Genomic DNA, 144179 nt, shown 5'->3' with positions numbered 1-144179 from the left:
ACAGATTCTGTGGGATATTATTATTTCGAAATCCACTGCAGGAAAATGATGTGTTCAAATGAAAGCCTGAGTCCAGGGTGCTATTTATAGTCAAAGTATTTCAAAGAGCAGAAAACAGCAGACTCCCCAAGGCCCTTCAAAGAGGGAAGAACAGCATTCTGAAGGAAATAGAGGAGAGAAGGAAGGCAGAGAGGGAGAGAGGGAGGAAAAGTGGAAAGGGAGAGAGAGGAGGGAAGGAGAGAAGAAAGAGAAAATGGGACGGGGGAGAGGGAGGAAAGCTAGAAGAGTGGATTTCACAGCAGACACATGGAAATCACAGTTACGCATGGTCTACCGAACACAGAATTTTATTAAACCCTCACTAAAATGACAATAAATGGAGGAAAGGAACATAAAGGTTCAAGCACAAAAAGAACGGGGAAGTATCAACAACCAAATATAAATTTTAAGACCTTAAGAATCACAAAAGCTGTGAGAAGTAGAGACTAAGCTACCCTACCAGAAAAACCTAGACTTGCAGGAGTTGGAAGCCAACAGAAAATCAGCTCTGTGGCCATCTCCAAGCCCCAGACAGGCCGAGGGCTTCGAGGATCAGGAACCTCTGAAAAGGGTGGCAGGGCAGGTGTTGGTTTGGGTGGGGCAGAAAACAGGAAGATTGGTTGAAAGTTTGTGTGAGGAGGAAGAAGACTGAGAAGTTCAACAAGACAGACTCACGGCTTAGGAGCTAGGATCCACTGAGGACAGAAATAAATTTACTAACGAGGGGCAGATTCATTGAAACTTGTATTTTGAAGGGTAATGCCACCACTTGTGCCCCAACTCCCTTATCCAACTTGGCTGGAGGAATGCTGGAAAAGGCTTACACCTCCCCAGTTCCCACCCTCCCACCACAAGGCAGGAGTGTGGGGGAGTAATCTCATCGGGAAACTGTCCATCTCAAGAGAAAAACTCTACAGAATCTGTTATTTTTCTCACAGTGCAATAGCTTTGGTACAGCCCACCTGTCCTCAAACCTCCCACATATGCTCAACACTTTCAGATAGATTTTTAGTGCCTCACTTATAACTGTAAACCAACCATCAAGGACCATCAAATGTTTGAGGGAATCCTCCAACATCAAAGATAGACCTAGGATAGACCAAAACAACAAATGAGGAAAAACGGGGGGAAACTTGGAAGAAACAGAGATAATGCAGGGAGAGAGGGAAAAAATACATACTTTCATATTGAAGTAAAAAGAGATACTATGTTCTCTGATGCTTTTTAAAGAAAGAGAGAGAGAGCCCATCCAGAGAACAGAAAGACTCATGGAGTTAACAAATATGAAAGGAAAAATATTCAATAGGAGAGTTGAAAAATAAATTGAGGAAATCTACCAGAAAGTAAAACAGAAAGACAAAAAAAAAAAAAAAAGAAAATTAGGAAGTATGAAAGATGAAAACAATTAGATACAAATACAAGAGGTTAATAGCTTCTTAATAAGAGTTGCAAAAGAGGGACACCTGGGTGGCTCAGTGGGCTAAAGCCTCAGGTCATGATCTCAGGGTCCTGGGATCAAGCCCCGCATTGGGCTCTCTGCTTGGCAAGGAGCCTGCTTCCTCCTCTCTCTCTCTCTCTGCCTGCCTCTTTCCCTACTTCTGATCTCTGTCTGTCAAATAAATAAATAAAATCATTTTTTAAAAAAGAGTTGCAAAAGAAAAAAAAAACAGAGAAATTAATTCATAATAGAATCCCAGAACTGAGGTACATTTGTTTCCAAATTATAAGGGCCAATGGGTACTCAACAAAGTGAATGAAAACATCACAGTGAAATTCCAGAACTTCAGGGATAAAGAGAAGATCCTAAAAGCTTTCAGAGACAAAGAAGCAGGTCATACTCAGAAAAGTCAAGGAATCAGAATGGCACCAGACTTCTGAACAGGAGTACTGGACAGTAATGGACGAAGACATCAAGGCCTTTAAAAGGCCTTGAAAAATGAAAAATGATTTATAACTGTGACCCTTATATTCAACCAAAGTAAAACTAAACATGAAGGTAGAATAAAGGTATTTTTCAGGCATACGTTGTCTAAACAATTCACTTCCCATTCACCCATTCTCTAGAAAATACAAACCAGATTCCTGAAAAATAGAGGCCTAACATATGAGGGAGGTAGAGGGAATTTTCAGGATGAAGATGAAGAAAAGTTTCAGGATCGTTGCTGTGCCTCAATCCCAAGGAAAAAGCAGTCTCTATCAGAGCTGGCAGACAGAGAAATACAGGATTGCTGGATATGGAGACATCCAAATTAAAAAAAGAAAGAAACTGGGAGATCACCTGTTGTGCTTGAATGTCTTAGAAAGAATTTTATAATTCTATGAGAAAGTGGGAAGAAGAATTAATGACAGATACATAGGAAACCAATTAAACAACAATAAAAAGGTCATTATTAATGCCAGGAAAAACTAAAAGTTACACAGGAAAGAAAAAGTAATCACAATGTACTACACGACTCTTCTCTGAACAAAGTTTACATAAATACTAATGTGAACATTAATATTGATTTGATTAAAAACTGTTACGTAGGGGCACCTGGGTGGCTCAGTGGGTTAAGCCGCTGCCTTCGGCTCAGGTCATGATCTCGGGGTCCTGGGATCGAGTCCCGTATCGGGCTCTCTGCTCAGCGGGGAGCCTGCCTCCTCCTCTCTCTGCCTGCTCTCTGCCTACTTGTGATCTCTCTCTGTCAAATAAATAAATAAAATCTTTAAAAAAAAAAAAAACTGTTACGTAACTAGAAAGGGGAGGAGTAAGAGAGCTAAAATCTGATATTCCATAGTAAGATGTCCACAGAAAGAAAAATCAAGAACTCGCCCATAAGAATGATCTATGAAACTAAGATGGTAAAGAGCATGAGAAACTTCTAGGCTAAAAGTCTAAGTGATTGCCTCTCAGGTAAGGGCAGCAAGTAAAGCAAGGCACTATTTTTTATTATAAGCCTTGTAGTACTATTTGATTTTTTAAATGGTGGCAACTTTTATTTCCTGAAAATTGAGGAAACAGGCATTCTGAGTTCTGGTCCTAATTCCCTCCCATACTATGGGATCTCTGTTTCCTGTATGTCAAACAAGGGGCTGATGACCTCTGTCTTTTCCTCTCCCATAATGGGGGCAGAAATCAGAGCCCCGTCAGTAGACTCTCCCCAAACACTCTCATCCTCTGAACTCCTGACATTTGATGTCCCTCTCTTTTCCACAATAATTATATTTACTTACCCGGTAAACCAGAGATTCTGGAGCATCTTTATGCAGCTTGGAGAAGTTTCTACTACATTTTCTTTCATATCAGATGATCGTCAGATGCAAAGATTAAGGGCAGTATTGGGAAATCTGGTCTCTCTTGTTTGATGACATCATGTCCAGCTCTCCGACACAGTCCTTGTATCCTAAATCTGATCAAGCATTTTTGGCCTTTCTCCCCAAACCAGTTGAAAACTTTCAGATGGTAAGGACCATAATTAATGGGTTTTCTGTTTGTTTGGTTGGTTGGTTGGGGTTTGTTTTCTCTTTTTTGTTTTCGCATTCCACATTGAGCATGATACTGGTTTGATAACTATCTGCTGAGCAAGCAGAGGGGGGTCTGCCCTGTCTTGGCGAGAGGTCCTGCAGTGCACGTGACTGGAAAGGGGACCCATTTATTTGAAAAGAGTATAAAAACAGCAGGATGACGGTGGGGGATTCTGGTCTAAGAGCCTGAGATGCTGCTTGAGTGGCTTTCTGTACCAACTCTGTTTCTATTTTCTGCGGGATGTTTTGTCCAGTTCTTGGATGCATCACTGGGTTAGGAACTAGAAAACACCAAGACTTTAGCTATACTTGGCCACTAATACACTGGGTGACCTTGAGAAAGTCGGATGCGGTCATTTGGCCTCATTTCTGCCCGCGTAGGATGAAAGGACTTGGACCAGATGCTGCAGGCCCTTCTGGGCCTGACGCTGTAGGAACCAAGACTGTTTCCAAGTGGGTAGACACGGGGATGGGACTGCTGGGGACCCCGTGCTGCCCTGCGGGAAGAGGACGGCCTGAATGGCAATGGCATTGTGGAATGGGGTGGGGGGGCGGGCAACAGGCAGCACCAGGTGGCAGAGGGCTGAGCCAGGCAGCAGATGTGAAAAGGGAAGTGAAATAATGTGCGAGCGAACTGCAGGTGGGATTATTCATGAGGAAAAGAGCACCTCCACCCGCTTCACTTCAGGTGACCCCGGGAAGAAGGCGCCTTTGGCCTGCACGGTCTGTGCCCACGGTGACGCTCAGTAATTCCAGAACATTGTGAGGATACTATTTCCATCAGAGTCGCTGATTTTGTAGAGGCTTGGTGGTAACCACGTGGGGAAGAAAGCCAGTGAGCGTTTGGGGTGAGGGTTGGGAGGGGCTGAGGTGGGGGGCAGGGAAATCTGGGAAGCAGTCGTGCAAACACACGTCATAGAGGACGGGCGACAGTGCTGTGTCTGCCCCCTGCACTCGCACACGACTTACGGTTGGGAAGGCCCCTCCCCACGCCACGGCTCTTCTCAGAAATGCCCAACTCCGGTTTCAGAGGGGGGCATCTCCATGTTCTTCGGCAGCTCTGCCCTCCCGGTGTAGTCATTTGGTTGCCGATGGATACTTCCTCTCACTTGAACCCACCACGGTGTCTCCCTCACCTGGCTCAGTTGATAAATCTGGGACGCACGTCGGGCCCATCAGTCAACTGAATGGGGATATTTCAGATCACAGCTGCGTGAGAAAAATCCAGATCCTTTTGTGTGTGTTAAAGCTTGGTGTGAGCCAGAGTATGGCTGGTGGAGAGAGTTGTTCTGAGAGAATGAAGCTCTTGGGAAGGAAAAAAACAAAATAGTAAGAGTTCTAGGAGCTACTGAGCAAGTGGTTCCCTACAGCCCTAGGGGTAGCTGACATCTGAAAAAGTAAAAGCTCCATTTGAGGTAAAACCCTCCTCTCACGGAGTTACCCCTTTCCCTTAAGGTACATTGAGTTGTTTCTGTTGCTTGGAACCAAGAGTCCCACCTAACACTCCAAATCTAGTTGAATATTTAAAAATCCATACTTTCTCCTGTACTGGACTACGGCAGTTTTTAATTTTAAATATGTTCCTAGAATTAGTAAGAACTCACGATCTGAAATACAATTTCTACCAAATTTTGGAGCCAATCAAATAATTTTGCTTAAAAATAAATCAATGTTGGGGCACCTGGGTGGCTCAGTCGATTAAGCGTCTGCCTTCAGCTCAGGTCATGGTCTCAGGGTCTGGGATGGAGCCTGGAGTCAGGCTCCCTGCTCAGTGGGGAGTCTGCTTCTCCCTCTCGCTCTTCCCCTTGGTGTTTATATTCTCTCGGCTTTCTCTCTCTCCCTCACTAAAATAAAAATAATTATGTTTGACTTTTCCGAACATTTGATCTGGAGTCTTCAACAGTGAAACTTCCAGCAGTAGACTAACGCAGTCTGGCAAAAGTATGACATGTGAAACAAGGCCATTGTCTTGCTGTCTATTTGACATAGTCAAGTTTTTCAAGTTCATTCTTCAAAATGAACATCTGACCTTAAATGCTTTTGATATGGCTGCTGTTTCTTTAGCCAAGCCTACCAGATACACCTGGGTTGTTGCCCATGGTGGGCACTGCGAAAAGACCACAGGGCTCTCATCACCTACACTGGAATCTCCAAGGTGTCTCAGCACAGAGTTCCAAGCGTCTCCGTGAGCTGACCGGAGGTGGCGAAAGAATGAAAACTCCCTGCCCTTCCTGAGCTAGAAAGTATAAATACCAGCTTGCATTAAGGTCCTCGATAGAATCCATTCATGCACTTACGATTTCACTCAGAAAAGTGCCTTTTCTAGGTGCTCAGGACACAGTGGTGAAGAAAACGGAGACTTTTTTGTAGAGCTTATACAAACAAGGAACGAGTGACCTAAGTGTGGCGAGCACTAGGAGTAAAGTGGAACGAAGGAGCAGAGAGTAAGGAAGATCGAGGAACACTCAAAATAGAGGAGGTGACCTTTGAGCAGAGATCTGAGTGAGGTTGAGGAGTGAGCCATGAGAGATGTGGGGGAGGAGGGTTCCCGGTAAAGGGAACACAAGTCAGAGGCCCTGTGCAGCTCCGAGTTCTGCTTGTTCAAGGACGAGCAAGAAAGCCATTGCTGCTGGAGCCGAGTGTACGGGGGAACGTGGAGGAGACAAGGTTGGGAAGATCATATGAGGACATGGTCGCGTATTATGACCAGGAGCATGGCACATCTGAAACAGTGAGCAGTTCACACTTGAGACAATGAGTTGACATGAAGAGTCTGTTTCTTCTGCTTATTTTGTCTTTTTTCAGTCATTTTCAGGAGTATAATTGGGTCCCATGGTAACTAGTCCCTTCTCCCACCTCTGCCCCTAGCCCCCTTACTTCCCCTCCCCCACAAGACTCTTATTTCTCCCTGTGCCTCCTTATCCCCTTTGCTTTGGCCATGCAATGTGACTTCTGGATCCCCTGAAAGCGTTTGCTATTTTACCACCGTGTCTTTACTCATGATCCGTCTCTCCTGAGCACAGTGCTTCTTATCACATCATCTACTCGTCTCTCAAGACAAACATCAAACGTCACCTCAACTGTGCAATCTTTCCTGATCACCGCCTCCAAACAGAATGGACCATTCCCTCCCGTGGGTCCTCAGAGTGCCCTGGGCAAACTTCTAGCATAAGCCGTTTATCACTTAATGGCACTTCTTCGTTTGTCTGCTTCTTTCCCTGTTTACATGTGAGCCTCTTTTACTCATATTTATTTCCTACCGCTTAGCATAGATCTTGGAATACTTTATTGTATAAAGAGAATGAGTTTCCCTCTGTTGTGCATATTTAAATTACACACGATAGTTCTGCCAAAGTAGTAGGAGCCCAGATGCTTACAGTCACACACATACAGTAAGAATGTTAATGAAAATGTCAGATGAGACTTAGAGCAGATCTACCTGACTTTGAGCTATTCGTGCTCCTGCCATCAGCTGCATCCCAAGGTTGATTCTCATAGGGAAGGATGGAGCTGGGAAAGAGTTTGAACAGGCACAAGTATCTAGGGAGTGCAGGCTGTTTTGAAACCTGTTTCTGTGTCAGGCATCTCTCGGCATACTGCCGTGGCCACATCATCTGACAGGTCTGCAGCTCTCACTAAGTAACAGTTGGCACAAGGGACCCATTAGCTGGTGGGCATGGGACTGTTGGAGATTGAGCTCCTCGTTCTATAGCTCCCTGCGACATGATCAGCACCGTAGAGTGAACGCTGGGGAAAATAAAAAGCAAATAACTCAGTCCCTATGTTTGGGGAAGGGAGAGCATGATTCTATCTATAGAAGGCATTAACTGATATTTGTCAATTGATGTGTTAATATGTGAGACATAGCTAGCACGTTACAGAGGACCGTATCATCAAGAGCTGGATGGCATGTTCCAGACGGTCCTTGTTATGGATCTTTTCCAGGGTCTCTTGACCTTGAGTTTGAAGGCCAATATGTGGCTTCTATCAGCTTGTCTGCCTCTCATGCCCTGGGCCATATGCAGTGGAACGTAAAGAGAATCCAGAAATGCCTTTGCCAGGTGCTCCAAGTAGTTTCTCTGCTGCTTATTCCAAGTGCCTGCCGTGTCCTAAGAACACATTTGGAACGTGTGCCTGCCCTCCCTCTGCATCTCAGAGGAAGGTGACTCGAAACTGACCTGGAAGAGTGAAGGGGTGGCAGGTTTGCCGAGCCCTGGGAAATACATATGGGACGATCGTGGTCTGAGCCTGCCGCCGTCCAGGGTTGGAAGAACTGTTGTCACCAGTTACTTTTTTATGAGTTCTCATTGAAAAAAGTCACAACTGGACACCAAAGGCAAGTGTGCTCCTGGTGAAGAAGACCAATGGCAGTAAATTCTGCTGCTCCCAGACACCTCCCGCTGCAGCAGCTGACCCAGCCGCTTTGCCAAGAAGACGTCGTTGCCTGAGACGGGCTCCCAAATAGCCTTCCTTAGGAGAGAGCAGCAGGTGGCAGCTCGGATGAGATGTAACCATTACCAGTTCCTGAAGCAAGATTTGAAACCCTGAACTACAAATGCTGACAGTTTATCCTTCCATAAATCCTAACTGTGCTGACTTCATTTGGTCTCAAGCAGCCAGCTACATGCAGCTCCTAGGGGGAGCAGTAGAGTTAGTATATGTCCTCACATAACGGTACAAAGTTTCAGTTGACTTTTAATTTTTTTTTTTTAAGCCTTTGCTGCCTTAACTTCCTGAGTCAGGGGTTGAATTTGATACATACAGTATGGTGTCTTTGGAGCAAGGGCCCAGGGCAGTTCATTGCACCTAAAAAACTGATACTAAATATTGCTTAACGGACATACTGCGTTTTAGCTTTTTAGATCCCAGCAAGACATTTTGTATTGATTAAATATCACCTAACATTGAGTTCATATTCACAGAGCTCCATTGCACACAAAAAGTCCTTCATAGCTATTGTTAGCTAGCTTTTAACCTCTGAACCTCTGAGGACAGAGTTTTTTTGTATTCCCATTTGCTGGGAAGCTTCTTTAATTGAAACTTAATTGCTGGGAATCTTCTTTAATATTTACCAATATTAATATTAACATTAAATTTATATGCTTAAATTATATATAATAATATAATAGGATTAATATGGTAATATTTAATATTAATCTTTCGTTAATATTATTAACATTTATTTTCTGCCGAGGTAGAACCTGTGCCCTTGGAGGGAGAACTGAGGTCTCTACCTCTCCTCTGTGGATAGGAACTGGCACAATGTGCCAGACCTCTTGTGCGCCCAATGCGACATTCCGTCTCCAAGCAGGTTCCAAGGGAAGTGTGGGCAAGGGCACGTGGTGTTCCAAATCTGTCCTCTGAGCATCAGCTGTAAACACTCACTCTAGAACAAAGAACCTAAAGCTCGGTTTTAAAAAAGTAAAGCAAAAACGTCAATAGCATTTGATGTCAATAAAATGTGTGACCACATCCTAATGAGCTCACTCGTTTTTTGACGAGCTGTTCATATTAACCACACTGCCCTGTGTAGCTTGGGTCTCTGCCTTCTGTCATAAGTTCAGCTGCAGTCTGTCTTTAGGTAAGTCACTCAAAAGGTTCCCTTAAAAGGAACCCAAAGATTCATTCACCGAAGACAGAATTAGACACACCTGGTGTAAAAATCACGTACCCCCCAATTCAGCTTTTGAGAGTTAGCAGCTCGCCACCCCCTCGTCCATATGTACCAGTTTTAGCGTGCCTGTTCGCCCGATGATTCATCCAAGCTGCTCTGGAAGTCGGCTCTGCTGGTGACAGTAAGGCTGATCCGCTCTCTGCCCTCCCCTCTAGCTGGTGAACACGCCCCATATCATCTGGGCCACTGCTACCAGCACACTGGGGCCTTCTTAATTTAGGTGCAGGCGGCTGAGGCAACAGGCTCCCACACGGAGCTTTCCATCTCTCCATCACTCCCCCCACCCGATGTTTCCATCTGCCACCAGAAGTGCGCGAGCCCTCCAAGAGGGTAAGGACCCAAGGATCCCTCACAGTCCTCCGGACCCTCAGCACCTCGACAAATGATCTTGCTCCTTGGCTGCTTCGCCCAGGAGCCTCGACGCTAACCCATTTCCCAGCTCTGTCGGCGGAGTCTTGCTCTCACTTTCTGCTTCTCAGAGATTCTCCACGGCGAAGGTGCCAAAAACTCATCTCCTTTGAACTTTCGGTAATTCTGATGCTGATTATATTAACAGAGACTCCAAAACTTCTGGTAGTTCCAGATCTTGGGGTTCTTTTTCTGATGTTTGGGGGACAGATCTGTGTTCAGAGGCTCAGGCTACGCACCCTGAAGCCAAGAATCCTTTGTGGGAATCGCCTTTCTCCTCTCCCTGCTCCACTCTATAGATTCTCACATTCTGGAGCAAAGCCAGGCTTTTTGCTTTTTTTTTTTTTTTTTAACTGTAGATTTTCAAGCTAGCCCTAGCAGGTTTCCAGCTCTCTCTCCCTCCTCCCTCTTCTTGCGTTCCCCTCCTGGCCCCCATTCAATGACTAAAGCTCTCCAGGAGTATTTCTGGACCAGGATATCTACTGTGACCTTGTGATTGCACTAAGCCTCTGGTTGAGGCTGCTCTGCTCTGAGAATCACAAGGATGATTGTGGGTGGGAGTGGGGAGGAGGACAGTGCACCCTCCAGGAGTGCTGTTTATTTCTAGAACAGGCCTTTCCCTTTCCCACCTTGAGTTCTCTGCTAATCCAGCAATCCCCATATCCTCAAAGACTCCCTTCGGAAGGTAGGGGATGGGGGACCGGTGCTGCCAAGGTCAAGACCAGAGTTCTTATAAGTCAGCACCAAAGGTCTGCCCCCACCCCCCACTGCCACCTCCATGGGACAAACCCGAGGAGGCCCCAGTTCCTAGGAATGGTTGACCACCGAGCATTGTAACTTCCGCACAGCCCAGAGGGGCAGCCGGCTTCTCCTGCCGGGGCCACCTGACTCAGCAGCCCTGGGGAGCATGAGTCAAAATTCCCGGGAAAGTCTGGCCTCATTCTGGGGCTGTTTGAGGGCTGGTAGGCCTGGCAATCCCTTTGGGGTCTTTGAGGAGCAGCCTGGGAAGTTGCTGTTGGAGTAAGAGCGACGAAGGACAAAAGGGGACTGACTTGGCTTGTCTTGTGGGATGGAATCGCTCCCATCTGGATTAAGGGGAAAGAAGAAAACCAGGACTCTGGGGAAAGAGTGAGAATGAAGGCCACCTGAGTAAACGGACAAGACCAACCTCGCCTCACCCCCATTTAACACATGACTTTATGCTCCTGTGGGTGACCGATGGTTCAAGTTCCAACTCAAGTGGACAGTAAGTCACCCTGGGGGCAGGAACCGGAAGGCACAGAGCTGAGTGCAAAACTCGTGCTCAGTAAACCTCAGGGGACCTTACACAGATTCCTATTATGTGACTGTTACCAGCACTAGGAAAAGTTTTTGGAAGATGAGGAGGAAGAGGGGGAGGATGGCAAAATTCTACAGCGGGCAGGAAAACTGCGCCTTTTCTATTCACTCTTCCCTCTGCCCGGAGAGTACAGGGCACATAGTAATTTGTAAAACCATTTGCTATTTTTTTATTAAATAAATCATGATTATCATAGTTCCATATTTGTCACCTAGAACATGTAACCTGTTTGGCAGTGATCTGACCTGGGCCTTGAGCTTTTCTCTCTCTCTTAAAAAACCAAGAAGAGGATTTGCCGAGCTTGGTGGTCTGGTCTCCCGTGCAGCCCCTTGAAGTGCGTGCTACCGTGGGGTAGTGGTTTTCCCGAGTTGGTCTTGCCTGAGGGCCATCTGGAGAGCTCATGATGACCTGGAAGCTGAGCCCTGGGGTCTTTGAGTCAGTGGCTAGGGGATGGGGCTCAAGAAGGCAGGTTCTGCTGCTCTCCTGTGATGGTGCTGCCATAGAGGGACCCCACTTTGAGAACCACTGCCATCAGGGTGTGTTCAAAGTGTCTCAGGTTTTCTCACCTGGCACTTGAGGATTCAAGAACAGCCCTGGGAGTCTGTGGCGAGAACGGTGGAGAGGCCCTCTATAGGATTCTCAGAGGGATCGCTGTGCCCTCTCTGCCCAGGATCTGCCTTCTCTAGAATGTGGAAATTGACAAAGTGGGACAAAGGTTGACGAGCAACCGTTTGGGGATTCCAATCTAATTTGCCTCCAGGCTCACCTCTGCACCAAACTGTTCTCGTCCAGCCCAGGTAACTTTTCTAAATCAGAAATCTGATCATCTCCGTCTCTCCTGACTTGAAAGACTTCCATGGTTCCTTAATTCCTCCAGCATGAGGTCCACACTTCAGGGTGCCTTAGCCTGGTTGGCAAACCTGTCATGGTTTGAGCCCTGCCTATCTCTTCCACTTGGTGTGCAGCCTCTCCCCAACTACCATGGTTCCTAGAGATGAGCTCTCTCACCCCGTACCTCTGCACAAGATTTTCCCGGTGCCCTCTCTGCTGCGTCCTCCCCGAAGGGCTCTCCCCTACTCCGCCTCCAAGCGAAGCATGCCCCTCCACCCCTCCTCCCTGCTCTTCCCTCCTGAGTAGGCACCCCTCCTTCAGAGCCCTCATCGCCAGAGCAGTTGTCCTAGAGCTTTGCTCTCTGACTTGTCCGGCCCGGTTATGGAGGGCCTAAGACTGGCCTTTCGAATCCCCAACATGGAGCATTCTATTCTGGGTGGCAGAAGGAGCTCGGAGAAGGTTTGTTGAATGAATGCAACTGGCCAAGGACTCAGCACTAACAGACCGTACACGGGAGCAGTAGTTACTTTAACCATGGGCACTTTTTGATACAATGTGGGGGCTGGGATGGAGGGGCACATGTTGCAGGTAAAGATAAGGGGAGGGAATGAAGATGGGGGCGGGGGGCGTAATTAGCAGCGTTGCCCTTAAATTATCCACAGTAAAATACACTCCACCAGCCTTTTATTTTTTCCCAATGCGCGGTGACAAAGGTGTGTTCAGAGGCAAGCAAAACAAGCTTTAGAGGTAGCATTGCAGGCAGAGGGGGAGGAAGTTGGAGGTTTTGTGGAAGGGGAAGTAAGAGCCTCCTGAAAGTATAGCGTCTGTAAGAGGGGCCTAGCCGCCCTGGCCCTTACCTGCTCCCACCCCAGCTCCCCCTGCTCTCAGGACCGGGGGCAGCCTCTTTCTCCTTCCCTTTAGATTTGATGGCCGTAGATGGTAAGGAGTGCCCAGAGCCTGAGGACATCTGGCTTCTCTCCGTGCACTTAGTGTATCAATCAACTTCATTTCTGAAGCTATTTTTATACTTATGAGGTTGACTTCGATAGCACAGGATCGAGTTTAGGGAATCAGGAAACCTGGTTCCTCTTTCTCCTCCAGTGACCGGCTAGCTGCCTGCAGTTGGACTGTTGTATTTCCGCTTCCTCCCCTGCCAGGGGGTGCTTGCTGGGAGTGCCCACTCGGGTTTATTTATGACCCTCTCAAGCTGACCACAGAGCTGTTTTCCATTCCTGAGATTGTGCCTTCGAAAACTTGGACCCATTTTCTAAGTTCTTCCAGTGATATTACTCTTTGTGAACTCCAAGAGCCAAGAAAGTATGATAAACAAAAGCAACCCCAGAGGGAGTTTCTCAAGTTCCAAATGTTTGATCTCCAAATCTGGCTGAATTTATCAGCTGAAACCACCATTGACAGAATATTTCTGGCTGACCTTTCTGCCCTCTGCACCAGCCACCCCCATTCTGAATGATGAGCTTCTCAGCCCTTCTATTAGCCTCTGCACAGATACCTCCCCTGGGATAAGAGCCTGTGTTCTTCCTGGAACCAATTTAAACCCAACCGAGACTTTAAAAAATACATTTAATAGTTGGAGAGGCTCCCTCTCCTTTTAGCTTCTGAGCTCATTCCCTCTGGGAACCAAGTGACATTTAGATTCCGGTGTGTAAGTTGTTTTTTCTTTAGATTTGTTATTGTGTAAACATTCCTCTGCAAATTATTTTCACATTGTAAGGCGACTTCTTTCAAGTGTCCAGTCAGACCGAGTCCTACTCTGTTCCCCTCACTACCCTCAACTTGACTCTCTCTCACTCACCAACTTCCCCATTTCTCAGCCACTCAAATTCAAACTAATTCTGCTCCTTGTTAAAATATTTCCCCAACTTTCTGGAATTTCCATTTCTCAAGGTTATCTCCCCTGGGCTGCCGCCAAAGCGAGGCCCACTAAGATGAGAGTGAAGGCAGCGCGGGTCAGGAAGGGCGAGCCATCATTGCTCCATCCAGGCGCAGTCAGCGGGAGAGCCAGAGCTGTCCTGAGAAGGGGACTCAGGACCAACAAGACAGGCTTAGGGTGAAGGCAGAGCATTAGCGCCAAGACCAAGCAAACAGAGGGCTGGAGGGGGGGGGGGCAGCTGTCTAAATGTGACCCTTGCAGCAGGCTGGCGGTCACAGACAGAAAAGCAGGCAAATTACACCTCCTTCTACTGAGAACCCAACTCTCGTGACAGGCCCACAAGAGTAACTTCTCCACACGTCTTTCCTTCTAACGTTGCCGTCGAAAGCTTTGTCTAATTCCCTTGTACCCACTCTTCATCTCTCAGTTTTAAAATGTGTCCCCTTACCAGGGCTGTATGCACAGCCACATGGGCTGGTCACGACTCTGGAGACTGCCGTTCACAGAAACTACAATATCATCTTCAAAAGCACAAGCCACTTAACTTAGAGACATCTTTTATTTTTCCTCTGTTCGGTAAGAAAGGGAAAGTGGTTTCGTGGAAGGATACCTCAGTAGTGGTACCTCTGCCGCAGGTTACTGTGTGGCCTTGGGCAGGTCACCGTGCCCTCCATGTCTCTCGACTCTAAAATAAGGGAGGGGGACGAGATCATCTCTGGGGTCTTGCCCTCAGGCAATACTCTTTTCTGATCAGCAGAAAGTGATGACATCATTTTGATCAGTAAGTTACATGATGGGGAGCTTTTGCTTAATCATTTTCCTTTATTACTAACGGCTTTTCAACATGTTCATCTGACCATAGGCATCTCCTTGAGACGCTGAGGATGTTGAAGCCCCGCGAAGGTGGGCTCCCTGAGCCAATTCTCTTCCTCGACTTTTTGAGCTTGGATCTTTTCTGCACCATTAAAATCAGAGGCCCTCATTTGAGGAATTAACTGAGGTGATCGCTTGGGGTCATACAGCAGCTGTGGCCCTTCAGGGTCTCACTTTTGCAAAGAAATCAAAACAAAGTGAGGCAAAAAGGTTGACCAGATAACTTCTTAAGTTTGAGAAACAAAGCATTCCATTCTAAGTTTCTCCCCGTGGGGGCTGAATCGCGGCACCTCCTGGGTTTTGTTTCCTATCGAATCACAGCGTGGCCAACGTTTTCTGGCAAAGGTCATAAACCAGGACTGTGGAGAACACTGGAGAAACACTCGTTCGACCAGTCCTAGGGTAATTCCGTAATACCAAGTCCCAGAAAGGAGGTTCGGGAGAGAAGGTTTTCTTTAGTTGGCTGCATCCAACAAGGCTTTGTCCAGAGCTCTGACTGTGGGGAGACAAGAGCGGAGACACTACTCCTGAACCTTGAAATCAATTTGTAATCAAACACTTGTGAAAAATTAGAAAATTCGAGCAGCACTTCTCAGTCACTCAGTCTACGTTGCATGTAAATTCACTATTAATATTGAGGCCACTACCGTTTGGAAGTGATTGTTTTAAAAAATATAAATTAGAGTTGATTCAAGGTTGTCTTTGAACTTCAAAAAAACAAGTCCACTGCAGGACCGCTCGTTCTTTCTGAAGGAGAGAATTATTTTTGTTCAGGAAAATACCTTGTAGGGACCTTTAGATTGTAAAGGAGGGGACGAAGAACAGAGCCTGAAAAGACAGAGCCAGTAGAGGAATCCAATCCTCTTTATAAAGAGGGTGGAATCCAATCCCTCCTCCTGGCTGCACGTTGCTCTTGAAAATAGGGAAAATAGGCAAACCAAGAGGCTGAATGGTAGCATGGTCCTGGCCCCAGGACTGAAAATGGGGGCTCTAGAGTTCGACCTCTTGGGCTCACATCTACAAAACCCACCATGATGCACCTTGCAATAAAGCAAATTTAGACAGAAGAGAATTGGCTTCCATCCTCTGCCCACCTCCCATTCTCTACCGGGCTTGGGCTAAAGTTCTTATCTCAACCGTGGTAAAATACATACATGTAATACATACATGTAACATAGAATTTCTTATTCTTTTTTTTTAAATATTTTATTTATTTATTTGAGAGAGAGACAGTGAGAGAGAGCATGAGCGAGGAGAAGGTCAGAGGGAGAAGCAGACTCCCCATGGAGCTGGGAGCCCGATGCAGGACTCGATCCCGGGACTCCGGGATCATGACCTGAGCCGAAGGCAGTTGCTCAACCAACTGAGCCACCCAGATGCCCCAGAATTTCTTATTCTTTTAAGATTTTATTTATTTATCTGAGAGGGAGAGAGAGTGCAAGTGACATGAGCAGGTTGAAGGGGCAGAGAAAGAGAGGGGGGGGGAAGAGGAGAAGCAGGCTCCCTGCTGAGCAGAACTCCATCCCAGGACCCTGGGATCATGATTCATGACCTGAGCCCCAGGCAGATGCTTAACCGACTGAGCCACCCAGGCACCCTAGAATTGACTATTTTACTCATTTTTAAGGGCACAGTTCAGTAGCATTAAGGACATTTGCAGTGTTGTGCCGGCCTAAGGTTCTTATTTTCTCTGGGGGAGGGGAGAGTGTGAGGGAAGGGAGACACAGCCTCAAGAGACGGAAGGAATGTTTGGCATCCGTGGTGTTCTCCCAGCCCATCTCCTTGGCACCATCTAACCAAGAGATTCCTGAAATTGCTACCACCATCCTGGGAAGTCCAGCTAACCATGGGGCCAGAGACTGACCCCACTGACTATTTAATCCAGAGAGGTCAGTCCCCAGTAGGTGGTTAGTGCCAGACTATAGGATGGAATCAGATAACGCAGCTGGACCGCTGGAATGCCAGGCCGGCAACTAGCAAAGCTCACCGCAGTCCTATCATTAAGCTCACAATAATGCAATCCTGCCTTTCTGGAACCGAAAAATAGGGGCCCCAAATATTCCTTATGGAGGGGTTTACTGCAATAATAATAAGCATAATTAGCACTCAATCCATACAAGATATTACTGGGCATGTCTCAGATTCAGATTTAAGCTGTTGCACTCCTATTCCACAGTAGATCTACATCCACAAGATTTTTTTTAAAGATTTTATTTATTTATTTATTTGAGAGAGTGAGTGAGAGCACGAGGAAGGGAATGGGAGGATGCTAGAGGGAGAGGGAGAAGCAGGCTCCCCACTGAGTAGGGAGCTTGATATAGGGCTCAATCCTAGGACTCCAGGATCACGACCTGAGCCAAAGGGAGACGCAACACTGACTGAGCCACCCAGGTGCCCCATCCCCTAAGAGGGGACTCCACTTCTCTCCTAGGACAGGACCTTTGTGATTCTGGCATGGAGAACAGTAGAACCAAGCTCCAAGAAAGAACACAGTGGACAGTCGCTAGATTGGTTGAATAGAACATAGGTTGGCAATTCTTTTAATTTTACTTTTTTGGAAACGACCAGATGGTTAATACCATAGGCTTTGCAGGTCAAACAGTCTCTGTCACACCTACTCTGCTCTGCTGTTGTGATGTGAAAGTGTTACAGATGTTACATAAGAAAATGTGTGTGGGGGCACCTGGGTGGCTCAGTTTGTTGGGCAACTGCCTTCACCTCAGGTCATGATCCTGGAGTCCCCCAATCAAGTCCCACATCAGGCTCCCTGCTCGGTGGGGAGTCTGCTTCTCCTTCTGACCCCTCCCCTCTCATTCTCTCTCTCTCTCTCTCTCAAATAAATAAAATCTTTAAAGAAAGAAAGTGTTAAAAGAAAGAAAGAAAGAAAGAAAGAAAGAAAGAAAGAAAGAAAGGAAGAAAGAAAGAAAGAAAGAAAAATAAAATGTGTGTGGCCCCTGCTGCAATAAAACTTGATCTACAGACACTGGAATTTGAATTTAATTTTCACTTGACATGAAGTATTCTTCTTTTGATTTTTTCGAACGCGTAAAAATACAAAAACCATTCTTAGCTTGGAGAGTCATATGAAAACAGGCAGTAGACTCAATCTCAGGAAACAAACTGAGGGTTGCTGGAGGAGAGGGGGATGGGAGGGTTGGGGCGACCGGGTGATGAATATTGGGGAGGGTCTGGGCTATGGTGAGTGCTGTGAGTTGTGTAAGACGGATGAATCACAGACCTGTACCCCTGAAACAAATAATACATTATATGTTAATAAAAAAAAAGAAAGAAAACAGGCAGTAGGGCAGATCGGGCCCCGGCCGTCATTTGCTGACCCCTGAATTAGATAACAGATACATTAAAGGTCAGAATTATGCCTTCTTCATATGACCTTTAACCTAGTCCTTCTCATGCAGTGGATGTTTGAGGGATATTGAATGAAGCAGCAACCAGTGAAAGGCAAAAGGAAGGCATTTTAGAAGAGCAACTTGCTAAATCATTTCAGAAAGATTCAATCTGTGTGATGACAGGCTGATGGCTGGCATGGCCAAGCCTGTCAAGTGGGTGAGGCCGCAGGGACTGGTCCCAACTGCACCAACCAAGTCCTTCATCATAATCAGTCTTAACTGACTCTTCAGCGAAGCCCATGGTTTTACACCCTGCCTGCAAACTGCCTTAAATCCTTTTTTAGAACAAAATGGAAACATAAATAAGTCTAGATAATATCTACTGATCAAAAAAGGCGACCAGAATCACATTATAGGATGCCTTCTCCAAGAAGCCAGAAAAACGATCAGGTTATCTTCTATTGGCATTGGTCAAGGTCAGAGACCAGCATTCGGAATTTTCCAGAATTAGAAAAATGGCAGATCGGTGTCCAAAAGCACAGATAGACCCAGAATCTGATCCACCTACAGAAATGAAGTGGACCCAGTTGGAATCTCCAGCTGCTGCCTGCTTTGCCTCCTGGTGCACACGCCTCCCTCCCCCTCACTAATCTTGTCTCCCAGACAGAACAAAAGCATTTGCCTCCAGCCGAGTGAACCCTGTCCTCCCTGAAGTTCAGGGATCCGTGGACACTGAGGTACTAAATTTGGATGCACACAGGTACAGCTGTGTTTGTGTTCGTGACTTGATTTCATCTAGGGATCTGGCAAGTGTTCATGTGGATGGGGGACTCTCAAGCAAGAATGCCATAAAAAGCATTTTCAGTGCAGAACTATGACCAAAAGAATTAGGAGAACAGCTGTCAGGAGAACATATCTGGTATATGAAGGAAACCTGAACAGAGATTGGAAAAGAGCTCAAGTTCGAATGACGCATTGAAAATGTTCGTATACCTGCACACATATGTAGTTTTAAAAAGAACATAGAGGGGCGCCTGGGTGGCTCAGTGGGTTAAGCCGCTGCCTTCGGCTCAGGTCATGATCTCAGGGTCCTGGGATCGAGTCCCGCATCGGGCTCTCTGCTCAGCAGGGAGCCTGCTTCCTCCTCTCTCTGCCTGCCTCTCTGCTTACTTGTAATTTCTCTCTGTCAAATAAATAAATAAAATCTTTAAAAAAAAAATAAAAAAATAAAAAGAACATAGAGTCCCAGAGCAAGCTCCAAGTCCAGAAGGAGGTCTGCGGTGTTACAGCGGCTGCCCGGGGTCCCAGTGTGGAGGCCAGGCCCGGCACCCAGCTCTCTTCTCAACCCAACACACATGCTTTGAAAGATGATGCAGGGAAAAGGAAAGAGGCCTTCCTCTCATCTATGGTGAATTATCATACCCAGTTTTAAAAAAATTTATCAGGGTGACTGGGTGGCTCCGTCTGTTAAGCGTCAGACTCTTGGTTTTGGCTCAGGTGATGATTTCAGGGTCCTGAGATGGAGCCCTGCATCGGGGCTCTGTGCTCAGCAGGGAGTCTGCCGGAGATTCTCTTCTCTCCCCCTGCCCCTCCCCCTCAAATAAAGGTCTTTAAAAAATGTATTAAGGGAACATATCTTATTGGAAAAGAGATTGCCCAGGAAACCACCCTCAGCTATAACCACAGTAGCGCTAAGATGGGGTGAGCCAACAGCTCACAGTCCTTCCTTGTCCCTTTGTGGCACATACCACAAAAGTTCAATAAGGCTTGAAAAAGGAGGGGAAAACACTGGGGAAGAAAAGGGACAGGAAATGGATAAAGCTTTCCCCCATCAGCACTTCCCCAGGACTTGGCACATAGTAAATGCTCAGTAAATACTCAGATCTGGGAACACTGTTCACAGTGAGATAAGAAACAGGGAAGGGCAGACGCACAGAGCTAACCACAAAAGAGGGAAGCAAAGTCTAGAGAATCCTAGCAACTGGCCTGTAAATCTAAAATTATTCTAAAATCTGTTTAAAATATTTAGAGAAGCTGGTGGTTATTTCAACAGATACTCCAGTAGACCAATTATTTCACCAGACCCCTGGAGTTCTCTGATTTCTACCTGTGTGACATTGTGGTGAAACCTTCTTTTTTGCCTTTAGGTTTATTTCATTGGCTCAAACTCTTGGATACAGCTTCACATTTTATCACACTTCTAAAAATGCGTGGTAACTGCATGATTTCGTCATTTTCTTCATTTAACACAAGTATCCTAACTGCTCGAGGTTACCCCCTTGAAGAATGGCGTTCGTAGTAACAATCACCAGCATCTACGGAAGATTTTTGGTAATTTACTGCATATATACACATTTATCATTTAGAACTGAACGGCGCAAAGGGAGTTTAGGAAAAGAATCTGTCATCAAGGAGTAGTCTTGCTTCTTATAGATGAGGTTTTGTTTTTTCGAATGGGAGTCAGGTTAGCTTTTAGCAGTGGCAGCAAAGCTGAAATGGGGCTTTGAACCTAAGTAGCCCGCCCTCTGCTGCCACCGGGAGGAGGGAGCTTTCAGTGCGGTGGAGACCCGAGAAGGAAAGAATTTTGCTTTTTCTCTTGTAAAACAGAAGTTTATCTTTTAGAGCACTTTTGGGTTCCTAGGCTCTTATTCTTCATCTGCTCTCCCCTAACTTCCTCTTTTCTCTTTCCCTCTCAACTGACCATTAGGAAGGAATTTTTATTATGTCCTGTTTTCTGAATGCAGCTTCATGTTCCTGTTTTAAAGTGTTGATTTCTTCAAGTTACTGTGAACTGTGGCTGTTGGTTACTAAGTGTCCTAACTCCGCAGTTTAAGAGATGGGCATTGCAACCGAAAGTTCTTTTTCTTCCCCGTAAAACACTGTGACTGATTCCACAACCATAACCTGCAGTCAGTGGTTTTCAAGCTTTTTATTTTTTAAGATTTATTTATTTATTTGACAGAAGAGAGCGAGAAAGGGAATACAAGCAGGGGGAGTGGGAAAGGAAGAAGCAAGCTTCCCGCAGAGCAGGGAAAGTGTTGCTGATCTCGATCCTGTGAGCCAAGGGCAGACACTTACTGAGCCATCCAGGAGCCCCGCAAACCTCAGCTTTTTTTTTTTTTTTAACTTTTTAAAAACTAAGACATTTAAAGTTGTGACCCAGTGCACACATGTACATGTGAGATAACAGTACCACAACCTGGTGATTCCCTTCACTGGTCGTTCTGACCACCACCAGCCCGTCTGCTCTCTTCTGTACCAGAGACTTCCAGATGGGTGCTGACCTGGTTTGAGTGGCGCCCCCCAGTGTCCACTCACACACATTTCACAGTGAGAGTCATAACATTTGCTGCAGGAAACACTTGAATTAGACCTCTCATTTCAGCCGAAAACGGATGATGTTACAAAGACCAACTGAAAGGGAGAAAGAAAGAAAAAAATGCGTCTGGAAAAATCAGGACTTCATAAAAGGCGAATTACACTAAGTGCCACCCTTTCAGGGGAATCTGAGGTATGAGCTTTATTGCACAGCACCTTCAGGTCTGAACAGGTCTGGCCGGACTCTTCCAAGATTTTAGTAAAATATGGTGCTTATGCCTGAACACACCAGGTTAGCTTACTGTTCTGTCATTTTTGATGGCTAGAACAAAAAAGGCAGAAGTCTACAAATGTCTTATGGTTGAATATTTGTGATTATGTAAGTTTGCACATCTTAAGAACTCAACATGTTTTGTCAAAGTAATTTATTCTCAGAAAGGCAGACAAGACAGGCTGGCCATCTCCGCCGGGTGTGCAACCAAAGGCCTGAGTCTGTGAGCATAAGGCCTTGGGACTGTTGGGCACATGTCAGCTTGAGTCATGGGAGTGTTGGGGACAGTGGCTGTCATGACACAATCGAGAGAAGCTTAGAGGATAAAGCCTGACCTCGTCCTCCGGACAAAACTGAGGCCTAGACTGTTGCAGTGGAAATGAGCACAAACCTGGAGGCTGGCTGGGGCCGGGCCCAGGCCTTTTCCCTTCCTGTGTGACAGTGGGCCGCCATATGCCTCTCTGGATGCTGCAGCCACAGTGGACGCTGCAAAAGGCCATGGACCCACCGTCTTTTGACAAGTCCACTCCTGTCAAGACATCCCAAGATAGGCCTTTCCAGAATTATTTTAAAAGGGAAACCGGGGGACCTTTTGCCTTACAGTCAGCACTTTGGACAGACCTGTAAAACCACAAATCCAAGGAAGGGATCTGCTGGCATTCTCCGTCCAAATGAAGGGGCTGGGGCCTGACCAAATGGAGTTGACTAGAACCCGTGGCTCAGCCTTCCATGCCAAGCTCTCTGCAAAGCAAGAATGCCCGAGAGGTAGAATGGAGTTTTATTTTCCCTTTACAGTGCCTTTCCAACACAGTCACCAATTATGTAGCTCTGAGGTTTCATGCTCTCACGCTCTGGAACTGTGGAGATAGCATGCAATGGCCTGTCTGCTCTCCACTGAAATATTCCCATGTGAGCTAAGAAAAGAGCAAGACAATTCATTTATTGAATAAAAGTTGTCCTCCACACGCTCGAAGGACATGTTCCAAAGTGCCCCAAGATGGAGTGGCCTTAAGGGGAAGGGGTTTGAGATCAGACACCTGGGTTCACACGCCAGCTCCACCCTCCAGGCAACCAATTCGTGTTCGGTGTTTTTCAACCTCATTTTCCCCCATCAGTTAAAAAAAAAAAAAAAAAATTCCAGTCACATGGAATTGCTCATGACCAAAGGCACCTGGCACAGAGAGGACTCAAATGTCATTTACCGTTTCTTTAAAAAAAACTAATTTAGTCAATTGTGTTAGTTCTGTTAACTGAATTATATCTTGTCTGTTCCTGCATATATGTTCCCTTGGAGACCTATACATTTTAGCAAAGGAAAACTCGGAATCAAGACACCAAGGATCTCATGGCTGGTACAGGTCTGGGGGTCTTGGAATGGTCTGTGGCACAGAAACAGGGACCTTCATCCCATTTAACTGCTCCATCACCCTAACTTTGGGATCTGTCTTCAGCTAATCCTCCACACTTCTACTTCCTATTAATCTCAAATAAAAGAACAAAGTTAGGTTCACTCTTAAGTTACCAAAGCTTTGTAATTTTGAGATGTCTCATCTCAAAACTAACAGCAAAATCACTGGACTCTAAGAGGGAGTCTCCAAGTTCTGATGAACTCCAAGTTTTCAGTGATGATAATCACTGTCCCATTAAGGAGCTAAGGGCCAGGCGCCCTACACGCATTCCCGCGGAGCCCTCCCAACCCCCTCCTGAGGTGGGAACTATTATCCCTCGTTAGGAACACTGAAGCTCAGGCAGATGAAACAACAGAAAGGCTGGGTCTGAAGCCAGTCTGAGCCAAGTGCTGGGCCACACGGCCTGGCGCTCGGCTGGCTTTGTGTGTCCTCCCCCCCCATCGCACTGTCCCTCCTCCTGGACCCGCCAGCCCTCACTGCTTGCTACAGCACTGACAGCTCGATGCCATCTTGTCCTGCGTGGGGGTTCGATTTAACTCATGTTGAAACTGTAAGCACCACTGGGTCCCCATCCTCAAGCACACAACTTAATAACCTTTAAGTCACAACTGAGCAAAGACTTACAGATCAGGAATGGCTTTTTACTGGGAAAGAACTTTAATTAGCATACCATTGATATTTCAGCGACGTTTCCATCGAAGTTGAAAACAATTTCTTTCACTAAGCCTCAGAAACTCTGCACGTCTCACTTTGGATTCTGCAGATGCAGAAATATTTGTTAAGTGAGTAAATGCATGTGGGAGAAAGGTACTCAGTTTTGACTGGTCCTTAAATGCCTACAAACTTGGAAAATGCCTGCGGTATTATCCAAAGTTGAGACAACCTGGATATAAAGAGCTTGAAAAGGAAGGAGGATAAAGTAACAATTTGGCTGCCCCTTTTTGAGGGAGGGCAACAATGTTCACTAACACGCGAGCTGTGCCTGCCGTCTTGGCCGCGCTTCTCTCACAGCCTCACTTTCCATAGCCGGAAAAGGGCTTAAACAGATAGACTGCTTTTTTTCATACGTTGACCACTGGCCGTAGCGAGAAATTAATTTCTCGTCCTGACCTACTACATACACACTTCTATCTGCCACAGATTTCGTGAATCACTGCTCATCGTTAACTTGTGCAACACTTTACCCCGTCAAGGTTTCTCTTAGGAAAATACTGCCTGCCACTCACTGAAATTGTCACATAGTCCCCTATTTACTAACGTGTGAAAATCACCTTTGGTCTCATACTAAGAATAATACTTTAAGAGTAGGAAGGTACTTTCCATCATCTTCTTCCCAATAGTGCTTAGAAAGTGATGCGATTTCTCCCACCGTGTGTACATAGCAATGATCAGTGCCACCTCCTCTGTCGTTTTCCAGGACTCCTCCGGCTGGTTCAGGAGCACACTAGTGAGAAACACTGTTTTTAGGAACTTTGCAGGCTGCAGCGTCTTACGACGTGGCCAACGGTGCTCTGACTCTCCTTAGTGGGTCTCCCATCAAGCTGTGAAGTGGAGCCATAGCTACTCTTTTAATTGATCTTTTCCTGCAATAAAACTCATGAAGTCTCCTGCCCAGGCCCCTCTCCCCTTAGGCACAGAGGTGGCCGGGCCAGTACTGAAAAAGTTTTTCCTGGTGTTAACCTAGAAGGAACACAAAACGTGAACTCTTTTCTGTGGGCTGTTCTGCAATGTTTGCACAGTCTGGGCTTATCCTGTGTCTGTCACCAAGTCCGAGAGCTTGAACGGACTTAGGTTCCCAGCACTTGAAAAATGCCAGGGCAGACATGCAGTCTCTAAGCAAAACCAAGAAGTACGCAATTAAAAACTTTGTTTGCACAGATGCGAAGGCATGGAAATTTATACGGCAAGGTCTGAATTCCAAAGTTTGTTTGTTTTAATTACACACCCAACCAAATGCATAAAATTTCACAAAATGAGTGTCATGAAAATGTCATCTGTTCTATTTTTAGCCTGAAATATGGAGCTCTGAAAAGCAGGGCTGTCATAAATTTTCACACTTGGGGATAAGATGACTTCTAACCAGGGGGAAAAACACTCCCACACCCAGATCTAACAGTGGTAAACAGTTTTTATTCAGGCAATGAAACATGGAAAAAATATATTAGTAATCATTATAATAATTTCATTTGTGTGAGTATAACTTTTACAAATATTTACCTGACATATAAAAGGGAAAGTACTGTGCATATAAAATTTATGTAGATGATTATTCCACACAACACAATCCTGATAGCAGTAGTCAGTGCAGCGTTCGCTCCTTGGGACGACAGGCTCCTCGCACGCGGCTCGGCGCCTGCGGGGACACGGCAGAAGCACGTGTGCGGCTGACATTGACTTGTTGGCACGTGAGTACAAATGGGCATCTACTGGCAAACACGCTTGCTAACAGCAACACTGAAAGGTTTACTGCTGCCTCTGAGGTTTAAAGGAATGCCTGGATCCCGCCCCCTGGGTGACCAGGACAGCGTGGAAGCCGCGCGCGTGGCCAGTGACCTGCAGGTGGCCCTGCATCTGGACTGGCTGCGGTCCCGGAGTTCACATCCGTCCACGTCCACGTGGAAATTACTGACAGAGCATCTGCTAACAATGGGACCGGGACCTACTCTGTGTATGTTTCAGATACCACTGACAGGCAGAGGGGGACAAAGTGACACCTTCACGGCCCTACAGTGAAGAGTGGATACAGGGGAAGTTTGAGCCACACCTCAGCTCTGTGCCTGGCCTCCTCCACACGAGTTGGAACCAATACTTGGACTGCCACAGGCCAGCGTCACACGCGACACCTCCATGTTAGAACTATAACCAGAATATATATATATATATATATATATATATGTAATAGCTGTAACCATATTATAGTTAATAAAGTTATTCCTTAGGAATCTTGTTTGTCCAAATCTAACTGCATGCTAAGAGGCACAGACATGGGATCGCATTTGGATGAAGAACTACGGAAAGTGCAACCTTTAGTCTCCGGAATGCCGGCTCTGGGCATGAGGGCGTGGGTCTTCCCTGGAAATGCTGCCATTGACATATCTGCCAGGGAGACCCTTAGAGAGAAGTGTGTAGTGTATCAGTTCCTTTACCTGTACTAGGCGGGAGACTCAAGGTTTGAGAGATACATTGCTCTTTCAAAGCCACTGGAATGTGGAGGCCAGTCAAACATTTTTGGAAGAAGTCTCCTCAAAATGCTACTTCTTTTAAATCTTTGAAGAAGATGACTTCTTAGACCTTTGGCTTGGCATTCTGGGATTCCCAGACTATATTTTATTCTTTAATAAGCAAATAATAATCTGATATCTTTTAAATTCTTTAGACTATATACATCTTTACTTTAAAATCCTTTGCCTAAATCATTTACTCTTTCAACACTTAGTTTCTCTCTTCCCAACAAGAGGATAAAATAAGAAACCCACATCGTCCGAGAGCAAGCTCGCACGGTCACAGACTACAGAGGAACGATAGTCGTGTACGACTTGGGAAACAGCTACCAGTTGTAGTGGAGAACCAGAGGAAATAAACAGGGAGCATCAGAGCTTCTGCCCCAGCAAAAAAGGCGTGCTGAATCATCTCCATCCACAGCTCACCAGACTTACCAATGCCAGCTCTTTAAAACTCTATTCTGAGCTGCAAAGCCACCACTGGGTCCTCTGTTACCTGCCTTGACTGAAAATGTGTGCTTCACTCTGGCTGCTTAGTCAGCCCAGGAATGTTCTGGGCACTTGATGCTCCCTGTGTATAAACAGTGCTAATGCAGGGCTGTCTAAAAAACGTCTTAAGTATTTATGTGAGGGTTGCACAAAGTGTGGGACAGGAAGGAAGGGTAACTGGCTGGAAAGAAAATTCAGCCTGAGCTAGCCTCCAAAATGAAACGTAAATCTCCCCTTAGATTCCATATCATTCTGGAAGGCTGCCAGAGCCTCAGAGTTTTTCACCATCATGTGTTTCTGCACTTCCTAATTTGGGCTGGGTCTGAAGAAGCTAGATACCACGTGAGAAAAATGGGCTTCTCAGTATTTCCAGAACAGTTTTACAGAACAAAAGGTTTGGACAGGTCACTGGGTTCCAGGAGCTTCTCCAAATAAAGTAAATCTCCGGAGGGCTGACCAACCAAGTGGCAAACTGTTCGGTCTGTCTTGTACTAAATCTTCCCATTAAAATACTTTTAGATAAAGACTATCTATCTACATGTTGGCGAAGTCAAAAACTTGAGAAATAGCTCTGGGTTCAGAATTCCAACAAGACTGATCACCTAATACCCCCAAACCTATCTGGGACAGCAGCTTCCTTTCACCTTCCCTTCCCATTCTTGTTAATGGGGTTTATTACCGCCCACCTAACAACTCAAGAGCCCTCACATGCTTTGAAGCAAAATTCTAGGCTATGTTCTTACTCTTTAGAATATTGTAAGTTTTTTTTTTTTTCTCTTGCTTATTTTTAAAGAAAAAAAAAACATACTTCTTTCTGCCCAGGATATTCTCTTGATGTACCAGCTGAGCAAGCTACATTTTTCTTCTTGTTGGAGAATATCCACCTATTAAGTGAGAAGGAAGAACATTCCCTTGTAATGGCCGTTGGCTGAGAAGCCAGTGGCAAACTTGGCTTAAACAGGGCCCTTTCGTGGTCCTTGGACAGCAACCTCACTTACTGGGGTCTTTTTAGGGGGCATCTTCCACCAGCGTGCTAGGGAAGGACTGTCGTCACCTTGGTTTTAACACACAGCTACTTTTTTTTAATATACATAAGAAGCCTAAATGGAGGACGATGGATTTAGAATGGAGACCACTCTAAAAGCCTTTCATGCTTAAAACAGATCAATATAAAACAAATAAACATGGATATCTCAGCAAAACACAGCAGCAAAAAGGTTTGGCAACACTTCTTTCTGCAAAATGCAAAGTGAATTTCCCTAGTAGTGGAGGACTGAGAGACATCAGTTCCACCAACTGGAGACACTCGTACATCGCGGATACTGTGACTCCAGTATCACACTCACACTGAAGCACAGTGACTGCTTTCAACGCCCAAATGATTGTCAAGTCATTTCTCCAACTACAGATCATTTCAGTTGTTCTTTTTTTGTACAAAATATTAAGACAGTAGGCTTTAAAATACAGCCTAAGCACCAATTACGATAAATGCATATTGGCAAGACGTGACTTCTAGCTTTAAAAGACATTATGGACCTCCCTGGGGCTAACGATTGCACCCATGTGAATAGTACACTGCTAAAGAAAAATGCATTTTTCAAGATCTATAGAGGTTCTCCACTAGGCACAATTCATTGCTGAAGTTGGATCATGCAAGAGTTTTTACAAGAAAGGTACGAAAACTTACATGTACTGAATATAGTGCATATCACCATGAAGACTTTCAGGGTGTAAGATTAAGACAAAAGAGTGCTTTCAAACACTGCATGGATTTGGTTCTGCCTACCAAATGGAAGGGAGTTCACTGGTGTTACATGGAAAATGTCCGTCTTAGGGCTAACAGTCCCATCACCCTGACCCATGTCCAGGAAGAACTTGAGGAATTTGGTCTTGTGACTATGGTTTTGTTCCCTGCGCTCCTCTCCTCCAGGATCCAAACGCTCTTTGTTTAACAATATTCAAAATGTGCTGATTTTTGGAGTGGCTCACAGGATTTTTATAGCCCATTTTATTAAACACTCTATTAAGTTTGAAAGGATTTTTTGCCTTTAAAAAAAAAAAACTGAAGAACAATGCATCGCACTTATAAAAACTCAACTGTTTCCTCACCTAACAATCACTAGTAGGGTTACAATTACCTTCTAACTCAATGAGATCACCTAAGCCTTTTACAAGTAGATTTTCTTTGCATATTTCACATAGAAAGATGGTGAAGAGTCAATGCTGATTTTGTAGCAACAAACAGAAGCAGAGGAGACAGAATGGCTCTGGGACAGACTTGCCAAACCTTGGCTTAGAGGGAGTCCCACCAGCGCTGCCCTTCGTGCAGTCTGGGACTGACCCCAAAGGGGCCACACATGTCAGGGCTGAGGAGTGTCCAAATACCAGGGCAACGAAACACTGTGGCAAAAAGTCTTCCCCAGATGTAAAACCCGAGTCTGGGGTCTTCGCACCTTCAATTCCCCAAATTCTGAGGTTGGCATTCTGGGCCACGACTCTATTTCAAAACAGGGTTTTACATCTATGGAAATACACTCTTGTGTGGAGAAGCTCTTATTTGACTCTGCTTCAGAGGAAAAAACAGCAGCATATATATAAGCATATATGTGTGTGTGTATGTGTGTGTAGAAACAGGTACTAGTCCCTTCTTGTTTATAAACTAGAAGTAACAATAGGCCAAATTATTTCCTCCCTCAAATAAAACTACCAATGCTGAATGCTAAATTTAAAAGATGAAATAAATAGGTCACCAAAAAATTCAGACAGCTGGTGGACAGAAGATGATCCCAAACAGGAGCCACAAAATCCCAAATTTAACGTGCTTGGAAAAGAAAAGACGACTTTTAAAAATGGACTAAAGATAGAGAAATCACGACCCCAACCTTAGCAGCCTGACCAAACCTGTCAGCGGACAATGCTCAGACGCTATTCCTCCCGGGACTGTGCGATGCTCTAGGGCTCCTTCCAGGGCTGTTGTGTTGGCAGCAAAGCGGGACAGGCAGCAGTAGGCATGTGCTTTTTAAAGTTTTTTTTTTTTTCTCTGCAAAGGGACAATTATTCCTGGATAAGGCAAGATAACTGTGGTTAATAGAAAAGCAGCCAAATGCAGATCTGCTGAGCTAACGAGGGAACTCAGTCTGTCTTCCCCAGCTTTGCAATCAGCTCATCGCAGATTTTCGTTAGTTCCTCGATTTCTTGGTTCTGAAAGACAAACAACATGGTTATGTCGGCCACTCCACATCCTGAGATCAAGGCAATGACAACTAGTCCCAAGACTGGCTACGTTCTGCCTAGACATCCTAGCTCGGTGGTTCGTAACATTTCTACATCAGAGACCCTTTAAAGAAAGGGACCCTTCTCCCCTGAAAAATGTTCATGAGTTCACAACGTCATGCTTCAGTTGAGCAGGGGATGAGGGTAACCACTGGCCCTCTGCAGCTTGCCCAGGAACCTCTTAGTTCTCAAATTTTCTTGTTATCACAGGAATCATCTGTGATATTTGTTACAAACACAGGTACCTGGGACCTCACTCAGCCCATCAGCACCTCCAGGGACCTGGGATTCTGGAGTCTGACTATGCCAAGGAACAACGTCTAGGGGTTAGCAGACCCCATGATAGAAACCCTTGCTTCAGCTAAATAGATGCCATAGGCATGAGCACATAATTGAAGATACAGTAAGAAAAACACCAGAGGCACACAAAAAAATGAAGTCTAAGAATCAATGAATAGTGAGAAATAGGGACCTGATTTTTATCTGCCTGCAGCAGAATTTCTCAACCACGGACGGCACTGCTGACATTTTGGACTGGGTCAGTGTTTGTAGTAGGGACTGTCCTCTGCATTGTTACATGTTGAGGGGCGCCAGCTGTGACAACTTAACATGCCTCTAGATGCCACCAGTGTCCCCAGGAGGGTAAAACTGCAGTGAAGGGGCAAGATGCCTTCATGTATTATGCAAAAAAAAAAAAAAAAAAAAAAAAAAAGGAAAGAAAGAAAGAAGAAAAGATAGCCCCAGAGCCTAAGAAGTGTCTGGTCCCCTAAACTTTAGTTAATGCAATTTCCTCTCTGCATCCGTCCTGGGGATGTTTCCGACTCATATGCTTGGGAATTAACGGTCTCCTTGTTTGTGTCCACCTGAATCAGTTCCCAGGGGAGCTGGATCAAAGTGTCTGGGCAAAAAGACAAGGCTTCTCTTTCATCCAAATCCACTACAAGCTAACCTCTGCCAATAAGGAAAACCAAGTGTCTCTCTGGTTGTCCCACCACACTCCTCTGCGTACCTTCTGCTGAAGGGCTCTTTCCAGGGACTCCACCTTCATCTGCTCCTTCCGGAGTCCGGCATGGAGAGCTGCACTCTCAGCCTTTGCTTTTGTTCGAACCTGAGCAATCTCTTCATTGGCTCTGTTTGTGGCGTTTTGTTTGCAGAATAAAGGGACAAGAAGCACCTGGTTAGTCATCGGCCAGAGCTAAGGAGTCAAGATGCTAACCACTGACATTTGTGAGACACAGACTAAAAGAAATGACAACACAAGGGAAACATCGGTGACTTACACCATTCAATTTAAATTTATAAATATTCAATTGACACACAACTGCTAAGGACATTTCCAAGGTGCAAACCAGTGGTGGAATTAATCTGATAGGTCATAGTGAGTTCAAAATTTATGTCATTAGAAAATGGAATCATGTGACAGTTTCTACAGCAATCTTAGATTTTTTTTTTTTTAACTTAGGACAATAGCAGGCAGGGTCATCTGTGGGACTGTCACAGCTAGAGAGTCAGGACACTAACCACTGTCATCTATGACGCTAGAACTTAAAATAACTTCATTAATGAGATACAAAAGAAATTTAAAAAACTATATGTCAATTGATAAATAGCCAATTAATTGACGACAGGATGCTAAGAATGCTTTCATCAGAAGCATGAAAATTTAAATGATAAACTTTTAAATTTATCAGCTTGGCAAATATTAACCAGGATGATCTTATTCTGTGATGGCCAAGGTGCCAGAAAACAGACTCACCAGCTGCTGGGGGAAACGAAAGCTGGTGCTGTCTTTGTGGAGGGGGATATGGTTGCAACTATTGTAATTTAAAATGCATACATCTTCTGACCCAGCAATTCCCTTGAAGTAACATATCCACAGCAATACTCCCACTCTGCACAATTGTGTACACAAGGATATGGACATTCCATTGTTTGCAATGGAAAAAGGTGTGAAACTATCTAAACGCCCATCGGTAAAGGAATGGGATAATCCTACAACCTAATAAAAATAACTAGATGGAACTACATGTTTTGAGATAGAAAATGGTCATGATATACTATTAAGTGAAAAAGGAAATTTGTATTTTATGACTCCGATATTATGAAAAAAAAAGTCTAAAGCCATTTTGGGTAGTATTTGAAAAGGCACAAAGAAAAAACTGGAAGAACACATTATAAACCTTTGGTAGCAGCACCTCTGGGAGCAAGAAGGAAAGAAGGGAATTTGAAATGATTTACAAACATGAAGAGGGAGAGGAAAATGTACAAGTAGGTATTACTTTTTAGCTAAAAAATAAAGTTGGAAGCATTCTTGAGACTATTCCTCAGGACAAATTCCAAATGTGCTGGACTTAAGGGTTAAAAAAAATAAATGAAGTCATAAAAGTGTTAGAAGGAAAACATGGGAGTATATTTCATATTCAGCCCAGAGAAGATCTTTGTTACCACAACAGAAAATCCTGAGTAAAAGAAATAACTGACAAATTTCACTACAGAAAAATAAATTCCTGCACATCAAAAAACACTAGAAGGCAAGAAGACAAATTAGAAAAATCATTTACAACTCATATCACAAAGGGCTGGCCTCTTTAGTGCATAAATGTAACTATATATATATATATATATATAAAAACTGACAATAGAAAACTGGGCAAAGAATAGAATCATTCACGGTAAGGCTAGTATAGGTATAGAAAGTTGCTAAAATATGTTCAATTTTATTCCACAATCAAAACTACATTGAATAAAATAAATGCTCTATTTGCTTATCAAAAAAAGAAACCCCCAACTAAACTGAAATACCACCTTTATCAATTGGATTTGCAGAAAACAAAAAATTTGGTCTGCTGGCTAAGCCGTAGGGGGAAGAGAAGCTTTCGTACTTCACATAGGGATAAACTGATAAATGTCGAATGAGGGCAATTTGACAACACTTATCATAATTACAAATTTGTATTATTCTTTGGCCCAGTAATTCCTTTTCCAGCATACAGAAAGCTCACCAAATGCATGCCAAATGATAATAATCCAAGGTTCCTTATAGCAGCCCTGTTTGTAGTGGCTGGGAAATAACTTGAGTGTCCCATAGGAGAGGGGTTTGGTTAAAGAAATGACACATTTCAACACTGGCACACCATACGGCTGTTAAGAAAAATATGGAAGCTCTTCATGGATTGCTATGGAAGGATTTCCAAAATGCACTGCTAAATGAAAAAAAGCAAAGTATGCTGTCATTTGTATAGCAAAGGGAGAGTCTTACCACAGTAAAAAAAAAAAAAAAAAATGGTAATCACATGGTGTGTTGGAGGTGTTAGTTAAGGCCACTGTTGTGCGATATACAGAGCAAATCAACAGGTTGTACACCTTAAACTTGCACAACCATTTATGTTCATTATACCTCCATAAAGCTGGAGGAGGGGAGGCCAGAGGAAAAGGGATGGGGAGAGAGAGATAAAGTGTACCTTTTTATTCTTTTTAATGTTTGAAGCATGTGAAGATTCTACCTATTCAAAAAATTAAATAATAAAAGGCATGCACGCACACACACACACACACACCAATGCAACCTGGAGTTGCCAAACAAGGTTGAGGGCTTTTTGGGCCTTTTTCAGTCTTCCCACCACACCATGAACCGTGAAACAGATTTACTGCAAGCTCTCACTTGTCTAGTTTTTCTTCTGCGTGGATCTTCAGAGCCTGGTATCGCTGTTCCTCTTGTTTAACTCTGGCTAAGTAATCCTGAGCACATTTTTTCAAGGCTTCTTCATTCTGTTCCAAAGTGACAATTTAAAATAAAAGGAACTGGTCATTTTATTTTTCTCCCCCTAGTGACAAATCATGTACCCGAGTTTTTTTAAAAACAGGAAAAGCTAATTAATTCAGATGCCTTTAGGTTATATTCCACGATAATTCAAAACAGGCACAACTAATTCTTACTGAAGAAATTCTAGATAATTTCTTCATGTATAAATTTTCAAAACATAGTAAGTTTCAGTTATATCAATACACCCGGTTTAGGGAGGCCGTCATTCAAAAGTAAATGGCAGGGGTGCCTGGCTGGCTTAGTCAGTAGACCACGTGACTCTTGACCTTGGGGTTGTGAATTCAAGCCCCATGTTGGCTATAGAGATTACTTAAAAAATAAATCTTATAAAAAGAAAGAGCTCAAAAGTGAATGTCAATCTCAGTCCCCTTTTAGGTAAGTTGGCCATTTTCATTTTTATTTTACTATGAAAAAAAAAAAGAATGTTCACTGCTACAAATGTGTCTTATTGATGGCATGCAAATAAGGTGAATCAATACGCCCACTTACATGTAAATTTAAAGGAGCCTCGTTAGCGCAGTAGGTAGCGCATCAGTCTCATACATGTAAATTTAAAACATAATACTTATTTTCCTCTAGAATATGTAGCCCGAATTTTTCAGTGCAAATATTCCCTTTTCTTATTTAAATTAAATTGGTAAATTATCAAAACAATTTCTAGAATTCTCCTAAGGTCTGAGGGTTCCACTTCTACTACACTCCATGCCACACTCTGGCTGTGGCCTAACCCAGGAGGGGAATGACCAAGACAGGCCACTTGGTGGGCCAGATGCCTGAACCACCACAGAAAGAAAAGGGGACAGAAAAACCAGCCTTCCCTGGAACAGAAGATACAAGGCCAATGAAATACAGACCCCAATCCCCTATAGGCTAGCCACACGTTTGGCATGTATGTTTAAAGTTCCATTACTGAGAAAATACACTACTAAGGAGGCAAGAGGAAAAGGACATGCTACCTTCTTGAACCCTTCCAGAACACCTTTCAGGTTCTCGTATCTCCTGAAGAGATCAGAAAGGGACCTTTCCACAGAGTTAAGGTCAGCCAGGGCCTGCTCCTTCTCCATGGTCAGTTGCTGGAAGCTTTTCTGAGAGGTCATAGTTGTCCTCTGCTCATCTTCTGTGAACCACAATCAAAGGTAAAGGCAGATTCACACAACAGATGGTTATCAGCTGCTCTCTGTGAGCTAAGCCATATTCTTGGTCGGGGGACTCAACAGTGGACATAACAAAGTTCCTCTCAAGGACTTACGTTAGTGGCAGATTCAGATCATGACAAGTGATGGGGGAAAACCAAAGCAGAAAAAGAGAGGTGGGGTTTCTTTTTCAAATAGAGTGCCTCTCTCAGAGGAAGGATTTGAACAGGGACGCAAAGAAGTTGAGGGTGGGAGCCATGCAGCTACCCAGGAGGAGAATATCCCAGCAGGGGAACAGGGCTGGCAAAGGCCATATGCTGGGGAGGCAAGATGTGATATGGACTGTAGAAAGTATGATTTCAGTGCTAAAGTAGAGAAAGATTGAGGTAGTCAGTCAGTCCTGACAATACTGGCTGCAGAGTTTTCTCTAAATTCAATGCAGGAGCACCGACCATCATCATTTTGTAAAAGGTATCAGTGCGTTAGATAGAGGGAAAAAGTACAACTTGCAGCAGAGTAAGGACTGCACCCAAATGAAGACCCTGTCCAGGAGTACTGTGATGTGGGTTGGCGATCAACCTCCTGGGGGCCAGGTAGAGGGGTTTTTACAAAATTCAAGCATTCGCTAGTCTCTACAATGAACCTAACGACGGCTGACGCTCATTACTTGTGGACTGTGTTTTTGTGAATTCATCTACTTGCTACAACTTATATGTAAACCCAAAACCAGTCCTTCTGCTACATTTCTGGTCATGCGCAAAGGGGCAGAAAATGTCAAGTCACTTGACATGCACATTCTCGTCTAAGGCTAAACTGGCTGACATGCTGTATCCTTGTTTCATACTGTAACAAGTGTCCTTTTCAGGCTATTTAGTATCATGATTTTGTATTTTTGTGCTTCCTGTGGGTGATTTTGTTGCCTAAAATGGTCCCCGAGTCTACATGGTGCTGAGGTGCTGTCAAGGGCTTTGAAGAGCTAGAAGGCTATGATGGAGAAAATACCTTCATGGGATCATCTTCATTCAGGCATGATCTATAACACTGCGGGCCATGAGTTCAATGTTAATGAATCAGCATTAAATCAAATGTCTTTAAACAGAAATACACATGAGACAAGATTATGTACTGACAACGATGTTGTGACCTGAGGCCCACAGGAACCTCACCTGTACTTCCCCTAAAGCAACAGCTCAGTATTTGCTAATTCAGTGTTTGTGGCAACTTTGTATGACAGAACCACTGCAAACAGTGAGAATCAACTGAATCTAAAGGATGGACAAGTGGAAGCTTGTGTTCTGATTTGAAGATCATCTATGCAGGGATGCCTGGGTGGCTCTGTTGGTTAAGCCACCACCTTTGGCTTAAGTCATGATCCCAGCATCCTGGGATGGGGTCCCCTATTGGGCTTCTCCTGCTCTGCAGGGAGCCTGCTTCTCCCTCTCCCTCAGCCTCTCCCCCTGCTTGTGCTCTCCCTCTCTCTTTCTCTGTCAAAGAAAATCTTAAAAAAAAAAAAAGAAAAGAAAAAGAAAAAGAAAAAGAAAAAAGCAAGCAAGCAAGCAAGAAAGAAAATCATCTACAGAACCTATGGCTCACACCACAGGAAAAAAACGTCTGGGGTGCCTGGATGGCTCAGTCAGCTAAGTGTCCGCCTCCTGGCTTTGGCTTAGGTCATGATCTCAGGGTCATGAGATTGAGCCCCAAGTCTGGCTTCCCAGTCGGTGGGAGTCTGCTTGAAATTCTCTCTCTCCCTCTCCCTCTGTTCCCCCCATCATGCGTATGCACATACTTGCTCTCAAATAATTAAATAAAACCTTTAAAGTAAACAAATGTTCTTACCAATCATTTGAGCAATGGTCTTTTCATATTCAGCCACAATTTTCCTTAAAAAAAATTATCAGAAGAGAATTTTCAATGGAAATTTGAGAAATGCTGCTCTAAACAATTAAACACAGTAACAAACACGTGAACATCATATAGAATGTTCAATGAATGAATATCTGAGTGATGTTCACATGAACAAATTTTATATAACTCAGTTATCTGCTTTGGGGCTTTTAATGTTAATGTAAGATTTGCTCATTATTGTTAAAAAAAATCTTTCTAAAGATTTTATGTTAATAAGCCTTTTATTCTATTTATTTTATTCTATCTATAGAAAATGCCCTCAATTTCTTTTGCACCTCATGTAAATGATCTCAAGGAAATACATTAATTCTGCCTAGACAAATCAATCTTTCACTAAATAAGGGGGTTCCCATTCTTGGGGTTTTTCCTAAAAGTCTGATCTGAGTTCAGGCTTTCCAGGCCCCCATCCACTCTTTTGGTCAGTCAGTCACAAGTTCTATTTTACTGTCCTAGTTCCAAAAGCATTTCAACTATTCAAAGACTTTAAAGATCACCCTATCACATTAGCCTTTCTTTTTGGCCAAGTGCAATGAAGTTTCCCTGGACCTGTCCAGTGAGATAAGGGCTCTTCCTTTTGATCCCTCATTGAAAAATGATGGCTCCCCTGCCCGTCGCTGGTGGTATCCATCACGTTGGTCCAAGTTTCTTCTGACGGCTGCTGTAAGCTAAGGGCAGAGGCTGTCCCTTCCTCTCCACTACACACAGCACGGGAGCTCACACCCAGTAAATGCTCACAAAGCAAGTAATACAAGAGCTACAAATTCGATTGGGCATAATTAAAATGTTTCTTCATCATTCAAGTGCTGACTGTACAAGTATATAAATTATGCTTTTTCTTCTTTTTCCATACTATCTTTAGTTATTTCATAGCTTCTAACTCTCCTTTCTAAGGAATGAACAGCAAAAAATAAAAAAGATTTCAATTTAAGATCAACCAATTTTGTTTCCCCTTAACATGCTTTTTATAATCTATTTGGTAGTTATGAAATTTGAAGCCATCATGCATAACTGATTTTACAAAAGCGTAACAAATTATATTGCCTCCATAACTGAATATGTCAATAAATCTTATTATTCTGTAGTTTAAGTGGATTTTTCACACAAGCTAAGAATTATGTGGGTTCTGCTTACTTGCAATGTTCTCGACAACCCACAAGAGGCTACAGTATTTGAATAACTGGTCAGCAACACTCTTGAAAAGACATTGCCAATCACAAATTAAGGTGCAAATATCAATGCTGTCTAGTTCTCAACAATTGGTTCTGTGATAAGCAAATACTGTCATTACTACATTTATATTAAATCTAACAAAGCATAATAAAGAGATCCAACCCCTCCCCCAAACCTCTAGTCTAACCTCATCTCCAAGACTTCTTGTCGGGTTTCTTCGTATTTTTTCTTCCATTCATTTGCTTCAATTTCCTTAGTGATTATCTAAATTATAATAGAGATAAAGCTTGGTTAACCTACTGAATCTACTACAGTTTGAATTTAAGATTGGAAACTGAAAACACACAACCAGATCCATCCTGAGACATTCAAGCTACACTGGGAATATCGACCCTCAACATCTGTGTACAATACGCACAAGCATTTGGAAAAATGTCCTCTCTGCCCCATAGGATGGTGGAAATGTAGCCACCAAAGTAAAGGTGAACAGAACATCCCCCAGGAAAGTTCCAAGTGATAATCACCATCTCTAGGAATTTAACCCAGGTCCAGGGTCCAGGGTCTGCCTCCCAGCTCTGCAGGCCCAGAATCTTGATTCGGACAGGGCACCAAAAGAAGAGCCATCAGCCTGGCAGAGACTCACCTTAATCAAATACTAATTTTACTTAGGATAAGAAGGAGAACTATGACAGCATCAGAGCATGACCAGCACATTCTCCTTTACATAGATTTCTGAGCATTGGCAATAATGGAGTCATAACTAGGGGCTCAGAAGTTCAAAGCCTCTAGCCAGATACACCTGTACCTTACTGCAGGCGGGTTCTTGCTCCTCAGACCAGCACCCAAATCCCTGTTTGGGACACCCTTACTAAATCGTTACCTCAAACTCCATGAGCATGGACAGAGCCTTGAGAGGCATCACTGTTCTTTTATTATACTTCTCCATGCTTCTTTCTTCCTAATTGATACATTCTTTATTTTGGTGCCTTAAATCAGAATCTCAATCAACTAGTAGCCTACCCATCTGCTTCAGGTGTCAAGGCACATTCTTGTTCTGTTCCATTAAGCAGTCATCATCCCATTGTTTCACTCCTGGGAGGAAGATGAGGTCATTTTTCTCATTGACAAGATTTTGGTAGGACCTCCTCACCACTGCTTCCAAGTTTTGACTATAGGATCAGCTGATATCCCTCCTTATCAACCTAATGCTATTTTGTGAGGTTCTTAACTACTCGTATTGTATTATAAAAATAACATCGCTGCACTAAGGGACTTTCCCTTCTTAAAAAAAAGGGGGGGGGGTGAAATCATCAAGAGACACATAAGGCAAACTCATAAAATACAGCACAGAAATATAATGCGAGAGGGTAGTAACTGACTAAGAGCGCATGATTGTGTCTTTCATTTTTTTTTTTCATCACCCAGGAAAGGCCTAGCAGTAATCTATTTAGTAATCTCTTGAACAGAGGCTGTTCAAGAGACACAGGAAAGGAGGAATTTAAGAGTGAGCTGTTTAATTAAAGAATGGATCAAAGTGGGAAGCAATTTTATATTATTGCAAGTCTGCACTGATTTAGTTACATATGTGGGAAGAGTTGGCAGAATTCGACATTTAAAAAACTTCAAAAGGCTGAGAGATAAAGAAGCGTGGTTAGCTTTCTCCCTAGGACTACTGCAATGAGAGTTTTAAAGGGAGCCCTTTCTGTGAGCTACACAAGCTGAGGAAATAAGAACTTCCAGCTGGGGATAACTCAAGCCAAACAGAGATGGGATCTCCCTGTGGGCGCATGGGTTTCACAAAGACAGGGTGTGATAAGTGGACAGAACATGAGGACTTTTACCTCTTCTCTGATGAGAGTGAGCACAGCTGTCTTATCTGATTCACTGAGGCAGATGCCATCCAGGGGGCTCTCTCCTCCACAGGCCACAGACACGGGGGCCTTCTCCAAAGAGGATTCCAACAGTCCCTGAGGGGGCAAGAAGTTACACTTAATACCTCCAGTCTTCAGGTTCCCAACCCCAAGCATCCTTCAATAACTTCCTCATTACTCAATTGATTACAATGTTTAAAAACATGTTTGAAGACAAAAACACAGCAGGGGAAGCTTTCAAGAAAAAAATAAAATAAAATAAAACCTAGTTACAGTACTACCTAAAGGAAAAAGCACTCAAATGAATATGGGTATGAGGGGAGCAAGTTAACTTCCATTTAACAGAGGGCCCAGTGAAGTTTTCTTCTTATCCAAAAAGGAGAAAGTGCAATTATCACAGTGACCAGTCACCAAAGAACCGCATGCATGAAAAGGAAAAATGTCTCATTTTTCAGGGGGCTTCTGGGGATGATGCATTCCATGTAACTTTCCCCTAAAAAAGTATCAACTTTCAAATACCAAAATAGCAACTTTTAAACATACTGATACTTTCATGTACCTCTTTAGTCACTTTGGATGGAAATGTTTCTAAAATGGACTAGTAACTTTCAGGCCTCAGGAAGTAGAACTGGTACACACACATCTGAAGGCTGACTCCCCTGCCCCTAGCCCCAGAATGATTCAGGGTCACCAGGAACTTCAGTTGCTCTGCAGTGACGTCTGGTCCTGACCCAGCAATGCTGTCGGGCGGACAGCGTGAGTGGTCCCTGTACAAAGTGGCCACAGGTAAAGCCCAGATCTATGCCCGCACTTTCACTTTTTTGGATTCTTCCTGGCTGTTAAGTTTTCTATGTCCTTCTGATGTAGCAGCTTACTTTTATGGTAAATTCAGGTTCCAGAAAGCCACAGTGGTGACTATTTTTTCACATGAACGTGGACTTCATTCTCTGCTCTTTCATACAAGGCATTTTGGGGGCGACTTCCTCCCATCTGTGTAAGTAAACTTTTTTGCATAAATAGGAAAAAAGCTGTTCTAGTAACATCAAAAATGCCAACCCAAGTGACCTGTCAATAATCTTAACACTCTTAAGAGTCTGTACCACCAATAAGTTAGTGATTGATTATAATTAATCAGTTCTCTGGTGTCTTGTTTCAACCAAGACAGAACAGAAAGTCCAAAGCCAACTTAGACCAGCAGTTTTTTAAACTTTTCATGGTCACTACAACTCACTGTTTCCCTAGAAAAGGCTAAAAAAAATTCACACATAATTTTTGCATTTAGCTTCATGTAGAAGGGCCCAATACAGAAGACCTTGGCTCAGGCCACGGAAACAAGAATGCGAAAGCCACAAGATGGCAGCCCCCGTTTCAAGCAGCATCTGCAGGAAAGCAGTCCACCCTGCTGACAGGAGTTCATGGTGCCCCCCAGAAACACTATCTTAGGGCAGATTCATCATTCATCATTCAAAAGCCACTTGTGCGCTTTTGAATCAAACATGGCCCCTGATGATACCCACCATCCTGGTACTCATCCTCTTATGTCATCTGGTTGCCTTGAGTCTAGGCTGGACCTGGGGACTCACTTCTAAAGGGACTACAGTAAAAGCCATGGGATGTCACTTTTGAGATTAGTTTACGAAAAGACTCCAGCTTCCACATCATGAAGGACTCTCTGTGGAGAGGCCCATGTGGCAAGGAATTGATGTCTCTGAGACATGCTGACAGCCTACTGAGTGAGCTTGGAGTGGCTTCACCCCAAACTGAGCCTGGAGGTGACCACTGCTCTGGCCAATACTTTGACCGCAGCCTGAGTAAGGTCAGAGGCACCCAGCAGAACCGCCCCAGGATTCCAGAGCCAGAAAGGAGGACATCAGAAATGGTCTTGTGGATAATGAATAAACCTCTAGACATCTGAATCAGTCCATTAACGTCCTGTGCCATGCTTCTCCTCAAGAAACTTTCTCATACTCTTGCTTCCCATGAGCAAGAGCCTATAGGGAGGTAACGTTCTAGGTCAAGCTGACACATTTGGTTCACTTTGTTGTTAAATTTCTGATTCTAAGTTAATACATTTTAAAAATCACTCTTTTGTGTTTTTATTAGTTGAAACCAGAATCCACAAGTCAAATCAATTCTAGGAAACAGCCCTCCTGTGACCCTCAAGTTAGCAAGATTTTTATTTTGCGAAATAAGCCAAAAGAGTTTTCTTAGTAAGGAAAATATAGTCTGTTCTAGAGGTTGGTACCTCATTCATTTGTTGAGGGGATAAATGAGTTGTCTGCCCACTTGCTCAACAATTTAATGTGTCTGGAAGAGGCAGCATTCTGAGTGGAGGCAGGTGCTCAGGCCTCAGATGGGGGCAGATGCATCCAGATGAGGTCTATCTGCAGCTTGCGGCCCTCCCTTGGTCACTCCCTTCCACCTGGCCATGTGCTGCTCCCCTCGTGGCTCAAAATGCAACAGTTCTTACAAGAAATGTATGGCCCTCGCCTATTTTAGCCACCTTTTTCAAGAACCCTAGGATTTACCTTTTTACCTTCTTTAGTCCTTTATATTGCTTATCAAACAGCAGAGAAAGCCTACAGAATCTACCATCACAAAGAACTGACCAGACCATCTCATCCTGGGCCAGGCAATCTATTATGTTTAATAAAGATGCTAACCCAATCAATGAGTCCCAGCCTTCCAAGTGGTCTTGTTTCATGTCCCCTAATCCTGTTCCCTGTTCCCAAAGCATTCAAAATTGTGGGCCAAGAAAGACCTGTCTCCAGGGAGCCTGCTTCTGCTGCTGCCCCTGCTTGTGTGCTCTTGCTCTCTCTCTGTCAAATAAATAAATAAAAATCCTAAAAAAAGAAAGAAAGAAAGAAAGAAAGAACCTGTCTCTAGACAGTGGAACTTAATGCAGTCCTGGTTGCAGACAGGCAGTGAGCACAGATACCACCAAGGAAACCTCTCTGCTCGTGTCCTTGCAGTGGAAAAAAGAGCACCATTAGTCTCTCACAGCAAGCTGAGCTCATCCCATCTTCTGTCCTTGAACCCACCTGAGTAGCACCATGCCAGCCACAGCACTCTAACAGAGACATCCTTGGAAAAACCAAAAGAACTCAACTTTTAAGAAGTTTAAGCCTTCCTAAAAAAAAATAATAATAATAAATGGATGGACACCTAGGTGTCTTAGTTTAAGGCTCTGCCTTTGGCTCAAGTCATGATCTCAGGGTCCTGGGATCGAGCCCACATTGGGCTCTCTGCTCTAAGCTCCGCATCAGGAGCCTGCTTCTCCCTCTCTCTCTTCTTGCCTACTTGTGATCTCTTTTTCTCTCTCTGTTAAATAAATAAATGAAATCTTAAAAAAAAAAAATAAACATAAAAATAAATTGACCCCAACGGAAAAATGCTGCAGACCAATAGCTGATACGCAGGATGAGACCATCCACGCACCACTGATTACTCTGGCCTTGATCCCTTTGCTGTGGCCGCCACCACCTGCTGGCAACGAGACTGCATCAGGAATGCACTTCCAAGAAACAGGGAGGCTTAAACAAGTGAATGCTAGATTAACCAGATTTCTTTTTCAACGTTTTGAACACTGCCATTGCCTTATATGATGCTTATTCCACATTCTAGGAAGCAGAAATTCCTTGATTTGGGGAACTCCATTGGGATTACTTTTAAAAGATCACAACAAAAGATATGTTCTTCAGCAGCTGGCTCCAAAGACAAGTATTCCCCATTTTTCTTTCTTGTTCAGTCTCCCCTCCCCCCTTCCTGGCAGCATCACCCCACCTGACAGTGGCCTAGCACTTTGAGCTCCCATTTGTGACGTCAGCACTGCCTTTCACCCCATGACCACTGGGCCAATAGGTGCTCTCCTTTATGGATGAAGCAGCTGGGCAGCTGGAAGCTGAACCACGCTGTTCACAATACAGGGGAAGCCACCTAGACCTGCACCTGCACAGACCAAGGCTTGGTCCACTTGGCACAACCCGCTCCCATCATGCTTTTGCTATTTTTACAAACTGAAAATACAAGAAACCACTCCCTTAGTACTTGCAAAACTTCTAAAGACACTGGCTTCCCCAAGCACATAAGCAGGCTCTCTTAGCAGCGGTATGTGTAACGTCAGCCACTGGTGGGTGGGGACAGCAGGCATCCCTCCCACCCACAGATGAGGCAAGACAGGCAGAAGCCCATGAGCGGCTATGCTGGGATTAGACGACCTGGCTCCCAAAAGAGTGATTTTGTCCAGAAACAAACATCACTAATGTGTGAGGCCCTTGCGGGGGGACAATGCTCCCGAGACCCTATGTGCTTTATGTATATCTTCCTTCTGCCCATGTTTCCACAGCCGCCCCCTTCACCCATCTACCTTCATATTTGCTCTTCATGTCGTCTAGGGAATCACTATGGGTCTTGGCCTAACAGTGAGTCCTGAAAACAATTTACTAAGACATGCAATCTGCGTTAAAAAATGAAATAGAGGGGGCGTATCGGTGTCTTAGTCAGTAAAAGTGTCTGTTTTTGGCTCGGGTCATGATCCCACGGTCCTGGGATCGAGCCCTGAGTCAGGCTCCTGGCTCAGTAGGGAGTCTGCTTCTCCCTCTGCTCATGCTCTCTATCTCAAATAAATAAATAAAATCTTTTTTAAAAAATGAAATAGAAAAGAAAAATATCAGAATGAATCACATGAAGAAAGGTAGAGTGTTTTGTGCAATTTGTTTTATATATATATGCGCATATGTTGTGATGTGTCATTCATATATACATATTAGTCAAGATGCAAAATATATTTTTACTGTGAATTAAGGTAAAGGATGCTTCATTCAGAGCTTCAACTAATCGTACAGCTTCAACTACCCTGTGTCCTAAAGGCCCTCAAATTATTAAAGATTAAAATTATTAAAGATTCTATTTATTTGAGAGAGAGGGAAGGGCAGAGGCAAAGGGAGTGTCTAAAGCAGACTCCACTTTGAGCTTGGAGTCTAACGCAGAGCTTGATTTCACAACCCTGAGATCACAACCTGAACTGAAACCAATAATGAAAGGCTTAACCCACTGTAATACCCAGGTGCCCCCTGGGTTGGTTTTAATAGATTTGAAGGCCGGGGCACCTGGGTGGCTTAGTTAGTTAAGCCTTCGACTCTTGGTTTCAGCTCAGGTGGGGACTTTGGGCCCAGGGATTTAGGCCCGAGTTGGTCTCCACGTTCAGTGGGGAGTCTGATTAAAGATTCTCTCCCTCTCCCTAACTCGCAAACATGCTCTCTCTAAAATAAGGAAATAAATTTTGGGGCATCTGGGTGGCTCATTTGGTTAAGCGTCTGACTTTGGCTCAGGGCATGATCTCAAGGCCCTGGATTCAACCCCACCTGGGGCTCCCTGCTCAGCGGGGAGTCTGCTTGTCCCTCTGCCCCTCCCTCTGCTTATGCTCTCTCTCTCTCTCAAATAAATAAATAAAATCTTTTAAAAAAATGAATATCAATCAACCAATCTTTTAAAAAAATAATAAATAAAGCCAGCCCAGGCATTTATGGAACTCATGCTATGTAATTAGAATAGCCTCCCAGAAATATGGACTTAGAAACTGGTCCAACCAGAAACTGGTCTCAAATCCACAGATCTAAAAATTAAGTTCTACAGTTCTGCTCCTCTTTCTGTATTCTTACTTTACTGATTCCTGTACTAAGCAGAATTTATTGTGGTAGGTGCTAAGGTAGCAGCAAACTGACAGTCATGGTCCCTATCTTAAGCAAGTTTATAGTGTTGGGAGGAGGGAAGGGAGAACAAGAAGTGACTCCAAGGGGTAGGTTCACAGAACTGAAAGGAATGGCATATGGTAAGGGAAGAGTCAGACGTGTGAGGAAGAGAGGAGACAGTAGAGGCTGGGGAGAAAGGCAGAGTCCCAGTGCAGAAAGCCACATCAGCCACTAGAAGAATCTGAACTTATTCTAAAGACTAGGGAAGCCAACCAAGAGATTTAAGCAAAGAGTAACAAGATCAGTTTGGTATTTAAAACACCTTGGGTTATGTGAAAGGATGAGAGAACAGCCTGGAAACAGGGAGACTGGTTAGAAAACCACCATATTCAAAAAGACTGGGGGTGGCCACAGGCTGGAGAAACGTCAGTGGGTTTATAATATATGGTTTTTGGACATCAAAATCACAGATTTTGCTTGTGGGAATAAGGGGTAGAGAGGAGCTCCTGGGCACCCCAGGTTTATGGGGTGGCTTATCAGTAGCACTGACCACTCAGATATTCAAGAAAGGAACCTTGGGTGGCTTTCACCAACTTTCTCTCACCACCACTCCACCCCAGCTACCATGTCACCAGAGTGATGGTTCTACCTGATAAATCTCTCTCGGCCTCCACCCCATCCTTTGAACTCTTACCCATCGTGTTCCTTACTTAAAACCCCTCAATAGTTTCCTACTGCTTCTACCATGAATTCCAAACCTCCTGGCACCATATCAATGCCCCCTGATTATGTGGCCCTCAGCTACTCTATGTAGACTACCCTGCAATCACAGCACACTTGTACCTCCTTATAGAGCCCATGCTTCTCACTCCCTGCCTTTGTGCAGGCCAACTCTGCTGCCCAGAACACCCCTCACTGCTTTATCTTACAAACCCCACTCTCTCTTTACAACTAAGTTCAAATGGGGAACCTAAGACAACACTACCTTAACCAAGTGATCAGTTAATTCCACTAATTATGGAATAAGGGGGGATCCATAAAGTCACTTTTGATGGCTTTGTGCCCAAATTGCATAAACTGAATTTAATTATGAGAAACACTGGATGAACTCAAAATGAAGCATATTCTACAAAACACTAACCTGTATTCTTCAAAAGTGTCAAGTTCAGGAAAGACAAAGGAAGACTGAAGAACTATCACAGATTACAGGTGACTGAGAACCTGAGAACTAAACGCAACGTGGGGTCCTGGGCTGGATACTACACCAGAAGAGGACATTACTGGGACAACCAACATAATTCAAATATGGCTTATAGCCTAGATAATACTGTACCCCAGTATTCACTGATTCTGATAACTGTACTATGATTCTATAAAATGTTAACATTCAAGGAATATGGGTGAAAGATTTACAGGAATTCTTTATACTATTTTTGTAAGTCTAAAAAGGCATAACATAATTTTGCTTTTAATGAGCTCAAATCCAGCTTCCCAGACGCTGCGCAGGTGGTCAGCCCTGGCTCCCGCAGCCTCCGCAACACATTAGATTATAACAGTCATACAGTATCATTAGTTTCCATTTTGTATCCACTACCCGTGCTATTCAAAAGAAATAACAATGCAAGCCATTGGTAATTTTAAATGTTTCCGTAGCCATTTAAAAAGTAAAAAGAGGGGCGCCTGCGTGACTCATTGGGTTAAAGTCTCTGCCTTCCGCTTAGGTCATGATCCCAGGATCCTGGGATCGAGCCCCGTATCCGGCTCTCTGCTCAGCAGGGAGCCAGCTTCCTCCTCTCTCTCTGCCTACCTGTGATCTCTGTCAAATAAATAAATTAAAAAAAAAAAAAAAAAAAAGGTAAAAAGATACACGAGTGAAATTGATTTTAGGGGCGCCTGGGTGGCTCAGTGGGTTAAGCCGCTGCCTTTGGCTCAGGTCATGATCCCAGGGTCCTGGGATAGAGTCCCGCATCGGGCTCTCTGCTCAGCAGGGAGCCTGCTTCCTCCTCTCTCTCTCTGCCTGCCTCTCTGCCTACTTGTGATCTCTCTCTGTCAAATAAATAAATAAAATCTTTAAAATAATAATAATAATAATATAGTTCAGTTAACCTAATATATGTAAGATATGATCATCACAACATGTAATGAATATAAAACGTTCAGAACATTTTATTTTCCTTTTTATTTTTTTTTTTTGGTCCTAAGTCTTTAAAGACTAGTCATACTTGACATTTACAAGACATCTCAATTCAGACTAGCTACTGGTCAGGTACTCAGCGGCCTCATGAGGCTGGTGGCAACTGGATAGATCTCGGGATAGACTATGAGCTCCTCGAGTGAAGAAACTTTTATCCATATCTCAGTCCATCACCAAACAATGACTAGAAGTTATTTATTTAAAGACTTAATGTGAGTTTTTAAATAAATACTAAAAGGAACAAAAAACAAACCTGAGCCCCACATTTCCCCAGCCCCCAACAGGCGTAACTTACGGTCATGGCAGATCCATCTTTTTCCATCTTCTGGCAGGTCTCTTTCTCTATGCCTACAACACAGAGAGTCATTTTTACAGTTACCCCAAGAAGTCAGTTCCTGTGTTTCCTGGTGAAAAGATTCTGGAGATCCCAGTGCAGGCCCAGAGGGACATCTATGAAGCCATGAACAGCATTTCCAGATTTTCAAAGGAGCACTGGCACTTTGCTGACGGATGTGTTGTCTGTATTAAAAGTCCGAAAAACTCAGAAGGGGTGTGTGCCGTTTGCCAACACAGGATCACCATCTTTAGGTGGAAAGAATAGCAAGGCTGCCCCCTTGTGTCCGTGAAAAGTTTTGTAAGTAAGTTTAACCAGGGGACTAGGTCAGAAAGAAGAAACCACAAAGTGAATGTTATTTTTATAAGCAGGTCTGAGTGAATTTAAATTCCAGCACAGAAGGGTATCCTCAGACTAATTAATGTAGAAGATAAAACAATAAGCTCTAAATTCCAGTGCCTGAAAAACTAAATTCCTTCTCCTCCCCATACGCTTTCAAACTTGTCTCCAGTCTACCTTCCACTCTATAACCACCAAAGGCAACATTTAAGAAAAACAAAACAAAACAAAAAACCATGCTTTTTCTAATTAAAGGAATATGCACTTATTGAAGAAAAATTTAAAATATGAAAAAGCACACGATTTTAAAGCTACAATCCATGTAGCAACAATGAATTACTACTTTAGTGTACTATCAACAGTGAATTATTTACAACACAAATGTGACCATCATCACTCTGCTTACAAACCTTCAATGGCTCCCCTTTATCTACAGGATCAAGTCCAGATTCTCAGTATGACTTCGTTTTCCCACTTGTCCTAAATTCAGAGAACTGCTGAGCATTTACCAACACGGCAGTTTCCTTCCCACCCCTGGGAGAGATTCTCCGTCCCTGGGGCACATCTATGTATGTATCTCGCAAGACCCGGCACAAAGGAGATTCTCCCCAGGAAGCAGACTCTGTCTGATTCCCCTTACAGGGCCAGATCTCCCTTACCACCTCCGCAACGCCTACAACCCCTGCATGACCACAGTTTCTGTTTGCTCCCAAGACACAGCTCATCAGTCACTTAGGCTGAAGCACTAGCTCTTCACTAACTCTGAGGACAGCACTGTGGCTAATGGAACCCCAGCTCTGGAAATTTCCATTGGAGGAATTTCCTCCTAGTGATGAAGAATATAATCCATCAAATATCTACGTGCTCCTATACCAGAGGAAATTCAAAGATGAATCACTCATAGTCCTTAACCTCAAGAAGTCCATCAAAGACACCGGCTATACTAAATACATGAAGTACGAGTGATAAGAAGAAATGTGGTGGTAACATAAAGTATGTAGAAGCCAAGTCATGTTTTGACAGAAACCTGAAAGAATGGATGGAATTTTTATAGAAGATGGCAAAGAAAGGCATTTCAAATGTAGGAAATAATATAGGTACAAGCGTGCTCAGGATGATCCCTGGGAATGGTGGCAGAGCAGAAAGCAGCCTGGGAAGAAACATGGAACAGTGTCTGGCACGTTTACTCTACAGATGGGAGATGAGATGTGGGCAGTGAGGAGAGGCTGAGGGAAGAACTCTTGCAAAGTCTAGACTTCCACCTGCTTCCCTGGTGTGATGACATGTTGTGATTTTTAAAATTCTAAGTACAAAAGTCCCCAGATCAAATTACATTGCTGAAAATCTGAGTTTTTAATAATGTTTACAGTAGTCAGGAACATGGTTCTAAACATCTCACAAGTCAAGTTTAAGGCCACAGATATAACTTGGGACCTGGACAAGGGCCTCAGCTCTAGAATGTTCTTACAAGTTCAACAGTAAGAAGCTTCTGCATAGGTTAATCTAGTTAGTTCTTATTAGAACATTAAGGATTTTTCAGTATATTGGTCAATTTCATTCTACCGCATTGGTGAACAGGAAAATGTATAATACTCTAGTCATGAAAGGAATCTCTTTCCAAGTTAAGCACTGTGGTTGTAAAACCGTGAGCCAGATGGTTGAGGTTCAAATCCTTGTTCTACAATTTGCTAGTCAAGTGACTTTAGGTGGCTGACTTAACTTCTATGTCTCACCTTCCTTCTCTGGAAAATGGGGGAAAAAAATAGTGACCAAGGTGTAACCAGTTAATAAATGTAAAGCACTTAGAACTTAGTGCCTGTACATGGGAAGGCACTATACATGTTACTGTTATTTCTCTACGCTGAACCACCACCACCACAACATGGCTACAGGCCACTATATTTTGAGATGCGGTCCCATACAATAAATGACTCAAAATGTAAATAGTCTCGTACATCAGTGTCTCCCGTGCATTCTGCCACACTCATCCCTAGGTCTCTGGCACTTCGACAAGACACTCTCCTGCACCTCTTTTCTAAGTACAGGAGACAAGCATAGATCAGCAACCTCCATCTATCCTCCAAGAGACCCAATTCTCTATAGTCTCTTTAAAGCGCCTCCTGCATTAGGCTTTCAGGCATTTCTAGGCTTAGGTACATTAGAAAGATGAACATACACTTCCATACCTGCTTCTGAGGATGAAAACGCATGATTTATGGTAGACACGGGAACATTGGAACATTCAAAGTACTCCAGGTCTTCCTCTGGCTCACCTTTCACCTCGGCCCCAGCCGATTTCTGACCAGATGAAGTGGACGCCAGTTTCTCCTCATCAGTAGCGTGGCCATCCCTATTAGAAATGTCTGAAATCTGGGAAATCACTGCTCCTTCATCCTGGGAAATGCAACAGATCAGGTGCTACCGTTTAGGAGGATCAACAGTGGGAAAGGTGACATCTCACAGCCACCATTCCACACCTGTGTCTGATTAAGACTTAACCACAGATTTTGCTACCAATCAAGGAGGAAGCTGGGGTCTCTCAATCATAGAATACTATGCTTTCGGGGTGCCTGGGTAGAATCAGTAAAATCAGGTAAAATCAGTCGTTAAGCGTCTGCCTTCAGCTCAGCATAAGTTAGTCTAATTAGTTCTTATTAGATCCCAGAGTCCTGGGATTGAGCCCTGCATCGAACTCCCTGCTCAGCAGGAAGCCTGCTTCTTCCTCTCCCACTCCTCCTGCTTGTGTTCCCTCTCCTGCTGTTTCTCTCTCTGTCAAATAAATAAATAAAATCTTAAAAAAGAAAAAAAGAATACTATGCTTTTTCTAGAACCTAGCTTCTGTTATTCACACATGAGGTCTGAAAAATTAACCTTTTCCAGCCTAGATTTATAAGCAAGAGTTTTAAGTAGTCCATAGTGGTTTTCAAATATTTTGCTCATATACCCCCTGAATTGTCTTGGAATACCAATGTATCCCACTGTATTTTCAGGTGACAGTCAAAAACTTTTCAGCAAAAATATAAAAAATTGCAAAAGATGTAACACTTGCTATACTTTAAAAACTGGCCTTGCTTAATTCAATCTAGTTAATCTAGTGATTTGATGATGCTTTATCATCTATTTAAAATCAAACATGTACACACATTCTTTAATAGTTTTAGTAGTCAGGGCGCCCGGGTGGCTCAATGGGTTAAACTGCTGCCTTCAGCTCAGGTCATGATCTCAGGGTCCTGGGATTGAGTCCCGCATCAGGCTCTTTGCTCAGCAGGAAGCCTGCTTCCTCCTCTCTCTCTCTCTCTCTCTCTCTCTCTGCCTACTTGTGATCTCTCTGTCAAATAAGTAAATAAAATCTTAAAAAAAAAAAGTTTTAGTAGTCAGAAATTTGCATCATTGCTTTTCTTCTCTGAATTTTCATTTCCCTTCTACTTCTACCAAAAAATTATCCTTAAAAAAAGCATTCGTGTGTTTGAAAGTCTTTTAAAGTTCTCCCTATAATTTTTCTCAGTTAAAAGTTAAAAATTAAAATAACTTTTATGACCATAAGTCTCTAAGTATTAACATTTCTTCTTCTGCAGAGTTTATCACTGTAATCAACTAAGGCATAACTTATCCTAAAATTATTACAACTTTTCATAAGTGCTATCAAATACAAAAATTTTTGCTAAAAACAAGTAATGATTACATTTTGTTGTACCAATTATTTAAAAACTTTTGCAGTGTAGGGGTGCCTGGGTGGCTCAGTTGTTTAGGCTTCAGCTCAAGTCATGATCATCAGAGCCCCACATCAGGCTCCCAGCTCAGGGGGAAGCCTGCTTCTCCATCTCCCACTCCCTTTGCTTGTCTCTCTCTCTCTCTCTCTGTCAAATAAATAAATATATAAAATCAAAAATTTTTAAAAATTAAAAACTAAAAAAAAACTTTTGCTGTGTGATACATGTTATTTTTCTGAATTAAACCAAAGGTAAAATTTTCACGGTTCTTTTTTTTTTTTTTTTAAAGATTTTATTTATTTATTTGACAGAGAGAAATCACAAGTAGATGGAGAGGCAGGCAGAGAGAGAGAGGGAAGCAGGCTCCCTGCTGAGCAGAGAGCCCGATGTGGGACTCGATCCCAGGACACTGAGATCATGACCTGAGCCGAAGGCAGAGGCTTTAACCCACTGAACCACCCAGGTGTCCCAAATTTTCACGGTTCTTATTGCCTGCTTTAGCTGCATTTGAAAGTGGATACTTTACATATTTGTAATGGGTGAAAAAATAAATGAGAAAGCAAATCATTTTTTCTTAATCTTCAGCCATGTACCAAGTTGCTGGTACAAACTATGTAAAATAAGTCAAATTTAAAATGCATTTTATTAACCAATGAATGTATTCCTGTAATCACAGTTATGCTGAAATAACATTTTTTAAAGGGTCTCATCACAATCAAATGGGTCTGGATTTTTATTTATTTTTTGTTTCCCAATTCATAGAGCCATGGACAAATATTTGTTAGAAAAAACAAGGATCCCTGTGAATTTTAATTCTGTTTTTCATTTTTATAACTATAAATCAATAAGAAGTCTTAGTTAAGCCTATTTATACAAATAAATGAGACAGAAAAAAGTTTTGTAATAGAAATGTCTCTTAATTCTTGGAACCCCTTTCCAAGTTATGTACCAAAAAATTCTATCATCGAAAATTATTTTGAGGGGGGCTCCTGGGTGGCTCAGCTCCTTAAGCATCTGACTTTGCCTCAGGTCAAGGTCTCATGGTCCTGGGATAGAGCCCTGCTCCTGGGATCCTTGCTCAGTGGGGAGTCTGTCCCTCTGTCCCTACCCTCGTTTGTACTCTCTCAAATAAAATCTTTAAGAAAAAAAAAATAATTGTTTTACTGAGATATAACTGGCATATAAATTGTGTCAAAGATCATTTTTAATGATCTATCAGATCACAACTCAGATTTTCCTACTTCGCTAAAAGCAATGAATTGGGAAACTGTCTAACTTAAAAAAAATTATTAGCCAGGGCGTCTGGGTGGCTCAGTGGGTTAAGCCTCTGCCTTCAGCTCAGGTCATGATCTCAGGGTTCTGGGATCGAGTCCCACATTGGGCTCTCTCCTCAGCAGGGAGCCTGCTTCTTCCTCTCTCTCTCTGCCTGCCTCTCTGCCTGCTTGTGATCTCTCTCTGTCAAATAAATAAAATCTTTTAAAAAAAATTATTAGCTAGTTATTAGAGTCAATCATTTTCTTAAAACATGTACCAATATTTGAAATCTGCCCTTTGTTTTGTGTCCCAGATGTTTCATACCCAGTGAAAATGCACCTACTTTAGTAAGATTTAGAATGAGAGGAAACTATCCAGAAGAAGTAGGAAAAGGGTTAATGTGAGGCAGCTCCCCTGTTCTCAGGAGCCTTCTCAGGTCACTTGAGCAAGTTAAGGATCTGGAAATCGGTTTCCTCAAAGTCAGATACTCAGACACCCATTGGAAACTCTTCATTAATCCCTCCAGCTCCCCATGCCCCCCAGGACACAATTCCAGTTTGTGGGACCCATGGTCTAAGAGACATTGGTGATGGGCAAAGACTCACCTGAGAACACCCATCCAAAGCAAGAGACTGTGTTTCATATTTCTTCACCTTACAGCCACTCCTGGAAAGGAAAAAAACAAAAAACAAAAAACAAAAACAGGCCATTTTGGAATCCCATTGACAACTTCCAAGCTATGAGATGGAGCAGATAAAGCAATGTGTGCAGAGAAGCCAAAGCATACAGCACCACACACGTTCTACATCTACACATTAGAGAGGGGAACACCTTTCACGTCTCTGAATCTTCTCCTGGGAGGCAGGGCAAGCAAGGAACTATAGCTCAGCTCATTCTTGGAAAAGACCTCCTCATGTGCTTCTGTGGGACGTTTAATACCAGTACTCTGACCCCCTACAGTTTCTGCTTACACACCACCAAGCCTTTCAGAGGTACCCTTAGCACCTAGAGACATTCCGTTCATCTGATCCTTACTCACTTGGCTTTGACATTCATTGGAAAAATTACCACACTGAACCAGATTCTTTAAAAAAGTTCTTTATTGCACTAAAAACCACAGATGTCTGATAAGACAGTTCCAGACCTGTGTGCTAACAGAGAAGAACTATGGTCAATGAAAAGTACAAAAATAAAAATATCTGTGTAAATGGTTACCATTCCTATTAAGCAGTAAGATGGAAAATGAATGTCAGGTATTTGTGCAAAGATTGGACGTGGGGAAAACGCCAACCACCTGTTATTTTTTAACTGGCACACAATTTATGACCTGAAGACTGGTTCCCATTCTGTTCTGTTTCAATGAACTTAAAATTTCTAGCAAAAAAAGTCACTCTGAGAAAATAAATGAATAAATTTACAACTTTCTTTTTCTTCTTCTGGGGGGAGGGAAAGGGACTTTATATAATTCATCTTATTTGAGTCATAAAATACCAGGAGCAAATGAAATGCAAAGGGAGGAGCACATAAAGCTATCAGAATGTGCACGATCACCACCTAGTTTCTGGATTTTTTTTTTTTTTAACTAATGATCTCACTAAATGCCACCCCTGCCACCAAACCACCAAACTGGAATTGCCTCTAAAATGTATCCCCTGCTCCAAGCCAGCAACCTTATCCTATCAAAAAAGTCAGTTACTTCGAACAACAGCAGAGCAGTCCCTCAGACCACTGTCAGGATGATGGCCAAGCCAGCGTTCATTATCAAAGTGCCACATGAGGTGTGCCAAGCCAGGGAGCAAAGCTCTTGCACCTAAGGTGGAAGGCTGAGCGCCACTCCTTTAGGTACAAATTGCAAGGCTAAGCTGACTCATGAAGTGGCAAATGAAATGCAAAAAATCATCAGAAGGTCAAACTCAGAGACAAGGCAACATGCTATGGAGAGATGGTCTAGGAATGGTCTGGGGAGCGGAACTGCCACCGGTCCCAGGGACAAACAGAAACAGCAGGAGTACTTACAACAGAAAACAGAGAAATTTCACTTGTTCAGTAGTCCTGATGCACCAACAAAATTAGAGACAGAAAAGAGACAGACAGATGGAGAAAAAAATCATGTAAAGCCTGAAATATTTATCTGTAGTCAGGCAGATGTAAAGGCTGCAAAATTCTTTCTATGCGGTGGGATACAAATAAAAATGTCATACTCAATGAATGTTATCATTGGTGAGCAAATGATTATCAGGAACCTCTGACAGATAAGAGGAGTAGAAACACTCAGAAATGCCTCATATTCGACGTTATAGATGAAAAGTGAACTTCCAAATATTTATCAATATTTAAAACCAACATTTCACTACTGAGAACATTTACTCGTAAATGTCTCGCCATCCAGATTAAAGGCAAGGGTGCATACAATAGTTGACAATGGATCAGATTATAACTACTGTAGATGTGTATCCCTAAGAAGCTTATGGTGACTTTATATAATTCATCTTATTTGAGTCATAAAATACCAGTTGTAGACGGTACAATGTCTCCACTTTACAGAAGAATCTGAGATGCTAATTGCATGCATCTTTTAAAAAGCCCCACAAGTAACCTGCTAGCAGAACTTCTAACTTTCCACTTGATCCTACTTCCACTGGCACACTCCAGCCTTTCCTACCGATGAAGGGATTCTCTAAACAAAACCCCAGTTACACAAGAGGTAGAACATCCTCTCTTACAGAAAGAACAGGGAGACAAGAGTTGACTGTGTAAGAGTTTAAAAAAAAAAAATCTATAAGGTATGGTAAATCAACAAGCTCACTCACCAAGAACAAAACAGGAGGAAATGCTTCTGGGTGAAGGGGGTAGGACTTAAAAGGATACTTCTCGCTACTGCAAATCAGGTGTAGGATAAACTCCCCTCCCTTTTTTTCAGATTTAATGTGATCTGACACGAATGCACTGGCTACGCAGCTTTGACATGCATCTGGAAGGGAGGTCCCCCAATGACTCCTTATCAACCTTGCTAGCCAGAAACCCCCCATATTTCAGACATCCCACATTACGAAGCACCAAGGCAATGATGGGTCCAACAAATACCCAAAGCACTGAGTAGACAGCGGTAACTAACCTCAGTCCTGAGGTTGCCCAATCAATATTTCCCAGCAACCATTTAACTGCTCATATATCATCAAAGAACAGATCAAGAACTACTACTGACAGTTCATTCACTTTAGACATTCTGGGGATGCCGAGGAACTGATTCTCACGGCTCAAGCTTCTTGGTCCTGATGCTTTCTGCTCTTTAAACTTTTCTAATACAATTCATCATGCCATTTAGCATGTTCCACCAGGCCACACTAATGCTTACCATTACTTCCCTGACCCATCTATGGTGACAGCTGGAAATAATGGTTCTTCTCATCCTCTCTTTTCACATTTCATCCTCCATGTCACTGGTCCTTCTCTATATCTCATTTTTAGTAAAGTGTCACAGGGTCACAAAGGGATATATTGTCATCAACTCAAGTTCTGAGAACAGATAACCTTGTAGCAAATTTAAACTGAAACTTTACACGGAATACAGCTTGATCACTCCGAGAACTCCAAGGACCTTGCAAAAGTGGTTACGGAAAGGTCCCAGAAAGCGGGGGAAGGGGAGGGAGACAACACACAACAAAAGACTAATTCAGTCAGATTGACATGAATGTTTAAAATGTTCTTGATTCTCATTGGACATTTACTGCCTTACTGATGGAGCCAGAAGCTAAACTTGGAGACATGTGAATTCTTACCAACTTTTAGCAGTAGGTTTGTTTCCAACAAAAATCACAGCTTCCTGTTTAAAGTGAAAGACTTCTAGAAGACCTTTTGGGACCATTCTGCACATGTTACTGATAATAGACAAGTAATCTGGAGGCTTGGAATTTTTATTTTATCCATAGAGAATCTGAAGGTGGTGGCTAGCACAGACCGTTGAATTCTGTAAAGCAATTCCTGACAGCCCAGATAGGATTTCTGAAAACCATCAAATCTCTACCTATTGTACACTATTTTGTTTTTTTTTAATAGGAGATAAGTACCCAAGGTGTGGAGCTGAATAAGCTGAGGGTTCAGAAACAAGGCAGACACCTGAAAAGGAAACCTCTGATATTTCTGACCATACACTGGACTTAAGCAAAATAGTGTGGACTGCTGCACAAAGCTATGAGCTGTGTGTCTGCCCTGAGGCACCTCAAAGGTAACTTCTGTTGGCCAACCAGAGCAGCAGGCTGCCAAACTCAGAGAGTACACAGAACACAACACCCACACCCGTTGTCACTCACGTTATTAAACGCGACTTTGCCTTCTTGGGTGATTCTAAGATTTCATTAGTAAGATTACCGGCGGGAGAACAAAAGTCACTGCTTGCTAATGTTGTAGTTGGTTTAAAGGGATCCATGGATTCATCAAAGTGGTAGGAGCCCTTAGAGGAGAGAGGGGGAGAGCTCTGCAGAGTAGAGTGGCCCCCAAAGGGAATGACGTTGTGGTGGTCCCACTGGCTGGGATCCAGCTTAGCTGATGCCTGGGAAGGAGGAGCACTGTGTACAGTGGGCTCTGCAAGTGGGTCCGCACCTTTGGCGCCCACTGGCTTACTAACGCTATCTTTCTGTACCTTGGGAGGCAGTTTGCTACCCAGTTTCCTGCCAAGCTTCCTTGGAAGGCCTTTCCTGGTCTCTACATTTTCCACATCTTCTGTGAAATCAAACTCTAGTTTCAGAGGTGAGTTCCTTGACTCCTCCAACAACTCAACTCCTGAATCGTTGGTGTCACTGCAGGGAGCGCTTGCTGTTTCCTTCATATCAGGGGGAGATCTCTGGGTCCTGGCACCTCCTAGCAAAGGATTTGTGTTCCCATCCATCTCACTGGGACAGAACTGATAGGATGCCTGGGGGAGAGACGTGCCTTCCAGGGCAGTATCAGTCTCTAAGAATTCGCCAATTGTCTTCTTCCTCAGAGAGACGGGTTTGGGTTTTCTTAGCCTGCTTCTGCTGGTAACTGGCTCTGGACAGGAGCTGCCAGCCTTTAGGTCAACCTCTGTGGAAGCCTCCAGTGCAACCCCCATGGTGCCTTCTGTCATTGCCTTGTCCAGGATGGCTTCTGGTACGCTGGAGGGCAAAGCGTCACCCAAGACCACAGTTACACAGCCATAAGTGGCCTTTGTTCCTAGAGCTGCTGGGATATCCGTGACATTCTTGTTTTCTACTGAAAATGGCCTCACTACTGAAATTTTGCTACTCTCATGTTCAGGTTCTTCTTTGAAATCCTTGATTGCGTAAGAATCACCAGCCTGCTGTACTACCTCATTTTCTGAGGTTCTAGAGCAAGTCTCAGATGAACATTTTTCAACCACTTCTGCTACCAGCTGTTCATCAGCTTCTTGTGATTCTAAAACAAAACAAAAAAGCCATCTATTAAAGACTTATCTTTTTGACATGGATAAATAATCTCTACCAGCTGAATCCACAGAGACAAGCAGCAAGTTCCTCTCTCTTTGCATTTATTTATTTATTTAAAGATTTTATTTATTTGATAGGGAGAAATACAGAGAGAGAGGGTACACAAGCAAGGAGAGTGGGAGAGGGAGAACCAGCTTCCTGGGGGAGCAGGGAGCCCAATGCCGGGCTTAATCCCCGGACTCTGGGATCATGATGAGCCGAAGGCAGACGCTTAATGACTGATCCACCCAGGCGCCCCATCCCTCTTTGCTTTTATGAAGTAAGGTCGGCGGAGCAACCCTAAAGGGAACAGCCAGTGCTACACTCTAAAATCAATGTTCCTAGCCTAAATTGTGTATGTGTTTTATCCCAGTTATATAAACAGTAATTATAGCAAATAGATCTATTGAAGAAAGAGCTAAATAGACTGAGAGACTATTCCATAGTTTAAAATAACTGGACTGGAATGGAAAGAATGTTAGATACTACCAGCTAAGGTAGATGGGTCAGATCTGGCCCCAGACAGCTTCAGGGTCCAAATGCTACGCAGGAAGATTTTCATCTTTGGATGTCAAAAACAAGTACTCCCTCTTCCCCCAGAATACTGTTTAAAGTACTGAACTGTTTCAAAATTAATGAAAAACCCACCATGGCCTACTCATGGCCTGGTCAGAGGAACTTCTTTGTAGACTTCAAAAACTAAAAGAATATGGGGCTGCTGGGTGGGTCAGTCAGCTGGGCATCTGCCTTTGGCTCTGGTCGTGATTCCAGAGTCCTGGGATCAAGCCCCATGCCTGGCTCCTTGCTCAGCAGGGAGTCTACTTCTTCCTTTCCTTCTCTCCTGCTATCTCTCTCTCAAATAAATAAATAAAAATGTGTGTTTAAAAAAACAACACAAAAACCACACACACACACAAAAACCCTTGAAATTAAAAAAAAAAAAACTAATTTGAAAAATCAGATAGAGAAATGGCTTAAAAAACAAATAGTCCTGGGGTGCGTGGCTGGCTTAGTTGATAGGGCATGCATGGGACTCTCAATCCCAAGGTTGTGAGTGTAAAGAGCTTATTCAAAAAAAGAAAAATCAACTGAATTTAATAAAACTTAAAAACATTGATGTTATTTAAAAATAACAACAAATAGTCCTTTTTTTGCTAAAACACAAATCATATAATAATAAAGTTATTTTCTTTAAAAGCTCTGTCACTAAGCTGGGCCAGGTATTCTCGCAAAGCACTTGTGAATATAAATAAAGATCCTCTTTAACTTGGGTTTTATTAGAAGAAAAGCTGCAATTAGGAAAGTGTCCATGAGGGTATTTCTTTAAAGCACAAACTAAGAACGTGCTTTTCTGACTTAGATACCTGAAGTAACAACAGAATAGCAGGGGCAAAAACTGAATAAACTGGTACGATCATGGTATCTCATGATTTTAAGGAGAACTCTGAGGGGACCCTCTAATCCTACTTCCTAACCCCAATCCTAATCCAGGATCAAAAAAGGCTGAACACCACGGGAAGAGTTTTTTAAAGCGCTCAGATATATTTTCACACGACTCCTTTATGATTGGAATTAGGTTGGCAGTGGCTCACAAACTCTTCTTCACATATGCTTCAGATATTCTACTAAGGTCCACTATGAGTTTGGTTTTCTAATAGACATTTAACTATTATTAATGCTGTACTTCTTAAGAAGCTTTCAACATGTGGTATCTGGGAATTGCTTTAACATACTTCAAAAGAATTTTTTTAAAAAAATAGAAAGTAAAGGGGCACCTTGGTGGCTCAGTTGGTTAAGTACCACATCATGAGTTGTGATGTTAGGTTGTGAGATCGAGCCCCACATAGGGCTTTTTGCTGGGCATGGAGCCTCTTTAGGGTTTTCTCTCCCCCTTCTCCTTCAGCCCCTAGGTAGCTTCAGGATAAGGGGGGTCACAGGAAAGGCCAAGCCAGGATAATGGGGTTGGAACTTTCAGGCCCACGCCATCCTCTCCTCAGGGGAGGAGACAAGCCGGAAGTGAAGTCTAATCACCAACAGCTAATGATTTAATCAAACATGCCCACAAAATAAAACCTACATAAAAACCCCTGAACAACAGGGTCTGGGGGGCTTCCAGGTTAATGACCTCCTCAAAGTGCTGGAAAGGTGGTACCAGAGAGCGAGGACATGGACATGCTGCACCTTCACCTCACTTTGTCCTTTGCACCCTGAGTTCTGTGAGTCATTTCTAAGCAAATCACCAAGCCTAAAGAGGATGCTGTGGAAATCCCCAATTTAAAGCCAGTTCATTGGAAGTACTGAAACTTGATTTGCAACTGACATTGCAAGTTGGGGGAGGGGGAGGCACACAGTCTTGTGGGAATGAGCATGTAATCTGTGGGGCCTGTGCAAACTATGGATAGTTAGTGCCAGGATTCACTGAACTACTGATGCCAAGTTGGTGTTGGAGAATCTGAGAACACACAAAACAAGAAATCTGTCTTGAAACAGTGAATATTCAACTGAGATAGCCACAAAGGCACCTGAGAGTTTTTAAAATGATGCTTTTAAACACTGCAGTATTTTATTTTTCCATCAAAAGATTGAAACTCATGAGGCACCACCTTCACATACTTTTTCTAAATTTTACACCTGCAAAATTAAGAAATTTGACAAATTGTGAGATACTCTTAATAACTCAACTTTGAAACACAAATTTCCTTCTGCTCCTCTTTCAGGAGGAGCTTCCAGGACAGTTCAGCTAAAGCATATTTTCAGGTACTAAGTGTTTCAAAACTTCATTGGTCACTACTGACTTGTATAAATCTCAATAATATATAACCCAAATATAATCTCAATAATATATAACCCAAACACAAGTGGAATACACTGATTTAGACTCTAATTTAGTTATTTTGTTTTCGATTTCATAAATCCCATTATTTTAAAAACTGATGTTTTAAATCTTTACACCTATAATATATATCCCCCTAGTCTTTTAATAAATAATTCTATTTCTTTTACCCAAGTGATACAAATAATAATGAGATGTTTTCATCTAGGTGTAACCCACTGTGGCATAACTGAGCACAGAGCAAATGTAACATGGAGAAGAACTGCAAGGGGTCAAAATTCTGGGGCTTTGGTGAGGATAATGAATAGAAAGAGAAATACAGAATATTTGAGAAAGAAAATGGGGTAAAACTGGTAATGTTCAGTCCTTGGCTGGCCATAGGACTAAAGTTGATGAAGGTATCAAAGATGATTCGTTAAGTTTTTAACTTATGGAAAGACAAGATGTATTACCATTCACTGACATTCAAAAAGTACTAGTAGAAGAGTCTGGGAGCTGTCGGAATGGGGCCAGGAGTTTGGCTTGGACACGCTGAGAACTGTTTGGGCCTTTGAAGTAGAGATGCTGTGTAGGCAATAAGCTCAGAGAGATCTGGGATACAAACAATACAAACAATACTTGATACAATTGAAGCCATGGAGGTAGATGTGATTCCCTTAAAAGTCACATTTTAAGGGTGGCTCAGTGGCTCAGCTCTGCCTTCAGCTAAGGTCATGATCTCAGGGTCCTGGGATGGAGCCTCCCCCTCTCTCTCTGCCTGCTTCTCTGCCTACGTGTGATCTCTGTCAAATAAATAAATAAAATCTTTAAAAAAATAAAATAAAATAAAAGTCACACGGAATACCACATAATTACAAGTTATTTCCATTTTCCACTTTTTCATCGTTGACCTCAGCATATTTTAAATCTGAATTTCTAATTTATTTTTACTTGTTTTTATTTTTTTTTTAAGATATTTATTTATTTGGAAGAGAGAGAGGGAGAGACAGCATGGTGGGGAAGGGCAGAGGGAGAAGCAGGCTCCTGCTGAGCAGGGAGCCCGATGTGGGTCTCAGTCCTAGAACCCTGGGACCATGACCTGAGCCAAAAGCAGATGCTTAACTGATTCAGCCACCCAGGCACCCCAAAGCTAATTTTTTTTTATAGCCGGTATCTTTTATTTTTAAAAAAGCGTATCTAGAAGTGATTAATCCAATTTAAAATAAAACTTCAAGACAAAAATAAGCTCGTAGATACAGAGAGCAGATTGGTGGTTGCCAGAGGTGGAAGGTAAGTAAAATGAGTCAAAAGATACAAGCTTCCATTTATAAAATGCTTTAAGTCATGGGGTTGTAATGTACGGTATGGTGACTACAATTAATAGCACGGTACTGCATATTTGAAAGCTGCTAAGAGAGATCTTAAAAGTTCTCATCATAAAAAAATAAACTTGAAACTATATATGGTGACAGATGTTAACTGGACTTACTGTGGTGATCACTTTGCAAAATATAGAAATATTAAATCATTATGTTATACACCTGAAATTAAGGTCAATTGTGTCCCAATTTTAAAAAACTGAGTTTTAACCATCGTTGTGAACTAAGAGTAGTATTATTAATAATGGCATCATAGTTTTATATAAAATTGTCCAAAAATGTTTTACGGATACATACTGAAACATGTATGACATGATTCCTGGAATTTGCTTTAAAGATATTTAAGCAACAAAAGAAAAAGGGAAATAAAGGGAATGTTGGAAGCAAGTTCGAGAAAATCTTGGTAATTGTTTCATCTTGGCACTGGCAATATGGAAGTTCTACTTTTCTGTGTGATGTTGGGAGCTGATCACAATAAAAATCTGCTTCTTTTCTCTCCTAATGTCTTCACCTTGCCATTGACTTGTAAATATTCACCATTAGTCTCCCTCATGGGATCCCTGGATCTCCACACCCTCAATCCTCTGTCCTTTCTACAGACTTGAAAACCGTGAGGGGAGGGCAAGGCTACAGACAGGAGAGTAGTGTGACCAATACCTGCCCATTTCTTGTAACCTCACCATCAACCCCACGCCCCCCAAAAGACCAAGGGGAAACCTCTAAGAGCCACCTTTCACTTACCTCTCTCCTAGCTTTTGGTTTCTGCCCTAATCTTCTCTATTAGAAAAGGACAGGGCCTTTCCACTTTGCCCCACATCTGTGCACTCCTTCTAGACCACGCCCCTTGTCCCCATCTCCACCAGCTGCTTTTGCCAATAAGAGGGAGCATACCTACCTCACAGAGTGAGGGGACAGGGCAGGCAGCCTGAAAGCTAGAGGAGGAGGAATGACAAAGGAGCAGGATCTCAATGTTAAAACAGAAGTTCCAAGGCTGCCTGGCCCAGCCCCATCCCTACAACTCTAGGGATTAAGGAGCTTTGTGGGCTGCCTGATAAAGCTTGCCACCCACCGGTAGGACTGCTAGGAAAGCAAAGCTCCTCATCTGAATTCAGCCTGAGCAGACAGGTGGAGGAACTCTGCTAAGACGACACCATGCAGGTGCCAGGCAAATTAACATGCCCAGTCATGCATCCAGTCACTGAGGACCCCACCTTGGTCCAGTATCTTCAGTTCCCCCTAGAAAGTACTTCCAGGTGGGACACAGCAGGTGGAAAAGGATTGCTCACTGACTTACTAATAAGTCAGTTTGGGGAGTTGCGAGTATGTCAAACAAGAAAACAAACCAAAGGGACGCCTGGGTGGCTCAGTTGGTTGGACGACTGCCTTCGGCTCAGGTCTTGATCCCGGAGTCCCGGGATTGAGTCCCGCATCGGGCTCCCAGCTCCTTGGGGAGTCTGTTTCTCCCTCTGACCTTCTCCTCACTCATGCTCTCTCTCACTGTCTCTCTCAAATAAATAAAATCTTTAAAAAGAAAAGAAAAGAAAACAAACCAAAGAACTCAAAAAGATATGTCTGAGTAAGATCTGAACCTTACTGAATCCGAATCCACCAAGTATCCCAGTACCAGCTGAGCCTATACACCTAGTAATGCCCGAAAACAGAACCTAAACTTCAAGTACCACAGCACAGAAGTACAACGCCTCTCCCAGCAGGCTCCGGTTCTCAATCTTCCATCAGTTAAGAGTTTCAGTCACAGCTGTCCATGCTTGCTTTTCATTCGGAAACATGGTTAGGTAACTGCCTGACCTCTATTCATCCTTCTATTCTTACAAAAACCCTGTATTCCTTAAAAATATTCCTCCAGGGTGCTGAAATGCTCTCTCCCCGAAAAAAGTCTGATGAGTGTGGACGATTCCAACAAGCACAGCATTGCCTGGCAGTTTCCTGAACACAGGCGGTTAGAGATTAGATCAGTAGATGAATGCAAAGCAAACAGAGGAAATCCAAAAATAGACCAACATTTCCACTTCTGCCATATTTGTTGCTTTTAACACAACCCTTCCTTTCAATTATCAGCCTCACCTAAATCTAAAAGGCTGTGTGAATCGCCCAGAGGTGCTTTAAAGCAAGGACATTTTTATCCTTATTCAGGATATAGACTATTCTAATGTAAAAGATTTTCCCTCCATTTTCTAGTATTTTCAAAAGAAAAGGCACAGAATACCGAAATTTTGAAGACAAGGTTAACAGTCTTCAGACATTGTGGTTTGCACTCCACATGTTGAAGATACACTGAGTTAGAAGACAAGTTTATGAAAAAGCTTGAAAGCCTCAGAAGAGGGGAAACACTATTAAGACGAAGTGTTTTTGAAGCTGAGAAGCATATTCACTAAGATACATGGAGAACCTACTCAGCTAGGTGCTTTCATAAGTACGATCCCATTTAAGAGGAGACAGAACAGAACCATTTGGAAAACAGTGGATATTAAACACTTCTGGTTTGACATTATTCTCAAATATGCTTGCCTTTTCCCCCCTCAGATTTTAATTTTTTGGTGAAACACCGTTTGGAAGCTCTTTTTAGATCTGCCCATTAGTTCCTCTCCCTTAGCTACAGAAGGTCCCCTCTCTGCATTCCCAAATACCTGATGTGTAAAGTGAAGAAGCTGCCAAAATTTGAACAGGCCTCCTGTATCACACAGACATATACACTGGCCTCTTTCTAACCTCAAAATCCACTCTCTCACACCCAAGTTGAAGATAGAAGGTCTGACTCTAAGGCCTTAAAACAAAATCTGAGGACCAATACATGAAAATGAACGACGTTTATAGAAAGTCAGGAAGGGTTCGTAGATAAATTTTCAAAGGGTCCACAAAGCCCCTGAAATGCAAAGAAAAGTGACATCAGAGCATTCTCCAGGGGAGAAAATCCAAAGCCTTCTTCACAGCCTGGCATTTAGGAATCACTGCTCTTGAAGACTGTTATTTCTGAACCACTTTTAGGGTCCTCAAAAGTGCTCCTCTCATTACTTTATAGTCATAACTTTAATTCGCCTTCAATCACTACAGTGAGGTTTAAAAACTGTTCAGCTACTAAGGGAAAAAAATCTTAACATCTAAGAATAAAGCTTGTCACCTCTGAGAATGTTCAAAAGAGATGTGTTGCAAGTGCTGTTCTAAGCACTTTAAAGTGTGGACTAAATCTTTGAGGGAACATTCACTAAAACATAAATTCAAATAGGTTTTGCTTAAACCCAATTCAGTCCCCTTACTTCATTCATGTTGACATCAAGACTGGATGAGGAGACTTAAAGGGACATTAAGTCCCTTCCCTGGACTGAAGGACATTAAACATCAAGTGGGAGTGGGTGGGGGAAATGGTCTCGCCAGTACCCAGGTGTGGCAGGAAGGGAGACTCGGCAGATTATCCTGGGAAAGAGAATCAAACCCCAGGAACAGACTTGAGTAAATATTTTCTTTCTCTGGACAGTGGTCCTGGTTTTATTGTGCAGAGTGCAGCATCAAGTCAAGAGACCCCCCAAATTTGGGGTCTCTGGCCTAAACCTGCAGATTTGGCCTAAGTCTGCAGACTTACATGGAGCTCTTCTCTAATAACTGCTGAATATTAAGAGAACATTGATTTGAAGGGGGATGCACACCACTAGCCTGCCCAGTGACCCTGGTCTCAGCTGACGGCATTTGGAGGTCAGGTGTTATGAAGCCCCAGTAGACAGCAGAGAAGCGGCCACCCACAAGACCTGGTGTCCTGCAAGAAACAATGAAAGGGAAGAAAAAGGAGGAAGCAGCACTGACTACAGTGTCAGGCATGGTGACTGAGCATTTTACAAACAAAAACTTACACAATTAAAAGGAGGATTAAAGAGGACACACAGACAGAATCTCCTGTCTTAAGGAATCTCCGAATGGGAAGCAGCAAGCAGTTTTGGTGAGCAACCAGACCATAAATCCTCCTCCCCATTCTCCACTAAACAAAACAAAACAAAACAAAAACAACAAAAAAAAATCCACCATCCCTGGCGCTTTCCACTGAACCACTGAGATTAAGTTCTATATGATAATGGCTACAAGCAAGCAAGCATTTTTTTTAAAAATGGCCAAAACTTTTTTGAAAAATATGCTCACTTCCACACAATTAATAAGCAGGATACCATTTTTCAACCCATCTAATTTGTAAAAATTAAAATATTGATAATTCCCAGTAGCAGCTGCTAGATAAGGGGGGCAATAGGCACGCTCATACATTTCGTGGGTAGGTCTATTGTGGGATCTTTCAGAGTATTTAGCAATACCTATCAGAATCCAAAGTGAATAGATTCTTTAATTCGTCAATGCCACTGCTAGGAATTTATTTTAATTATGCTCACAAAGAGGGCCATGCATACGTATGTAAAAGGAAGAAAATATTCACTGAAGGGTTGGTTCCTACACACTGATTTGGGGCAATTATAAGGTATCACAAAGGACTGAAAGATCACTAAATATGCAACATTATACCAAAATACCATTGGGTGTTAAGTCAAAAAGTAGATCTGTATGTGCTAACAGGATAAGATCTCCAAGACACATTTATATGGAAAAAGAAAGGGGAAGGACAGTGTTTGAAGAAACAGTTAAATGGTTATTCAACTTAAACATATAAAGACATAAAAGTTATATTTTGAAGCTTAGAATCCTTTTTTAAGCACAAAAATTTCTTCTTACCCAAACTTAATCCCCTTTTACCCATTTCTCTTTTGTCTCCATTTCCCCAAAGGATTCCTATTTCCAACCCCAACTAGCTCCCCTATCCTTCTCCTCAAGACAAAAGTGCAGAATTCATTGTAAAAGGCTATTTTTGAAGTGTTCTGAAAAGTTTTTCTTAACTACAGTATTGTTGTAACTGCTTGACTCTCTAGATATATTACTTTATTTAATTCTCACAACAATCCTGTGACCTATTTTTTTAATCCCATCTCACAGATGAAGAAATCATGGCTCAGAATGGTTAACACACACACACACACACACACACTCATGCTCAAGGTTGCACAAAGGAAGGTGGAGGGAGAGAGGGGATGGCAGCTAAATTCTAGTTTGGAGCACAGGCAGGCCATGGCTCAATCATGAAGACAGTCCCCCAATTAATTCCAGAGCTATCCCCATTATCTAATTTCTCTTCATTCACGGGAAACTCAAGTGGGATCACAAGTCAAGGAAGAAAGGGTCCAGGATGGGGTTTCAAATGCTATGGTGTGACACAAATATATTAATTATGCTATCAAATCCACTGAGGGTGGGCATCTGAGAGTCAGGAAGCAGAGGAACAGTCTCTAGGAATAAAGTACGAGTGCTATGCATCTGAGTGCTCAGATGTGAGAAGAAGAATTCATGGCCATGTTGGGATACACATCTCAAATACAAGAAACTATTCCTACCTACTGCTCGAGTCTATCCTCACTGGATAGTTGTACAATCTCCCATGTTGTAATATATCTTATAATTGGGAAACCTCAATCTATACAACTATAGAGTAGAACCTTTGGTTACCAAGACCCTGGCCTGAATTTCTCTATTCGAGCCCAAAATGTGGATCTTAGGTATTCATGGCCACATAAAAGATATGCAGAGAATAACAAAAACTTGGAAGGCCCAGCAATGACAGTGAAGTTTTATAAATGTACAACAGCAACTGACTATAAGCCGCAGTACTAAGATATTCTAAAGATCCAAACCAGATGTTCAATGTCACCACTCCCTAATGAATTTAAACCATATGCTTCATCAGGACTTGAAGCCCTAAAATCAAATCACAAAATATTTTCTAAGATAATCATCTAACCAACCATGAACCGGCCCTCATGACCTGCAGCATACACTGTACTAGGCATAAAGAGACCACAAAATAGGTGCATGGAGCTGATAATCCTGTTAAGGAAACAAGAGCCACACTCAAAGCCCCTTCAGAGAACAATCACGTGCTGAACAGCGAGAGGAAAAACTACCACCTTCTCATATGGTCGCCACATCACATGTTTTATACAGAAAACACTAGTGCTCCTGGACTTCTGACTTAAGGGAGTCAGTTTCTCATATCACCAACTTCTCTTCCCTTTCTAAAGGAGTGATTCTTTCTTTGAATTTGCCTATGAAGCAAAAGAAGAGAACTTTCTACAGCATTATATGAAATAATCATTTATTTTTAAAAGCTGACTAAGTTGTGTTTTAAGAGAACCCTTTTTGGGGAGGGGAAGAAAGGGAGCAGAAAGAGAGGGAGAGGGAGAATCTTATGTGTTCCATGTCCAGCACACTAGCCTGACATGGGGCCCAATCCACAACACTGAGATCATGACCTGAGCCAAAATCAAGAGGTGAACACTTAACCAACAGGCGCCCCTAAGAGAACCTTCATTACTGACTTAGACACAAGCTGGGAGGAGGTGGGATGAACAAATACAGGCCATCTAAGATATGGATTACAGGAGTGCTTAGGAAATCAGCAACTGGACCAAGCTTAGCATTTCCTCAGAGAGGAAAGTAAACAGCTGTTCTCAGTGCTGGCTCAGAGCAGCACTGATTTCCTAATGTGGCACTCATGTATTTGTTCTACCACTCCCCAGGGCACAGGCAGAAATAGGTCCCCAAATCACTTCAATTCCCCCTCAAACCCAAACTTAGTTCATATTCCTTTTGTAACAAGGGCAACAATCAATCCCCTGAAATGTAATGACAGAAAAGGAGCACAGTATAAACACTAAATTGCAGACAGTAGTAGTGTTTTCCTAGAACTAAGAGTTTAGAACAACAACAAAAAAATACTTCACTTATCTGATCCTCAAAACATTACCCAAATGGATCCTCAAATCAACCCTGTGAAAAAGGCACAGCAGGGCTTATTAATTCCACTTAAAAATGAGACACTGTAGGTTAACAAGTTAGATAACTTAGATAATCTAAGTAGATCAATTCCTAGAAAGACACTAATTACTGAAACTGACTTAAGAGGAAATGGAAAATCTGAATAGTTCTAAAACACAGATAGAGACTGAATTGATAAATTAAAAACTCCCTCCACCCCCCCCCACACACAAAGACTTGGATCAGATTGGTGAATTCTACCAAATATTTAAAGAATTAATATCAGGTGCTTGGTTGGCTCAGTTGGTTAAGTGTCTGCCTTTGGCTCAGGTCATGATCTCAGGGTCCTGGATCAAGACCTGCATCAGGATCCCTGCTCAGCAGGGAATCTGCTTCTCCCTCTGCCCCTCTCCCAGCTCATGCTCTCTCTCTCTCTCAAATAAATAAAACCTTAAAAAAAATATGAGTTAATATCAATTCTTCACAAACTCTTGTGAAAAATATGAGGGGAAAAGACTTCCTAATTCATTCTATCAGGCCAGTATTACCCTGAAAACCAAACCCAAAGCTATCACGAGAGAAAGAAACTATAGACCAATATCTCCTATTGAAAACAGAAGCAAAAATCCTCAACAAAATACTATCAAACTGAATCCACCAACACATAAGAAAGATTAAGCATCATAAACAGTGGGATTTATCTGAAGAATGCAAGGTTGGTTTAACATCTGAAAATCATCTAGGGTAATATACCATAGCAACAGAATGGAAGACAAAACCCACATGATCATCTCAATATATACAGAAAAAGAATTTGACAAAACCCAACATCCTTTCATGACCAAAAACACCAAACAAACTATGCATAGAAGGGAACTTCCTCAACTTCATAAAGAGCAGTCATGAAAATCTGTATCTTACTTAATGGTAAAAAGATTGATGCTTTCCCCTTAAGATCAAGAACAACACAAGAATATCAGCTTTTGCTATTTCTATTCAAAATTGTACGAGAAGTCCTAGCCAGGTCAGTTAGGTAAGGAAAAGAAATTAAGGGCATCTAGGTTGGAAAGGAAAAAGTAAAAACTGCCTCTGCAGATGAAATGTGCAATGATTATAACTAATAAATGAATTGAAGCAGATTTGCAAAATACAAGATCAATGTGCAAAAATCAATTGTATTTTTATACACATGCAATAAAAAAATTCCAAAAGAAATTAAAATTCTATTTATCATAGTACCAAAAAGAATAAAACACTTAAAAATAACAGAAGAAGGGCAAGACTTGTATTCTAAAAACTATAAAACATCATTTGAAGAAACTAAAAATATTAATAATAGAAAGACATCCTATATTCATGGTTTGGAAAATTTGATACTCTTAACATGACAGTATTCCCCAAATTTATCTACAGATTGAATACAACCTATATGAAAACCCCAAATGGCTTCTCTGCAAAAATTAATAAGATGATCCTAAAATTCAACATGTGAAGAACCCAGAATAACTAAAATAATCAAAAAAACAAAGTTGGAGGACTCTTATTTCCTGATTTCAAAACTTACTACAAAGCTACCATAATCAAGACAGTGTAGGATAAACACAAGGAAAGGTATATAGATCAATAAAACCATTAAAAGTTCAGAGTCCATGCCTTACATCTATGATCAATTGACTTCTGACAAGGTTTGTACAAGGGCACAAAATTAATTCAAACAGTCTTTAACAAATGATGCTGGGACAACTGGCTGGACATCTACATGCAAAAGAAAGAAGCTGCACCATCTCCCCACAGCATATATAAAAATTAACTCAGAATCAATCACAGACCTAAATGTAAGAGCTCAAACTATAAACTCTTAGAAGAAAATATAGGAATAAATCTTTGTGACTGTGGGTTAAAAGGCAAAGCGTTCTTGGACATTTTGTCAAGGGACAAAAGAAAAAGTAGGAAACCCAACTTCATCAAAATTAAAAACTTTTACACATCAAATGATGCCATCAAAAAAGTGAAAAGAGGAGCACCTGGATGGCTTAGTGGGTTAAGCCTCTGTCTCGGCTCAGGTTATGATCTCAGGGTCCTGGGATGAGCCCCATGTTGGGCTCTCTGCTCAGAAGGGAGCCTGCTTCCCCCTCTCTCTCTGCCTGCTGCTCTGCCTACTTGTAATCTGTGTCAAATAAAAATATAAAATCTTAAAAAAAAAAAAAAGTGAAAAGAGGGGCTCCTGGGTGGCTCAGTCAGTTAAGTGCCCAACTTTTATTTCCACTCGGGTCCCGAGATCACTCAGTGTTGAGCATAGAGCCTGCTTAAGATTTTCTCTCTTCCTCTCCTTCTACCCTCCACCCCCCAGAAAAGTGAAAAGACAACCTCCAGAATGGGAGGAAATATTTACAATCACATATCTAACAGGGGACTCTAAAGTACTCTTACAAATCAATATAAAAAGATAAATTACCCAGTTAAAAAGTAGGCAAAGAATCTATATAAACATTTTGCTAAAGAAGATTCACAAACAGCCAACGAGTACAGAGAAGATGCTCAACACTGTTAGATATTAGGGAAATGCAAATCAAAACCAGGAGATGTCACTTATCATACCTACTAAGATGGCTAAAATCAGACAGACAGATAACAAGTGTTGCTGAGGATGTGGAGAAACTGAAACCCTCATACACTCTTGGTAGGAATGTAAAATGGTGCAACCACTTTGGGGTAAAGTTTGACAGTTCCTCAAAGTGTTAGAAATAGAGTTAACATATGACCCAGCAATTCCACTAGATACATACCCAAGAGAAATGAAAACACATGTCCACACATAAACCTGAACAGGAAGTGTTCGTAGCAGCATGAATCATAATAGCCCCAAAGTGGAAATAACCCTAACATCCATCAACTGAACAAAATGTGGCATATCCATGCAGGAGTACTAACTGACAATAAAAACGAATGAAGTACTGATACATGCTACAACATGGACATGAACAGAGGCAATCACAAAAGACTACAGACTGTATAGTTCTAGTTATATAAAATGTCAAGAATAAGCAACTCTACTGATACACAAATTAGATTACCAGATGCCTAGGACTAGAGGGTGGAATGGCAAAGGACTGTCAATGGGTTCAGAGTTTCTTTGGGGGTGATGAAATGTCCTAAAAATTGGAGGGAGGCAATAGTTGTACAACTCTGTTAATATACTAAATACTAAACATGATTGAATCCTAGACCCTTAAAATGGGTGAATTGTATGGCATGTGAATTAGAGCTCAATAAAACTGTTAAAAAATAAAAAAGGGATATGGCTCAAAGGCTCAGAGCAGGAGCACTGTCCTCCAATTCCTACTAAAATGTTCTACTACACCACAGACTTACATTACAGAAAATGCTTTAAATAGTCTCTTATATATATCACTTGTAGGGACACGTATTTCAGAGAGGTGTAGGTCTCACCATCACATCAATTTGGGATTTTAAATTTCTCTTGAGGAAGCCTATAATGTGCTAGATAGAGTCTATTTATGGAAAAAGGTGAAAAAAATGACATCACTCCTCTCTCCTACAACAGATACAGAGAATTTAAGAACCAGCCTAGAGACAAGACAATGAGCAAGCTCTAAGCTTTGTTCTTGTTTGGGGAGGAGAAGTTTTTTTTTCAATGCTAATTTTTAACATTTGACTTCTTTCAAGACCTCCCTCACACATTCCCATGTTAAAACTATCTCTTTGGGGGCGCCTGGGTGGCTCAGTGGATTAAGCCGCTGCCTTCGGCTCAGGTCATGATCTCAGTGTCCTGGGATCGAGCCCCGCATTGGGCTCTTTGCTCAGCCGGAGCCTGCTTCTCTCTCTCTCTCTCTGCCTGACTCTCCACCGACTTGTGATCTCTCTCTCTCTGTCAAATAAATAAATAAAATCTTTAAAAAAAAAAAAAAAAACTATCTCTTTGCTGCTAAAACTCCTGGAGAAGCCAAGGAGGCCAAGAAGCCTGGGAAACGGAAGCCGGCTAGCTTCCTCCAGACTACGCTCAGTGGAGGTCTTGGGCCCTAGTCCCCACAGCAAACCAGAGCACCCAAAGCAGAGCTGATATTCCATCGGTGCCCCCCCATGCGGGGCCAGTGTGTGACACATAAAAGACTTCCTTCTCAACTGATTATCTTTTACATACAGAAAAAGTACATGTAAGTAGTGGTAAAGCTGTGCAGCTCTAAACCAACAGCTGTAAAGGATTAACATTTGTTCTTCATTCGACCCTTTCCCTTTGAAAAGCTCTCCTCCCTCAAATGTATGGCTTGGTCCTGCCCTCCCACCCCCACCTCCCCTGTTTGAATCCAAGCTTTAGGAGGGAAATAAGTGTGATTCTGGCACTTGTGCCAACCCCTTCCTGCTAAAGTGGTCTGACCTGAGGAGACTGTTAATAAGGTACATATTAGCATTTAGGCATGTGTCCAAAATTCGAAGTTTTTTTTTTTTCCCCAGCTTTACATCTGAATTCCCAGTCAGTCCCTCTGATTACCTCAAAGCTGAAATGTATTTTATATACGTACATTCTTAGCCACTTAGTCAAGGGCACAAGCCTTAAAATGGAGTAGAAGTGGACATGATCTATATTGCCTGCGGGAGGGAAAACAATACAAGCAGGCCTTTTCCAGGAACGCTGGGTAGAACCTCAGGGTATAGGTGGTAGAACTCACATTCCCCTGACAACCACTGGGGCCCCAGGTCACCCAGAAGCATGAGAATAAGGAGGGGATTCCAAGTGAGTGAGTCAAGGCAGGAAAATGCAGAACATCCTCTTAGCTATGCCATAATTTTAAGATGTCACTGCTTAAAGCAAAAAAAAATCAACACCCAACACCCTCTCCACACCCACACCCACCCCTGACCAAACCCAGACAGCAACAAATAAACTGTCCAAACTTCCTCTTCCCCATCCTCCAGGGGAAAAAAAAAAAATTTTTTTTTTAAATTACCAAGTAAAACACTACTCAGGAACTGCAGAAGGGGGCAGGGGCAAGTTTAGTAGTTTTTTTGCAAGAGATAAGGCGCCAGATGCCATTTCTCCTGAGATAAGCTTCTAACTCCTGATGAGGCTTACTGCAAAATATGACTCCATAGTTAAAGAATAATCTGGAAAGCCACTTAATAAGCTGAAAAAGCTTATACTAAGGATAAAGAAAATATTTCAAATTTCCAAACCAGCTTGTTATGCTGTTTTACTTAAAGAGATCCAAACTCTACTCGGAAGGCCAAGATGACAATTTCATAAGAGGGAGGGGCCCACCAAACATGAGTGTCTGACCACCAGGCAGCCAAACCTTCTTCCCAGAAACCCATCCAACAATGAACATGTCTTCTCTTCTTGCTCCTGAGATGCCCTGGAATTTCAGAGGCATCTGGATTTGTTCAAGGTTACATTTCAAATACATTAGAAATCCCCCACCACAGACAGAAACTGTGGGAGGCCCTCCCTGTAGGACTTTTCCTCCATCCTCAACTCCTGCAGCAGGAGGAGCAGAGAGAAAGAGCACGTGCTAACAGACGGGACTCCTCTGAGAGATGTGAAATTGTGTAACTTCACCCCATTTGCTGCCAAACAACCAGAATGTACATCTCTTCAGAAATAATTACTGGAGAATTCAAAATACCAACTGCCTCTCTCACAAAGTAGCAACCGCCCACACAGGAGCTGGGGGCTGATGCAGGATAAAGGAAAAGAGAAATGAGCCTCCAGACAGAGCAACAGCAGCCGATTCACCAGGCACATCAGATGCCTCCACAACAGGTCAGGGACCCTGGTTGAAGGCCATGTTATTTCTCTGGTCTCTTCTGCTCCTGCAGTCTAAGAAAAGGGGCAAAAGGAAGGGGTGGGTAAAGTAACCAAGAGGCCCCCGGGGAAGAGAATAATAAAAAAGTCTGAAGTCTTTGAAATCATACCCTTTGGTATAAGTTTTTTTTTTTAAGAAATAGAAAACAGTCTTATGCTAGTCAGCCTCCAAGATGGCCCCCAGTGAGGGTGCCATTTACCAGGTGAGATGAATCTCCTGGCAATCATGCCATTGGACTGACCCGTGGAACCAAAAAGATATTGTGGAAATAACTGTGACTTCTGAGGCTAAGTCATAAAAGACATTACAATTCCCATCTTGCTCTTGGATCACTCACTCTGTGACTAGTCAGCTGCCATGCCAGAATACTCAAGCAACCCCATAGACAGAGAGGTCCGTGCACATGATAAAGAACCTGCCAACAGGAGTGAGCTACCTGAGGATAAGTTCTTCCAGCCCCAGTCAAGCTCTTAGATGACTACAGTCCCAGCCAATACTGTGCCTTCTCACAAGTAACCCTAAGCCAGACTGCCCAGCTAAGCTGCTCCCCAGATTTCAGGCATATGAAAACTACGTGAAATAATATTTATTGTTCTAAGCTGCTAATAAGTTTTGGAGTAATTTGTTATGCAGCAATGGGTAACTAATACAGGCCTCTTAGAAACTCCTCTTTCTATCCGAAAATAGGTACAGAGTCCCAGGAGGCTGCAAACATCTCTGCACGTACCTCTTCTCACCCACACACAACTGACAGGTGGGAGAGAGAAACCAAAAGCTACTGGAGAATATGTCCCCTTCCTCTTAATTTCTCACTGATGAGTTGAAACGAAGCATTAAGGGTGCAAAATGTTTTCAACAGAGCTGCTTACCCAGTAACATTTTTTTTCTTTCCTGTTGCTGGCTCTGTGTCTAAATTTTGCTACTAACTCCTGATATTCAAAATTCTTGAAGTACATTTTTTTATTTCACGTATTATATGTGCCAAATTAATAAATGTGAAATATATATCCCCAATTGAACTTTTTTTTTAAGTTACTTTCACTTAACAGGATTCACTTAACTTTCACTTTTGAAGGATGTTCTCTCCCCATCATACACTCTTGTCCTGGCAACATTTTAAGAACCTTTATTTCCTCTGATAAGTTTTCTCTTTAATCAGTTAAGAGAGAGAATCACAGATGCCCTGGGGAGATAAGCTGTATAATATGTCCAATAAAGCTCTCGAGGTGCAATCTTAAAAGTTGAATTTAAGACCCCACTCTACTATGAGCAGTAAAGACGCTAGCCTTGATTTCCCAATCTTTGGAATGGAGATCACATGCATCCTATCTCATAGTATCAATGTTCTAAATATCAAGTAAGATGCTGAAAAGAAAAAAAAAAAAAGCCTACTTGCTTCCAATCCACTAAATATCAATTGACGCAGAAAGCCAGGTGGTCTGCTAGGGGAGAGTCTTATGATGGGAAAGCTGGAGATCAACAATATACTGTTATATTTCTGGCAATAACATGGGAAAGAGTGTACCTGGACTGGCTAGGAAAATGTTTATCTGCCAAACAGAACTGCCAGGTTACATTTTTTCATTTGTGAAATAATGAAATACCCACTTGGCCATTAACAATCTAACCCCTGGAGATCTGATCATGTTTGTGGAAACTCATAAAATTAGGTTCACATACAAGCAAAGATGAGGGTGAGATCGAAACTTACAAAAAACAAACCCAATGCTAACAGTTTTCAGGCAGTTCGGCAACCCTCATTTATCACATCCCCACCAAAATGGCTGTTTTGTTCTGGGGTGATAAACCAGGATCTTCCCATCACTGACCTGAGGTTAGGAGATTGCAACGAAATGGTTTATGCTGCCAGGACTTCCTATGAAGGGTGTTACTCCCCACTTGAAAAAGACACTACAAGAAGTCTTTCACCTAAATATTTAAATGGCTTTAGACCATATCCATTTCTTTTTAAGTGGAGCATCTAATGGCAGCAACACCATTTTGGAAGGATTGTCCTCAGCTGGACACGTACACCCGATGCCTTCAACCACCACAAATTGTCAAAGTAAGCTAGCTTGCTTTGTTTGATGCTCTGGTAAGCCCCAAAACGGGAAGTACAAGTCTGAAATGAGTTTAATCCTTACAACATTTCTCAAGAAGATCTTGAATTCACTGTTCATTTTGAAAGAAAAATACTTTGTTGTTATTAAAATGTTTACTTTCAGCAGGCAGACTTTTCCCCACCCCTGAGTTTTTTATTTTCCCCAAGAAAACTTTCTCTTTGGGTAGAGCACCACACAGAAGCTCCACATGGCTCATTACACTCATATAAATAAAGCAACAAAGAAACATGGCCCTGGTCCCTAAAAACGTATCTGGGGGGAGAAACAAAGAATTGTACCATGCTGCTGAAGTTTTCAAGCTTTAAACATCTTACAGGACTATAATACAAAAATTTAAATTCAACTGTGAAAGGGCCAATTACATAAAAAAATAAAAAATAAAAAGATTGGGATGGTTTCAGGTATTGTTGAAGGAGCCATGGGGTTGAACTATTAGACTAGGTAACATTAAGGTTCCTTATTAGTTCCATTATTTCTAGGAAATTCTACTAAAGCCATCCCTTAGGGACAGGGAGAGGATGTTAAACTAAATTCTTAGGAGAGCCATACTCATGGATTCGACTGGAACACTTCAATAAATACTTAATGAAAAATGTCTACATACTATTTTCTTATACATGTAACCCAAAGCCTTAGAATCAAAAACCTAAGGCTCCCATTTTAACAAGATTTGCATTCTAGGTCTTAATATATGCATAGTCTGAAACAATCCAATAAATATACCATTTCAATCCTACAATATATACTAACAATACACCACACCACCCATCAAATAAATTCTGAAACACCCAATTAAAACCATTAAATGAAATTAAAACCATTAAATTAAAACAATTAAGAAACACTTAAAGGGTAAAAATTTAAGATCTATATATTTGTACTTATATTAAATGATTCCCAAACTCTCTTCATTCTTTCCTAATTTCCTTTATTCATAACTCCTTGGATCTTTTAGTTAATTGAAAATCAGGTACACTGACAGACCAATGACATCTGTGGTTTTGCAAGGGAGGCTAATAGCCAGCCAGCCTAAACCAGTCTTACCCTAAAGCCTTACCTGACCATACAGGCCCACGCTAATGGCACCTGGCACCATGCTTCATCATTAATTAATCATGGATAGCCTTGCCGCTTTCCTTTTATTTAAGATTGTATTTATTTATTTGACAGCGATAGCACCAGAGAGGGAACATAAGCAGGGGAGTGGGAAAGGAAGAAGCAGGATTTCCCATGAGCAGGGAACCTGATGGGGCTAGATCCCAGGACTCTGAGATCATGACCTAAGGTAGAAGCTTAACGACTGAGCCATCCAGGCAACTGCCTTGCCGCTTTCTTTATAAAGTTATCTCAAATTACTTAGGCTTTAGATTTTTATCAAAATTATCTTAAGTGTGGATCTAGGTCAGCAAACATTTTTGTCAAGAGCCAAACAGTTAATATTTTAGGATTTTGCAGGCCATTCTCTGTTCCAAGTACTCAGCCTTGCTATTTCAGGGGCTCCTGGCTGGCTCAATAGAGCATATGACTGAATCTCAGGATTGTGAGTTCGAGCCCCACAGTGGTTGTGGAGCCTACCTAAAGACAAACAGAAACACCTTGCTAATTTAGTGTAAAAAGAGCTATAAGAGACAACACCTAAATGAGCAAGTGTGGCTGCATTCCCATAACACTTTATTTATGGGCCCTAAAATTTGAATTTCATATAATTTTCACACAGCCAATTTTTTTCAACCATTTAAAAATGTAAAAATAATTCTCAGCTCCCAGGCATAACAATAATTGGCCACAGCAGGAAGCAGGCCACATTTGGTCTATAAGCCACAGCCCAATTCCTGATCTAGACTAACAAAGTGTGTCAACAAACAACTTCACATTACCCCCAGGCCTCCAGCAGTAAATACCAGCAGATTGATCCTGTTTATCTTTCCTTCTATTTCAGGAGAACTATCCTATGTCTTTGAAATACTGAGGCATCTAATTAACACATCAAACAGGGTAGATTTAACTAGTTGTTCCAAGGGCATATGAGAGCTTCAGCACGAATTAAGATTTTCTTTCTCAAAAAAAGGTAACAATCTATAAATGAAGGTCTATGTGTGGTAAGGAGACTTCTAGTAGCAGAGGACATTCACTTTTAAAATCTAAAATGAGGGGCGCCTGGGTGGCTCGGTGGGTTGGGCTGTTGCCTTCGGCTCAGGTCGTGATCTCAGGGTCCTGGGATCGAGTCCCGCGGCGGGCTCTCTGCCTGCCTCTCTGCCTACTTGTGATCTCTCTCTGTCAAATAAATAAATAAAATCTTTTAAAAAAATAAAATAAAATCTAAAATGATGGACAAAACCACAGTCCACCAAAAAAAGGCGGGGGGGGGGGGGGACACGGGGGAGGGTATGAACCTGAGATTGAACCTTCTTCAGAAATCCTCTCACAGGTGATGTTTCCTCACTGACAAAAGAGAAGGAACAGTAATAGCAGCAGCTTAAACAGTCTTTGTTGGGGAGGAAGACAGATAGAAAACACAGAATTACCAGCCCAAATATTACAGCCACTACTCTAGTATTTTCAAGGAACCTCTTTGGTTCAAGTTTTATTTTAGCAGTTAGTCTGAAACCAGCTTCTATCTGTGGCTTAAAAAAAATCTCTGCAACATCATCTACCTTTTAATATCTAGAATGGCCTATAACTCTGTCTCCAGAAGCATTATACAGAGTAAGTTCCCCCAAAAAAACTTCCAATAAAAAGAAAATTAGGGGCGCCTGAGTGGCTCAGTGGGTTAAAGCCTCTGCCTTCGGCTCAGGTCATGATCCCAGAGTCCTGGGATCAAGCCCCACATCGGGCTCTCTGCTCAGCAGGGAGCCTGCTTCCCCCACTCTCTCTGCCTGCCTCTCTGCCTAATTGTGATCTCTGTCAAATAAATAAACAAAATCTTAAAAAATAAAAAAAAAAAAAGAAAAAGAAAATTAACTTCAAATAGACGTAGAAAATCAACTTCAAATGTTTCCCTGTGTTCAAAGAATCTGATGGAGTTTGGTGGGCCACGGGTATGGGATATAGGATACAGCCCATTATATATAGAAAACCAGGATCTTTTACATATGTTAACTTCAATCCCTGACTAACAATTCATAAATCATCCCTCCAGAAGATACAGTCTTATATAAACTACCTGCTGCCCTACCACGTCCTGAAACCACAGAAATATGAAGGACCACATCCTGAAACCACAGAAATATGAAAGACTAACTTTATCAGGAGCCAAACAATTAACAATTTCAGGAGAAAGAGGACCATCCAAGCCTAGAAATTAAGACTTCAACATGAAATAAGTCTCGAGGAATTTTTGTCCACTAATACTGTTCCTGGTCAGACCTGTGCTTTGGTAGTATTTTTGTATTTACTGTGCATGTGTAACAAGGCCATCAGCAAGACTCTGGACTAAGTCTCCTTCTACAAGTTGGGCAGAAGTTCTCAAAGGCAGGATACTACCAGGCTAATATGCAATCATCCTATTACTTAAAGATCCTAAATTGAAAGTTTTCTTAATACGGAGTGGTAATGTCCCAGACTGTACACCCTCCCCCCACCTCCTGCCAAAGACATGGCCTTCAATCACCATCTACTACTCCACAGAGCTTCCCTGGTCCAAGACTCTCTAAAAGAAAACCTTTTAGAGAGAGTAAGAAATAGAGTATGAGCTAGAAGCTACCAAAACATATTAAAAAAAAAAAAAAAGAGTCAGTGGCACAGGAAGGACCAAACAATTGGGTCTCTATGGCTCTGGGGGCCTGAGCCATACAGGCCTCTATGCAATTAGCAAAGAATTTGTCAAGATGAATCAGACTACCAGCTGACAGAATGGTGAGGAAGGGGCCACCCAAGCTGAGGGCAATTCAAAGAGACTTTCAAATAGCTACTTAACAAGTCTGGTGAGCATTATTTAAATTTGATGGGAAAGCTTCAAAATAGTTCTTTCCAGCTTTCAAATATCCTTTCTGATCTGCCGATCTTAAGAGAGGAAAAGGGAAGCTATGAAGAAGCGCATCTTCTGTGCTGTAAAGCTCAGTGCCACACTCAAGTGCTCCAGTACATAAACTTGCCCATGTAGTCTCTTCCAAAAACAATGGTGAAAAGCAACGGGGATGAGTTGAGGATATGGCTAAACTTTCAGCAGGGGGAAAGCAGGAGAAAGTTCCCGATTCAAAGCAAAATCAACTCACAAAAAGCAGGGATCATTTCACCAATAATTCCAGCTCCACAACGAAGTCTATCACAAAGCACCTGAATTCCCTAAGCAACCTGTGAGGAAGTCACGAAGCCATAAAATACGGTAACTGCTAGAAAAAAAGTCATCATTAGGTCAAAAACTAGTTAAGAGAATAACTGAAAGCTGGCTCTATCCACCATCGTAGGGTGACAGTGACAGATAATGGAAAAGAGAAAGCACTCAACAAGGACATACGTGCTCGAGTCCCTTCTCCAGACAGCAACTACTTACTCTTTGAAAAGGGATGTCAATGCATGATGTCTCTGCTCAAAGCCCTCTGTTGTGGGTTAAACTGTGTCCCTCAAAAAGATATGTTGAGGGGCTCCTGGGTGGCTCAGTTGGTTAACCGTCCAACTCCTGATTTCGGCGCAGGTCATAATCTCAGAGTGGTGAGATCAAGCCCTGTGTGGAGCTCTGTGTTGACGTGGAGCCTGCTTAAGATTCTCTCTCTCCCTCTGTCCCTTCCCACCTCAAGCACTCGCTCTCTCTTTAAAAGAAAAAAAAAAAAAAAAAGATATGTTAAGTTCCTAACTCCCCATACCTGTGAATGTGACCTTATTTGGAAATAGTACCTTTGCAGATGTAATCAAACTAAGATGAGGTCATACAGGATTAGGAGGGTCCCTATATCCACTGACTGGTGTCCTTAAAAAATGTCATGTGAAGGCAAAGAAACACAGAGCAAAAGCCTGTCATGTAATGGAGACAGAGACTGAAGTTATGCTGCCACAAGCCAAGGAACACCAAGAATTACTAGCAACCACCAGAAGCTAAAGGAGACAAGAAAGGATTCTTCCCTAGAACCTTTGGAAGGAACATGGCTCTGTGGCTCTCCTGACACCTTGATTTTGGACTTCCAGCCTCCAAATCTGTGAGAGAATACATTTCTGTCATTTTAAGCCATTACAAAATGTTCCAGACTTCCCTTTATCTGGCTAACTTCAGCTCCTCCTGTTCCCTCCCTCGTCACTCCACTCAAGCCACACTAGCCTCCTTCCTGGTCCTCAAAACCCTCCCACCACCGGGCCTCGCCTCATCCCAGGATGGTCCTGCTTCAGGCCTTTGCAGATACCATTCACTCTGCGGAAAGGGTTCTCTCCCCAAGAATCTGCAAGACTGTTCCCTCAATCTCCCCTCAGGGCTCTGCTTAAGTTCCCTTATTGGCAAGGCTCCGCCTAATTACCCTTCAGCGTCTCTATCCCCACCCCATACACCCTATTCTCCTTCCACTGCTTTATTTTTCTCCATAATACTTAAGCTGACATAAATATCTTGCTTGACCTTTAAAAGGTCCATCTCCCTCCATAATGTTAGCTTAGTGACAGCAAGACTTTTTCACTGCTGAATCACAGCGCACTCTATTAAGTGGATAAACAGATTCTATCAGGACAGGTGAAATTTTACTCGAAACTGGCTGAGTGACAAGAAAGGTTTCTACTAATTAAATGGAACAACAGAAGCTTTTGTAGACGAAGGGCAGGCTCAAGGTTGAGCTCTGAGGGGGCTAGGAGACAATCTCTGTGCCAGGTTTTTTTAGGTAGACTGAGAAGCTCACCACCATTCCTGTGTAGATGAGGGGGAAGGTGAACAATTTTAAAGATTCCTTTCTATCTAAATAAATCAACTCTTACCTATAAATTTTGTCCCCAGCCAACACACCCCTGGAGAAAGTGATTTAGCTTCAGAAATAGCCAAAGCCAACTTAAACATACCTCCCTCCACCTCTGCATTACCACACATATTTTTGGTTTAGGGGAGGCTGGGGGGAAGGGCGCAGCAGGAATATCTGATAATGATAATTTTATCTTGCAAATATAAATATACAAACTACTTAAAAAGAAAGCCTCTGACCACCACATTCCTAAAAAGCAAACAAAAACATTTCAAAAAAGCCAGGAGCTTTAAAACAACTTTCCTAGTAAGTACTTAATCCAAAGCTTTTTAAATAGCCCGAAGTTAACACTCCTCCTTTCCTCATTTACATCTTCAAAACTTTAAACAAAAGAGGCAGAAAATGAAAGTCTTTCTTTACCTTGGGTTTTGGCCCCTGGTCCTGCCAATCCTAGGGATGAATCACAGGATTCCTTGAGAGGCGATCTGATTGGTGTTTCAGCTTCAGGGGTCTCAAAATTACCTTCAGAATCCGAGCTGCCAAGGGGGAAAAATGAGGAATTACCACTTTCAACGGTATTTCCGACACCCTTTACGGTCTACATATGGACAGAGTCCAGCATTTTTGCCTAACTTTACAACCCCACTAGTCCCAGCAGGGACTGGCCTGTGGGAGCTCACCATGGGGTTTTCTTGCTGGGCCCTTCTGGGCCTTTTGCCTGGCATCCTGTCTGCCTGATATTCCTCCATCCTCCGGAGCTTTTCTCCATCACGATTTATTTCCGAGGTCATCCTTTCTTCTGATATTCCCCCCAAAACGCTTTTCAACAGACTCCTTTTCTAACAAGAGCCCCTACACTCATAGGCTTAAAAAATTAAGATTGCCCCCTCCTCCTAAAAATTAAGTCAGCTCTCGCCACGATCCCTTTTTCTCAGGCAGGCCTCTACCTGTCTGGAACTCACTCGGCCCCAAGCTGAGAACACGGTCACCTGCCTTCCTCAGTCACTCGGTGACAGCTCAGCAAGGACCACCATTTCTCACCAGCTGCCAGGGGCCTGTCATCACGCGACCTTCTTTACCAAGGCTGCATTTTCGGGACACACAGGGACACCAGGACGGCCTGGGAGCGACTTCTTCCCCACAGAGAGGGACCCCAAGTTCTACGGGTGTGATCAGTGACACTGTGTGTGTGTAGGGGCGGGGGCGCGGGGCTCAAAGCTTGAGAGAAAGTGACTGAAGCAGACCGGGATGCGGAAAGACTGCAGATGCCGGGTTAGGTTCTGAATCGAGCTCATACTGAAACGGGGGAAAGGGAACACCGGACAGAACATCCTGAACTTTCGAATGCACAGCGGGGCCCCTGCTACGGGTAGGGACGCAGCGTTGCGATGATAATGGTTACGCGGCTGAGCGACCACACACACGCACACAGAATGAGCCGCAGATGGATGGAGGGCAGCACGTCGGCATCTCGGCAGGGATGCGTGTACTTGCCTGAAACTCAAGGATTTGGTCTCGGCTTGCGAGTCCTCCTCCTCGGGGTCGCCCTCTGGCCCTCCGGCCTCGTCCTCTCCGGCGCCCCCGCCGCGCACCGCGGACCAGGTCCATTTCGCCCACTGCACTGGGGACAGGATCTGCCAAGGGCTGAACGCCATGAGCGCGGCTCCTCTGGCTCCAGCTCCTAGGAGTAGGGGAAGGGGGAGAGCCTTTTTTCCCTTTCAAAATGGAGGGAACGGGTGACAGACGCCTGTAAGCGTTTCCAGCGGAGGCGCGGATGTGGTTAAACGAGCGCCGTCGGGGGCCCGGGTGGAGCGCTTCCTCTCGGCCGGCAGGCAACGCCGCTTCCTCCTCGTCCTCCTCCTCGAACGGTGCGGCCGCGGCCACCCCCGCGCCGGCGACTCCCGCGGGGAAGATGCCTCTCCTGGGGCCTCCTCAGGGCCCGGCCCGCGGCGCCGGGCGGCTCGGGTCTCGGGGTCTCTGGCTCCCGCCTCCCGGCCGGCGGGGCTCGCATCAGCTGCCGCGGGAGCCGCGCCCCAGGAGCCGCCCCCTTGGACCGTACTATTAGCGCGCGCGGGCGGGGGCGGCGGCAGCGCCGGGCCTTTGAAGTCCTCGGCGGGCCCGCCCGATCCCCCCGCCGCGGCGCCACTCTGGTCGCGCCCGGACTGCGGGAAGGGGGCTGCGGGGCTGCGACTCCGGCGGGCAGAGCACCCAGGCGCCCCCAACAGCCCTGTCAGCTGCAGGAGCCGGGAAGATCCTTTTACTGGGTCCGCGCACGCTGGACTTTTCCTCCTTCCCTTCTTATTTTTTCGTCTTGCTACTGTGACTTAATGGCGTTGTAACATTGAACCGCACAAAAGTGAAGCCCCGTATTTCAAAACACACACGCGCGCGCGCGCGCACAGACACACACACACAAACTTTGAGGCCGCTGTTGTCTGAGGTTTCTCTGTCTCCCTCACACTGACAGCGTGGAAGATTTCAGCCTCTTCACCTCCGACCCTGTCGCTCCCAGGATTTGGAAATTCCTCAGCAACGCTACAAGAGTAGCCAAGCGCTGGGACTGTAGATGTTTTGTCCCTCCCCACACCGCAGTCGTGGGCGCTCTGGGGCCAGGTCTCTGGTAAAGGTCTCAGGCTCAATTACCCTGTGAAATTATAGCCTGTCGGTTTCCCATTCTCCTTTTTTGAGGCTTTCTCTTCATAACTTCTAAGCCTCTGATTTCTGACTTCGTCTGCTGCTTCAGAAGTATGCCAGCAGGCCTTGTGAAGGCCGCCTTCAAAATAACAACCCTCTTTATGTTGGAAGGCTGAGGAACATGGCAGAGCTCTCCTCGCCTTTTCTTCATTTTCCATATAGGGATCGCTCGCCTCAGAATTTCCAGTGCACCAAGGAAGCCGGCTCCACAAACCACAAACACCAGGCTTCACCATCTCCTGGCCTGGGTAGGGCATTTCTTGTACTATTGGAATTTCCCAGAGTTGCGGTGAAACTGTGAGGTGACTTCAGCTTCTCACAGAGAGAGCAGCTCCAGAATTTAGGAACAAAGTCATGCTGAAACTGCAGGAGGCCGCCCCTCTCCCCTGAAAGGGGTTGGCACTGGCGAGGAGTCATGACTGTATCACACATTCCATAACAAACACAGAAGCAAAAAGAAGGCAAGATAAGCCATGGCAAGTCGTCTTACCATAACAGAAGGGCAGAGGTTTGCCTGAAGTCTAGATAAAAGGGTTGGGGGTGTCAGGATGCTTTAGAATTCACCCAGCTCCTTCCCAGAGAGAAACACAACTGTCATGGCTGTTCTAGAGGCAAAAATGGGAAGCAAGCAGGAGTCTTTTTTTTTTCTTTTTGCGTCGTGTCCACATGAAATACATCACAATATTATCCAATTTTTTGTATTTTTAGGTTTATGGCTCACCATTTAAACACTCAGGTGGTAAGGTTCCCTAGATTCCTGGATTTCACACAAGTGTTCTGTAACCTGGAAATCATATTACCCAATATAAATCAGTAACTGGCATAACCTGGATCCTGTTCTTTCTTCTTCCTGAGTAGTTCTCAAATCTTTTCAATCCTCTGCATCCCCATTGTAGCTAACATATAGATCCCACACTATCCATTTTTCATAAGTTTACTGTAAATGTCTTCCAACTGGTTCTACCTCTGAGGGTTTTCCCACCTGGGGTCACCCCACCTAACTGACAGGTGACTTATGCTCTGGTCTTGCTGTTCCTGCTCCTCTTTACTCCTAGCCCTTTGTATTCCTTGCCATAAACAGTATAGAATTGGTTCTGAACTTTTGATATAGCCCAGAATCATCTAGGGGTGCTTCTTTAAAAATACTAATCCAGATTACCAGCAGGACCTGGTAATCTGTATTTTTACCAAGTATCTTGGGGAAATTTTTCCACGGGATAAATTTGGAAAACAATAACTAGCTTGGACTGACTAATTGCTGCTTCCGGAACAATTTCCCTTTTGCCTGCAGAGTTTTGCACATTCCCCTCCCCCTTATTCCCCACCTGGAGCTCCCGGACTTTGACTGTCCAAACTTCCTTCATGACCCAGCTCAAGGGTCTGCTCTGGAAAAACAAGCTGATTTCTACCCCCATCTACCATCTCTATACCCCAAACGTTAATAGAAACCTTTATTGTGGCCCTTAGATGGTTTTGAAAGGGGGCATTATTAATAGTTATACCAGACAGCAGGCTTAAACCAGGATGTCCCCAAGATGTAAAGTCACCCTACACTTCACACACGATATATAACGTATTTGTTTACATAGCTGTTCTCACTTCCGTACCATAAGTTTTTAAATTGCAGGGACCATTGGTTCATCTTTTCTCTTTGCCAAATTTTCAATGATAAAAACATAGTCTTTTTAAATTGCAGGGACCACATTATATTTGTGATTTATTTTTATTTCTCCAGATATTAGGACAGGGCCACATACTTAGTAGGTGGTTCAGTAAATGAACAGAAGAGGAATATTCTAGTTTAGTAGTAGATCTTATGAATTTGGCTAGGATGACATAAATTCCTAAAGCCTGACTCCTCCAGGGGAAATCAAGTTTTGGAACTAGCACAGAGTAGAACTTGGAGCAAGTAATGGCCCCCGAAAGATAAAGCTGGACCTATACAGCAATTTCTTGAAACTGGAGAAGCAAATGCCCAGGTTGCTGAACACTGCTCCTCGACAAGCTCCTGGACTTAATGTGAACAACAATAAAGGAAGTAAGTACTCAATAGTTTGCATTTATTTCATTGTTTAGAAGTTCAAGTAATGAGGCTAACTGACATATCGATTTTCCTGTCATTCTGGGAAAGAACAGGAAATGTTTGAAAATAGATATCCTAACCAAGGTAAACCATTTTGCTGCTATGTCCTCAGCATCACAGAGCAGAATGGCTGCAAACACATGACCACATAACCAAACGAGACGTATTTGTTTTGGAAATGACCGAAAACCCAGAAAGGGCCCCATCTGTTCTCTTCCCTCCTCTGCTTCTTGTCTTTCACAGAAGCTTTGGATCAACACACCCTGAAAATCTGAAATGTAACTCCTTTGAAACAGTCCTTAATTGTGGTGTAGCCAAGCCAGGCACATCCTTTGCCTATAATGGATGTTCCAGAAGGATCTGCAAGATGGGTCTCTATAGTTAAAAAAAAAAAACAAGGAGCGCCTGGGTGGCTCAGTGGGTTAAAGCCTCTGCCTTCAGCTAAGGTCATGAACCCAGGGTGGGATCAAGCCCAGGCTCTCTGCTTGGCAGGGAGCCTGCTTCCCTTCCTCTCTCTCTGCCTACCTGTGATCTCTGTCTGTCAAATAAATAAATAAAATCTTTTAAAAAAAATAACAAAATAAAATGAAAGAGTAAGCAAACTCAAACAGGCAAACAACTAACCATTTCATAGCACAGCTATTCTAGTAAAGCCTGTAGGAATGGGTAGGCGTTGGGGGCAGATGTAGTTGGAGCCTAATTGGTATGGATCCCATTTACCTGGTAAAAAGTTTAACTCAAGTTGAACTTCATCCTGTAGTGGGGGGAGCAAACACCAGAACCTCCCTAGATAACGCAAGGCAGTGATGAGGCCGTGGCGATAGCTGTGCCATCTGGAGAAGCCTGCTGTGGCAAAGGGGCAGCCCTACCCAGTTCCTGATGCCCAGCATTGCCATTTAACCATCTTCCAAGAGAAACTCAGATTGTGGATTTCATAAGACATCTTCCAATGTTTAATGTTCTTACTAATTTAAATCGTTTGAAACCTTGAGGAGGCCAACATGGTGCTGGATCAAAACAAAGCCATCAGTGTGCCTGGTGGCCCAGGGAACCTAGATGGACAGAGGGGAGTCATCAGGCTTTGAGCAAGTAAGTAACATTTCCATTTAGAAAGAATATTCTGGTAACAACCTGGGGGATGGGAGGGGAAGAATCAAGACTGGGAGACCCAGAGAACTGCATTTCCCTGCCCCAAACCACCTAGAGAAAGCAGACGGCCCCTGCTCCAGAGGGTAAAGAAGCAAAATCGGAATTTGTGTCCTTAGCTTTCACTCCACTTGTTCAGGAAGCATCAGAGCTGTAAGCAATCCAAGCATGATGCAAACACTTTTACAGGGGAAGGACAGGAAAACCTACTGCTAAGGCAACCGAGTTTCCCACAGCCAGTAAAACGAGAAAGCATCTGCTCTTGAGATGATGGGAGTGGAGGAGGTAGGGGAGGAGGGGAGGGCCAGGATGGTAAGAGAGCATCGGGGCTGAAGTAGCCACAGAGAAAACCGGAAGGTCAGGCAGGCAGGTAGACAAACCCGTCAATGTATCCGTCTTCTCTCACAATCTAGGAATCTGGTGAGCAAGAGATACATCGAATTCAACTAAGATTACATGCCAGATGGATGATATCACCAAAGTGGCTGGGCAGCTTTGAAGCAAGTAGGCAAATTACTGGCCTGGAGAACAGCAACTCAGTCGATGTGCCTCAGTGGAACGCCTGCAGAACGCCCCCCACTCCCCAACCCTTCTTTTTGAGAGCCATCTGCTCATGGGATGAGGGTTCCAAGACATGGTGGGGAATTCCCCGCACCCGGTTACTCCATCAACCTGATCCTTGAATGCTCTCTCCTTACTCACTAGAGGTCCTTGCAAGGTCCCCAAGACATAATGACTTGACAGTACTTTATATCAATAAAGTTGCATCTGATCCTTATAATCATTCTCTCCGGTAGTGGGGCAGGTCTTCTCATTCTCAGTTTGCAGGTGAGGTAGCTGAAGCAGAAAGGGCAACCACCTGCCTAACGTCTTACAGCTAACTGCCGCCAGAGCTGAATCTAGAAGGCTAGTCTGTCAGTACCTTTGGTGCATTATCACACTGTAAGAAAGCAGAATGTCCTTGCAGCCACTGGGTAGCCTGCCATTCCGTCAGCTGGACACTCCTCTCAATATACCACTGCTGCAGTCCCTGCTTCCTGCTCACCTGGCATGAAAGCCGCAGCCAAGAATACCTATCTCCCCTCCACCCCCAATGCCAGCAGGAGTCCTGCTTTCCAGACTGACCTCAGTCTAACCAGGCAACAACTGTGCTGATGTCTGCACAAGACAACATGGCAAACAAGAGCATCTGACATATTCAAATATGTTAACGTTACATTCTGAAACTTGCAAGATCAGATTGTATTCTTACTTACAGGCTACAATCATCTGTAGAATTACAATCTTTCCTCCACTACCCAAACACACCCAAATCAGAATTTATATGATGCATTTTCACTGAAAATTATACCACAAAGAGAACTTCCTTTCTAATTTTTTAAGAGAAGAGCCAGATTTATGTCCATGGTTAATACTCTTTTAGAGCTCCAGAAAGATTAAAATTAAAAGATTTAGATTGCATCTTTAGAGACTTGGCCAAGCTTCCCACCAAGGGCCTGCCCAGAGACCCTTGTCAAGGCTTTGCTTTGGTGAATAATTCCTGTCAGGTCGACCCTCTGATCTATTCTGTTTTGTATCACAAAAGTAAAGTTTGACTTTCCCAGAAAGTATGCCATTCTGCCTAGGTCACAATCAGACTTATAGCAGAACTGCCATGTAGCAGAGTTATACTGTGTCAGCTTTCAGTGGAGGTGGGGGAAAAAAATAAATCTATTCTGTGATGTTTACACGGACCTAGTGTCATTTAAGAAGCCGGTTCTTAAACTTCTTATGAAGTTCTCTCCCATCCCCGTCAGACAGCATGACTGTATGTTTATTGGCTTTATGAGAAAGTTCAGTTTAGCTCTACCCTGGGATGTAGAAGTATTAGCCAAAGAGTTGTTGAGTATGAAGGACAGAAACAGAGACAGGTCAGTCTGTTCATTCTAAGTGAGGAAAATAACCCCAATATTATTCCTAATTCTTCCCACCAACAACCACAAATCCAAAGTTGAAAACAAGCCAAAAATAAACACAAAAGATCCAATTAAAGCACTGAACTATCTTTACATTTAGAAATATTTTCTATTCCAGGAGATACAAGTGGTTTTTCTGGCTAAACAGCATTATTGAAATTACAGAGCCTGTTAAATAGGTAGACCATCTTGTAAAATTATTGTTATTGATTTAACACACCTTGTGCTCTATTTTTCTTAAAGATCTTTTTTTATTTATTTGAGAGAGAGAGTGCACAAACAGGTAGAGGGGCAGAGGGAGAGGAAGAAACAGACTCACTGCCAAACAGGGAGCCCAGTGTGGGTCTCGATCCCAGGACACTGGGATCATGACATGAGCCAAAGGCAGATTTTTAACTGACTGAGCCACCCAGGCCGCCCCTGTATTCTTCTATTGATCTTATATTCCTTTTCAGCAGATTAGGCATTAAGAAAAGTGGGCCCTCTGAATCAGGCAGCTTAACATGTTAAGCCTCAGACAAGAAAACCATCTGGAACCCTTGCTCAATTGTTTACAAGTTGAAGTTTCTAATAATGAATATTATTCCAAATTTGAGAGATCTACATTACCTCATGGTTAGAGAGTAGGTAGACGCTGAGACTTGAGTTAAAGAGGATGAAGGAATTTAGGAAATTGAAATAGAATACGACTACTTCTCCTGTAGCCATTTCATTCCCTCTCCTCGATCCTACCTCCAAAATAAGTCTCCCCAAATAATACACCTGGAACACTAGAGCAATACTGACCCCGTGACCCAGGTTTTCTGATATCACCTTGATAGCAAATATTCTACCCATTCTACTTGTAAATACATGTCTCCATTTTCAATTGATGAAATACTGTCACTAAGAAGTCGGACGATAACAGATTGGGATGACAGTTGGAAAGGACAGCAGAGCTTGTGGGGTGGTGTTGGTTAGGGAGGAGGACTTGTGGGAGGAGTATCCACCCAGAGAAAGAATAAAACCACAAATTCCAAGATAATTGGGATACCCACTCTACCTAAATCCGCACTTGGCGGGAATTGCATGACAGTAATTCTTTGTGACTGATAATCACAGTTTCTAAGAGAAAAAGATGGGAAAGTAAGTAGCAAACTCCGTGACAGGGCATGCAGCCTTCTGCTACTTCCAGCCTTTATCTTTTTAGAGCAAAAGTTCAACTGCCATATTTGGGTTCTGAAACCACATGTGTGTGAAAAGTGAAGGAAAATATGTCCTTTTACTTCTCTGTTACCGTATGAAGTGGGGAGAAGGGAAACCTCTCTTTTTTAAGTATGTTAAAAATTTTTTTTAAACTCCAAATGTTAACACATTGCTCATTTGCATTCCTAATATAAGCTAACCAACTAGCTAAATAAACGGAAGGACATTACAATGTTCCAAATTGGTAAAACTAAATTTAAGATGGCAATACTACCCAATTCTAATGCAAAAAAAAAAAAAAAAAAATCTAATGCAATTTCAATCAAAATTCCTAGGATTTTTTTTCTTGGGATTTGTCGATATTTTCCAAAAGTTTATTTAAAAAATAAACAGGTGAGCATATTTTAAATTCTTTTAAAAAAAAGAGAGAGTCAAGAAGGGGATTAGGTCCACACGATATTAAGACACATTGATGACAAAATAGGCATATCCTTGCTCTGTGAAACAGAATGGAAAGCCAAGAAAAAGACACAAAATATGTGAATATATTATATGATAAAGATGATGTTGTAATACAGTGGGGAGGAGAAGATTATTTAATAAGTGGTTGGGGAATAAGTGGTTGGCAATGGAGAAAAAGATCAAGTTAAACCTCTACCCCAGAGTGTATACCAAGATAAATTCCAGATGGGTTAGAATGCTAAATAATAAAAATCACACCACAGGGAGAAAACAATCCAGAAACAACAGAATCTGTCCAAGCTCCGTCAGAAGGATGACTGCCCAATCTTTCAAGTAATTAACGAAATCACACTCAAAATAAAGATTACAGATTTGGCTACAGAAGAAGAGTAAAGCTACTAAATGTTTGCCTTCAAATTAAAAGGCAAAAGACAGGCTGGGGAAAATAATAGCAACCAAGAGCTAATATTGTTATTACCCAAGGAACTCATGAAAATCATGAAGATCATCAAAACCCCAGCAGAAATTAGCAATTATAACTGCTTGCTATGTGTCAGACACTAATCTAAGTGCTCTTTACATGAATTATCTCCTCTAATCCCTACCTCTGGTCCCACAGAATTGGAGGGTATTATTATAAGGAAGGTATTAGTATGACCTTTAAAAAAAAAAAGGTCAAGTTGACTACATTTTCAATGTCTAGAGTAGGGGCTTAGCAAGAGGGGTTTCAGAAGATTGTGACCTCTCTGAAATTATATGCAAAACTGTGTGTGTGTGTGTGTGTGTGTGTGTGTGTATTTGCACCCATCTCTCCCCACCTCAACCCCATATACCATCAAGTTCCACTCCAGAAATAATGCCTTAGGCCGATTAAAGATTAATTTCTGAGGGAAGTTCTACCAGAAGGGCCCTTACAAGGAGAACACAAACCTGCCGGAGATGAACACAAGGCTTCTGTACAAGTTTGGGAGACACACAGCACAGTGCAGACACCGGTACTAGTGGGCAATCTGTGGGTCTAATCTAAGTGACACCCTCATTATAAGGAGGCGTTTGCCTGGGGAGCCAAGGTGCCATCAAAAAGGAGATCTTCCCCAGGGACTGCCCACTGACACACCTGAGCGTCCTCAAGGACACACCAAAGTGGGCCAGGATATCAAAAGTGCACTTTATGTGGGAGGGGCAAAAGCATTTGTTTTAACATGTGTCTCTTTGGGGTGCTCTCCTTTTGGGGTACTTTCCTTTCAAGAAACCATGTTGATGAGGTACACCGGACTCCAGGAGTCCCCCCTGATCTGACAGTTACCTGCGGTCAGCCAGGGTCTAGATGCAGAAGATTCTCCTTAGACACTGTTAGAAGGTCAGTAGCGGCCTTACGCTGGGTCCCAAGGTGGACGTCATTCACCTTGCTTCTTTTCATCACAAAGGCATTTTGTCATCTCACATCATCACAAGAAAAAGGGTGAGTGTAGTACAATAAGACATTTTGAAAGACCGCATTCATATAACTTCCATTACAGTATGGTATTATAATAACTTATTTTATGGTTAATTATCATTGCTAATGTCTTACTGCACCTAATTGATAAATTAAACCAAGTCATAGGTATGTATAGGAAAAAAACATAGTATATATAGGGTTTGGGACTATCTGTGGTTTAGGAACCCACTGGGGTGAGTTTAGGCATCCACTGGGGGTTTATCTCTAGTGGGTAAAGGGGAAGGGGTTTATCTCTGGTAGGTAAAGGAGAACTATGGTGCTAGGTCGGGGCATTTTCCCATCTGGGAAAAAGTGGGAACAGTGGTAGGGCTCCGTGGTGGATAGTGTTGCCAAGGCCCGGTTCTGTGCAGCAGGAAGCTTAAGAATCCGGGGAGCTCTTTTTAAGAAAAATACAAAAGGACCTTGTGAATACAATGCGAGGGCCCTTCTGGAGACCCTGCAGGGGACCTACCCAAGTGAGGGGTCCTGAAGTTTAAGCTGCATTAAATCATTAAATCATTATTTAAGCTGCATTAAATCATGGTAAATTCAACTCTGCCCAGAGGGTGAAAGAAAGCCTTGTGTCTCTGGAGAGTCCAGCAAAGCCTCAACTTGGTAAGTGAAAATATTCATCTATTGAAGGAAGGAATCACATTGCCCTCCTGTAGCTTCCAAAAGGCATTGAAAAATTTTAACTTTTGGAAGTTTGATAAAGGGGTCAAAAGTTATCTTCTATACAATGCGTGAAACCTAACTCATGGTTCTATTGCTTCTGTACAAGTGTAAATACACACACACACACATTTTAATTATGATAAAAAGTAAATCTGTAATACTCAGGGGAAAGGGGGTGGGGAGAGGGTGGTGGGGTTATGGACACTGGGGAGGGCATGTGCTATGATGAGTGCTATGAAGTGTGTAAACCTGGTGATTCACAGACCTGTACCCCTGGGGCTAATAACACATTAAATGTTAATTTAAAAAAAAAAAACAAACCTGTAATACTTCTCTAGCATCATGCACCTTCTGCACCCTTATCCTTTGGACTTCCACAGCCATGCCAGCAGCGTCTAACTTCCTCCCACAGCCATTATTTCCTTATTTCTTCTGGTAAAAGAGCCCCCTGAGTTTCCACTGGGCACATGGCCACCGAGCAGAGGCCACATTTCCCTGCCCTTTCTGCAGGCAGGAGTGGTCTTGTGACTTAGTTCTGGCCCGGGAGAAGTGAGCCAGGTGGCAAGTATGACTTTGGGTGATGTCCTTAAAAAGAAAACTGCTGTGCTTGCCCCGTGTTGTGGGCTGGTGCTGAACCAGCTTCTACTGTGTGGACGAGGACCACACTTGGGAGATGGCAGAACAGACAGATGGAGCCACGCCTGACTTCTGGACTGACATCTGGACCAGAGTGGCCTGCTGCCCTAGACCAACACACCTGAGACCTGTTATATAAAAGGAATAGAAGGCCATCTTTGTGCTACTCCCTACTGAGTCTCCTGGTGATAAGCAACCTCACCTCCTCCTTACAATACAACTTGTTTTGGGGTGTTTAGCATCTTCAATTCCCTTAGATGGCAATGTGGGAAGAACCTGCCTTCAATGTCATTCCACATCATTGTGAGAAAGATGACATTTGGGTTCTTTCCAAAATGCATCCTATATCACAGTGGTGTCTTTTTTTCTTAAAGCCAGAAAATTGACCAGCCGTGAGACTTGAGCCTGCCATGTGGATGAGGTGGTCGAACTACCCTGAATACAAGACTGGGCCCATCCTTCCCTCTCCCGTGATGATCTGAGTTGTAATACCATCTTTCCGGAAATTAGGGAGTCATGTCTTTAAACATGACAGGTGTGGATGAAAAGCTAAAGGGAAATGGAAGTCAACACTCGGTCTTCCAGGCAGAATGGATTTGGATATTGTATGAAGGATATAGTCTCTGCTTGAATTCTTCTTGAGTATTTCTTGGAAATGATATGACAAATCCAGAACTACTATATAATAAATATGAGTATTTTGCCAATTCAAAGGCTGAAATCATAATTGACCCACATTTTATAAAGAAATTAATCACTGTTGTTCTTTGGCTTGAACTCCAACCGGAGTTATTTCCGGTACTCACCCATAACATATTTTTTTAGAAACTGTTTTCATGCAGACTCATAGTCAGTCAGTCATTTTGTTGTATTATCTTACAGAAGTGCCATAAGTCTGGTCATCCTTACTGTTCTTCTCAGTACCTCATCATGTAAGATGTGGTAAGACTGTATGGATTTTCTACTTCCTTTTGCCAAGGCACAGATAACTACTGAGTAGAATGTATTTGCTTCAAATCATTTTCTGAACAGATAATAAGTCAGTGACTCTAAACCTAATCATCTGCCCAAGATCTCACAGAACTACAGAAGTTTTAAATGGAAAGGACCTTTGCCAAAGTCACTGAGCTGAATATCCTTGTTTCCAGATGGTCACCTGAGTCCCTGAGGCATTAGAGATTGCCCAAAGTGCGGTCAGGCACCAACGTTTGCGTGACTGGGACTTACATCTTTCTGGCGGAAAGTATAAATTCTAGGCTTTCTCCCCATCCCTAACAGATATACACACTTGGTATATGGAATAGAGATAAAACTCCATGCCCCACCCCCACAACAATCGCCTCATTTTATTTTTTTTAAGTAGTTCCATGACTAGCATCGAGCCCATCATGTCACCCTCAAAAGCAACTTGAACTGTTTTATAAAACAAAGAATTTTTTTTTAAGATTTTATTTATTTATTTGACAGAGAGAGACACAGTGAGAGAGGGAACACAAGCAGAGGGAGTGGGAGACAGAAAAGCAGGCTTCCCGCAGAACAGGGAGCCCAGTGCTTGATCCCAGGACCCTGGGGTCATGATCATGACCTGAACCGAAGGCAGATGCTTAGCGACTGAGCCACCCAGGTGCCCCAAGAATTTCTTTATACAAATAACATTGTGCTTTGTCTAAAAAGTATTTTAAATACCTTTAAGGGAAAATAATACATATGCTCATTATTTCATTCAATCACTCCACAGAGTTTACAAATGACAAAACAAGTCCAGTCCTTGCCCACATGAGTTTAGGCATTAGTGAGTTTAGGAAGCAAAGAAATAAATATGTAACTTACAAACTGTGAAGTGTGCTTTATCAGAACAGCACAGGGGCCAAGGTCAAGGCCAAGGGGAGTGGGGGGTTAGTGGAAATAAATCAGGGAGGGAACAGGCTGAGGTCCAAGGGATGGATGTGGGAAGTGTCAGGGTAACAGCGTCCTGGCAGATGAAAAAGGAGCCTCTGCTTCAGATAAGTGTAGCCAAAGCAAAGCGAGTGAGGGGCTGAACTGTCCAGATATTGTTGGTGGAGCAGGAAAGGCACAGATTTCCAGGGGGATGGTGGGGGGCCTGCCGGAACATGGTCTTAAAAAGGTGAGTTTTTGATGACACACAAAAAAACAAAGATGGAAGATAAACTCACCCATAATTGTGCTTTTGATAAACCACCACCGTTAAAATGTTGGTGAACAATATACCCTGTTCTTAGCTTTTTCAAGGCACATATGGCGTCAAATTATTTCTATTTTTCTAATTATTCTCTGTCATTCCCGACTAGAAGTGGCTCCATGAACACAAAGCATCTTGTCTACCTTGCTCTGTCTGCGGATAATACTTGACGACTGAATGAATAGACACAAACTTCCAAATACTCCTCTTAAAAATACACAAGCATGGGGCGCCTGGGTGGCTCAGTGGGTTAAGCCGCTGCCTTCGGCTCAGGTCATGATCTCAGGGTCCTGGGATCGAGTCCCGCATCGGGCTCTCTGCTCAGCAGGGAGCCTGCTTCTCTCTCTCTCTGCCTGCCTCTCCATCTACTTGTGATTTCTCTCTGTCAAATAAATAAATAAAATCTTAAAAAAAAAATACACAAGCATGTACTTACAAGCATGGATAGACAGACAGGCAGACAGACAGACACTTTTACACATTGTGATTTAAATATCATACCACCCTGTGCTAGAGGTGAGGACTTAATCCCTAACTTCTCCACTTTGCAGCTGGAACTCCACTCCCCAGGGGAGGAAGTGGGGACTGGGTTATGAAACCAGTGCCCTTCCTGACCCCGTTGAGCCCATGTTCTGCTCTCTCCCTCAGTTGCAGCAGCAAGCCTTCCCTGTCTACCAACTTTTACACCATTTGTTCCCCATGGAGGGATTTTCAGGGGGTTTACTGTTCCTCATTATAAGTGCAACTGTGACAAACAATGCCACACATGTATTTTTTCACACAGAGACAATGATTTCTTAATAGTTAAAACCCTAGATATGGGACTGTAGTGTCAAAACACATTTTAATATTTGGATGAATATAGCAAAACAGCCCTCCAGAAAGGCTGCACTAATTAACCTTTTTAAATGACGGTGTATGAGATAGCCTTGTCCCTCAACCTTAACCAACAGTGCATCTGAAATAATGGCAATTGGCTGGAAATGACATTGTTGGTTTTCTTTGAACACATTTGATTGCTAAAGGAAGTCTGAACATCCATTAATGTATTTATTGAACCAGTGGCTGACTCCCTTTCCTTCTTTCTTTGGTAAATGGGAGTGTTTAAGTCCTTTGCCTTAAATCAGTAGTTCCTCCCGGTCCTGGGACCAGCAGCATCAGCACTGCCTGGGAATTAGCAATGCAAATTCTCAAGACCCACTCTGAACCTGCCAAATTAGAAACTTGGGGGTGGGGGAGGGGTAAAGGAGGTACAGCCTCTGTGTACTCTCCACTGCAAAACAGCCACATTGCAGACCCTCCCTCTCTACACAGGGTATAGGTCTCTAACTTCCAAACTAAAGACAAAAAAGCTTTTTGATCAACAGCAAATTCCATATTTCCTCCACAAAATGGTATTTGTGGACTGAATTGCACTTACCATTTCCTTTCATTCGAAATATTCTGAACTACCTCAACAGGACCCGGGAGCCCACTACATCCAGTACCAACCTCACAACAGTGCCCCGAGATGACACCTGTACTATCTGCCTAGACTCATGAACCCATTCTCTGAGCAAAAGTCCCATTTTCTTTGAGCAGCCACTCCCTCCCACGCTCAGGGCCTGTGGTTTGGGTCTCCCGCTCCTGACGCAGGAGTGGGAGAGTGAGTCAGGCCTGACTAAACACCACATTCCACAGCCAGTCCCCTGACCGCCCCCCCCACCACCACAGCCCACCCACATTTGGTTCTGCAAAAGGCACATAACCCAAGCCCATCCAACTTACGTCTCCTGACAACCTCTCTAAACTTGGTCACCACTATCTCTCCTGTTTCCTGTATCAAACCTGGGCCCTCTGACAGGATTCGGAAGAAAATCCAGCAACCAGAGGGAGGGAGACATGCTGAAAGCTGCCCACAGGAGCCACCTGTAGGAGAGATGGCCTTTACCATGGTAACTGCAGTGTATTCAGCAGGAATCCTAGAGTGATGTCAGCAGACAGTATGTGCACAAATGTGACTCTGCACTGGGATTAGCCAACTTGATGGGCATTTTCATTAGTCATTGGCCTCTTGGTTCAATAATCCCTTTATTTAAGAAGCTCTGTAAGCCTCAAGTAATGACAGCTGGTAGACATATTTCCCAGGCTGGTGGATGCCAGGAAAGGATACGAGGAGTCTGTGTGGTAACATTCTTCAGCCTCATTCCAGGACTCCTGATACATCTGCTTGGTAAAAATTGGCCTCAGATGTTCCCAGGATTCATTCTCCCTCACCAGCACCACCAAGGGCCACATTTAAAGAAACTCCCTAACGCTCAGATATTATTAAAGTGTCCTCATGCTGGAATCTGTCTTTTCTCCCTATGGGGGTTGATTTCCTGCCCCTCAAATAAGATATTCAGAATTATCTTTAGTATCTACACTTGAATAAAATTAACTCTTTCAAAACCATCTACTGAGTGCCTCTCAGCATGGGCCAGGCAGGCCAAAGGAACTGCTTATTCTCTCTGAAATCGACATACAGAGCAGGGACATTATAAACAGCATAATGCAAGGCACTGATTTGTTTCACACATCCCCAGCCTCTGCCTGACGAAAGTGGAGGAAAGCTCAAGTATGACCAAAAAAGGAAACCCCATGATTCAGCTTCCATAGAGGGTTTTCAAATGCGTGAAGGGGAAAAGTATGGGGGAGAGGAAGAAAAGAGGGAGGGAGGAAGGGAGAGAAGCCCGAGCTCGGTGACGTTGCTGATGGCAAAAGAGGAATGTGAGCCCAAGTCTCTGCTCCCCTCAAGATTATTCTGCTCCTGGGGAGCAATTTTCATGCTGATAAATAATGTAGCATCAAAAAACCTCTCTGCTTTGTACAGAACATGAGAAATCTGGAATTTGATACTGTCAGCCAGAGTATTCATACATACTCTATTCAAGACACAGACAGCCCTGAATACAGCTCTTCAGCTCAGCAGGGGAAACCACAGTCATCTGACATCTCTATGCCTGTGACTGTCACAGCTCTGGAAGGATGTGTGGGAAAATCAGCGCCAGCCACACAGGCCCATGTTTGTGTGTACACACACACATGCGCACACCCACACCCCACATACACACACCTCACACACACTGCACACATACAGTCACACACAGAGACCCACATACACGCACACCATACACAGATACATACGACAGAATCACACACACACACACACACACACACACACAATTACTCCCATTCGTTGTCACACACACACACACCACACCCCTCCAGGAGGCGCTGTTCTCCAGTCCTCCCATCAGGGGGCGCCACCCACCATCCACACCTCCTCACACCCGTTTGGTACACACACAGAGACACACATATATACATACACACGAGCACACATAGCCCCCCCCCGCCACACGCATACACAGGCATATGCACTTCTCATACACCTCAGTCCTGACACAAGCCCCAGCCCCACTGACCATTCATTCATATAGGGATATGGAATCAATCAAATAAGACAATCATCAGGGGTATAAAAACAACTTCCACTTAAAAGAAAAAGACCATAAAACTGGGAAAGGACTGCAAAATGAGAAACACAAGGAGAAATTAAAAAGTGTAGGCCTAGGGAAACAAAGACTGAGAAAAAGAGATACTGAAAGCGCCAGTCAAGCTTGGATTTGGTTTTGTTTGGGTTTTGGTCTCTGAAATACATTCTTCAAAAGCTGGGCTAACCCACTTCTTAGAAGGACAGGCATCCTGGAATGTTTATAGCAGCAATGTCTACAACAGCCAAACTATGGAAAGAACCTAGATGTTCATCAACAGATGAATAGATAAAGAAGATGTGCTGTATATATATACAATGGAATACTATGCAGCCATCAAAAGAAATGAAATCTGGCCATTTGCAACGACCTGGATGGAACCCGAGGGTATTATGCTGAGCCAATAAGTGAATCAGAAAGACAATTATCATATGATCTTCCTGATATGAGGAATGTGAGAGGCAGAGTGGGGGGGGGGGTTGGTAAGGAAAAAATCAAACAAGATGGGATCAGGAGGAGACAAACCGTAAGAGACTCTTAATCTCATGAAACAAACTGAGGGTTGCTGAGGGAAGGATGGTGTAGGGAGAGGGTGGTTGGGTTATGGACCTTGGGGAGGGTATGTGCTATGGTGAGTGCTGTGAAGTGTGTAAGCCTGACGATTCACAAACCTGTACCCCTGGGGCAAATAATACATTATATGTTAATAAAAATAATTAATTTTAAAAATAAAACACCAAAAAACAAAAGAGGAGGAGGAGGAGAATGGGCATCCTGATGGGTGAGGGGGGCACTAGGGTCCCCTTCGCTCTCTGCAAATGAAACCTGCTCTACAGATTTGCCAGCCAGGAGCTACAGCAACCGCCAGGGGGCACCAGAAAGTTCTGTCTCACATTCAATCAACAAACAGTTTTTATTTGTTTTTTTTGTTTTTGTTTTTAAGATTTTATTTATTTATTTGACAGGCAGAGATCACAAGTAGGCAGAGAGGCAGGCAGAGAGAGAGGAGGAAGCAGGCTCCCTGCTGAGCAGAGAGCCCGATGCGGGGCTCAATCCCAGGACCCTGGGATCATGACCTGAGCTGAAGGCAGAAGCTTTAACCCTCTGAGCCACCCACGCGCCCCAACAAACAGTTTTTAAAGAGAGTTTCTTCAAGGTTTGTATTTCCATGAATACAAAAAGTCACCATGAGTCCCCCCCGCCCCATGTCAAAAACAGGGTGTTTCTCCTGCAATTCATCCCTTGCATACCAATGAACAATATATGAAGGAGAGGGAAGACTTCCAACTTCTCAGAAGCCACAAAAAAATAGGCTCAGAACCATGGGGTTTGGAGTGAAGAATGCACGCCCAGGAGAGTCAGGATCCCACCCAGCAGAAGGTAAAAGAAGTATGGAAGAATTCAATTTCATCCTCCCTCAGTCCCTGTGTTCCTTTCTCTGACATGTACTATAAGTTGGTATCAGATGACTCTCATTTTATCCCCCCCAGCAAGGGAGTCTCCTGAAGAAACCATCTCACCTCAAACCAGCCGCCGCCAAGAACTAAGCGGATGGTGGATGGCGCCCCCTGGTGGGAGGACTTGAGAACAGCGCCTTCTACCTGGCAAGAAGCAGGTGAAAGAGGCCAGCTCCACACCTTCGTACCTCTCCCTCTCTTCCCTGCTGCTCCCCTCCCCCACGGCTGTTGTCAGCTACTTTTGAAATTTGGACACATCTCTTGGTCCTAATTTTGTCCTCAAGGAAACTTTCCAACAACCACTTCAGGTATCAACTGTAAAGGTGGCCCATGTTCTTCAGAACTTGACTTGTGTTCCCAAATGTCATCACTACCGGCCACTGGACTTGTACCAGGAACCGTGGCTGCACACACGTGGAACCAGTGGATGTGCGAGTTTGCGAAGGCAAAGTAAGGAATGGGGGAAGGGACTGGACTCAGAAATGCTTAAAAGGTGATGTCTCTCAGGTAAAATGTCAGTCATCTTCCCATCACTACTTCATGTCTAAGCCTTCCTAGTTTTGTTTTCTCAAACCCCTATTTAAGAACAATTTTGATGTAGCCATAGAAACATAACATTTTGCAGTTGTTAGGAAAGCAAGACTCACAGACAAAAATAATTCTGCGGAGAAACCCAGGAAAAGCATTCTATCTGCTCTGTGTAAATGCAATAGAGTAAATGGGTATTTATCTACAGGATGGGCAGGACAGTGTTTCTCAAACATTTACTTTGCTGAAACTATGTTATCACCAGGGACCAAGCCATAAAAACTTATTTTCTAGCAGATAAACGGAAGCCTCTGCTGGTTAATGAGTTGCCTATGTGGCCAACTGACACTGGAAATAACTGGTAATTTTGTTTCTTCTGCTTCAGCGAGGTGCATTAGACTGAATCCCAGCTCCACAATTTACTGGCTCTTAACCTCCTCCAGGTTTCTTAATTTTGTCTAGGCCTCGGTTTATCTCACTGTAAAATTGAGATAATAATATCTACTTCATAGGGTATAGGAAAGGATATTTTTTTCAAACATTTATTTATTTTAAAGACAGTACATGAAAGCAGGGGAAAGGGCAGAGGGAGAGAGAATCTCAAGCAGACCCCGCCCCCAACCACAGACCCCAACATGGGGCTCGATCCCACGACCCTGAGATCATGACCTGAGCTGAAACCAAGAGTTTCAGCTCAGGTCATGAAGTCAGGTCAAACCAAGACACTCAACTGACTGAGCCACCCAGGTGCCCCAGGTCTAGGAAAGGGTTAAACAAGATAATGCATTTGCTTTGGGATCCCTGACACTCCTAACTTTTATATATTGTATATATGTGTATTTTCATTTGGAAAAAGTCGACATTTTTAATAGGTTTACATGACATTTCATCATATTACCAAGGGATCTGTGATCCAAAGGAGTTTTAAGAGCTGGTGCTCGAGAGTACAGCATCTTTGTAAGATTCCTACGGGCTCTCTTCCTTACCAGTGACATACCACGCTGTTGGGCTTTTATGGGGACTTATGGTAGGAGACAAATGTGTGAGTTAAATTAGAAACAGAACTAGCCTGCTTTCAGAAAATAGATATGACTCCAAAGTTTCTGAGCAATACCCCTAAATTTAAGCAAGTCAAATATGATTTCTTTTGCCTACAATTGTTATTAATAGCATTTGCAGCAGGCACACCACAAGATTGGTCAAAGCAAAATTATACTATGTCCAGGCAATATATATATATATTCTCCACAGTATCCTTAGCATTGAGAATTCTGAAAATGAAGAAATGTCAGTGTGAGAAATGCTCTTACTCTCTGGATTTACCAAGTCTCTACAGGTAGAAGAGCTGGCAGATCAAGGATGAGTAGAGAATAGTGGTTAATCATTTGCCATTCCTTATATAAACCCACAAGGACTTTATATCATATTACCATGAAATATAAAGTCTAGACTGTCCAAGGAAAGTGTGTGACAGCATGCAGATGACCTGAGGATCTGAAGGCACTACTGTTTCCAAACAGGAAGATAAACTTTTAAAAATGAAACCTTCAGGGGCGCCTGGGTGGCTCAGTGGGCTGAGCCTCTGCCTTCCGCTCAAGTCATGATCTCAGGGTCCTGGGATGGAGCCCCGCATAGGGCTCTCGGCTCAGCAAGGAGCCTGCTTCCCGTTCTCTCTCCTACCTCTCTGCCTACTTGTGATCTCCCTCTCTGTCAGATAAATAAATAAAATCTTAAAAAAAATAACAAAATAAAATGAAACCTTCAAATGAACCACAGATTGACCTACATCAGTGTAAAATCTATGAAAAAAGCTCAATTGTGAATATTCTTTTTTCCCAAGTTCCACATATGCCCCCCGCCTCCATTCCCAAAGTCATCTCTACTCTCCTCTGACTCTCTGGCAAATGTCTTGCCTCTCAAATTATGAATGAATACTCAGATTTTAAATATTTAAAAATGCATTTCTCTGCTCATGTAAATTCCTACATAAATAATAAATAATATTCACAGGGCCTGAACACAAGAAGGTAGTCAGTTAATATTTGTTGAATGGATAAGAATGGAAAGAGAAAAACCAACAAGTGTTAAACAGAAGGAGCGAGAGGTTATAATACTCAATTAAAAAAATATATTTTATTTTTATTTACTTATTTGAGAGAGAGAGAGAGAGATAGTGACAGAAATAGCAAGAGAGAGCATAAGCAGGGAGAAGAGGGAGAAGCAGGCTCCCACTGAGCAGGAGACCTGATGTGGGGCTCGATCCCAGGACTCTGGGATCGTGACCTGAGCCAAAGGCAGATGCTTAACCGACTGAGCCACCCAGGCGCCCTTAATACTCAATTTTTAAAATGGTATTACAACCTGTGGGAAAGGAGGGATTATTTAAAGCAGATTTTCCTCAATTTACGTCCTGAAGAACCCGTTATAAGTTGAAAACATCATTAAGTCAAAAATGCATATGCCTAAACTATGGAACAGCACAGCTTAGCCTAGTCAGTCAACCTTAAATGTGCTCCGAACACTCACATTAGCCTACAGCTGGGCAAAATCCCCTAACACAAAGCTTACTTCATAATAAAGCATTGAACATCTCCTGTGACTGACTGAACAGTGGACTGACGGAGAGAACCAGAAGGGTGGTCCGCATAGGCATAGTCTACCCTCGTGATCGTGGGGCTAATCGAGGCCTGGGGCTCCCTGACGCAACCCAACATCATCACAGAGGATCATCTTGCCTAAGGCGGGCCTGGGAAAGCACCAAAACTCAAAACTCGAAGTATGGTTTCTACTGGACATATGTGACTTTTACACCACCATCAACTTGAAAAATCCTAAGTCAAACCATAGTAAATCAGGGACTGTCTCTACTTAAGACTAGTACTGGAGTAACTGGCTAGCTTTTTTGAAAACAACAAACAACAAAAACATTAAAGCCTTACCTTCACTAATGAGTCTAGAAATTTCAGATAGAGTTAATGGCGTATTAAAAAGAAAACTACAAAAAGAAAATAGTTATCTCATCTTGGGATAGGGAAGAACTTACTAGGCATAAAAGCAGTGGAAGAAACCCTACAGGAAAACATGATAGGTTTATTTATATTAAAAAGTAACAGGACTACTAAATGTAATGTGGTATTCTGGATGGGATTCTGCAATAGAAAAAGACTGTAAGTTCAGGCTGCATTCATTCGTTCACTCATTTTAAAGATTTTATTCATTTGTCAGAGAGAGAGAGAGCTCGAGCGAGCGCACAAGCGGGGGGAACATCAGGCCAAGGGAGAAGCAGGCCCCCTGGTGAGCAAGAAGCTTGACCCGAGACTCGATCCCAGGATCCTGGGATCATGACCTAAAAGGAAGGCAGACAGTTAACTGAATAATCACGAATTATGTCATCGTGAATTATGACATTTTCACACAATAAAAATAACTTATATAAAAAAAGAAAAAGGATATCAGATAAGAACTAAGTAAATCTGTATAAAGACAGATTTCAGTTAATATATCAGCTATGGTTTCATGAATTATAACAAATACTATACTAATATGAGATACTGATAATAGGGAGACTCTGTGTGGGATCTATAGGAACTCTCAGTAAGTCTGTTGAATTTTTCTGTAAATCTAAAACTGTTCTAAAATAAAAAGTTAATTTAGAAAATACCTTGCCCTTGAGGCACCTGGGTGGTTCAGCTGGTTAAGCATCAGACCCTTGGTTTAAGGCTCAGGTCACGATCTCAGGGTTGTGAGACCCTGTGTTGGGCTTTGTGCTCAGCAGGGAGTATTTTCCGAGACTCTCTCGCGCTCTCTCTCTCTTTCTTCCCCCACCCCCACGCACAAGTGCATGCTCTCTCTCAAATAAATAAACAAACAAATCTTTAAAAATACCTCCCCTTCCAGGGGCGCCTGGGTGGCTCAGTGGGTTAAAGCCTCTGCCTTCGGCTCAGGTCATGATCTCAGGGTCCTGGAATCAAGCCCTGCATTGGGCTCTCTGCTCAGCGGGGAGCTTGCTTCCCTTCCTATCTCTCTGCCTGCCTCTCTGCCTACATGTGATCTTTGTCAAATAAATAAATAAAAATCTTTTAAAAAATAAAAAAGATTAAAAAAAACCCTCCTCTTCAAAACAACAAAAAAATGGTGGACAAGGGTTATTAGATTTGCATGACATAACAGCTAGGCATATAAATCTCTGGATTCAGGCTGTCTAGGTTTAAATTTCAATTTTAGCACTCATTAGCTGTGAGACCTCGGGCAAATTGTTAAATCTCTCATGTATAAAATAGGAATTTAAAATCGTACTTACTTTATAGGACTATTTTGAGAATCATGTAAGTTAATGTATGTTAAGACATTAACATTCTCCTAACACACAGCAAGCACTCAACAGATGTTAGCTGACCTCATCATATAAAGAACCCTCACAATTAAATATGAAAAAAATTAGTACTTCAGTACAAATTGGTTAATAGAAATAAATTAAAAATTACAGTTGGCTAATAACATATGGAAAAAAGTCCACTCTCACTGATAATGGACACAAAAATTAAATCAAGATTATATATTTTTTTCTTATCAAACTGGCAAAGATTCAAAATGATAGTGCCTAGCATTGGAAAGGATGTTATACTGCTGAGGAGGGAGAAGGAGTGTAATCAATATTAGATTGGGGGCGATAATTTGACAATATACAGTAATATATATAACATATAACAAAACATTCAGAATGTTCACAGTCTTTGATCCTATAATTAAACTTCTAGGAAAGTATCCTAAGTCATTAATCAAAGATGTACAATGAATTATAAGGATATTTACTAACTGTATATTTACATGGGCAAGAACAGTTACCAACCTAAATGTCAACCATTTAGGAAAAAATTGAATAAACTATGGTACATGTAGATAATGTACCCTCTCAGTATAATGATACAGAGAAATATTAATAAAGTTAAGTGGGGTTACACAGTGTAACCCCACTTTTGAAAAATATATTTACTGGGAAAAAAAGAGAGAGTAATATGTACCAAGATATTAACAGTCATCTCTGGGTAATGAAATTATGAGTGATTTATTTTCTTTATAGATTTCTGGGTCCGGTACATGTTACAACAAGGATGAACCTTGAGGACATGATGCTGAGTTAAGTAGGCCAGACACCAAAGAACAAATACTGTATGCTTCCAGTTATAGGAGGGACCCAGAATAGGCAATAGAGACAGAAAGCAGAATAAAGGTTACCAGTGGCTAGGAAGGGGAGGATGAGAAGTTATTGCTTAATGGGTGCAGAGTTTCTGTCTGGGATGCCAAGAAAGGCCTGGAAATGGGTGTTTGTGATGGTCACACAACACTGTGAACATACTTAATGCCGCTTCATTTTAAGTGTACACTTAAAAATGATTTCAATGGTCAATTTTATGTTACGTGTATTTCACCATAAGAAAAAGAAAAAATCCCACGAGAGCCCAAGTGAGCTTCCTCAGAGGATGGGCCTCCACGGGCTGTGGCCCTTTGAATGCGACCAGTTCATCTCCTGACCTTGGGTTAACAAATTCTTACACCCTGCAGCCCACTGTCTACAAACCAACTCGGACATTACACCTCCTGGCTGGGCTCAGAGCCGAACTCGGGGCTGGATCCCCAAGTTCACAAGCTGAGCCGAACTCAAGAGTTGGACGCTTAACCAAATGAGCCACCCAGGTGCCCCTTCTCTTCTCGATTTTTAGTACAAACATGTACCAGCTGGAGAAGCTGTTGGGGGGAAGTGGGGGTGGGGCACAGTTGGCCACCGAATTGAAAAGAGGGAAGAAATTGTGGAACAAAACTATACCTGAACCTCCTTAGAGTTTCAATCCTTGATAGACCAACTACTTTATCTTTTAATGATTTTTCAGAAGATTTTTCTTCCCTTATTAACCTTGTTACTATCTGAATTACCCCCAGGGTCTAGAAGTTGTGATCACTAAACTCAACATATACACACAAATAATCCCCTTGTTTTTCCAATTCTGACCATTTTTCCTTTTGTGCTGGCCTCACAGGGAATGGGGCCATTTAAACATGGGTATTTAAAAAATATCTATAGCAACTGGGAACTTAAATATTTTTTTTAAAAGATTTTATTTATTTATTCGACAGAGAGAGATCACAAGTAGGCAGAGAGGCAGGCAGAGAGAGAGAGAGAGAGGAGGAAGCAGGCTCCCTGCCAAGCAGAGAGCCCAATGCAGGACTTGATCCCAGGACCCTGAGATCATGACCTGAGCCGTAGGCAGAGGCTTAACCCACTGAGCCACCGAGGCGCCCCGGGAACTTAAATATTTTTAATGACAAGAAAAATTGCAATGGTTTTCAGAAATATTATTTCCCAAATTTACTTATTTTGAGTCCTGTGTTTCTAAAACCTCAAAGCCAGAGCTTCCTTTTCAGGTCAGGAACATCTGTCCCACGGTGACTTGCCCATCAAGAGGCACTTGAGTTTAATTGTTGCTGATTTTGCAATTCACTAGAACCTTGTAGAACCTGTAATTAATTCATGTGATCAGGAAGGCCCATGGCAAAACCACTCCAGACCTTAGAAACTCCTCCTAACAGTGCCACTGTCCTATCCCATGATGATGTCCAAATGCAAACAAAGATTGGTCTAGAAATTCAGTAAGGATTGACAGCAGGTGCATATCTTGCATTCCAGGCAGACAAGTTCAACAAGCTGTAGTTGAATTAGTCACACGCTGGATTCCCTAATGAATAACAGGCTCTGTTTATGTCATTCTTCAAATCTCTCCACAAATCTGCCAAAACCAACCACCTAAGGAATCAGAGGTTTCAAACATCTCACCAAACGGCCATATTCCCAAACACACATCTGTCCTCTGAATAGTGCTCTTTCTGGAAAATGTAAATTAACTGAGAAAAAAAAAAAAAAGATTAACTCAAGAGAACTTGCTTCTTTTCTAAGAGGCCTTGCTGAACTAGGACACATGTCAACCTTCCCTTCAGAAAAGACCCTGCCTTCTTCAAAAATGTATATCCCAAAGAGCCCAGCCATAACCTCTGGTTTATAGGTGCATTTACATAGAAACATTATAATAACTCAGGTAGGGGCTCTTAGCAAGTACTATGTGCTGCACTGATATATACTACTTCAAAAAGTAGTTAACAGCTACTGGCATTTTACTTATTTAATTATTTATTTTTTAAAGATTTATTGGAGAGCGCATGCGTCCACACAAGGTCCGGGGGGGGGGGGCGGTTGTTGCAGAGGGAGAGAATCTCAAGCTGACTCTGGGCTTGACCTCACAACCCTGAGATCACCACCTGAGCCAAAATCAAGAGTGGATCCTCAACAGACCGAATGATGCAGGTGCCCCACGATTACTGGCATGTTAAAGATGTAGAAATTCTGCCCCACAGAAGAATTAAGTGATTGTTTTCCGAGGCTTCCCAAGCTAAGCTAGTAGGCGAGCTAGCTGGGATGCCCACCCAGGTCTGCCTCGCTTGACAGGTTCTGTTTCTAATCACCACATCGTGCAGCCTCCCTGAAGAAATGAAGTAAAATCTCCCCTGCTTCTTACCAAAGCCAGCAATTTTGTTTCCTTGGGTTTGGGGAAGGTAGACAGCTACAATTTTTAATTGTAATGAGCATAATCTTAAAATTGGGCATTTCTTCAGCCAGATTGTACACAGGAACTCAGTAAAACAAACAAACAAACAAAAGCCAGACATTTCTTTTCATGTACATCCATACTTCTTTATATTTCACAACAGAGTTCTGCTATTAGGGATTTATCTGGTTAATTTTAATACTTGATTAAATTATTCTGCAATATTAATGGTGACCATCCTGAAACATAATTTCTCCCTCGAAAGACAAAGGCCCGTAGTAACGCTTTCCTTCTGGAATTTTCATGTATTTATTTATTTTTTTAAGGAACAATAGATGTTGAAAATGCAACTGAAAAGGCTTGAGTAGGAGACTTCCTTGAGGTCAGTGTTATCCAGGACAGCCACATGTCCGGCAGGAAATCTGCGACCGGGTGACATTAACAATGAATCCCCCACTATCTCAGACCCTGTAGAGACTTGTGGCTTCTATAGCTAAATAAGGCAGGGCTTGGAGAAAGGGCATACTTTTAGCTTTTCATATTACAGGAATGGAGTCTCATATTTCTAGTCTTTGACCTGGTGCACACCAAGTGGTTTGCAGTGTGGTCTGCACAATCTGGGACCTAATAATCCTGTCACTGCCTACAAGAGTTTATGTGCTTCTTAATGTATTCAGTTAAGTAGAGAAGGACGTCTCTGGGCTGTATTCCCAGGTGAAGAGCAAAAATGGGTTTTATGTTGATCATATTTAGGCCAGCTTTGCTAAATATCTAAGGTCCACGTAAGAACCTCACTGGAAGAGAGATCTTCTCTATCTATTGCTAAGTCACTGGCTAATCTAACAATCAAATTCCTCACCCTAGCCACTGAACCTTACAAGGGAAGCACGGAGTTCAACATGCTAGCAGTGAATGATTCCAATATTTACTTTCAAATTACACAGTAAACATGTTCACAAAGATTAGTCAACTTTTATCCCTGGCTAAAACAATATATTACTTAGAGATAAACTTAGAGATATTTATATTGCTTAGAGATAACTTGTCTTTCATATATACCTGATTTTATGTCATCTTCAGAACAGCATGTGAAGCAGACGTTGTTTTCACTCCCATTTTACAAATAAGGAAACAGACACAGAGAAGTTAAGAAAGAGATAATTGCTCCTAGATAATTCTAGGAGCAGAGCCTAGAATTAAACCCATGGCTCTATGCTTCCAGAACTCTTAACTTCATCTCAATCTTACACTGCTGCTTGTGTTCGCTTTTTTTTTATTATTATTATTTATTTTTTATTTTTATTTTTTTAAAGATTTTTATTTATTTATTTAACAGACGGAGATCACAAGTAGGCAGAGAAGTAGGCAGAGAAGCAGGCAGAGAGAGAGGAGGAAGCAGGCTCCCAGCTGAGCAGAGAGTCCGATGCGGGCCTCGATCCCAGGACCCTGGGATCATGACCTGAGCCGAAGGCAGAGGCTTTAACCCACTGAGCCACCCAGGTGCCCTGTGTTCGCTTTTTAAAAGGTTAAATTGACTTTGTCAATTTCCTCTTTGTAGGTACTAAGCATGGCTAATTCAGGTTTCTCCCTTATTCAGGAAGAATTAAAGAAAAAAAGTGAGATGTATTCTGCCAGCTGAGACAAAAGTTGGCTTCCTAAGATAGCCTTAACTCTCCTGTGGAAGGCAGCTGCAAGAGTTCTAGAGTCAGCCAACCTGAGCTCACCACTTTCTAGCTGTGTGACCTTGGACAAGTCACTTAATCTCTCCGCCCTTCGGTTTTCTCATCAGTAAAATGACGGCAATGAGAGAAACTAACTGGATGTTCTTGGGGATTAAATAACAGAGTAAGTGTTTTGCACATTTTACACGCTGGATAATTCTCAGCTATCTATATGATTAATAAGCTTCCTGAACTAAGTTCGGTGACCATAAACATCAGGAGGCATAACTAACATGTCTGTCATATGGAAATTCAGAAAGCTACTTTGCCTCGGAAAGATCACCAAAAAGATAACCAAAGAACGACCAAAAAGCCCTCCCAGGGCCCAGGCTACACATGGGAAGCCTAAGTGTATCTTTCTCAAATGAAAAAAACTTCATCATTGGCTGAATTAAAATACAGTATGGATTCCTCAACATGACCTCACCTCCAAGATACAGACGTGTTCTAAAATTATTTTAAATTAAAAGCTTAATGATTGTTGGGTTCCCAAGGCGCTCTCAGTGCATCCTCTCTGGCAAGAAGCATGGCCACCTTTCCAACCCGGCAGCTAACTTGCTCTAAATCACGTTCTCTAAAAATGTTCCTTCGCAGCTTGCATTTCAGTTACTTGGTGTCCCCAATTGTTTTTGTCCCAGAACAAAAGCCTAATTGCTGCTGCTACAATACAGCCCTTTTTCTGAGATCATCATGAGCGAACAAGAGAGGGAGTTCTTAGGAGCAGCAAGCACTGCATCCGAATTCTGGGACTCCGAAGGCCCGCACTGACTGGCCAGGTCACCGGAGCCTCGAGCTCCTTTCTGATTATCTCCACCCCGCTGCAAATAGCTGTCTCGAGAATACTTCGGAACCCTTTAGGACACGTGTGTTTTCCTGCTTGGAACGAATTCGGGAAAATTCGGGGTCCCCTTCTCCCACCCGCGCAGCGTGAACAGGCGCAGAGCAGCGGCCCCGCCTGGGAGCGACTGTGTCGCGGTGGGGTCGTGGCCGGGCGCCCCGGGACCCCGCAGGGCCAGGCTCGGGGCGGGACGTCCCACCAGGCCCACCCCGAAGCCCCCGGTCCCCGCAGGCGCGGGCGGGAGCCCCAGCTTCCCAACCCTCAGGGGCAGGCGCCGTGCGCTCGCATCCCGGGCTGGCACGCAAACCCCCAACGGCGACCCCGGGGAGGGCTCGGGACTCACGCGCTCTCTCGGGTTGTCGGGGGCTTGTCCCCGGCCGGCTCGCGGCCCCGCGGGCTCTGAGAGTGCGCGCCTCCCATAGCTCGGAGCTCGGCGCCCTGGCTGCGCCCGCCCGTGCTTCGCGGCGCGCCGGCCGGACCGGACCCTGGGCGGGGAGGAGGCGGCAGGGCGGGGGAGGAAGGGTGGGGCGGTGGCGTGGTGGGGCTGTGGGGCGGGCGGGTGGCGGGGAGCGGGGCCTCAGGGTCCCGGCGGCGGGGAAAGCCGGCTAAAGGGCGTTGCTCGAGGCGCAGCCAACTTCGCCGCCAATTGCAGGGCTTGGCCTGCACGGCGGCCGGGACTCCCGCCCCGGGAGATGCTGAGCGCCCCCGCGACGCTTCCGGGGGGGATGCGGGCCCCGCACTCCCAGCAGAGAAGTCCCTTGGCGGCGAACGAAGACAGGTGGAGGGGGCGGGAGGCCTGGGCGCACCTCGCGGGCCCCGGGGACCTCAAGCCGTCGGCGTCTGCCCGCCCGGCTCCGGGGCAGTCGGCGGCGCCGGGGGAGTCCCTGCTCCAGGCGAGGGGGGCGGGGGTGGCTCTGCAGGGAAGCACCAGTAGGGGGCGGGTGAGGGGGGGTGCGGGTGGTGTGTGTGTGTGTGTGTGTGTGCGCGCGCGCGCGCACACACACAATTACTTCACCCTCCGCGAGTCTTCTTCATCTCTAAGATGAGGGGCTATGTTCATTTTTATCTCTAAGCTCCCTCTGGTTCTGACCTTCAGTTTGGAATAACTTCTCTTCCAAACTCTGTCTTAGTGGAAAATGCCCCCATCATCCCGTCGCACCTGTGATCCACTGATGATGTACCTAATAACTCCCTTTGCAGAATATTTCATGCCCTCGCTCACCCACCCCCATCTCCTACATCCCTCCTCTCCAGCCATCTCTCTTCCGTCCCAGTGTTGTTGTTTTTTTTTTTTTTAAGATTTTATTTATTTATTTGGCAGAGAGAGAGAGAGAGATCACAGGTAGGGTAGGCAGAGAGGCAGGCAGAGAGAGGGGAAGGGAAGCAGGCTCCCCGCTGAGCAGAGAGCCCGACGTGGGGCTCAATCCCAGGACCCCCGGGATCATGACCCCAGCCAAATGCAGAGGCTTTAACCCACTGAACCACGCAGGTGCCCCCGTCCCAGTGTTTTGTTCTGCTTGTTTTTCAACAAAGATTGGAATGCCCTTTTCTGCTAACACCTATTTAGCCTTCCAGACCAACTCAGACCTTCCTTCTGTAACACTATCCTGCATCCTGATAGTACATCATTTTTGTTAACTGCCTGTTTCTTCCATTTGAATATAAACTCTGCAAAGACCGGGGATTGTTTTGTTTCCCCTGTTCCCCCAACACTGCCTGGTGCATCATTGACACTAATAATTGTTGATAAATGCACGTTATCATTTTCCTCCCCAGTGTTCCCACACCATGTGTTAATTCCTCTAACACAGCACTTACCGATCTTATTTTGTAATTATTTCTTTACTTGCCTGTCTTTCCACTAGAATATGAGTTCTATAATTCTTGTCATAAGCTCTATGCAAGCTTAGTACCTGGAACAGTGCCTGTATCCTGCCTTATACACAATATGAATGAATGGGACTGTGGCAAAGCACACAGAATGGTGTTCAATATTAACTTTGTTCTTGACTGGAAGCTTTAGGCAATAAAGACGTATGTGCCTACATTTTAATGTTTCCAGAAAGGGTGGGAAAACTCATAAGGGAGACTTCTTTTTACAATGGATCCTTTTCTATGTCGAATTTTGACTTCCTGTTTATACATTATCTTCACTCTAACCCAGCCAGGAGGTTTTGATGCTGCCACATTGCAGGCATATACAGGCAGAGTATTTGGGAATGGGAAAATAAACATTAATTAGTAAAAGTGTAGTGAGACTGGGAATTGAGATCGTGTGGGAAGGATTTCAAATAGCTGAAGCAAAGTTGACTCTTGGCAGATGATTTTTAAAAAGCTTACATTCTCCACATGTTCTGTCTGGAATAGTTTGGCAATGTGATTGAAGTGCCATTGATAATGCAAACATAACCCAGTCAGAGCCATGGTCCCTTTCAGAGGAGCACTCAGCCTCTCCTAGTGAGAAAGGTCTTTATTCCCAGTGGATCCTTCCAAGGGGAAAACAGGAGGGGAAGGGAAAGAAGGGGAAATTTTCTTTCTACTGGATAGATAAGGTGGGCTGTTGGGGAAAGTTTTATTATTATTAGCGGAGAAAGGCAGAGGGTAACATTACTAAACATCACTTTTGTTTAAAAGAAAAGGAAGGGTGAAGACCACATCCCATTGTGATGCAGAGAAAGCAAGACAATGAAGCCAAAAAGAGTCTACAAAATAATGAGAAAGTTTGTCTAGAGGGGGCCAAAGAGCATCTCTGCGTAGATGATGTGTTTACTGGTTTTGCCGCCTTGATTGGAACAGAGATGGGCAGCTGGGGCTCCAGACCCAGGGGAGTGAAGACAGTGAAGGTGCAGTCTTATCTTTTGGGAAGTAAACTTAGGAAACTTCCCTGCTTTTCAGGGAAAATGCCCAGGATAGACCTGAGAGACCCAAAGAGCCCTCTTCCCCCCAGTGTATTATGACCGGCCCTTCACATGGAAGCAAAGCCAAGTTCTGTTTCCTTATCTCTGAGCTGGCTGCAGATCTCCCACAGAGGAATAGGCTCTGGGATATCTACAAATCCTCTGCTTAATGTCTCTTGGTTTAAAATCCTTCTGGCTTTTTATATTTCAGTTGGAACGCAACATTTAAAAGTTCAGCATCGCTAATGAAGAATTAGAAGGGTTACCATTGCAATCTGAGTCCTTCTCTCAGGAAAATTATTAAACAGATGGAAGTGCTTCCTCTCCCTCTGTGTGGTTCTGCAGCTGTGCCCTCAAAGGCCTGCGATAAGTTGTGGATGACCGTGCTGTCATCTGACCCACTGACCAAGAGAGTAAGGCCAGTTCTGGGGCTCAGAACTATTCACACAGCTGAGGAGTTGTCCTTCAAGGGGAGGGCAGGAGGATAGCAGCTGGACACCATTTGCTGTTATATTTGATATGGAATAAAGGGAGAAGAGAGCCTTCTGACTGTTTTATGGTTTCCTGCAGTTTCTGCCTAAAACACCCAGAGACGGAGAAGAAAGGGAAGAGGAGAGGAGGGAGGCAGCGGCATTTTGCAGCCCCCGGGCAGCAGGCTGCTAAACATGATGGCCAGTTGGGATCAAAGGAGATCTATGGCCTGGGATGGAGTCTTGGAAGGGTAGTATTTGATGTCCAGTGTTAAGGTTTCCATTTTGCATTATAATTTGGTAGGCATTTCTTTAAACATTGAAAAAAGAGCAAAGAAAGAAAATTTAAGAAATGAAAATTTATGATTGCCCCCTATGTTGTGAAATAGACTCATCAATGTCAAACCCTACCCTTAGAATGCTGCTTAGGCTCCACAGAAGGATGAGAGCCAGCATTTAGTAGATACCGGGGGCTTTGCTTGGGGCTTGATGAAAGTAACCGCACTTAGTCCTCATAATACAGGGAAATGATAATAACAGTAGGACAGATTTTTGAGTACTTTTTATATGTCAGCCTGTTTGGAGTGCTGTAGATTTATTCACTCATTTAATGTCCATTACAATGTTTAAAGGCACTTTAGTATCCTCAGTTTACAAATGAGTAAAGTGAAGCAGGGGAAGGTTAAACATTCTCAAGGCCACACAGCTACAAAACGGCAGGAGCTAGGCGTGGAAGCCAGGTAGGTTAGCTCAGGAGTTATAACACAGAGCTTAGCCTCTACTGTATTTCCTTAATTTTTACACTGTGCCCCCCATTTTAAGATGAAGAAACTGGAGTTTAGAGAGGTAAGTAGTGTGTCCAGTATTTAAACCCAGTTCTGTCTTGATCACAAAGCTCATGTTCAACATGGATTTCCCTCCTCAGCAATCATGCCAAATGAGTGTTACCCTTCATAGTAGCCATCCTGGGAAATCACATGCTTATCTCAGAGCTGCACGACCTTTCCATTTTTGGAAGTTACTGAAATGCTAATTTATAAGCCAAAAGGATAAAATTAGGTTTACTCCATATTGTTAGTAAGGGCCACATAGTCTTTCTGCAAGAGCCACAGTTCTTTCTTTCTTTCTTCTTTCTTTCTTTTTCCTTTCTTTTTAAGATTTTATTTATTTATTTGATAGACAGAGATTACAAGTAGGCAGAGAGGCAGGCAGAGAGAGAAGGGGAAGCAGGCTCCCCACTGAGCAGAGATAATGATCATGACCTGAGCCAAAGGCAGAGGCTTAACCCACTGAGCCACCAAGGCGCCCCAAGAGCCACATATTTTTCTTGAAATTAGGTAGCGTAAGTGCTCCAACACTGTTCTTTTCTTTCTAGTTTTAGTTATTCTCAGTTGTCTTCTCATACAAACTTTAAAATAAATTTGTAAATTTCTTTAAAAAAAAAAAACAACAACCAAACACCTTGTCTGGATTTCCATAGGAATTACACTAAATCTATTGACTAATTTAAGGAGGACTGATAGTTTAACAACATTGAGGCTTTTAATCCATGAACTTGGAATAGCCCTGTTTATGGAGATCTTGAATTTCCCGTAATGTTATAGTTTTCAGCCTCTAGGTCTTGTACTTTGTTTGCTAAATTTATTCCTAAAGGTTTTTATGCTATTTTTAAGTTTTTTTTTGTTTTGTTTTTTGTTTTTTTTTTTTTTTTTACAGATTCTATTTATTCATTTGAGAGAGAGAGAAAGCATGAGCGGTGGAGAGAGGCAGAATGAGAAGGAAAAACAAACACCCTGTTGAGCAGGGAGCCCCATGTGGGGCTTCATCCCAGGACTCTGGGATCATGACCTGAGCCAAAGGCAGATGCTTAACTGAAGGAGCCACCCAGGCACCCCTTTATGCTGTTTTTTTTTTCCTTCCACAACAAGGAAAATGTTATTTAATTCCTTTATGCTATTTTAAATGGAGCAATAAAATTGATTATTGTATATTGTATTCTGCAACCTTGCTAAATTCATTACTATTTCTGATAGTTTTTTTTTGTGGATTCCTTAGGGTTTTCTGTATGTCAGTTGCAAATAAAGTTAGTTTTACTTCTTTCTTTATCTCTATATACCAGTGTCTAGCTCTGACTAGGCACTTCCATGTAATATTAATAAAAGTGGTTAGAGCTAACATCTTGGCCTTTTCCCTGATCTTAGGTAGAAAGCATTGAATTGTTCACATTGTAGCATGACACTAGCTGTCATCTTTTGTAGATTGCCTTAATCAATTTGGGAAGTTTGCTTTTATTTATAATTTGCCAAATTTTTTAAATTATAAAAGGTACTCAATTTCAAAAAAATTACATTTCTGTACTTATCAAAATCATATTATTTTCCTCCTATATTCTATTAATTTGTTGAATTACATTGATTGATTTTCACATGTCAAGCCAAACTTGCATTGTCCCTTGATTGTGGCATATAATCTTTTGATATGCTCCTAGATTTGATTTGATAATACATTGTTGAGGATTTTTGCATCTATATTCATGAGGCATGTTGATCTGTAGTTTTCTTTCTTAACATGTTTTCATTTTATTTTGAAAGCAAGATAATAGTAAATCACAAAACACGTTGGAAAGTATTTCCTCCTCCTTTATTTTCTGGAAGAGTTTTTGTAGGATTGGTATTATTTCTTCTTTAAATGTTTAATAGAATTCACCAGTGAAACCATCTGACCCAGAAGTTTTTTTGTCAGAATGTTAAATTCTAAATTTCCTTTCTTTGTCATAAGACTATCCAACCATTCTGTTTCTTCTTGAGTCAGCTTTGTAATTTATATCTTGTCCAGAATGGGTCCATTTCACCTAAATGGTCACATTTAATGGCAAAAGATGCTCAGATTACTAATAATGGAGTATTTGGAGGACCTGGGTACCACCTCAGTTGGTTGGGCATCTGACTCTTGGTTTTGGCTCAGGTCATGATCTCATGGGTAGTGAGATCATCCTTGAGTCAGACTCTGTGCTCAGTGGGCTTCTGCATGAAGATTCTCTCCTTTTAACCCTCCCCCACAGATAAATAAATAAATCTTTAAAAATTAAAAAAATAATAATGATGGTTCTTCTTTTAATGTTTGAAGGATCTGTAATAGAGTCCTCTCTTTCATTACTGATATGGCAATTTCTTTCTTTTTTTCTTTCTTCCTTGGTCAGCTGCGATTGAGATTTATTAATTTTATTATTGTTTTTCAAATGACCAGCTTTAAGTTTTATTAATTTTTCCCTTTTTTCCCTGTTCTCTATTTCCTTGACTTCTGTCTTATCATCATTATTTCCTTCCTTCTGATTGTTTTGTGTTTAATTTGCTCCTTTTTCTAATTTTTAAAGGTGGAAACTTAGATGGAAAGGTGAAAAATTGACTTAAGAGCATTCTTTTATCTCATAGGCATTCAGAGCTATGACTTATTTCCCTCTAGGGACGAATTAACATATCCTGCAAACTTTTATTATTATTCAGAACAAAATATTTTCTAATTTCTTATCATTTCTTCTTTAACTTATTGAATATGTAAAGTGCTTCATTTCCAAATATTTATGATTTTCCCAGTTATCTTACTGTTCTTGTTTCTAATTTAATTTAATTTTGGTCAAAGAACAAATTTAAAATTTACTGACACTAGAATCTTTTTTAAAAAATGTACTGAGACTTGTTCATCGTCCAGAATATGTCTATCCTGGTAAACATATCATGTACACTTGAAAAGAATATACATTTTTGCTGTTCTTGGGTGAATTGTTCTATAAATGTCAACTAAGTCAATGTGGTTGATAGTATTTTCTGTCTTTGCTGATTTTTGTTTGTTTACTCTATCAATTTCTGGGAGACATTACATTCTCCAGCTATGATTACATATTTCTTCCTTTAATTCTGTCAATTTTTGCTTCATATATTTTGAAGCTGTTATTGAGCACAGACAAATTTGTGATTTTTATGTCACCTTGACTAACTGAAACTTTCATTATTCTGAAGTGCCCTTCTTGATCTTTGGTAATACATTTTGTTTAGAAATCTCTTTTGTTTGATACTAATATAGCCACTCCAGCCTTCTCATACTTACTATTTACATGATAAATCATTTTCTAGCCATCTATTTTTTTTAATCTGTCTCAGTCTTTATATTTAAAGTATGTCTATTTGTTTTTTTAAATAGATTTTATTTTTTAAAGCAATTTTAGGTCCATGGTTAAACTGAGCAGGAAGTGTAGAGAGTTCCCTTGTACCCCCTTGCCCCCAAACACACACACCGTCCCCAATATCAATATCCCACACCAGAGTGGTACATATGTTACAACCAACACTGACATCATCGTCATCCAAAGCCCATAGTTTACAGTAGGATTCACACTTGGTATTGTACATTCCATGAGTTTTAACAAACATATAATAACATGTATCCACCATTGTGGCATCATACAGAATACTTTCACTCCTCTAAAAACCTGCTGTGTTCTGCCTATTCATCCTACTACCCCTTTCCCTGGCAATCAGATATTTTTACTGTTTTTGTAGTTTTGCCTTTTCTGGAACATCATAATAGGGTCGAACAGTATGTAGTCTTTCAGACTGGCTTGTCTTATTTAGTAATATGCATTTAAGGTTCCTCCATGTCTTTTTGATGGCTTGATAACTCTTTTCAGCCCTGAATAATATTTCTTGCCTGGAGGTACCACAGTTTATCCATTCCCCTACTAAAGGACATCTTGGTTACTCAGGGGATCTTTGGCAATTATGAATACAGTTGATATAAACATCATGTGAGGATTTTTGTTTGTATAAAAGTTTTTTAGTGGGTTAAACCTCTGCCTTCAGCTCCGGTCATGATCCCAGGGTCCTGGGAACGAGCCCCACATCAGGCTCTCTGCTCCGCAGGGAGCCTGCTTCCTCCTCTCTCTCTCTGCCTGCCTCTCAGCCTACTTGTGATCTCTATCTGTCATATAAATAAATAAAATCTTTTAAAAAAAAGTTTTTAACTAATCTGGGTAAATACCAAGGAATGTTTTTGCTGGATCATATCATTTATTTGTAAGGAACTACCAAACTATCTTCCAAAGGGGCTGGACCATTTTGCACTCCTATCAGCAATGGATGAGAGCTCCTGTTGTTCCACATCCTCACCAGCATTTAGCGTCACCGGTGTTCTGAATTTTTGCCATTCTGATAGGCATGCAGTGGTATCTCTTTCTTTTAATTTGTAGACTCCTGATGGCATATGATGTAGCACATCTTTCATATGTTTATTTGTCATCTATATATCCTTTTCACTGAGGTGTTACATTTGGCCTTTTCAATCCATTTAAGAAGAATCATCAATTTTAGTCTTTTGATTGGAGTGTTTAGGTTATTAACATTCAGTGTAATTATTGATATAGTTGGGTTGGGATCTATCATTTTACTTTATTTTATTTTAGAGATTTTATTTATTTATTTGACAGAAAGACCACAAGCAAGGGGAGTGGCAGGCAGAGAGAGAAAGAGGCTCCCTGCTGAGCAGAGAGCCAAACTAAGGGCTTGATCCCAGGACCCTGGGATCATGACCTGAGCCAAAGGCAGGCACTTAGCCGACTGAGTCACCCAGGTGCCCTGGTTCTATGATTTTATATTTTTGTTTCCTACTTTTCTCTTTGCTTCTCCATTTCCCATTTCTTGACTTTTTAAAAATACTACTTTAATATTTCATAAATTCTTCCATTTTTGTTTTATTGATGGCCTTTTAGCTATAGTGTTTGCATTCTTATTTTAGCAGTTGACCTATAAATTACAAAATACATCCTTAACTTATCATAGCCCATTTAAAGTTAATAATGTACTTCTTCAGGCAAATTCTAGAGATGAAAAGTGCAAATTTCTGAAAAAAAGTTAACAGATGGACTTAACTACCAAATGGTATGTTAAATGAAAGAATAACAAACTTTAAGATAGATCAACCAAAATTACTCAAGCTCATGCCACACCAGAATCTATTTCCGTTTCCTCTTCAGTACCTTCTGGTAGTCACTTATATATGATATCCAGGTTTTAGAGTTAGTTTCTGCAAGGATGGTCATAATACCCAGAATGGTCCATAATATCCAGAGGTAGAAGCCCATATATTTTTCTTATGGGATGGTAATTCTCAGCTTTATCACCCACCTTACTCATCACAGTAGTCCTGTGTGACCGAGTTTCAAAAATCAATTCCACCTCCACAGGATGAACACTCATCTAGAATACTGAAAATAATTTCCTATGTGCCCTGAAGACAATTTTAAGGGCATTGAGCAATGGAAGCATAATTGCACTAAATCTGTAATATCTTAAGGTGACAGAGACTAATATTCCCTAATATGTGTTCTTCTCTTCTCTCTTAGTAAAACAAACAAATAAAAAACAACCCTGACTTTTAGCCATTAAGAATAATAACTACAGGGGTGCCTGGGTGGCTCAGTGGGTTAAAGCCCCTGCCTTCTGCTCAGGTCATGATCCCAGAGTCCTGGGATTGAGCCCCGCATCGGGCTCTCTGCTCGGCAGGGAGTCTGCTTCCTCCTCTCTGCCTGCCTCTCTGCCTACTTGTGATCTCTGTCTGTCAAATAAATAAATAAAATCTTAAAAAAAAATAATAACTACATTTCCCAGTCTCTGTTGCATATAGGTATGGCCATGTAACTAAGTTTGGGTCAATTCGATAAAGATGAAAGTGCCAAGTTCAACTTACATGAAGTATCATTAATGGGGGTTACTATGGGCTGAACATTTGTGTCTCCCTCAAATTCATATGTTGAATAAGCCCCAACAGTGATGATATTAGGAGATGGAAACTTTGGGGGGGGTGCTTAACTCATGAGGGTAGAGCCCTCATGAATGAGATTGGTGCCCTTATAAAAGAGGCTCCAGAGAGATTCTTTGTCCCTTCCACCATTTGAGGACAACAGCTAGAAAGCACTGGCTAATGACTCCGGAAGAGAGCCTCACCTTCTGCTGACACCTTGCTCTTGGACTTTCAGCCTCCAAAACTGTGAGAAATAAATGTACAAGCTACTCAGTCTATGATATTTTGTTATTTTGTTATAGCAGCCCAAAGAGACTAAGATAGGTGGTGAGCCCTTTTTGGCTCTTTCTTTTCCCTGCTGGCTGGAATGTATGTAGATGGGATAGCTTGGTTCACGTGGCCATACTTCCTGATGTTGAAAGAGCCTGAATTTCTGATACCATGGAGCCCCTAAGTCTGTCCTACAGACCTTTTATACAAGAGAAAAAATAAACTTACATATTGCTTAACCACCAATATTTCAGATTTCTGCCAAGCATATCCTAATTATATTCTGGTCATTAAATTATGGAGGAAAAAAAGTCCTATTACCCTGTAGTCGAACCATCTGTACTGGAAGAATGGTAATGCTGAGTGACCCTACCAGCAATCATTCCACCTGCTTTCTAGATAAAGAGTGTGTGTAAATTAGGGGCATCTTGGTGGCTCAGTTGGTTAAGTATCCAACTCTTGGTTTCAGCTCAGGTTATGATCTCAGGGTTGTGAGATCGAGCCCTGAGAATGGTTCAATGCTCAGTGGGGTGTCTGCTTATCCATTTCCCTCTGCTCCTCCCCCATCTCTTCTTCTCTCTCAAATAAATCAATAAAATCTTAATTAAAAAAAGAGTTTGTGGGGCGACTCAGTGGATTAAAGCCTCTACCTTTGGCTCAGGTCATGATCCTAGGGCTCTCTGCTCAGCAGGGAGCCTGCTTCCTCCTCTCTCTCTGCCTGCTTCTCTGCCTACTTGTGATCTCTGTCAAATAAATAAATAAAATCTTAAAAAAAAAAAAAAAAGTTTTTGTAAATTAGCCCCTAAGCCTAATGCTTTGTAGGGCTGAAGTGTAGCTTCTGCTGAATGTGTCCAAAAAACCTGCCCCAGCCATCACTGCCACCCATGCAAATCTGTGCTTTATCCCAAATAAACTTCCTCCAACCAAATGTTTCCATTCTCTTCCTCAATCCTGCCCTGAGAGATTCATTTATCTTTGCATTCATATATTCATTCACTCATTCATTCAACAAAAACATACAGACACCTACCTTGATGTCTATCTTACTCCGAATTCACCTTTGCAACAATGTTGCGGAAGGCATGAGTTGCCTGACACCTTCCTCCAGCCTCACAATGACCCTGTTGACCCTAATTCTGCCTCATATCATTGTTAAGGCACGGCCTAAACTCAACAAAAAAGTTAAAACTAAGACTGATTTCTAGAACAGAGCTGGAAAGGATCTCAGAGGTCATCTAGTTTCAGCTTCTTTTATTAATATGAGAGAACCGAGGCCCTGATACATTTGAGACTTGCCCAAGGTTACAGAGACAGTGCCAAACCTGCAACCAGGACTCAGATTTCCCCACCCTGCCCAGTCCTTTGTTCTTTCCTCGCTTCTTACTTCCTTCATTCACACTTAATCCAAATACAAAGATTACATATCTATTACTTTGATTAGAAAATATGAATGTTTCACTTTGAAAACCATCCCAGTTATACTCAGTGTCAAAGAAAGAAATTACCTTTGGTGATGTCTTTGAATTTATTCTCAGTTTACCCTGAAGAGTGAACATGCCAGCAACCCAGACCAGGACATTTGCTCTGACTGGAGCCCTTGGGACTGAAGAAAATTAAGTCAGGTGAAAGTCACATGCTTATTTACAAGGTAGGTTTTCAGTGCAAGTTTCCAGCCAAATGCCTTTTGCCTAAGGCTAATTCTCAGAAATTCCTCTACAGTTCTCCCATTTTGTGTATCACAGTTCTCTTACACTTTGCACTAGCAAAGCTGACTTCTGACGCACATGCACACACACACACACACACACACACACACACACAGTCTTTGTTCCCTGATTCAAGGTGATACAACTGTCATCCATAATAAGTGGGCAGTTTCCAGAATAAAGTTTGTGCTTCAGACCTGTGATTCTGCCCTCCTACTGTGGGAACAGCTGCCAAGTTCACAGTTTCAATCTGTATTCTCCAGGAGAACAATGAAAGCACTTAAAAAAAAAAAAAACTAAAAAAACACCTTCTTTTGTTTTTATTTCATTTACTTGTCATTTCTATTCCTACATAATGGTTCTGGGACTATGCCCTTTGTGTGCTTTCTATTGATTTTGTTTTATTTTATTTTATTTTTTTTTTAAAGATTTTATTTATTTATTTGACAGAGAGAAATCACAAGTAGATGGAGAGGCAGGCAGAGAGAGAGAGAGGGAAGCAGGCTCCCTGCTGAGCAGAGAGCCCGATGCGGGCCTCGATCCCAGGACCCTGAGATCATGACCTGAGCCGAAGGCAGCGGCTTAACCCACTGAGCCACCCAGGCGCCCTGATTTTGTTTTAAAAGCAGGATATTTTTTTGTGCCCTGACATTGTCTTCAGAGCCAGAACCTGCCTGTAATTCAAACATCCTGGACCCAGTAACCTTGAGCGTCTTAGAACATTAACTCTTGGTACTTTTTTGGGTCTCAGCTAACTCAGGGGTAGAGACCTGGAGAAACCTTTCGGTATTTGTTTTTAAGTAATCTCTACATCTAACGTGAGGCTCAAACTCACAACCCTGAGATCAAGAATCACGTGCTTTACCGACTGAGGCAGCCAGGTGCCCCAACCTCTGGGTACTTAAACATGGATTCCAACCTCACTGACTAGTGCTGAGGGTTGGAGAGTAGGGTAAGTATGCTGTATTTCTACTCTCTGACCCAGCAGGCTCCAACGTTAGTCATTGCACCAAGAAATGAAAAAGCAGATAGAAAAAAAAGGAAAGAAAGTTGGCAAGAGTCTTGAGGGTCTGGGTTCAAGGAAGTGCTTTAACTTGTGTGCATTAAATTTGGAATTAAAAATCAATATGATGGTTCATTGTACCAAAATAACAGCATAAATATTAAAAAAAACTGCTACTGTTTTCTGACTGGGCAAACCACCAGGATATATGGAGCCTAAAAATGCTGCAAAGCAGAAGCAAACATTCCAAGGAAATCTCTAAAGCGAGACAAAGTAAATATAAAATGTTCTTTGGCTTAGAAGTTAAGAGTGTCCTTTGAGGGCATGTCGGGACCTTAATTATTTATCTTAGGACATTTGTGAGCCAGCCGGAGCTGCCAAGTTACAAGAATAAAACAGGCTTTTCACAAAAGAATACAAAGAAGCTTAAATGCAGGTAGAACCAAACTTCAGAGCCACCTTTTCCTCAAGCAGTCTCTGAGTCTTCCACCTTCCTACAGAGAAAGACCAGATCTGCACTGCAATGATTCTGAACCTGTGAGTGAAAATCCAGGGCTCCTGTGGGAGTGAGGATGGAAGAATATAAAATAGGATCCCTGGCCAGATGTAGTATGTGCACTGATCAGCAGGGAGTGCTCTTGTTTACCTTTTTCTGTGCTCTGGGGAGGGGTGGGATCAGACCAGGATTTGCTTTGAGTAGTCTCAGCTTTGAATTTTTCAACTTTCTTGCCTGGGCTCAAAAGTTTTTTTTTATCTGCATTCAACTCTGTGATCCACATGGCCATTGATACTATAACCATTTTCTTGAGCATTTGGGAATCCAAAAGTATGGGTGGCACTAGTGGCTCTTCCCCATAAATAGTCCCCAGGAGGAAGACACCAATCCTACCTCTAGGATGGAACACAGCATCAGAAATGCAAGAAGGGAAACAGAGGCTTGAGCAAGGTGGAATGAATGGGAGAAACACAATACCCACATTGCATGCATCAAAGCACACTGAAGGAGTCATAGGGCACAAGAGCTGAAAGGGTCCAGTGATCATCTGATTCCAAATCCCACCTGATTCAGGAATCTTCTGCTTGAGAATCATGACCAATGATCAGCCAACCTCTGCTTGCAATTTTCAGAGATATTTTTGGCAGGCGAAGAATTGCAGCGCTCAGATCCCTTTCCAAGAAAGGACTTAGGCAACCCAGCTTCAAGGAACGTGGTTAGCTGATAACCTCCAGCTGTTAGTGACTTCAGGGTCCGCCTCAGCTTTTCAGTCTTCTCTGGGTCCCAGAGAATGGCTGAGCAAAGCGATAGTATAAAGACCTGACCACTTCTGCCCAAAATGGCACTCCTCTTAGTGGACAATGTTTGCTTTGGAGCTCCTCAGTGGCTTGGCGAAGACGTAGTCAGAACAGCAGGCTGAAGGCTCTCCTGCCCAATCTTGCTTTCTCTCCTGTCCGAGTGTTATACCTCAATAAACCTTAATACATGAAACACGGTTTCATGTTTTTTGTTTTGTTTTGTTTTTTGTTTTTTTTTTAGGGCATGAGCTATTCTTCTTCTTTTTTTTAAATTAAGTAAACTTAATTAATGGGGCTCGAACTCGTGACCTCAAAACTAAGAGTTGCATGCTCTACTGACTGAGCCAGCCAGGAGGTGCCCTGGGCATAAGTTATTCTTTACAATACTGTAATGGCAGAAACATGACACTACACATTTGCCAAGACCCATAGAATTTTACAGCATCAAAGTGAACCTTCATGTATAAAAGAAAAATCACTTAGGAGGTCAGGAGATCCCAGGATGGAATGCAGACTGACAAAACAATCCAATTGTATTACAAATATACAAACACCTTTACTTGAAGGTGTTGAGGGAGGAAAGGTGCTGACCTAAGTAGCTTTGGAAATAAGTGGAGTCCGTAAGTCTAACAGCCATCAAATACACAGAAGCACTATATTCTGGCTGATAAAGTTGTTTCCCACAGAAGCACACATTCGTAATTCTAATAACACTATACATGTAAATTGCAATTGAACAATGAAGTAAATGGATGGCAGATGGTGGGAGCCAGGTTTCTCAGTTGAAGTGGGAAGTTACAGGTAAGCAAATGGAGGTCTAGAAAGAGCCATGTGGTAATAGATTAGAGTTAAAGATATCACTATGAATCCATGTTTTTTTCAATATAGATTCAGATGGTTACACATAGAAATATTTATAAATATGTGTATATATCCAAGTTAGTATACACACATGTATCTTGCTCTACCAGCCAAGAGGGTGTAAAAACAAAAATCCGTCAGTAGTAACAAACATACATAGTAGTAACAAACATACAAACATACATAGTAACAAACATACAAACATACAGAGCTTGATTTCAATTCCTTTCTCCAATAAAAGGAACCAGGACTACCTGTACTTGGAGAAATGGGTGATTCTAGGACTGGGGCAAGAAATATACAAGATGAGCATCTTATAGTGCCAGAAAGTAAAGAAGTGCTCAAGAAAGAAACAAACACACCACCACAACCCACACTGATAGAGGTATAACATAGGGACAAAGAAACCAGCTGGAAGAGCTCCCGATGGCCAAAGCTGGAACAAGCTGAGATATGAAATTAACAAATTAGTGTTGGATTATAACCTGAAGTATGAAATAATTATGCATAAGTTTCTACAATCTAAGTAAATGATTTAACAAATAAATAAATGAAGAGCAAATGTTCCCAAAGAAAAATTTCTAATAACTTATGTAGGAGGACCTACCTGAGCTCTTCCAGCTGCCTTTGTTGTCTTTCAGGACCCAACTCAAATATCACCACCTCAATGAGGGGACTTCTAACTACCCAGTCTGGAAAAGTTATCTCTCAATCCCCACTCCATCCTCTTACCTTGTCTTGGTTTCTTCTGAAATTATTTTTATTTTTACGTATGGTCTTATAACCATCCCCACCCACGAGGCCCAGAACCTCATTATTCTCACCCACACAATCTTCTCAAGTACCTGGAAAACAGTCTGGAAATACAGTGACCACTCAAAAAGATCTACCAGTTGAATGAACAAATGAAAAAAAATGAACAAATGGGTCTATTTCTTCGACACGAAAGCTCTTTGAACATAGGGACTCGTGTTCCTTCCAAGTTTTCTTTACTTCAAGCTGGAAACCCCTAGATTCTTCACATTTCTCACTTAACATAGGCACCTGGTACCAGATGATGACACAGTAGTAATAAAATTATTTATTTATTTATATAGTGCTTTACTATGCTGTGCACTGTGTTAGCACTTTAAAAGTAGCTTCTCTTGGGGCGCCTGGGGGGTTCAGTGGGTTAAAGCCTCTGCCTTCAGCTCGGGTCATGATCCCGGGGTCCTGGGATCGAGCCCCGCATCGGGCTCTCTGCTTGGTGGAGAGCCTGCTTCAGCCTCTCTCTCTCTCTCTCTACCTGCCTCTCAGCCTGCTTGTGATCTCTGTCAAGTAAATAAATAAAATCTTTTAAAAAAAATAGCTTCTCTTTTATTCACCCAAAATTTATGCTCCATAAATCAGGCATTGTTGGATGACTTCTGGAATGTCATTATTCCCCTTAAAAATGGTCCTAGATCTGGACTGTATGATGAAATGCATTCTGGACAAAGGAACTATTACCTTCTCTGATGTCTTTATCTATCATCATTGACCTGTTTGGGGAACAGGTGTGCCTAAGCAGCAGTGAAGCTATGCTCTTACTGCTGTCCTCTAGCCAGTGCTCATCGCCAGTGGTTATCACATTGTCTGTGATGAGCTAAGGAGCTTGTAGTAGACTATAAACCAACCATATCACTAAGGACACTGTTCAGTTCAGCTGGTTTGTTCACAGCAAGACCTTCTAATGTAGGAAGCGGTGTGTTGGTTTCCATTCTGAGACCAGCTCTTCATCTTGTTGTGGACTGTCTCTCTGAGCAGCACTGAAATCAGACACAATTCTCAGCATTGTTTTCTTATTCTGGGTTGTAATAGACTTGATATCTTGTTCATTCCTGCTGTCAACCAACTTGGAGCAAATGGAACTACTCAGGGCAGAAATCCTACAAAGAATAGTCAAAGATTGCCCAGAGACGGGCAGTTGGTAAAAAGATGTGAGAAGAGAGGAGAGGGTGGCATAGCGGAGAGGCCCTAAGACGGAGTCCGATGACCTCTGTTTTAGTCCCGGATCTCTCATTCACCAGCTGTGCGTAGGGAAATTCCCCTCTCCGGGTCGCATTTTCTTTATCTATGATGGAAGTAGGTAATTTCTTTCAGTTTTTGTGCTCTAGGTTTTAAACCCTTGAGTCAAATGACTTCCATGTACTAAATGCTCCTAGGCTAAGCCTTTCTACAACTTGCATGTCCCCATCACATCTGCCGATATTTTGTTTCCCACAACGTTTTGCCTGGACGCCACACCTGGCTTCAGAACAGAAATGTCACAGTGATATCCAGCAGCCAGACCCAAAGATAAGGGAATTAGGGTATAGGTATAGGGATGGTTGCTGAAAGGTATCTTCAGCAATATTTGTCTCCCAATGATTGACCAATGCTTTTATCAAAACATAGAGGTATCAATAAATGCATGCCATTAAAATTGTTCTGGAGTTTTCTGGTACTGCATGTAAAGGGCTTGGAAGTTACTACTCTGTCCTAACAGCAAGTAAAAAGCTGAACAGACTGAAAAATCAACAACTCTTCTTGGATCTGTAGGAGGGAAGGACATCAGGCAAACTACTGCACCCGAGACTGGAGACACAGACAGGTAAGTACAGAAAGTCATTGCTTACCAGAGCAGAGATTCATAAGCAGAACCACCATGGAAATCATCTGGATATCAACAAATCGATTCTGAAGTTTAAATGGAGATGTGGAAGACCCAGAATGGCCAGTATGAGTTTGAAGGACAGGAACAAAGTTGTAGGATTGACACTCCCCAACTTCAAGAATGACTATAAATCTGCAATACTCAAGACAGTGTAGTATTGGTGAAAGAATAGACAAATTAATGGAACAGAACAGAGAGCACATATATAGACCCACCTACAAATAGACCCATATACATACAGTCAAAGGAGCAAAGGCAAGACAAGGGAGCAAAGATAGTCTTTTAACAAATGGTGCTGGAAGAACTGGACCTTATACCTTTCCCAAAATTAACTCCAAATGGGTCACAGACCTAAATGTAAAATGCAAAACTAGGGGCACCTGGGTGTTTCAGTTGGTTAAGCATCTGACTTCAGCTTAGGTCATGATCCCAGGCTCCTGGGATGGAGCCCCTGGTTGGGCTCCCTGTCCAGTGGGGAGTCTGGTTGTCCCTCTGCCCCTCCACCTGCTTGTTTTCTCTCTCACTCTTACTCACTCTCTTTTTCTCTCTCAAATAAACATAAAATAAAACGTTTTAAACAAAATTGTTTTGAAGGCATCCATCAGCACCTCTGTCTCTCTCTGTAGTAAGCTGAACAATGATCCCAAAGATATCAGGTCCCAACCCTGGAGCCTGTAACTGATCTTAATTAGAAAAATGTTATTTTTATTGGCAAAGGTAATTAAGGATTTTTAAACAGACAGATTATCTTGGATTATCTGGGTGGGCCCTAAATGCAATCACAGGAGTCCTTATCAAAGGGAGGAAGATTCCACACACAGAAGAACGAACAGGCAATGAGACCATGGAAGCCAATACTGAAGTGATGTGGCCATGATCTAGGAACAGTGGAAGCCACCAGAAGCTGAAGAAGGCGAGGCACAGATTCTCTCCTACAGCCTTTGGAAGACGGTGGTGGCCCTGTTGACATCTCGATTTCTGCCCAGTGACACTAATTCTGGACTTCTGGTCTCCAGACCAGTGAAAGAATACATTTCTGCTGTTTGAAGCCACTGAATGTGAGGTCATTTGCTGTAGCAGCTACAGGAAACTTACACACCGTCTTCCTAGATTTTACCTTCCTTTCAGATAGATTTTTCTGTCCATAACAAACAAAGCCACCCATCTGCATCCGTCAGGACCCTCCCCCGCTTGAGTTCTTAATGAAGGGACTGTATACGAAGGACTGAGTAGACTTTGAGAGACCTCAAGAGAGGGTCCTCACAGAGTTGACCGTGGGGGAGACTCCGGAACCACCCCAGACCTCAATGGTTAGGGGGACAGAGCTGTGGGGGGAGAGAGGGCCTCTGACAGGAGCCGTGGCCTGCAGTCAGGGGACACAGTTGGCCCACAGCAGAGGAGCATGGGGAATAAGCTCCTCATACCACTCTCTTCCCTTGCTCTGATCTCCTGCCAGTGGCCTCTGGTCCTAAATGCAAGGAAGCCATTTACGTCAGCCTCCTGGACACAGAGAAGAGTGGAGAAGAGTGGAGAGTGGATTTATAAGAGCAAGTGGAACTATCTGGCACCCACATAATATTAATTCCTTCTCAAGACTGTCCACATAACAGACTGGCTTTGTGAATCAGAGACAGAGGCTTTGTGGGACCCCCCGGCATCCTAGCTCTGTGGCTGTGGGCAAGTCCATACTTCACGAGCCTTCTGTCTCCTCATCTGTAAAATGAAGGATTCAGACTAGGAAGTCTTTAAGATCCCTTTCAACTCTGATGCTCGGGATTCTAGAAGCTGACTAGATGCCTTACCAGGCTGAGGCTGACATGTGTCTAGAGTCCTGACAGCTGTTTACTTACTAAAATAGAAGCAGGCCTCTCTTTTCCATGACGCATCTCTGCATCTGTGCAAGGACGAGCAGTACATGCTGGTCACGGGCTGCTTCAAGGGAAGGAGCAGGCTGTGCTCTCTTAAAATGTGGACATGTCACAGGCATGCTGGAAAAGGGACCGTGAGTGGGCCCCGGACAGCCAATGGCATCATGGGAGGAGGCAGGCAGAAAGGCATACCACTCACCCAATGGCCGGGCCACGGTCAGTGGGTGCGTCTGCTCATTCCTCAAGAAAGCTCCAGGGGCCCTCAGCAGCTGGCAGCAGCTGGTACGGCCCTCGGGCTGGCCCGGCCACTCACTGGCAGACCCAGCAGAGGGGTGGCTGCCAACAACCACACAGATGGTAATAATTAGCCAGAGAGTCCAACTATGGAAAGTTCCAAGGGTCCAGGAGAGCCCCACACTGAACAAAGAACATACACCAAGCCTTCCCCTGCCGCCTTGAGACATTTTGTTCTGTAATATGCCTGCCTTTTCAATGACTCCTGTCTGCTTCTGTCTCTTTACAACCTCTTTTTCAAAATGGAGGGAAGAGAATATCTTCATGGGCCCTTCAGGCCTGAAAGTGCTGGAGTAAACTACCCGCCCCTCCCCTCATCTCCCTCTACCCTGGGTGGCCTGGGATACACAACAGACTTCCTCCCTGCCCCCACCCCCACCCGTCATCATTAATTTGGACGTTCCATAACCCCACCTGAGCACTGGTTTATAAGTGTGTCATTTAGGAGTGGGGGCGGGGGTCTGACAAGGACCTCTATCCCTAAATCCTTAAAAACCCTCCCCAAACTGCTGATTCCTAAATTCCGTTGTCATCTTGTTCCCAGCAAAACAGTTTGGATCTCGTTGTATGCACACCCACTCTGGGGAACTGTGTGATTTAAGGTTACTCAGTGAGTTAAGGGCCCCAAGGTCCTACTGGAGATGAGGCAAGAAGAGGAGCGAGCCTGTGAGAAACCGAGAAGGTGGGTGCAAGCGAGGCCACCAGGAAGGACCAAAGGACCCAGAGAGAGGGCCCTGGGGACTGAGGTATGGTATCACCCACTTCACACCACCCGGTAGAGCTGTCCTCGTTGAGTCGGTGCTAAAAATGTCTTCTGAGAATTCAGTTAAACAGCTTCTTTATCAAGAACAAAAGGGATAAGAAACAGCACAGAGGATCGTAGGGGAAGGGAGGGAAAAGTGAATGGGAAGTCATCAGAGAGGGAGACAAACCATGAGAGATTCTCAACTCTAGGAAGTAAACTGAAGGCTGCTGGAGGGAAGTGGGTGGGGCCATGGGGTAATTGAGTGATGAGCATAAAGGGGGCCACGTGATATGATGGGCACTGGGTGTTCTATGTAACTGATGAATTACTGAGCACTATATCTGAAACTAATGATGTACTATGTGTTGGTTAACGGAATTAAAAATAAAAAAAAGCACACAAGAGAAGCTTGCACTGTGGCCCTCAGACCCTCAGAAGCCTTTCCAGTGATGGGGTAGATTACAACAGTGGAATATAATTAGGGGATGCCTAGGGGTGGTCTTCCTCTTCCAAAATGCTTCCCCTATTCACTGCCACTGCAAAATCTATGTCTCCCACTAAAGCCAAACCTGCATTTCAGTTCGTTTATTCATCGCTTCCCGGTGGTTTGCTAAAAGTCATGCACTGCTCAAAGGGAGTTCTGATGGACAAGAATTAGAATTTATTTTTGCAGGCTCCCTGCTGAGCAGAGAGCCCCATGTGGGGCTCAATCCCAGGACCCTGAGATCATGACCCGAGCCGAAGGCACGGGTCACCCACTGAGCCACCCAGGCGCCCCATATTTTATTTTATTTTTAAGATTTTATTTATTTATTTGTCAGAGAAGAGAGCACAAGCAGAGGGAGTGGTAGGCAGAGGGAGAAGCAGACTCCATGCTGAGCAAGGAGTCCACTGCAAACTCAATCCCAGGACCCTGAGATCATAACGTGAGGGGAGGGCAGACGCTTAACCGACTAAGCCAGCCAGACGTCCCCGAACTAAGATTAATTTTAGACACAGGGTACTGAGGGTATGAGGTGCAGAGCAGGGCTCAGTGGGAGGCTGCAGCTGGGACTTTCTCTCTCTTGACAGAAAGCGGCAGAGATCCTTGCAGAAGAGGAGGGAGGAATCCCTGGACACAGGGCCTCTGGGAGAGCATGGAGAGGGGTTAAGACGGCAACCCACTCTGGGTTTCCCCACACCGGGCCCTGCCTGATGGAATGCTTGCTTAGATCCAGGCCCACCACGGCGCTCCCCCCACCCCCTGCCCCAGTATCAGTGCCCTTTGTATATTCGGCCCGCTGTTCTCCAGAGCACCTGAGTGCTGCTCTCAGACCTCATGTTGTGGGGCTCCCACCTCCTCTTCCAAACATGGCACGTTTCAAACAGACAGAAATGGACTAAGTCAGGGAGATCTTCTAGAACCAAACTGTAAGCTTAAAGCCCTCACAGGCCAACCAGCCTCGAGTTAGTGCCGACCTTAGCGCTTACCAGCCATGTGTGTTTGTGTATATTTCTCCTCCTCTAGAGCTTGCATTCCTCATTTGTAAATGGGAGATAATAGGAGTCCTCACTCGATATGCAGTTTTGAGGATTAAACAAATGAGAAAATGCAGATGAAGCACTTAGCAATAGGCCTGGCTCCTAGGAAGTGCTCAGTAAATGTCAATTATTAATTTATTTCTTGCCTGCTTTTACTTCCAGTAAAGGCTGGCAAACTGATGTGCACAACTTTCAAAATCATTGCAAATTTAATAGAGGCTTAAGCCAGGCTCCCAGATTTGTTCTTTGAAAATGCCACAAAATTCTTTTGTAATTCATGATCTCCCTACTGGTTTTTTAAATCTGCTATATTTAGCTCTTAAATTTTGTATCTCAGCTTGAAATCCTAAAGTCATCCTTCCAAAAATACAAGTGGTTTGGCCAATGGCATTTACTTACTGAAAAAACAAGCAAATTTGTTTTTGAAATAACAACAGGTCTTGGGGTGCCTGGGTGGCTCAGTGGGTTAAAGCCTCTGCCTTCGGCTCAGGTCATGATCCCAGGGTCCTGGGATCGAGCCCCGCATCGAGCTCTCTCTGTCCAGCAGGGAGCCTGCTTCCCTTCTTCTCTCTCTGCCTGCCTCTCTGCCTACTTGTGATCTCTGTCTGTCAAGTAAATAAATAAAATCTTTAAAGAGAAAGAAAGAAAGAAAGAAAGAAAGAACGAACAACAGGTCAGAGGTGGGACTAATTTCCGTAACTTCAAAGACAAATAGATTATACCTCTTTTAATCAAAGGGTCCAATTTGACAAGGGGACCCTAAAGACTAGTTGTTTCAGTTCTACCTCTTTAATCTCTGGGAGTACATCTCAGCTCTTTCTTGGAGGTCTGAAGCTATCTCTCAGGGACCCTGGTCCTTTCTCGTTGGGGTCCAGGAACAGCCCTCTACCCCCGAGCTCACAGCTGAAATTGTTAGTGTCCCTTTTATAGTCTTGAACAGCAGTTACTTATTTCCAGATGGCTGCCCAACTACCTAAGGTTAACCCAGGAACCTCTTTTACACGTAATAACATAATTCGCTGAGTGTTCACTATGTGCCAGACACAGCTCTAAATGCTTTCTGTGAACTAAATCATTTTATCGTAATAATATCTCTGTGAGATAGATACTGTTACTATCGTCCCTCTACATGGGATAGCATTGCTTGGGTAATTTGCCTATGATGACTTAGCTAATATGTGGTAGAACTGGGATGTGAACCCAGGGAGTCTGGCTACAGAGCTGCTCTTTCCCAATTAACCATACCGCCTCTGAGAGAAGTGAAGTTTATTGGTGATATCTCTTGAACAAAACTGACTCTTTCACAGAAGTACCCTTCCTTCCATGGAACATTCTGTCCTGACCCTGTCATTCTGTTCCCTCCAGCCTTTTCTCTGGGGCATCCTTTGCCGAAACTATGAACAAAACACACTCACCACAAATATCCCTCTTACCTCTGTCAAACAGGGCTGCAAAAATATTTGAGGCAGTGTGGTTCACACTCGGGATGGGGCTCCAATCCCACTGTCAGTAGTAACTGACCGGGTGCCCTTGAACAAGCCAGTTCGTGTCTCTACCTTGAGGTGTCCTATTAGCAGAGTGGGGGGCGTGCCCAACTGCCTTATAGGGCCTTTGTGGGGGATTACACGAGTTAATCCATGTGATGTGCTTGGCACAGTGCCTGGCTCAATCAGTAAGCTGCTGTCATTAAGGAAGACCCATAACAGCTATTACAATTATTGATCATGCCGTCCGTCTGTAACTGCAAGCAGGGTCGAGAAGGGCACCTTCAGCAAAGACTCAGAGAGCAGCCAGGTTGCAACGCAAGCTCTCGGGGGCTCTGCGCCTTGAGGTCCCTGCACGTGAGAAGGGGCTGCTTGAGATGGAAGGGTTCATCTCCACACCTGGCTGGCGGGCTCCACTGGGTGTCCCCGGGGCAGGAGATGATTGTGAAGTAGGAGGAAGTGGGAGGGCCAAGTGAGTGCTTAAGCTGGGAAGGTAGAAATCCCGCTGTGAACAAGGCCATTCCAGAAGCAGTCACTTTCACCCCAGACACGTTACTCGTTCCAGCTTAGTAGTTTCGAAAACGGTTTTCAAAACTTTCTTTCAACTGGGCACCCCAGCATATGTCAGGAAAGGCAGAGCTGCTTTGCTGGACGTGGGAAGAGGAGGCTCCTGGAGCACTCACATGCTCCTGGTTGAACTCCTCCCCCAAAAGGACCCTGGGTCGCTTCTAACAGCAATGATGTCCTCAGACCACGGTTTGAGAAGCATTTTGTAAGAGAAACGAATACATCTACTGCATGAACCTTCCCCTTAGGGAGCCTGGAGTCCAGTGAGCTGGCAGCTACAGTCCTGGACAGGCTGGCATGTAAATTCCTATGTCCCTCGTGGAAGGTGCAAATCCTAGCACGGCACTGTTGTTGGCTCCTACAGAACCTTGAGGCTTTGCAGTTGCACAAGATCTTTCTACGTTGATACCACACACTAGAGAGGTGGGGAAGAGCTTGTTTGCGTTGTTTAGCTTCAGTAAAATAGTCTAAAACAAACTTACCTCTCACAACACTTCTATGAGGTGGGGTTATTACTATCCCATTTTACAGATGAGGAGGCCGAGGACATTTAACTTGTCCAGAGCCACTCTACCAGGCACTGCTGGAACCAAGATTCAAACTCGCTCTGCCTGGTTTCAGACCACGACTGGGGGGACCTGAGACCAAGGCTACCTCAGGGCCGGTCCCATCTCTGCCATGGACTGGTTGTTTCTCCAACATCAACATCCTCATCTATAAATAACGATGATGACAATGACGCCTACCGCCCTTAGAATGATACCCCGACACACAGCCAGTGCCCAGCATGAGGGCGTTGCTGTCTTGGGATCACCCACTAGTAAGTTATGACTATTTGCTCAATGCCCCTCTCACTGATCTGGCCTGTGAAGACAACAGTGCAAGGCGATACGCGTGTGGCTATGGATCTCTACGTGCAGTACAGATAAGTAAAAGGAGTAGGAGTTCAAGCTAAGGGCGTTTGAAATGCCTCATTTATGACTGCTTCATAAATTTTTGAGTACTCCTTGTACAAAGCCATGCTGAGTTCCCAGTGTCAGTCCAATGTCAGCAAGTGCGGTGCCAAGGCCAACTTGCCAGCCACCGACTGCCGGCAGCGCATCCCTAACAAATCCAGCGCCCCATGCAGCCTCCTGGCCAGACGGGTTTCCTCTGCCACTGTCACCTGGGTCTCCAACTGCACCTGGGCTCTGCCCAGAATCACACAGCACTGGTGATCCAGGGCCACCGGGGCATGTGCCACATCCGGAGGGTCAACTCCAGAGTGTCAACTCCAGAGTGTGCCCCTGTTGGTGTTGGGGAGGGAGGAGGACAGAGCCCCGGGAGCCAGCAGGACATTTGGTCCGGTCCTGGCATTTCCCGCACCTCTCCGTCAATCTCCCCAGAGCTGAATGTCCCTTGACATTCCAGGGACTCAAAAAGAAAAAACAAAAAATAACACTCCAGAATTCAGGGAACTGTCAGAATTCTGCCACAACACTTTCCATACCAGAACTCAAACAAAACGTGGGCTTCCGGGAGCCCAAGAGTTAAAGTTCAGATTGGAAACAGAGGGAAAAGAAATGTCTGACCTTATGCCTGAGCGTCCACCCACCCACGGCACACACCCATGGGCAAGAGAACGCCCTCAGCCCAAGGCTTAAAGGACAAGTGCCTCCTTTTGCTCAGTAAATGTCAAACGATCGCCAGAATGTCCAGTCCCCCGTGCCTACCTCTCCGGGAGGGGTCCCCAGGGTCGTTTCTCGAGGCCGTTTGCACCACCTGCTACCGCGGAGCCATCATCCCTCCTTGGGAAGCCGGCGCTGCTCAGGGAGGGGTTCCGCGGAAGGAAGGGGAGGGCAGGCGCTGAGATCCCCGTGGGAAGGGGATGGTCTTCGAACCAAGCACTTGGTCAGAGGGAAAAGGATGTTTTGTAATTTTTGGCTTGAATTTCCAGAGGCAGAACAGGAAATGTCCACTGGGGCTGGGAGCTCCAGGGAGAAATGTGCCGCGATCTCCCTTAGGAGGAGGACTTCCCTGGTCGCCCCGCCTGGAATTTTAAAGCTCTGTCTGAATTCTGGTACCCCTTTCCCCCTTACTCTTTCCCTTAGCACTTTTTTTTTTTTTTTTTTTTCTTAATGGAACGTCAGCTTCGTTCCTGACATGCTGGAAAAATTTTCCTCTGCCTAAACTTGGCTCAGGAACACTCTCTCCTTGTGAGAGAATTTCTCCTGTTACAAAGTTCAGTTTAAAAAAAGAAGAAGAAGAAGAAGGCTATTTGTTTTGCGAACAAAAGTTCGCAAAACATTTTTGATGGATTGTTTTTTTCATCTGAACCTCTGGGTTTCAAGAAATATACACACCCATATTCCTTTTGAATATGTTTTCCCCTCCCTTGGAATGGAAAAACACCAATAATAACTGGTAAAAAGATTATAGTGAAAATGTCCTTAAACTGTGGGTCTAGGTCAGCCTCCTCTGTGCTCACATCTCTGCCCACAGCTCAGGGTGCAAGGAATATGGTAAGAGGGTGCATGCTGGTCTCCAAGACCTGCTTTTAGTTCTAGGTCTTTCTATGATGGGGACACAGGAACTAGCTACCTTTCCCAAACAGAGTCCAGTTCCAAGCACACACAAGGTCCTCAACCCCTCAGGGATGGGGCTGCAACATTGCTGGTGGTGATTCTTGGAGGCGGTGGGTGGGGGGTGCCTGGACTGAGAAGCCATCTAAAGTAAGATTTAGCTGTTGGGAATCGCCCGGAGGGTGGCATGTCTGTGCCTTGTCAAATGCCACCACAAATTGGGAACTTTTAGGGTACTTGTTGACCCTGGTAATAAAACTCAGTAGTTCTCACAGTGCTAATTGGGGATTAGTTCACAAACAGGAAATGAGGACATCCCCTCTGCTCTGCTTATTAAGAGAAGGTGAGTAATAAATTAATGGTGTAAGCCAGATAAGAACAAATTTTTTTTGCCAGTTTGTGAGGTTAGAAAATTTCAGATGTTTTAGAAGTCTCCTTCATTTACAAAGATTATACTGCATACATAATAGGCCGAGGCTAGCAATTTTTAGATTTTCGATTTAATGTATTGAGAACACATTTTTATCTAGGCTATAAAGCAAGACTGATGTAGGTCAGTTGCTAGCTTGAGTTTTGCACCTAACCTTGAAAGTAATTGAAATGCATTCGTGTTCTGAAATTTAGAGATTCTGTCCTTTCAATATTGGTTTAGTGTGGAGATAATCCCAATCAACAAAATTTGACCCATCGTTATTTAACTAAATGCCCAATTTTTTCTAACATACCTTAACATAATAGTATATGTAATATACTATGCTCCTTCACTTGGTTTTTGTCCCCAAATGATCTCAAAAATCACACTCTGAAAAGACGTAGACAAATTGAGTCTATTTGGTATCTAAACAATAGACAAACTACGTCCTAAAAAGATTGATCATGCCCCCAAAATGAGGGCAAAAGTCTAATTCCCCAGATATGGGGTATACTGCTTCATGGACACCACTTGCCACAAGGACAGGGGAATGTTGCCAAGCAGAATTGGTGCGATGGTATTTTTAAAAAATACTTTATTTATTTGAAAGAGAAAGAGAGAGACAGAGAGAGCAGGGCACAGGTGCAGAGGGAGGGAGCAACTCAAGCTGACTCCGCACTGAGCCTGGACCCACACGTGGGGCTCAATCTCATGACCCTGAGATCAGACCCAAGCCTAAATGAAGAGTCAGATATGTAACCAATGGTGTCCCCAAAGTGACCCCAGTGGGGTGGCATTTCTAATTCTTATCCTGAGATTAAGAGTCACTAGATTAGTCAGACATCTCTTTCCACTTGCTAAACTAACTGATTTGATATGAATGTAGACAGAGGCATAACAATTTTATGGGCAGCAAAAGACAGAGTCGAAGGTGAGATGAAAACCCAGTCTTTTCAAGGTTAAAAGGTTTCAAAGCTTGACAAGGTTTCACAAAAGGCCAGAGTCTGGATTGGTTTGTAGGTGAGGGACCACACTGAATTTAACCGGCTCCATAGCATTGGTCGGTTAAGTGCCGAGTGTGTGTGCCGCTCTACTGGAGGCCTTCTCAGATGGAAAATGATTTTAACACAACAACTCCATAAGGTATTGTTGCTCTCATTTTACAAAAGGGATCCTCGGGTCCTGAGATGTTTTTTTGCAACTATACTTGACAGTGTCAAGATTGCTCATGATTTTTTTTTTTAAAGATTGTTCACGATTCAAGTTTTTTTTTTTTTTTTAAAGATTTTATTTATTTATTTCACAGACAGAGATCACAAGTAGGCAGAGAAGCAGGCAGAGAGAGAGGAGGAAGCAGGCTCCCTGCTGAGCAGAGAGCCCAATGCGGGGCTCCATCCCAGAACCCTGGGATCAGGACCTGAGCTGAAGGCAGAGGCTTTAACCCACTGAGCTACCCAGGCACCCCACGATTTAAGTTTTTTGAAGATTCACTTTATTCATGCTGCCTGTCTAGTCCCGCAACTCCCTACCATGTTCCATGTTCCATGTTAGAACTGCAAATAACATTCACTTCTTCGTTCCAGTCAATGAATGTTTAATGAAAATTTATGTACGTAGGACTGGGGCAGGAGATGAAGACCTCAAACTCTGCCCTGGAGATGTTTGTAATCTGGTAGGGGGCAGAAAGGAACATCTCTGTATCATTGGACGCAACAGTTCTACTCCTAGGTACATAGCCAAGAGAACTGAACATGTATGTCCACACAAAGACCTATACACGAATATTTCTAGTAGCCCTATGCATCTCAGCTGCTGATGGAAACAAGCCAAACGGTCATTAACTGATGAGTCGGTAAACAACACGGACATGGCCATAACAATACAATATCGGTCATGAGAAGAAATAAGTGCTGACACATGCTACAACATGGGTGAACTTAGAATGTGCTATGCTAAGGGAAAACAACAGGACACAAAACACCATCTATTATATGATTTTATTTATGTGAAATATCCAGAATGAGCCAATCTTCAGAGACAGAGAGGAAGTGGTTGCGGAGGGCTGGGGTCGTGGTGGAGTTGGGGTTGGTAGTTAAAACCACAGGTTTTCTTCAGGGGTTGATGAAAAGGTTCTAAAACTGATGGTGGCAACAGGTGCACGACTTTGTGAATATACTAAAGACCATGAATCGTACATTCTAAACAGGTGAGTTTATAGTACGTGAATGATATCTAAAGAAAGCTATTGCAAAAAACAATACATGTGCCTAAAAAAAAAAAGAAAAAAGGAAATACATCTGTTTAGTCGACCCAAATTTGCAAAGTGCCATCCGTATTTCACATCCAGTTTCTTATTTCCTTGGCTAACTCACTTCGAGTTTTAGGAGACTCAAGGCAAGAATCCATTCTTACCGGAGCCAATTATTCTGCCTATTGTGATTCTTTGACGATGTGCTTTCTTAGGGACTGATATCCCCAAGCTCTTTCCATTCTGTCCCCTACCAACACTCATATTCAGGCAAGGGTTTTAAAAGTGTAATTACTCTGAGATTTAGGAACTAATTACTGTAGGATTACTGTGTGTGCATTGAACTAATAAGCAAATGTTTGGTTGTCTTAGGCTATTGAAATAAATTCATTATGATTTTTCATTTCTCAAATACCCCTACTTATTCTGAGTACCCTGAAAGGTGCAGGAATTGAAATTATGGCAGAAGAAGCAAGCAAGCAAACAAGTGTAGTTGGCAGCTCCAGGTGCTATCATGGGAAATACAGGTGCGATACGGACCCCAGGGGGGCAATGAGTGTGTGGTGTGGGGAATGTCTGGAGCAGCAGGTGTGGTAACAAGGTACTTTCTCTCCAGAATTCCTGGCAAGTGGGTGAAAGAGGGCTCATTAGTTTTGTAGTTGTCGTTTTGTTTTACTTTTAGAATTTTTTTCTTTAGTTTACTAAAG

General features: G+C 43.1%; 1 protein-coding gene across 12 annotated transcripts; it reads right to left on the bottom strand.

The window, feature by feature from the left end:
* Positions 1-28017: 28017 nt before the first annotated feature.
* On the bottom strand, positions 28018-140105 carry TACC1 (transforming acidic coiled-coil containing protein 1). Of its 12 annotated transcripts, none has more exons than XM_059384297.1 (15): positions 139964-140050; positions 85131-85317; positions 84057-84172; positions 57621-58722; positions 55327-55362; positions 53916-53976; positions 50533-50740; positions 47969-48021; positions 39760-39885; positions 38106-38182; positions 36680-36723; positions 34667-34827; positions 33549-33655; positions 30897-31017; positions 28018-29815 (listed from the first exon to the last, which is right to left on the bottom strand). In XM_059384297.1, exons 2-15 carry the CDS (start codon positions 85289-85291, stop codon positions 29747-29749), a joined length of 2442 nt encoding a protein of 813 aa, XP_059240280.1. In that variant the 5' UTR covers positions 85292-85317; positions 139964-140050; the 3' UTR covers positions 28018-29746. The 12 variants fall into 12 exon arrangements, with proteins under 12 accessions (XP_059240280.1, XP_059240285.1, XP_059240288.1 ...); XM_059384302.1 differs by lacking the exon at positions 139964-140050 and adding an exon at positions 114150-114321; XM_059384305.1 differs by lacking the exon at positions 85131-85317 and having other exon boundaries at positions 139964-140105.
* Positions 140106-144179: the final 4074 nt, after the last annotated feature.

Source organism: Mustela nigripes, chromosome 18, assembly GCF_022355385.1.
Source record: "Mustela nigripes isolate SB6536 chromosome 18, MUSNIG.SB6536, whole genome shotgun sequence".
NCBI lineage: Eukaryota > Metazoa > Chordata > Mammalia > Carnivora > Mustelidae > Mustela > Mustela nigripes.
The sequence above is the reverse complement of the archived record's forward strand: the minus strand, read 5'-3'. Positions and strand labels throughout refer to the sequence as shown.

Coding starts and splice junctions, on each gene's coding strand:
- TACC1 (XM_059384297.1), bottom strand. CDS start 85,291: ATGGCGTTCAGCCCTTGGCAGATCCTGTCCCCAGTGCAGTGGGCGAAA. Junction 33,656..34,666: donor TTCTGGAAGGGTTCAAGAAG/GTAGCATGTCCT, acceptor ACTTTGGAACAG/AATGAAGAAGCCTTGAAAAA. Junction 29,816..30,896: donor AAAGAGCCCTTCAGCAGAAG/GTACGCAGAGGA, acceptor TTTGTCTTTCAG/AACCAAGAAATCGAGGAACT.